This window comes from Nycticebus coucang, chromosome 1, assembly GCF_027406575.1.
Source record: "Nycticebus coucang isolate mNycCou1 chromosome 1, mNycCou1.pri, whole genome shotgun sequence".
Classification (NCBI taxonomy): Eukaryota; Metazoa; Chordata; class Mammalia; order Primates; family Lorisidae; genus Nycticebus; species Nycticebus coucang.
In genome coordinates, this window is record NC_069780.1 from 17,316,370 (window position 1) to 17,438,265 (window position 121,896).

Genomic DNA, 121,896 nt, shown 5'->3' on the forward strand with positions numbered 1-121,896 from the left:
CCACTTACTGTATTCCCACTTACTATGGGGTCCTTAGGGGCATAATTCATTGTAAGTGGACGAGCATTTGTATTTAAATGCAAAACTTTCAAAATACAACTCCAATTGACTTAAAAATGAGAATTTGTTGATTTACATAACTGAAAAATCAGGGGCAGGTCTAACTTCAGGTATGGCTGGATCTGGGAATCCATATGACGTCTCCAGGACCTGGTCTCTTTCCATGTCTCAAATCTGCACTTCCCAAGTATAATTCTTTGTTACTCACAGTTCTCAACCGCAAACAACAGAAACCAACTATACCTAGGTTAAGTGGGAAAATAACATTACTATTTTAGCTAGCTCATACCATCTTTGGAAAGGCTTGAGAACCAAATTTGAGAACTTATAGCCAGAAGCAGGACTGAAAATCATGTTTAAAAACCCACTCACTGGAGATACCATTGCCAGCACAACTGGTCCCAACAGTTCTAGGCCCAAGCACTGGATGCACCTGCTGGAAACATTGTTACTAGTTCTTCTGAAAATGGGATAAAGCTGCCACTGCCTTCCTAGAATAAAGTCTTTCTTCTCTGCCTTACTGGCTTCTAATTAAACATATGACAAGAGGAGGTCTGCAGGCAGATGCTAGAACACACATATCCCGGGACAAAAAAGACTAGGGGACAAGAATCCAGTTTTTCAGATGAAGATGGTCTCATATGTTGGGAAATTCTTCAACATAGAAAGTTGTTCAATGATGCTGAGTGGCCAAAAAGAAAAATAAATATACATTACAGCTTTTTTTTCTTAGCCCTTTTATGCTGCCAAATGTCTGCCAGCAGCTCCAAAATCACCTGAGGCTCAAACCCTACAAAGGAAACATCTGTGCTTCTCCCAGCAGACCTGGAAAAACATTCACCTCCTCTGGCTCTGAAAATGTTTCCTTCCCAACTATGCACCAGTCACCTGGTCAGGGGAATCTGCTGCTGATTCCCAGCATTGAATCCCATCACCCCAACCCCCACCCCTGGAACTGGAGATGATGTCAACTCTACTTTAAGCTTATGAAGTATTTATTCTGAATAGCAGAGGATGTGGCCCTCTGGAAAGAAATTGCTAGTTTCCAAGATGATGAATAGGTAAAAGGATTGTGGAGAAGGGCAACAAATATTTCCTGCAAATACCTTGATGTCAGACTTCTTAGTATCACCAAGAAATGTCATGAAATTGTCTAGTTAGACTAGGTATTCTGAGTTGGATGATCTTGTCTTGGTCATTCTAATAAAAATAACTACAGTAATGATAGTGAGTATAACACTTGTGTGGTGCTAGGTTGTTATATAGTATATGTAATCTTCACAATCTTTTTCTTTTCTTTTTTTTTTTTTTTTGAGGCAGGAACTCACTTTGTAACCCAGGCTAGAATGCAGTGGTATCATCATATCTCACTGGAACCTTAAACTCCTGGACTCAAGTGATCCTTCTGCTCCAACCTCCCAAGTAGCTAAGAATACAAGTACAAACCACTACACCCAGCTAATTTTTCTGTTTTGTTTTGTTTTTTTATAGATATGGGGTCTCACTCTTGCTCAGGCTGGTCTGGAACTCCTGTCCTCAAGTGATCCTCCCACCTCAGACTCCCAGACTGCTAGGATTACAGGCTTGAGCTATCACACCTGGCCTAATCTTCACAACCTCATGATTTATTATTACCTTTATTTTATAGATGAGGGGACTGAGGCACAGAATGTGAAATAATTTGGTCAGGGTCAGATGGTTGGTTGAGTAGAATAACTGAAATTTGAATCAGGCTCTGATGGCCATTCCAAAAAAGATCTCCAAAATTGCGTTGAAGGGTGGACTAGGCATGGTGTGGTGCACAGCTTACCAAGGGGAGTACTTCAAAAGTGACTGTAGTGATGTTCAGCAATGAGGTATGTAGCATGCTTTCCAGGATGAGTTCAAGAACTTCATTGCCCTCTCTCATATATCACTTACTACACCATGAGTAATAAATTCCTTTGTCTCTGACTCTTGTCGTCTGTTGTCTGCCAGGATTCATGAAACTGTGGCAGACTACCTTGTTAGCTTACAAACAGAATAAAATCTCAGATCCTAATAGTTTCTTGGCAAGGTCAACCAACTAAAATGTACAGATCTAATTTGGATTCTGTAAGAAAAACAGTTCATGAGACATTTGAGAAATTTTAACACTGTTAGGCTGTTTGACGACATAAGGAAATTTATTTTCCTTTTTAGGTGTAAAATGATGTTGTGGTTATGTTTAAAAGAATATATCCTTTACAGATAGTTTAATATTTGTCACATGGTATAGCCTCTTTGAAAGTAACTGTTACCAAATTCAGGAAGTTACCTTTCTTTCTTACTTTGCTGAGTGTTTTATTTTAAATGGATTTTTAATTTAATGAGATAATTTTTCTACCTCTGGTGAAACAATCATACTTCCTTTTTGATCTTATTTTAGGGAATTACATTAATCAAGCTTCACATGTTAAGCAATTTTCATTTTTGAATTAAACCCAAATGGGTTGTGGTATGTTATCATTGGTATATACCATTGGAATTAGTTTGCTAATATTGAATTTAGGACATTTGCATCTATGTTCATGAGTGTGATTGGCCTGTCATTTTCCTTTTGTGTAAGGTCCTTGTCAGGCTTTGGTATCAAGGTTCTGACATCCTCATTAAATGAGATGAGGAATGTTTCCTCTGCATACATTTCCTTAGAAGGGATTTTGATTAATACTAGCATTAACTCCTTAAATTTTTGGAAGAATCCATCCTGTGAAATCAACCGGACCTTTGCAAAGCATTTGCTTTGTAGGAAGGCTTCTGTCAAGTCAAGAAGCTGCTAGGCAACAGTGACTATTCGCCACACTTCTATGGATCCGTAGTTGTTTGCCAAGCAAACACAAGCCTAAACTGATTTAGACAGCTTGTTATTTACAACACAGGAGGCAGTGTGAGCCCCTTGCTCCAAGTCCCCAGGAGATGATACCGACTCTGGCCCAAGTAGCCACTGACACAATGATATGTGTCGAAGATGAAGAATATTATGTTTAGGAAACCCACAATGTTTTCAAGGGGCTTCTAGCAAACCTGAGCAATCTGCTCTTCAGGAAGATATTTTCTTGGTCAGGAAAATCTGCCTCTGAGCAAATAAGAGACGCTGTATCGAACTTACTGAACTGTTTGCTGTGCACAGATCCTTGAAAGGATGATCATGCTGCATGAACACCATGAAGAATCACTTCTCAGCCATTACCATTTATGGACTCAGAACTTTCATGGTTGCCTGATTATTCAGATTTTTAAAATCACTTCTTGTGTTTGCTTGTGTGTGTGTTTTCATAGTTTGTCCATTTTATTAATACTATTAGATCTGTTTGCACAAAACGGTTCATAGGATCTTTCTCATGAATCCCTGTAGGATCTATAGTAATGCTTCCTTTCTTATTCCTCGTGTTGATTATATATGTATATATATATCTATATATATATATAGATATATAAAACCTCTCTTTTTTCTCAACCAATCTTTCTGGGGTTTGTGAATTTCATTAGTCTTTTCCAAAATTTTGCCTTTGTTTCTCCTCTTTACTTTTCATGTATTTATAATTTCATTCATTTCTGTTCTTACCATTGTCTTCCCTCTTTTACTTTATTTGGGATTTTGCTTTGATTTTTCTGTCCTTTTCTAATTTCTTCAGATAGATGCTTAGATCATTAATTTTCATTCTTTTTTTAGATATAGGGGTTTAAGACTACAAATTTCTATTTAAATATAGCTTTGGGCTATACCACAAGTTTTTTTAATTGTGGTAAAAAGCACATAACATAAAATTTATCATGTTAACCATTTTTAAGTGCACCATACAGTGGAGTAAACTATATGCACATTGTCAGGGAACAGATCTTAATTTGCAAAGCTAAAACTCTATGCCCAGTAAAAACCAACTTCCCATTACCCTCTCTTCCCAGCTCCTGATAACCTCCACTTTCTTTCAATGCCACCCCTAAATGCAATGCAATGGCTATCTATTTCTGTTTTATGCCCACCTGCCACCTACTCAGAAGCCAGGCCCATTCTTTTTCCTCCTCCTTCAGCTGGCTATAGAGAAGGCCCATTAAGACTGTAGATGTGACTCAAGGGAAAAGCAGGAAGGTAGTTAAAAGCAGCCACCATGGAAAACTGAGCCACTTGCTCACAAAGTTTATTTGGGCCCTCTGAATTTTCTTGGCCCTGTATCACATATAACTTTTATTTTACATTGGAATAGTATGCACATGTCAAAATTATGGTACACATTTGCATATTTTCAAAACTCAGACACTGATTCTTTGTCTCACACAGTAGCAAGCGAAAAGGCATTTTCCAAGTAAAGAATCGCTGTCAAAAGAGGCCAAACCTTATTAAACTCCAACTAAGAGTCTTGCCAAAAGCTCTCTGTAACATCTCTGCCTGAAACAAATGTTTAATACCATTGAATCTAATAGGTAATAAGAGTGAAGCAGCCTAACCCTGCTGGAAAAACCTTTTGTTGCTTTCCTTCATCTAAGCTCCACCCAAAACTGGAACCTCATGAGTTTTCCACCAAATGGTAGGAGCGGCATCCCCACATGTGGTACATGAAGCCTCCCAAATCCAAAGAGGCTTATGAAATGTTTGCCATCCTTTTTTGAAGTGGGCCAGAAAAGGTGCAGAAACTATATCTCACTTGAGGGGGGTAGCCCAAAAGTGCCCAAGATGACTGGCTACCTAAAAACTTCATGTATGTGACAGAGCCCTGCAATGGGATTGACGTACCTTCTAGCACACAACTCCCCACTGCATGTATGCCTTAATTAAGGCATAGCAGACAGTCCTGCTCACTGGGCCCAATTAGCATGATTTCATAAATGTAATGCACTGCCATAAAGTTCTGAAGGATAATAATATGGTCAGGTTCCTTCCAAAACCACATAACAGAAAGGAGGTGAAGTGATGTATTTAGCCCTAGGGAGATTCAGCAAAGTATCCCGCTACCCTTGCCTCTTATTAATTTAGCTGACAGAAGCATTAAAAAGCATTTGGAAAATCAGTAACTAGCTAGCAAGCCAGGGGCAATGTTTTATTTGCAGGGAAGATACCATATCCAGAACTTCAACTTCAACTGGCATTTCTATAACTTACTGTTATTAACAAATTATCAAAAAATCTTAAAAGAGTTCTCCCCCACTACTATATGGACTCATTAGTAAAGTATTGAAAAGGTCATTTCCTCAAATAAAAATAATACCTGGCCTCTGAATCATGGGCTCAGAGAAGTGGTTACAGCTTGTGGATTTTAGGGCTAGAGTGGGAATAAAGCAGAGTGTCCTATTAGTGGTTGGGAGGGAATTTGAGGCTTTGAGGTCACCTGGTCTAACTCCAGAAGGGAGTTAGATTCCTTGTGTTTAAAAGGATCATTAGTAGCAGTTTCCATAAAAGGCAGAGTTCTGGGTCCTGTCCACAGAAGCACCTTGGAAACTGCCAATTGTCTACATGGGGTAGCAACAGGGATGTGAAATAAAACCACCAAGCCCCCTCACCTCATGCAGTAAAGGCCCTGATGGCCAAGCTCTGCTGGGAGCTCTGCCATTTTAGAATGACAATAATAACTAGGACAATTATCCTTTTAGTGATGAGCAGGGTGGACCAAAACAGAGGCTGGTTCTTGTGCAATCCCAAGGGTCCACAAAAAAATTATTGGATTTGATAATTTGTCTAGGCAGACTACATATAAGACAAATAATGATTAGTCAATAAGATCCTTAGAGGTGTATATATTTCTAAAGCACTTTGAAGCCTTGATAGGAAAGTATCCAGAAAGCAGAAGTCTAACCGTATTCTAAACAGTGAGCGCAAATCTGTAGAGGATAATGTGGCATGGCCTTCAGAGTGAGCTGAGGACCACTCTTTATTTCCCTCTGTGAGTCTGTTGATGTTGCTGTCGTAAGGTTTCTTTGACATCTTTTCATAACAGCCTTAATAGCTATGTCAACATATCATCTTTTATGTATGATAATAAAGGTATTACTTTGGGGCGACTGTATTGAGAGATGGGATTACTGCCCTGCTATTCTCATTCTTCTCATAGAAAGTCAATAAATCTTATTTTAACAAGAACTAAATCTAAAATTGTTCATGTAATATTTTCACAAGGAACATTTCTTAAATCACGCTTGCTCTAAAAATAGTGCTTTTCACTCCATCGCTTCTTAATGAAATACAGACTTCTCAACACACTTAGAGAAGTAATCTGCCCAAAATCTGTGGCTTTCCACATTATTCTAGCTCCAGCACAAAGAAAGCATTCTCTGCTTGCCTCTGCTTCCCAGTTGCATCATGGAGAAAAAACTATCAGGCAAATGTTCTTCAGCCTAAAGTTGAAAACTGTGTTTTATGGAATTTTTAAAAAACCTCCAAGCATTACAACTTTTTGACAAATTCAATGGTTCCTCTCTGGTTAGCAAAACAAATAGCACTTCATTTAACCCAATAGATGTTAAAATTGTAATATTGCCATCCACATGTTCTTCTTAGAGGTTGAAATGATACAGGGTATTTGTCTGGTTCTGGACCACTAAAAATGGCACAAACATATCTTTAAAACGTAGACTTGCCCAAAAAATAATTCTATGAAAAGTGGTTTCAATGTTTTCAATTGTCCTGCAAGATGCTTGTGAAAATACAAAAATATTTAAGTCATGGCTACAAAACTATTCAAGAACCATGGCCTTCCACAAGGAAAAAAAAACCACACACCAATGTCCTTGTGTGGTACATGCTGGGAGAAGGTGTGAAGAAAAAAGGAAAGATTGGAAATGCAAAAAGCCTCCGGAAATACAGTTCCTATAATTACTCCCATTTATTTTCATTTTTCCATTTGTGCCTAATAAGAAGGTGACAGGATCTGGATACGTCATTCACCAAGATGGCAGGTGAATGTTTTCCCAACAATATGAGTCCCCCACTTTCCAAAAAAAAAGAAAAGGAAACTCTTCTAGAACATTATACTTTGGTGACTTCTGTAGACACGAATGTTAGAGAAATCTAGATACAATGTTCCCTGGGATGGGGGGGAGGTAGGGGTCCAGAAAAACTAGCAGTCCCATCTCAGACACCTCAAAGAGAAGTTTGTTAATACATTCACAACATTTTCAAGGAGTCAGTAGCCCCCACTTGTCTCTAGAATACCAAAGCATGGGGACTGCATATAATCAGGCCTACAGAAGGTCGTTTCTCCCACAATTTTGAAAAACAATGTTTGAAAGTTTTCTTTCTTTCCTTTTTTTTTTTTTTTTGAGACAGAGCCTCAAGCTATCGCCCTGGGTAGAGCACTGTGGCATCACAGCTCACAGCATCCAACTCCTGGCTTAAGCGATTCTCTTGCTTCAGCCTCCCAAATAGCTAGGACTACAGGCACCCGCCACAATGCTCAGCTATTTTTTGGTTGTAGTTGTCATTGTTGTTTGGCAGGCCCAGGCTGGATTCAAACCTGCCAGCTCTGGTGTATGTGGCTGGCACCTTAGCTGCTTGAGCTACAGGCGCCATCAGGTTTTCTTTCTTTCCTTCAGACAAAATTTGAAGGATTTTATAAGCCCTTTATGTTAAAAGTGCTCTTAAACCTATGATATTACTATAATCAGGGAACTGAGTAAACTGTGGTGAAATAGGGACCTGTTAAAGGTTCTTCTATGATCACTTTTATTAAACATTGCCCTAAATGAACCGTGATCTGGTGAAACATACTAGGTTCAGCACCAGACAGGTGCATTGCTCCAGCTTATTGACAAAGCAAGGAGATCTTCAAAGTCCACTTTGGTGCTTCAGTGTAAAATGCACCTTCTGTAGGTGGACACAGGGCGCTTCCTCCTTTCAGTATCTATCCTCTCTGCTTACTCTGGTTCACAAGTGCACTAAGTTGCAGGGTGGGACAGTTCCTTGGTAAAGATAGGAGACTGGGGTGAGGGACAGGCCAATGAGTCTGTTTTATGTTGTTATAAAGCGTTATCTAAGACTAGTCATTTATAAAGAACAGAGGCTTATTTGACTGTTTTCCAGGCTGTACTAAAAACACAGTGACAGCATCGGCTTTCGGTGGGGGCTTCGGGGAGCTTCCAACCAAGGCAGAATGCAAAGTGGGAGCAGGTGTCACACAGTGAGAAGGAGTGAGAGAGGGAAGTGCAGGCATTTCCAAACAACCAGCTGTACCGTGAAATTAGAGAGAATTCATTTGTTATTTTGTAGGGGCATAGAAGCTGTTCATAAGGGATCCACCCCCATGACACAAACACCTCCCACTTGGCACTTCCTCTGTCACTGGAGATCAAATTACAACAAGGACATTCGAAGGGGACAAACATTCAGCTATGTGGCGTGAAGGGAGGTTGATTTGTTTTTTGGAGAAGAGTTAATCAGGAACATGATGTTTCTGTTTTCTCTAAAAGGGATGTTGTTTCAGGTTTAAGACCCACAATAACTGTGTTAATTTATGATTTAAACGAAAGAACACAGATTTTTTATTTCTTCTGAATTGATGATATAATTCTCTAAGATTTAAAAATATAGAAACAAACAAAAAATGTAGATTGCAAGATGTCAGTTTTAGCTTTGACACCACCACACCCTGCTCCTGGTGTCATTAACCACTGCCTACAGCCTCCTCCCCTGAAAAGCGGCTGCTCAGCCCTCAGTAACTGCTCTGCTAAGGGTCAACTGGCTCCCTCATTCTCACATCCATCTCTGTCCACATCCCTCTCACCGAGTTTCTGATTCCTGTTGTTAAATAAAGAAGAAATATGATAATAACAAGTGTATCTGCCCCGTGGGTGGAGGGAAGCGTGGTGGGTGTAAGCGAGGCAGACTTGTTTCTCTTACCAGTCTATAGCCAACCTGAAAAGTATCATTTCGTTGGCTGGTTGGTTGACTGATCAGTTGGAAAATAAAATATTTTTCCAAAGCCAGACTGATGTTCTGAATTGGGGGAGTTCAATCCAACCTGCCCCCTTCTTACCCAATCTACTTGCTTGGGAACAGAGTTCCTTTGTGAAAAATCTCTGTTACTTTATCAGAATCACACCTATGTGGTTTCCAAGAACAGCCATATGATCCACCCTAGTTCGGTAATGGCAAAGCAAGTCTGAACTAAATCAGAAGATGTTCCCTTGCTATGTGTATTCCACCAAGTATAACCAACTGAGTTGAGCTGGCAGTGTAAGTCAATCCAAGTGAATCCAAGACCTTGAGCAACTTCCCGGACCAGGCAGTGTGAGAAAATCCAGGACGATATGTCAGATTAAAGACCAACCTTCTTTCTTCATCCCAAGCTGACAGAGCATCACCAAAGCTTGTAAATTCAGAGAGAGAGAACATAAAAAGAAAGAAAAAGCCAACCAAGGATTAATTAATGTATGTTCATTGGCTTGATTTAGCCATTCCACAATGTACACTTTATTTCAAAACATCACATTGTACATCGTAAATACTATTTTTATTTGATTAAAGAAAGAAGAAGGGCTCAGGAGTAGAAATGTAACACCTCTGATGCCGAGGTTGAGGCGCGAGGCTGACCTTAGGGCACTGGGTATTGGCCTGTACTGAGAAGACCAGGTCACCTCCTCTACTTTGTAAATCAAAACGACAACTGTCATTGTCCCCACCACTTGCACCACTGCATGTTCCCTGGAAGCATTAGTCAGAAAGGCTCCAGGGTGGAAACGCTGGCATGAGTGTGGAGATACACAAGGCTGAGAAGGAGAGTCAGTGTAGGACTTCACTACTTCTCCCTTTCCCTGGGAGTCTGGAAACACCCACCGTGTAGGAGATGGAAGGACTCCTCTCTGGAGAAATTTACAGGCCATGGAGAGAAGAGCCTACGATGTGGGTACTGGGGAGCATCCTTATGAAAAAAGGCAGTTCAACCCCGTGTCACTCCATAGTAACATCCATCAGAAAACAAGTCCCACCCAGAGGGTATCCATCAGAGCTGCAGTGGAGGGACCGGGTAGGAGCCTGGGCTCTGGCAGCTGCTATTTGGATTTTAGATGGGATTGGTGACACACGCCTGTGGTCCCAGCTACACAGGAGGCAGAGGCAGGTGGATTCAAATCCAGGCTCAAGCCTCCCACCCCCTATTTAGCCTAGAACTAATAATCTCCTCATGCCTCTGTTTCTTCACATGTGAAAAGCTTATTGTTGTCAGGATTTGTATTATTCTGTTGAGGCTTATATAGTAGACGGCCATGGATTGGGTGGCTTAAAAAATAGAAATGTTTTTCTCTTAGTTCTGGAGGCTGGAAGTCCGAGATCAAAGTATGGTCAGGTGGGTTTCTTCCGAGGCCACTCTCCTTGGCTTGCAGACGGCCCCCCTCTCCTGTGAAGCTCTGAATCTCCCCTCTGTGCGTGCCTCCTGTAAAGATACCTGTAAGGTTAGCAGATTGAGGTCTACCCATATGACCTCATTTTGACTTAATTACTTTTCTAAAGACCCTATCTCAAAATACAGTCACCTTCTAAAGGACTCCCACAAGGGGTCAGAAGCAAAATGGAACTAGTTATGCTAAGCCTCCCTTCCATTGTTACACAATTAGCCATGGTTTTTCCTTAACTTGATTGGAGCAGACATTCCTATCACTCTTTATCCTGATGATCATGCAATATAGAAATAAATGAAAAATACAGGAAAACTAGACCTTTCTAACTAACTGATAAATGTTTGGGGAAGAAAATGGATTGTATTTCCTTGTTCTGTTGAACTTTTCTTACAGGAGTTTTATTAAAGAATCATGTAAATTAAAAGAAAATTTAATATATCTACCTTAGTCTCTTCTTATCCCTAGGATTACATATAGAGGGAGAACAGATCACAGGAAAGCATTTTGTCCAGAAAGTCCTCTCTTCTCTTATTCAAACCACCTGAGGTAGAAAAATCATCATGTAGATTTTAACATGTTATTCTTACTGCCATTAATAGTTCTTATAAAAATTTCAGGGCAAGCAAATGAATCCTTATAATACTTGATATCTAGAAATTCTAAAACAAACATAAACATGAACTTGAGTGGAACACCCCAGCCCTGCGGAGTGAGACTGTCTTTAAGATCTAGAGTTATTTGGTAAAACAAACACCAGGAAAAATTCTTGTTCATGGATTACTTGCAGTGTCTGGGTAATGAGAGCAGTATCAGAGTTAATGTTTATGTGAGGACATAATCAGAGGTAATATTTATATGGGCACCAGATTGTGTGATGATGCTATGTCATCTCATCAGCAGAGCCCTCCCTGAGCCTCAACCAAGCAGAAGTTGCCGGGTCCTTATTTGTTTAAATTGTATTATTTTATGTCCTGACAGATTGCATAGTAATCAATTCAAATTCTCACTCTGCTCCTTACTCATTTTGCAACTATAGGAAAGATATTTAACATTTCTGTGCCACCATTTTCTTGTCCGTACAATGCAAATAATAATAAAGTTTGTCTTTGTATGTGTTTTTGAGCCAGATATTCAATGGGCCGTATTATCTTCTAATAGGCAAACGACCATGTTCTCACAGCAAGCAGGTGAATCTCACAAAGTTGATAGGAAGACTTAAGTATTCAATAAAAATTAACTACTGATTACGTTTGTGTCTTTTTCCCACCACGATGACTTATGGGAAAAGGAATTTAAAAGAACCAAGAAATACTAACCAAGCAGTTAATGCAGACACCTATATCTCAAACATTCTTGTTAAATAAAGATAAATCCAAATGTCAGCCTTGTGACATTTTAACTAGCCCTTAATGACACATGCTAAGACGTGCATAAGAGACAATATAATCACAATCAGAGATTTTGTCCCTGAACTACTTTTCAACCTGTCTGTGTTTATTTCCTTTGGCCCTGGGCCATCTTGTTTCATTCCTTTTCCTTTCCTGCTGGGCTTTTCATCTTGATTCACTTTCTGAAACTATTTCTTGGTTTGTTAGTGTTGCATTTCTCTTCCATAACTTTCACCAGCTTGCTGCTTCCTGGAACAGTGTCTCAATAGCGTACTCTCCTCTGGCTCAGACCCAGGGCTCCGGCCTTCCATCCCTCCCACCAGCTGCTGTGCCCCTCTTCCTGCAGTGGCTGACCTGACTGGCGTAACTCACCTGTCTCCCTGCCTCACTCCCCAGCTAAGGGGCTGCCCAAGATGAAAACTGATGTCAACCAGCACAGGAAAGTAAAATGCAAAATTAATTAATCAGTCATTTTATAGGATTGTGAGATTAGGGATAATTTCTGCCCCCCAAACACACACATACTCTCTCTCTCTCTTTGCTTTTTTTTTTAAAAAAAGGATGGGGGAGAGAGGAACATAAACATGGAGAGATCTTACAGTATCCAAATATCTGAAGATTTCACCAAGATTTTTGAAAATTCCAAATTCTTACGAGAGTTTGAAAAGCAGAAGTATCTTATATCTACAATACCTGTAGAAGGAAAAGGGCAAGGTGTACAAACCTGGAAGACACAGGTCAATTTCAGGTTCTATCACCAAATAAGTGTGACCTTGACTGAGACCTTGACCCTTCAGGAATATTACAAAAATTAAAGACAATATAGACCAATTGTTCAATAAAGATGACTTTGATAAATGAGTATTGAAAGTGCCTGGAATTGAAAAAGAAGTTTGCAAAAGGATAGAATTGGAGGCAGGGCTGTCAGAAAGGAAGGGCTTAGGCAAGGAGAAGTCTAGAGGGTCAAGTACATTTCTTTGGCTTATTAATGTAACATAACTGTTGTGGACTGGATAAACTTTAGTTAAAAAAAATCTTCAAACTGCTATATGACCAGCTGACAAAATAGTACCTTTTCTCTCTGAATTCTCCACAAATTCTTACTGTAATGTAAGAGAGTAAACTCAAGAGAAAACACAGGAGTGTGTAGAAGGAAAAACCAACCTTCGCAGCCAACTCCCATCCATCCAGTGGCCCCGTGGGAACTTCAGGAAAAAGAGAATAAATGTTATTTGTCCCTCCAGTGCACTAGGACTGGAGGTGAAAGAATCCTACCACAGACCAATTTATTTTATAGCAAAAACCAATTTCAAAATTTTTGCCCAGCTCTGTTTTACAGAAGAGTGAAGCCCCAAATAGCTATCATTTTGCTTTTAACATACAGAGAGAGGTTTAATGGAAAACCAAGGTGTTCTGCTTTATAAATAGAATGAAATTTAGGAATTATAAGCTGGAAAAGAAAAGAAAGGATTTGGACACCATTATAGGCTGAATTGTGTTCTCCAAAAAGCCTTACCCTTGGAACCTCAAGATGTGACTGCATTTTGAGATGGGACCTTTAAGGACATGATTAAGGTCACATGAAGTCACTTAAGGGATAGTGGTCTCAATCCAATCTCACTGTGTTCTTATGAGAAGAAGAGATGAGGATAAACCGAGAGACACCAGGGTGCAACTGCTCAGAGAAAAGGCCACGTGAGGACACGTGAGTATGCGGCCATCTGTGAGCCAAGGAGCAAGGCCTAAAATCAACCTTGCCAACAGCTTAATCTTGGACTCCTAGCTCCAGAACTGTGAGAAAATAAATTTCTGTTGTTGAACCCACTCAGTCCGTGCCCTTTATTACAGCAGCCCTAACAGACTAATACAGGAGATGACTGGGAAAGGGCAGAGGAAAAAGTGGCAAGGCAGCAAGCAGAAGGAGACAGAGCAGGGAAGGAATGGTGGAGGCCTGGCCAATGGAGGCCATGGCAGGGCCGTGACAACTATCCTTAAGTTCAGTTTTTGACTGGTAGTTGGTACACTATAATTCTACCCTGCAACCCCAAAAGCTTGAGTAACAGTCTGCTATATACAAATGCCTTATGGGCTTGTTATCTTAGTCAGTGAAGGAATCAAGACCTGGTGCATAGTGGAGCAAAGTTAAGAAACAAGAGGGAGGTAAAAACTAAAACCTCAACAGATGCAGATATCAGGGAGGAGACTGTGAAGGCCTGAGGATATCCCAGCAGCTGCTCCTGGGATCACCGGTGTGACCAGGCGGGACCAAGTGACTGCACTATGACACGTCTTGGTGTCTGCCTTGAAGGGCCTAGAAGGATTTTAGAATGCCTGGAAAGCGAATCTTAAGTAGATGTGAAGAAAGGAAAACATTTAATACATACTTGTCATTTGGTGTGTTACTTTACCCTGAAAGTCACCTTAAAACAAGACAACTAGATGGACCCATTGTGACTGAGCTCAGATTCCTCCTGAAAAGTTCAGTGAAGTAGACAGCCAATGCCGTCCTGATTTAACATTAGCAGAAAATAGGAGCTTATATGCTGTGTGTGGAACCTGTGCTCCGAAATCTTATAGGAGGTAACTCGGATTAGACTTAGTGTATCCATATTCATCTTTGTCTTGATAGATGGCCACCTGATCAGCAAGAAATGCCTTCACAAATAATCAATAACAAATATCCTGGCACATCATTGAGGAAGATACTAGAAAGAATGAAAATGGACTGAAAATATTCTTTCTTCAACATTCTAAATATCTCAATACCTCTAAAGCACACACATGCAAAACAAACTACTATGAAACATAGCTACTTACTTAAACATTTTACATTAGATTTTACATTAGTTTTTCCAGCCAGCTAAAGAAGTAATTGTTAAATATATATGTATTTTTTATATTTTATATATATATATATAATTTTCCATCTAGTGACCAGATTTTGAAGAATGAATTTTTTTATTATTGAATTTTTAGTATTTACAATTCTAAACAACTGGCGTTTGAGAATGCAAATACTGATCTTTTTATAATTGTAGTTGTACCAGTTTCATTTCAGTTTTCCACTGCAATTCCCAACCTCTGAGACTGGAATTTGGATTATGCAATTTTTATCAGTTCAGCGAAATGTACACATATGCTGTGGTAAGGTTTTCTCTTCCTGAGGCTGTGCTTATGGGCAGGGGAAAAACAACAATCTCCAGTGAATAAGCTGTCATTATAGCTTGGTCATAGTGGACCTTCCTAAGCTTCTTTTTTACCACTTAAACAGGAAGCTAAAGAGACGAGCACTTTCTTCACCAGCCCATCTTCACATATTGAAAAAACTGCATAAACCAGAGCCAAAAATAACTGCCTGATACCTTCTTCTTTGGCTTCAACTTACTTTCCAAATTATACCTTAGAACAGGAAGCAAACTATGTTGATTGTATTTCATCAGGCATCTGCTTTCCATGATTTTCCAAAACAGGCAAAAATAAAATTTTATGACAGCCTAGTTTGATTATAAATATTTTAATACTTAACATTAAGAACACAACCTTCTGTCTTAATACATCAGTATATGATGTTATATTGTCTATTTATTCATTAAGTTTTTATAGTCAGTATTACAGCTAAAATTGAAACTCTTTGAAGGCAGGGACTTTGTTTGGGTTGCTGCTGTTTTCTTTTTTTTTTGGCATTAGTTTTTTTTTATTTTTTGTAGAGACAGAGTTTCACTTTATCGCCCTTGGTAGAGTGCCATGGCGTCACACAGCTCACAGCAACCTCCAACTCCTGGGCCTAGGCGATTCCCCTGCCTCAGCCTCCCGAGTAGCTGGGACTACAGGCACCCGCCACAACGCCCAGCTATTTTTTTGTTGTTGTTGTTGCAGTTTGGCCGGGGCTGGGTTTGAACCTGCCACCCTCGGCATATGGGGCCGGCGCCCTGCTCACTGAGCCACAGGCGCTGCCCTTTTTTTTATTTTTTTATTTATTATTAAATCATAGCTGTGTATATTAATGCAATCATGGGGCACCAAACACTGGTTTTATATACCATTTGACATATTTACATCACACTGGTTAACATAGCCTTCCTGGCATTTTCTTAGTTATTCTGTTAAGACAGTTATATTCTACATTTACTAAGTTTCACATGTACCCTTGTGAGATGCACCATAGGTGTGGTCCCACCAATCACCCTCCCTCTGACCACTCTCTACCATCCCCTCACCCCCTTCCCCATATTCTTAGGTTATAACTGGGTTATAGCTTTCATATGAAAGCCATAAATTACTTTCATAGTAGGGCTGAGTACATTGGATACTTTTTCTTCCATTCTTGAGATACTTTACTAAGAAGAATATGTTCCAGCTCCATCCATGTAAACATGAAAGAGGTAAAGTCTCCATCTTTCTTTAAGGCTGCATAATATTCCATGGTATACATATACCACAATTTATTAATCCATTCATGGATTGATGGGCGCTTGGGATTTTTCCAGGACTTAGCAATTATGAATTGGGCTGCAATAAATATTCTGCTACAAATATCTTTGTTATAATGTGATTTTTGGTCTTCCGGGTATATACCTAGTAGAGGAATTATAGGATTGAATGGCAGATTTATTTTTAGATCTCTAAGTGTTCTCCAAACATCTTTCCAAAAGGAATATATGAATTTGCATTCCCACCAGCAGCGTAGAAGTGTTCCCTTTTCTCCACATCCACGCCAACATCTCTGGTCTTGGGATTTTGTGATGTGGGCTAATCTTACTGGAGTTAGATGATATCTCAAAGCAGTTTTGATTTGGATTTCTCTGATGATTAAGGATGATGAGCATTTTTTTCATATGTCTATAGGCTATACACCTATCTTCTTCAGAGAAGTTTCTCTTCAAGTCCCTTGCCAGCCTGAGATGGGATCACTTGTTCTTTTCTAGCTAATACGTTTGAGTTCTCTGTGGATTCTGGTTATTAAACCTTTGTCGGAGACATAACCTACAAATATCTTCTCCCATTCTGAAGGCTATGTGCTTGCTTTACTTACTATGTTCTTGGCTGTGCAGAAGCTTTTTATTTTGATCAGTTCTCAGTAGTGTATTTTTGAAGCTGCTTCAATTGCCCAGGGGGTCCTCCTCATAAAATATTCGCCCAGACCAATTTCTTCAAGAGTTTCCCTGCACTTTCCTTTAGTATTTTTATAGTTTCATGTCTTAAGTTTAAATCTTTAACCCAGTGAGAGTCTATCTTAGTTAATGGTGAAAGGTGTGGGTCCAGTTTCAGTCTTCTACAGTCACCAGCAAGTTCACCCAGCACCGTTTGTTAAATAGGGAATCTTTTCCTCACTGAATGTTTTTAATTGCCTTGTCAAAGATCAAATAACAGTAAGTAGCTGGGTTCATCTCTTGGTTCTCTATTCTCTTCCAGACATCCACCTCTCTGTTTTTGTGCCAGTATCATGCTGTTTTGATCACTATGGATTTATAGTACAGTCTGAGGTCTGGTAGCGTGATTCCTCCTGCTTTGTTTTTATTTCTGAATAATGTCTTGGCTATTCAAGGTTTTTTCTGATTCCATATAAAACAAAGTATTACTTTTTCAAGATCTTTAAAGTATGACAGTGGAACGTTAATAGGGATTGCATTAAAATTATATATTGCTTCGGTTAGTATGGACATTTTAACAATGTTGATTCTTCCCAGCCATGAGCATGATATGTTTTTCCATTTGTTAACATTTTCAGCTATTTCTTTTCTTAGAGTTTCATAGTTCTCTTTATAGAGATCTTTCACATCCTTTGTTAGATAAACTCCCAAATATTTCATCTTCTTTGGCACTACTGTGAATGGAATAGAGTCCTTAACTGTTTTTTCAGCTTGACTTTTGTTGGTATATATAAAGGCTACCGATTTATGAATATTGATTTTGTAACCTGAGATGTTGCTGTATTCCTTGATCACGTCTAAGAATTTTGTATTAGAATCACCGGTGTTTTCTAGATATACAATCATATCATCTGCAAAGAGTGAAAATTTGATCTCTTCTGACCCTATATGGATACCCTCGATCACCTTTTCTTCCCTAACTGTGATGGCTAAAACTTCCATTACAAAGTTAAAGAGCAGTGGAGACAATGGGCAACCTTGCCTGGCTTCCTAAGTGGATGATTTCAATTTAACTCCATTCAATACGATATTGGCTGTGGGTTTGCTGTAGATGGCCTCTCGGTTTAAGGAATGTCCCTTCTATACCAATTTTCTTATGTGTTCTGATCATGAAGGGATGCAGGATATTATCAAAAGCTTTTTCTGCATCAATTGAGAAAATCATAGGGTCTTTGTTTTTTAATTTGTTTATGTGCTGAATTATATTTATAGATTTACATATATTGAACCAGCCTTGAGACCCTGGGATAAAAGCCACTTGCTCATGGTATATAATTTGTTAGATGTGTTGCTGGATTCTGCTTGTTAGGATCTTGTTGAATATTTTTGCATATATATTCATTAGTGATATTGGTCTATAATTTTCTTTTCTTGTTGGGTCTTTTCCTGGTTTGGGGATCAGTATGATGTTTGCTTCATAGAAAGCGTTGGGTAGTCTTCCTTCTTTTTCTACCTTTTGGAACAGGTTGAGTAATATAGATACTAGTTCCTCTTTAAAGGTTTGGTAGAATTCTGATGTGAAGCCATCTGGTCCCAGGCTTTTCTTTTTAGGGAGATTTTGTATGGTTGATGCTATTTCAGAACTTGACATAGGCCTGTTCAACATTTCCACTTGATGCTGGCTAAGTCTTAAAAGGTGATGTTCTTCCAAGTATTCGTCAATTTCCTTCAGATTTTCATATTTCTGAGAATAAATTTCTTGTAATATTCATTAAGGATTTTTTGAATTTCTGAGAAGTCTGTTAATATTTTGTCTTTGACATTTCTGATTGATGAAATTAGAGATTTTAGTCTTTTTTTTCCTGGTTAGGTTAGCCAAAGGTTTATCTATTTTATTGACCTTTTCAAAAAACCAACTTTTTGATTTATTGATCTGTTGTATAACCCTTTTGTTTTCAATTTCATTTAATTCTGCTCCAATTTTGGTTATTTCTTTTCTTCTACTGGGTTTGGGGTTGGAATCTTCTTCCTTTTCTTGTTACTTGAGATGTCCCATCAGGTTGTTATCTTCCTCTCTTTCTGTTCTCTTGAGGAAGGCTTGCTTGCAGTGCTATAAATTTCCCTCATAGGACTGCCTTTGCAGTATCCGAGAGGTTCTGATAATTCGTGTCTTCATCGTCATTTTGTTCCAAAAAGTTGGCAATTTCCTTCTTAATCTCATCTCTGACCCAGCTATCATTCAGCATAAGATTATTTAACTTCCATGTTTTTGTATGAGTATGCAGATTCTTCTTGCTACTGAGTTCAACTTTTATTCCATGGTGGTCCGAGAAGATGCAAGGAATAATTTCTATTCCTTTAAATTTACTGAGGTTGGACTTGTGATCTAAGATGTGATGGATTTTGGAGTATGTTCTGTGGGCTGATGAGAAATATGTGTATTCAGTTTTGTTAGGATGAAATGTTCTGTAGATGTCTGTTAAATCCAAATGTTGGATGATTAGGTTTAAATCTAAAATTTCTTTGCCCAGCTTTTTTTTTTTTTTTTTTTATTTATTTATTTATTTATTTTTTTATTGTTGGGGATTCATTGAGGGTACAATAAGCCAGTTACACTGATTGCAATTGTTAGGTAAAGTCCCTCTTGCAATCATGTCTTGCCCCCATAAAGTGTGACACACACTAAGGCCCCACCCTCCTCCCTCCATCCCTCTTTCTGCTTCCCCCCCCCATAAACTTAATTGTCATTAATTGTCCTCATATCAAGATTGAGTACATAGGATTCATGCTTCTCCATTCTTGTGATGCTTTACTAAGAATAATGTCTTCTACTTCCATCCAGGTTAATACGAAGGATGTAAAGTCTCCATTTTTTTTAATAGCTGAATAGTATTCCATGGTATACATATACCACAGCTTGTTAATCCATTCCTGGGTTGGTGGGCATTTAGGCTGTTTCCACATTTTGGCAATGGTAAATTGAGCTGCCATAAACAGTCTAGTACAAGTGTCCTTATGATAAAAGGATTTTTTTCCTTCTGGGTAGATGCCCAGTAATGGGATTGCAGGATCGAATGGGAGGTCTAGGTTGAGTGCTTTGAGGTTTCTCCATACTTCCTTCCAGAAAGGTTGTACTAGTTTGCAGTCCCACCAGCAGTGTAAAAGTGTTCCCTTCTCTCCACATCCACGCCAGCATCTGCAGTTTTGAGATTTTGAGATGTGGGCCATTCTCACTGGGGTTAGATGATATCTCAGGGTTGTTTTGATTTGCATTTCTCTAATATATAGAGATGATGAACATTTTTTCATATGTTTGTTAGCCATTCGTCTGTCATCTTTAGAGAAAGTTCTATGCATGTCTCTTGCCCATTGATATAAGGGATTGTTGACTTTTTTCATGTGGATTAATTTGAGTTCTCTATAGATCCTGGTTATCAAGCTTTTGTCTGATTGAAAATATGCAAATATCCTTTCCCATTGTGTAGGTTGTCTCTTTGCTTTGGTTATTGTGTCCTTAGCTGTACAGAAGCTTTTCAGTTTAATGAAGTCCCATTTGTTTATTTTTGATGTTGTTGCAATTGCCATGGCAGTCTTCTTCATGAAGTCTTCCCCCAGGCCAATATCTTCCAGTGTTTTTCCTATGCTTTCTTTGAGGATTTTTATTGTTTCATGCCTTAAATTTAAGTCCTTTATCCATCTTGAATCAATTTTTGTGAGTGGGGAAAGGTGTGGGTCCAGTTTCAGTCTTTTACATGTAGACATCCAGTTCTCCCAACACCATTTATTGAATAGGGAGTCTTTCCCCCAAGGTAAGTTCTTGTTTGGTTTATCAAAGATTAGGTGGTTGTAAGATGTTAGTTTCATTTCTTGGTGTTCAATTCGATTCCAAGTGTCTATGTCTCTGTTTTTGTGCCAGTACCATGCTGTCTTGAGCACTATGGCTTTGTAGTACAGACTAAAATCTGGTATGCTGACGCCCCCAGCTTTATTTTTGTTACTAAGAACTGCCTTAGCTATACGGGGTTTTTTCCGGTTCCATACAAAACGCAGAATCATTTTTTCCAAATCTTGAAAGTACGATGTAGATACTTTGATAGGAATGGCATTGAATAGGTAGATAGCTTTGGGAAGTATAGACATTTTAACAATGTTGATTCTTCCCATCCATGAGCATGGTATGTTCTTCCATTTGTTAATATCCTCTGCTATTTCCTTTCTGAGGATTTCATAGTTTTCTTTATAGAGGTCCTTCACCTCCTTCGTTAGGTATATTCCTAGGTATTTCATTTTCTTTGAAACTATGGTGAAGGGAGTTGTGTCCTTAATTAGCTTCTCATCTTGACTGTTATTGGTGTATACAAAAGCTACTGACTTGTGGACATTGATTTTATATCCTGAAACATTACTGTATTTTTTGATGACTTCTAGGAGTCTTGTGGTTGAGTCTTTGGGGTTCTCTAAGTATAAGATCATGTCGTCAGCAAAGAGGGAGAGTTTGACCTCCTCTGCTCCCATTTGGATTCCCTTTATTTCCTTGTCTTGCCTAATTGTATTGGCTAGAACTTCCAGCACTACGTTGAATAGTAAAGGTGACAGAGGACAACCTTGTCTGGTTCCAGTTCTAAGAGGAAAAGCTTTCAGTTTTACTCCATTCAGTAAAATATTGGCTGTGGGTTTGTCATAGATAGCTTCAATCAGTTTTAGAAATGTGCCACCTATGCCTATACTCTTCAGAGTTCTAATTAGAAAAGGATGCTGGATTTTATCAAATGCTTTTTCTGCATCTATTGAGAGGATCATGTGATCTTTATTTTTGCCTCTGTTAATATGGTGGATAACGTTTATAGACTTGCGTATGTTAAACCAGCCTTGCATCCCTGGGATGAAGCCTACTTGATCATGATGAATGACTTTTTTGATGATAAGCTGTAATCTATTGGCTAGGATTTTGTTGAGAATTTTTGCATCTATGTTCATGAGTGAGATTGGTCTGAAATTCTCCTTTTTGTTTGGGTCTTTTCCTGGTTTTGGTATCAGGGTGATGTTTGCTTCATAGAATGTGTTGGGGAAGATTCCTTCTTCCTCAGTTTTTTGGAATAATTTCTGCAGTACAGGAATAAGCTCTTCCTTGAAGGTTTGATAGAATTCTGGAGTGAAGCCATCTGGACCAGGGCATTTTTTAGTTGGAAGCTTTTTTATTGTTTCTTTGATCTCAGTGCTTGAAATTGGTCTGTTCAGGAGGTCTATTTCTTCCTGGCTAAGTCTAGGGAGAGGGTGTGATTCCAAATATTGATCCATTTCCTTCACATTGTCAAATTTCTGGGCATAGAGTTTCTGGTAGTATTCAGAGATGATCTCTTGTATCTCTGTGGGATCAGTTGTTATTTCCCCTTTATCGTTTCTGATTGAGGTTATTAGAGATTTTACTTTTCTATTTCTAGTTAGTCTGGCTAATGGTTTATCTATTTTATTTATTTTTTCAAAAAACCAACTCCTTGTTTCATTAATTTTCTGAATGATTCTTTTGTTTTCAATTTCATTGATCTCTGATTTGATTTTGGATATTTCTTTTCTTCTACTGAGTTTAGGCTTAGATTGTTCTTCTTTTTCCAATTCCATAAGATCTCTTGTGAGATTGTTGATGTGCTCTCTTTCTGTTTTTCGAATGTAGGCATCTAAAGCAATGAATTTTCCTCTCAAAACTGCTTTTGCAGTATCCCACAGGTTTTGGTAGCTTGTGTCTTCATTGTTGTTATGCTCAAGGAAGTTAATGATTTCCTGTTTTATTTCTTCCTTCACCCATCTGTTATTCAACAGAAGATTGTTTAATTTCCATGCCTTTGGGTGGGCTTGAGCATTTTTGTTAGAGTTGAGTTCCACCTTTAGTGCCTTATGGTCTGAAAAGATACAAGGTAAAATTTCAATTCTTCTGATTCTGTTGATATTTGTTTTGTGTCCCAGGATATGATCAATTTTGGAGAATGTTCCATGGGGTGGTGAGAAGAATGTATATTCTTTATCTTTGGGGTGGAGTGTTCTATATGCATCTATCAAGCATAGTTGTTCTAGGGTCTCATTTAAATCTCTTACATCTTTGTTTAATTTCTGTTTAGAGGATCTGTCAAGCTCTGTAAGAGGTGTGTTAAAGTCCCCTGTTATGATGGTATTATCAGATATCATATTGCTCAGACTGAGTAAGGTCTGCTTCAAGAATCTGGGAGCATTTAAATTGGGTGCATAAATATTTAGAATGGAAATGTCTTCTTGTTGTAGTTTTCCCTTGACCAATATAAAGTGACCATCTTTGTCTTTTTTGACTTTAGTTGCTTTAAATCCACATGTATCTGAAAATAAGATTGCAACTCCTCTTTTCTTCTGAATTCAGTTTGCCTGAAAATTTGTCTTCCAACCCTTGACTCGGAGCTTTAATTTGTCTTTTGAGGCCAGGTGTGTTTCTTGCAGACAGCAAATGGATGGCTTGTGTTTTTTAATCCAGTCAGCCAATCTATGTCTCTTCAGTGGGGAATTCAGGCCATTAACATTTATTGAGATAATTGATAAGTGTGGTAGTATTCTATTCGTCTTATTTGGTGAGAGTCCATTGCTTAATTTTATCTTTTGCATCAGTGTGGAGGTTAGGTTTTGTCCTTTGATTTCTGAGTTCTTACTTTGCTGCTGATCCATTGTGGTGGTCAGTGTGCAGAACAGGTTGAAGTATTTCCTGTAGAGCTGGTCTTGTTGTGGCGAATTTCCTCAATGTTTGTATATCCGTAAATGATTTGATTTCTCCGTCAATTCTGAAGCTTAGCTTAGCAGGGTACAGAATTCTGGGCTAAAAATTGTTCTGTTTAAGTAGATTAAAGGTAGATGACCATTGTCTTCTTGCTTGGAAAGTTTCATTAGAGAAGTCTGCGGTCACTCTGATGGATTTGCCCCTGTAGGTCAACTGGCGCTTACTCCTGGCAGCTTGCAGAATCTTTTCTTTTGTCTTGACTTTGGACAGGTTCATCACAATGTGTCTTGGAGAAGCTCGGTTAGAGTTGAGGCGACCCGGGGTCCGATAGCCCTCTGAAAGCAGTGTGTCAGACTCTTTGGTGATGTTTGGGAAATTTTCTTTTATAATATTCTCTAGTATGGCTTCCATTCCTCTGGGGCATTCTTCTTCCCCTTCTGGAATTCCTATAACTCGTATGTTGGAACGCTTCATAAAGTCCCATAATTCTGACAGTGAACGTTCTGCTTTCTCTCTCTTCTTTTCTGCCTCTTTTACTGTCTGAGTTATCTCAAGAACTTTGTCTTCTACCTCTGAAATTCTTTCTTCTGCATGGTCTAACCTGTTGCTGATACTTTCCATTGTATCTTTAAGTTCCCTAATTGACTGTTTCAGTTCCTTCAGGTCTGCTATATCCTTCTTATATTCTTCATATCGTTCATCTCTTATTTGATTCTGTTTTTGGATTTCCTTTTGGTTATTTTCCACTTTATTAGCAATTTCCTTCATTGTTTCCATCATTTCTTTCATTGTTTTCAACATGTGTATTCTAAATTCCCTTTCTGTCATTCCTAACATTTCTATACTGGTGGAATCATCTGCAGTAGCTACCTCATGGTCCCTTGGTGGGGTTGTTCTAGACTGGTTCTTCATGTTGCCTGGAGTTTTCTGCTGATTCTTCCTCATGAGTGATTTCTTTTATCTGTTTCCTTGCCCTAATTTTCCTTTCACTTCCTCTTGCTCTTTAAGTTCTTGTGTCTGTGGAAGTTGTGGGCGGGTTTAGACGGATTGAACACACGCGACCACTTGCCGGCTTTCCACTGTTTTAGTCCTCCTCTTGGGGTCCAGAAGTCTCTTGCTGATTCCCTGGTCCAGCCGTGTTCCGGGGCTCAAATGGGGCAAGCATGGTCCCCACCCGGAGGCGCTGAGGGCTTCTCTACCCACTCACAGCAGTGGCTTCTCTCTTTCCCGAGAGCAGGAGGGAGAACAGGAGGGGAGGAGGAAGGCGAGAAACCTAGAGGCTGCAGGAGCCGAACCGGAACCACTTGCCCAGCTTTTTATTGGAAGATCTATCCAACACTGCCAAAGGAGTGTTGAAATCTCCAACTATTATGGAGCTGGAGAAAATCAAGTTGCTCATGTCACTTAGAGTTTCTCTTATAAATTGAGGTGCACTTTGGTTGTGTGCATAAATATTAATAATTGAAATCTCATCATATTGAGTGTTACCTTTAACAAATATGAAGTGACAATTCTTGTCCTTCCTTACTTTTGTTGGTTTAAAGCCCATTGAATCTGAAAATAGAATTGCAACACCTGCTTTTTTCTGATTTCCATTTGACTGAAATATGAACAACCATCCTTTCACCCTGAGTCTATATTTATCTTTTAAGGTAACATGAGATTCTTGTATTCAGCAGATATCTGGCCTGAGTTTTTTTATCCAGTCTGCCAACCTGTGCCTCTTTAGAGGACGGTTTAAGCCATTCACATTAATGGAGAACATTGATAAGCTTGGTAAAATTTTGTGTATCAAGTTTTTCGAAAGTCCAGTGGACATTTTTAATCCTTTCACCACTGTGGAAGTTGGAGTTTGATCAAAAGTTTCTAAGTGAGTTTACTTTTGTGGTAGAGGATTGTGCTGGTCATTATGGAGGATAGGTCTGAGAATATCCTGAAGACCTGGTTTAGTTATGGCAAATTTCTTCAACATGTGGATGTCATTAAAGTATTTGATTTCTCCATCGTAAATGAAACTCAGTTTAGCTGATTTCTCCATCATAAATGAAACTCAGTTTAGCTGGCTACAGGATCCTGGGTTGAAAGTTATTTTGTTTTAGAAGATTAAAAGTCAATGACCACCCTCTTCTGGCTTGAAGGGTTTCAGCAGAGAGATCTGCAGTCATTATAATATTCTTTTCTTTGTAGGTTATGGTTTTCTTATGTCCGGCTGCTTTCAGAATTTTCTCCTTCATATTAACTTTAGTGACGTGAATTACGATGTGCCTGGGAGATGTCTTATTTTGGTTGAGTCATGCTGGGGTTCTGAAACTGCTTATCTGAATTTCAGAATCTCTTGGCATGTCTGGAAAATTCTCTTTCATAATTTCATGGGGAAGAGCCTCTGTGCCTTGAGAAGCCACTTCATTGCTTTCAGGGATTCCAATGAGGCAGATATTAGCCTTCTCCGAATTATCCCAGAGCTCTATGAGAGAATGATCTGTTTTTGCTCTCCATTTCTCTTCCTGTTTGAGAGTTTGGGAGCATTCAAAAGCTTTGTCTTCAGTGTCTGAAATCCTTTCTTCAGCTTGTTCCACACTGTTACTGAGGGATTCTACTGTACTTTTCAGATCTTTGAGGGCTGCAAATTCTTGCTTCAATGTGTCAAAATCTTTGAAGGTTTTGTCTTTAAATTTGTTGAATTCTTGAGACAACTTTTGAATTTCTCTTCGATTTTCTAATTCCAACTTTTCCTCCATTCTATTAATCTTGTTTGCAATCCAAATTCTGAATTTGATTTCTGACATCTCGGCCATCTGTTTATGAATGGGATCTTCAGTTACGTCTGCCATATCTTTCCTTGGGTGGGGGGGTTGATCAAGTCTGGTTATTCATGTTACCAGAGTTTTGTTGCTGATTCTGCCCCATGATTATTTTACACCATTTGACTAGATGAGTGGATAAAGAAAAGTTGGGTTCAGGGCTCCAGTAGTAGTGATTAACCAGCCCTTTGCCCAAAAGCTGGGACTGGTATCTGTACCTTTTCCCCTGTAGCTTTGTCGAGGACCCATACAGTACAGTGCTATGGCCTGAGAAACTGGGGGCCTGCTTGATGTGGTGGGGCTAAGTGGCTCTGTCTTGTTTTCAGCTGGTCTCTGTCCAACCCTAGTGAATCAGTTCCTCTGGGTTGAAGTCTCAGCTGTGGAGAAATACCAGTAATTAAGTCACACTGCCCCCACACAGGCAACAATTGGAAAAGGAAAATCAAACCTTCCTACAACCACGCACCCAGGGTACCACTTTGATAGTCCTCAGGTGATTTGTCCAGTTCAAGAGGTCCAAATCAATTGTCTCAGTTAGCACCTGAGAGTTTAAAACGTCTTTGGCAACTAGATCACAGGGGTCTTCTGACAACTCAAATATGCCTTGCTCTGGTGCTCCGTGAGGTCAGGAGGACCCACCCAGCAAATAGATTAGTCTGGGAAGGTTGATGCCTCCTTCCCCACCCATCACCTCTGTCACACCCAGTCACTTATAACCCCACAGGGCTGTGACCCAGTTCCCTCCAATGAGCAGATACTCCAGGGGTTTGCACCTGCCTGAATCACAGGGAGATCTATGTCTCCTCAGCCAGGCCGCTGCTCTCTGCCACTATCCAGCAGGTGGCTGTGAGGCCTGACAAGCTCGGGTGCTTAATGGAAGCTGGGGCTATTCACTCAGTTCCAGCCCTACCCCGATTGATGTTACTGACAGAACAGAACAACTTCGCAGAATTTGTTTCTGTCCTGGCTATCTTCCCCTGCAGAAGAGAGGCTGTTAGAGTTCACAGAACCTGCGCCTCAGGCCCTGTCTATGCTGCTGCCCTGTCTCACTGCCATTTGTATTCCAGGGGCACACGGTTAGCTGTCTGTTCCAGCTTCTTCCTGCCCTCCTTTGTCTGGGCTAATGATCCCCTGAGGGCCAGGTGCATCCCAAGTTCAGTAAAGCGGTTCTCTGGGAATCTGCCGCCCTGGGAATCTGCCGGCTCTGTGTGTGCATTTTCTAGTCCTCGCACTCCACCTAGGCCAGTACCACCTCAGGCAAACCCTTTACTCACGGGGCCTGCGTTTCCGTCCCAGATCTGTTCCACCAGTGGCTGCCACTGGAGAAGATACCCGGACTCCTCTGTTTGCCCAGAGAGACAGGGGGTGTGACTCTGGAATATCCAGGGCTGAGCCCTATTGTTGCCAAAAACGGCTGCTCCTGCGTGCCTCAGGGCACCACAGCTCCTGTGTGGTTCCCTCTCAGCCGATCGTCTTCTCCTCACTCCCATACCACAGAATCAGCACTGACCAGCAGCAGTCCATGCCCTGTCCACACCTCTCGAGAAAATACCCAAGAATCTGGACTCCTGGGGGAAAGGCTTCCAGACCTCAGAGTGAGAGTGGAGGGCAGTGCTGAGAGCTCAGAATTGCAGGTAGAGAATATATACAGTTTTACACAGTTTTATACCTGGCAGGAGAGCGCCATGGCACCCTAGTAGGGGAAGTAGGTCCAGTTTTTAGAGGGTCTCTCCCATGGGATATAATGGGAGGACTTTTGAACTCTGCTCATTTGTTTATGGAGTACTCTGATCCGTTCTCATGGGGGAGGGGACTCCTGTCTGCTTAGTGATGGATTTTGTACCTTTTGTTTGTATCCTTGGGGTTGCCTCAGCAGGGTTGATGTGCGTTCTTCAACGTTCTCTCTTGCAGCAGCTCTAATCCTCCAGGTTACTTGCTAAATCTCTGTCCTTTAACTCTCCTACTGGATGGGAGCCTCTGTGGAAAGCTGGCTTCAGTCAACATCTTGACTCCTCCTTCTGCTGCTGTTTTCTTAACTAAATGAATGAATTTCTGGATAGTTATCAGTACGTGCTTATTGTTTGTTCTATAAAAATAACTAAATCGATTGCATCACATGTTGAATGCAAAATAAAATGCTTCTTCCATTTCATAATTATAAACCTTAACAGAATTAATCAAAAATGTTTTGTGATGACATTGGGCTGCACATCGCTTACTTATGCATTTCTCTCTAGTTTGGGGGGGGGTCCTATGATTTTCAAATACAAAAAAAAAACAATGGGAGGAATAGCAATAAAATTTCTTGGTAAGTTCATGATTACCCCAGGGTAACAAGATAACAAAAGGACACATTTTTTAAAAAATAAGTAAAAATTGGTACCGGAGAGGTGAACTGAGAGTCTGCACAGCCTGCTGCCACTGCCTGCCGCTGCGGTGGAATTGGTGAAGTGCCTGGGACACCCAGAGGAGTTTTGCAACCTGCTCCAGATCAGAGGCAAGCAGAAGGTGATGCCCAAGATGGACCAGGACTTTTTCAGCAGCAGCTTGAAAACTTGCTACAAGTATCTGAATAAGAACAGTCGCAGTTTTGCAGATGTTACTGAGGCCCTGGATGGAGAAATGCGGAATGCAGTATGCATATTTTATCTGGTTCTCCAAGCTCTGGACACTCTGGAAGATGACATGACCATCGGCGTGGAAAAAAAGGTCTCACTTTTACACAACTTTCACTCTTTCCTTTACAAACCAGACTGGTGGTTCATGGACAGCAAGGAGAAGGATAGACAAGTGCTGGAGGATTTCCCAATGATCTCCCTCGAATTTAGAAACCTGGCTGAGAAATATCGAACACTGATGGCTGACATTTGCAGGAGAATAGGAATTGGGATGGCAGAGTTTCTGGATAAGCACGTGACCTCTGAGCAGGAGTGGGCCAACTGCTGTCACTATGTTGCCGAGCTGATGGGAATCATCCTTTCACGTCTCTTCTCGGCCTCAGAGTTTGAAGACCCTTTAGTTGGTGAAGATGTAGAACATGCCAACTCAATGGGCCTGTTTCTACAGAAAACAAATATCATTCAAGATCATTTGGAAGACCAGCAAGAAGGAAGAGAGTTTTGGCCTCAAGAGGTTTGGAGCAGGTATGTCAAGAAGCTGGGGGATTTTGCTAAGCCAGGGAATATTGAGTTGGCTGTGCAGTGCCTGAATGAACTTATCACCAATGCCCTACTCCACATCCCAGATGTCATCACTTACCTCTCCAGACTCAGAAACAGAGTGTGTTTAACTTCTGTGCTATCCCACAGGTAATGGCCATTGCTACTTTGGCTGCCTGTTACAATAATCAGCAGGTGTTCAAAGGGGTGGTGAAGATTCGAAAAGGACAAGCAGTGACCCTAATGATGGATGCCACCAATATGCCTGCTGTGAAAGCTATAATATACCAGTACATGGAGCAGATTTATCATAGGATCCCTGACTCTGACCCATCTTCTATTAAAACAAGGCAGATCATCTCCACCATCAGGATGCAGAATCTTTCCAAATGTCAGTTGATCTCCTGAAGCCACTACTCCCCCATCTACCTGTCATTTGTCATGCTCTTGGCTGCCCTGAGCTGGCAGTATTTGAGCACACTCTCGCAGGTCACAGAAGACTATGTTCAGACTGGGGAACACTGATTTGCATTTGTCTGGAAGCTGAGGTTCACCAGGAAATGGATTTACTTTTTCTTCAAGAATGGATGTCGGCTTCCTTTTATTTTTTTCCTTCCATTTTAATCCCCACCTAAGAGAAAGCTGCAACCTTTAGAACACTGAGATGCAGCTGAGAGAATATAAAATGCAAAGGGAAGGCTGCCGTGCCCTCAGCAGCCTGGTCCTTGGGGTGGTGTCCACTTTGCTACTTGTGCTGACGGCAGAGCATTCTGTGCTGCAGATTAAGTGAAATGCCTGCATGGGGAACTGTCATGAGGTCTTATTTAGCGTGAATCTGGCTAGAATTATAATTAAGTGTATTTAATTTGAAGCAAAAAAAATAAGTAAAAATTAAAAATCTGTTCTCATCAGAATTTATGTGTATTTTTAAATAAAAAATGTATTCATAAACTTTCATGTGCATCGTGAACAAAACTGAAGTTTTAAGTTGAAATATACTTAATTGACAATACCATTTATGATTTAAGCTTCCTCGTGGTCAGTAATAAGAAATAGCTTTTGTATTCTTTGCATTAGACAAAGTACACTAACTGATAAGGGTAAATCTTGGTCAAGATACAGCAGGCAGACTCTCTTCCGCTATGGAAGTTCTCCGAGTTCCCGCCAAGTCTTCTTGTTGGGGACTTTGCACAGGTTGTTCTGTCTCCTTCTGGAATGTCTTTTCCCTGCTTTTATAGCTAACTCATCCTTTGTCTCAGCATGCAGGTCACCTGGTCAGAGAGCCCTGCCGTGACCACACTGTTGAAATAATTTCCTTGTGATTACCAAGTCTGACTGCCTGCTTGGGTTTGTTTTTGTATTATTTTTTTCCTCTCCTCCCTCTCTCCATCCAAAGTGAGATGGAGCACCGATGTTAGTTACCATGAAAAGGAGCATATTCAAATCTGATCATTTAGAGGAGAGACGTCGTATTTCTTTGGGGATGGCCAGGAAAGCTGCTGTTTCCTCCCACCACAGAGAAAAAGCTTCACTCCTTCTCACCCGTGGTGACTCACACAACCAGGGTGACATAGCTTCATTCAGTCCAGCTTCCTTTCCTCTGTCAACTTTCTGCTATCTTTGCCGATTTGTCAAACTTGCAGCTTTCCCCATGTTCATTTTTCCTCCCCTCTGCTCATAAACTAACGAATTCACTAAATGTTGTGACACACTTACTTTTGCTACTCTGAGCCCTTCACCCCTCTTGAGTATTTGCAGGGGTGTTCAATCTATGGCTGGGGGTGGGGAGGCACTTGCTGATTTTGTGAGAACAATTATGCTTATCTTTGGTGCCAGATATCACAAATAGTATGCACAGACCTTTTGTTTGCTAATCAACTTTCATTAGCATTTGTGTATTTACTGTACCCATAAGACAACTCTTACTCTTCCAGTGTGTGGCAGAGAAAAAACAGGTTGGACACCCTTGGGTAGAGTCCCGTAGCAGGAGGGAATCTGTGGGTAGCGATGTGGTAGTGACTTGATGACTACAAAAATTAGACCAGGAAAAGGACAGTGAGCTGGACTCTGGAGGTCCCACCCCCAGCCACCTCCCTTCCAGCCCAAGCACGTAATGACTATTCACTTTCACTGCTTTTACTCTCAATCTGTGCTCTTATATTAAGTCCTACAAAAATTGCTCCACAGTCATCTTCGATAAATTTCTGGATACTCACTGCATACTTCAGCAGGCAGGGCCACTAAACTAGCCAAAGACCTGGGTTGTCTCCAAATTCTGGGGAGGAAGGATGAGTGTCAGAATGTGGCCTGTGTTTGGCATAAAGTGTCCCAGGTAGATCAGAATATGGAAAAGGAAAATGTGCTGCCATTCAACACTTCTCAGTTCAAAGTCAAAGTGATGTGATTCATGTCTTTTCCAAGAGGAATCAGGCAGCCAGCCTCCCAGTGGCATGTAAACTCATCATTCCAGTCCCCTGAGTCAGGGGAGATAGGAAGACCAACTTAATTGAGTCCACAACATTAACTTTGTTCTAGATGTAAAACTATGACCCTAAATTCACTGAAAGCATGGTTATTTGCCCTTTCTTAAAGCTGCACACATTTATAAATATGCCATGTGATATTTTCAATGAAGTCTTTTGTTTTCAGAGCTCTCATGTGGGAAATCCTGCACAGACCCTACCAGCAATCAAAGTCATTATAGGATGACGTAGAAGATCCCGCTACAAACTACAAAATTGAGGTCCCAACAAGGATAACCACAAAATGAGTGTCCCCTCAAAAGTGCAGCTGGCAGCCCTCATTGCTGTGTTGACATTTGTTAATAGAAAGAGTAGAACCAGGATCCATTGGAAGGAAGCCAGAACGAGAGCCGGAGAGAGAAACAAAGAAACAAAGTTTCCATCACTTGTTTTCTATCTAAACTATTTTTTAAAGTTTCATTTGCACTTCTCATGGAAAAGGTGGTGCCTTTCAATTAGGACATGTGCTTATTTCCCTAAACAGCTCATAATTTTCCATCTGCAAAAAAAGAAAAAGTCATTTGACTAGAGTAAGCTAAAAACACTCAGGAAATATGGAGAACATAAGCTGAATGTTAACCACAACATTAGACCTGGCATTTCCCAATACACCGTCAACTTACATGCAGTAACTTAATTTTGCTGCAGATGTCCCAAGCCCAGTTATTCTGCTTTCTTTGCTGTTGTAACACACAGTGACACTTCTTTCATCACACATTGATGAAAGGAATTTCCTGTTTCAGTGTTTTCCTATTGTTGCCTATGTGTCAAATCTCCCAGCTGTCCCTGTTTTTCTTTTCTTCTCCTTTGCTTGTAAGATAGAAAAGTCATAAACCAGTATGATTTTCTACATTTAATGTGGCATAAAATTTCATGCATTTATCTAACATGTGTTTCCCATGCTTTGAATTTAACACACACTCTAGAAGCACCGTTATCATTTCTGAGAGTTAAGGTTTGACCTTCAGTGAGGCCTTACTAAGTTCTACAAATTTGTAACTAAGTTTAGTATGTCTGAGCTCATTTAATCTTCACAACATTCTGAAAGAGGCACGGTTTCTGTTTTACAGAGAGGTTACAGAGGTCCAGAGAGACTAAACAGCTTGTTGAAGGGGCCTTGGTTAGGAAGTGACCAATGCGCATTGGACTGCAAAGCCCTTTCTCCTCCTAGTAATGCGAGACTGTATAGCAGCAAATAAATCTGCAATTTACGCAAATCTTCATTCAAAGTTTGACATAATGGGTTAAATAACAAGGCGCTAAACTCACAAAGTTTTAAGTCAAATGCCTGAAAAGCCACTGCCACCCTAAATCCGGGGAGACAAAGGGGCTTAGGGTCACCAGTGAAAGTTGAAGCCTGGAGGAAGACGCAGGCCTGGTCAGAAATGCTGATGGATGAAGAGAGAGCTTAAGGCATTTCACACCTACACGCATCAATGCTGTGCCACAGGCTCCTCGCCTCCATCAGACCTATGACACACCTGCCCATTTGTCAAGCTTGCTGCTTTCATTATGAAGTACTTTCCTCTCCTTTACTGGAAAACAAAGAATCCACTGACTGGTTGTGATTATTAATATTTTCAATGTATATTGCAAATGTCATTTGCTATATTTACTAATGCTTTACAATTTCATGCAAATCTCTGAGCTACATTAATGAACCTCAGGATTAGGAGCAACATTTCCGAGAAAATCAATCCTCTTTTTTTTTTTTTTTTTTTTGTAGAGACAGAGTCTTACTTTATGGCCCTCGGTAGAGTGCTGTGGCCTGACACAGCTCACAGCAACCTCCAACTCCTGGGCTTAAGCGATTCTCTTGCCTCAGCCTCCCGAGTAGCTGGGACTACAGGCGCCCGCCACAACGCCCGGCTAAAAATCAATCCTCTTTTAATCAATGCTATTGCCCTTCTGAAAAAGCAGAGTTACTATCTGATTCCTCTTCATCTTTCTCTTTTCCTTTCCTTATAATTTAACTCTTTTCCCCCCATTCCATTTGCCCTTTCTTTATTCTCCTTTTCCTTCCACATTCATTATACCTATACCTTTATACTGTACAAAGTAAAATTTTAAAAATAAATTATTGATCTAGAAATGACAGCATTAAAAATAATAATGATAATAAATCACGTTCACTGAGAAAATAAAAAGAACTTGGTCTGAGGCAAAGCAGAGGATCATGGTCTACCAGCCAAACATTCTTTGAAATCTGGGAGACCTTGCTCAGTCTCTGATGCTTGAAGTAGAAAAAGTGCTAGTACTAAAGGAACAGTTGTTGGTTTGTTTATTTAGAAATCCCTGAAGAAGGCTCAGAGCCTGTAGCGCAGAAGTTATGGCGGCGCCAGCCACATACACCAAGGCTGGCGGGTTCGAGCCCCTCCCGGGCCAGCTAAACAATGACAACTGCGACAGAAAATGCACCTTGTAGTCCCAGCTACTTGGGAGGCTGAGGCAAGAGAATAGCTTAAGCCTAAAAGTTTGAGGTTGCCGTGAGCTGTGACGCCACAGCACTCTACCCAGGGTGACATAGTGAGACTCTGTCTCAAAAAGAAAGAAAGAAAGAAAGAAAGAAATCCCTGAAGAAGATCTCAAGGAGAGAAATATGGATCCTTGAGTTCTTGATAGTCTCTTACGAATTCCTGTGCTCTTTGTATCAATCAACTCTAATCAGGAAACTAGAAATTATTCCAAGTACACATAACAAAAAGAATTTAACACAGGGAATTGATACTATGGAAGATGAAAGATCTGAGAAGCTAAATAAGCTATGTGAGAAACAACATGAGGCGGCCACTGCCACCCTAAATGAGGGGAGACAAAGGGGCTCAGGGTCACCAGTGAAAGTTGAAGCCTGGAGGAAGATGCAGGCCTGGTCAGAAATGCTGATGGATGAAGAGAGAGCTTCAGGCTTCTGCTTCCTTCCTGCTCACCTGTCTTCTGAAACTCACCAAAAGCAAGATGACAAGGAGCCTTGGGAAATGCAGCCTGCTAGGCTATTGCCTCTGATCCAGAGCCAAACAAGGAGGATGGCAGCACTTGATATGAGAGCAATCAAGCCCCTATGCATTGCTATGGTTTAAATCTTTGTCCCTTCCAAAACTCATGTTGAAACTTAGCCCCCAAAGTGACAGTTTTGAGAAGTGGGATCTTTAAGAAGTGATTAGGTCATGAAAATTCTGCTCTCATGAATGAATTCATCCATTCATAGATTAATGAATTCCTGGGTTAATGACTTATCATGGGAATGGGTGTGGTGGCTTTATAAGAAGAGAAAGAGAGACTTGAGTTAGCACCCTCAGCCCCCCGACCATGTGATGCCCTATGCCATTCTGCAGAGAGTCCCCACCAGTAAAAAAGCTCTCATCAGACACAGCCCCTCAACCTTAGACTTCTCACCTTCCACAAAAATAAATTCTTTTTCCTTACAGATTACCCAGTTTCAAGTATTCTGTGATAAGCAACAGAAATGAGACTCTACTTTTCTGTGGCTACATAGAGTCATCCTTTCCCCCATCAGAGAGCTATCACTCAATCAAAAAAATAGGAATTTTAGAACTTATGCAGTAACTGATAATTCATCCAATGATATTACATCATGGGGATAGATTTTGAGGAATAATATATTTAAAACCGCAAAAGAAATTAAATTGATGTGCAAAAAACTTTGGCATCAATGGTCCTTGCTCTGGGACGTTTATTGAAATTTAGCAGCAGACTATTTCCTTATTGAGTTTTGCATTTCTCCTTTCCTGGAACATAGTTATAAAGCCAAATTTGGCAAATTTATAATGGTAAATCGCATTCTGCCAAATTATATTATTTGTTCATATTCCCACAGAGATATTTCAAGGAACTATTTCATGAGAACAAAAAAAATGATGAGGACTTAAAGAAAAAAGTATTTTTAATAATTTCTCAATTGCAAAAAATATTCTTATCTGAAGCATTCAGTGTACCTGTCTTTTTAAAAAAGCCTAAGATGTGTTAAAACTACTCAAAAGACACTACAGTTTGTGGGCTAACAATCACAACTTAATTCTGTTTTTACCAAATTTGTCACTTTCTTACTTTTCTCATGCCTTCAAAAACTCCCGTAACAAGTGCAACAGAAATATACTATGCTTTTGTGATTTCGTGTCTCCAGCACCTGGGACACTTGCACATTTCCTCCCACCAAGTAAGCATTCGTGTTTGTTGAATGGATTAGTCCTTGGAGCAGAAAGATACAAGAAGAATGAAGCTCTTGGGGTGTCATAGAAAGTAAAGAAGTAGTGACTACAGAAGCACGCTACCAGGCCTGGCAATTTTTTTAGAGACAAGGTCTCACTATGTTGCCCAGGTTGGTCTCAATCTTCTGGGTTCCAGGGACCCTCCTGCTTCAGCCTCCCAAAGTGCTGAGATTACAGGCACGAGCCACTGCACCCAGCTAACCTAGATACTTAAGAGACCAAGCTTAATGAAACAACATGCATGTTTGAAGTCTTGCTAGAGGTTAAGACACCACAATTTTACTTGTGTCTGAACCAACTCTGCATAAATAAAAATAAAGCTGAAACCCAATCTGAGATGCTTTGGCACTTTCTAAAAGCAGAAAAGGCCTCTTTACTGACTCCCGCCTCTACTTCCTCCCCAGCGCAGACAAGTGGGCGCACCATCTCTGCTGATGTGCCATGGCTGCTTTTGCTGCTTCACTAAGAACTCTGGCTAACCCTTGACCAAGCTAAGATCCACAAACCAAAAGACCACCAAAGGTTTGGGAATATTGAAGAAATATACAGGAAAGGGTCAAATCTTCAGCTCCTAACCACAAACAGTTTCTACCGTAACCTACTGCTTCCCCTAATTATGGTCACCCCCTTATTAGGATGGCACAGTGCTTTAAAGTCCTTCAAGTTTCCTAGAATTTACCACCCTAGAATTTACACAGTATTTGATCTGGTTAGAGGCAACTTAAACTAAAATTAATCTGTAAACACATCCCTACTAGTGAGTAGAAATCATCCAAAACCTGCAGAAAACATACCTTTTAAGTTCTCAAACATAGCTAGATGGATGGATTGTAACGTCATCTCTACCCACCTCTGCCTGCTCCTTCGTGAACAGTTCGAAAAGGAAAAGGTATCCACAAACCAGGTCACCTCATTAAGTGAAATGATGCTGTGGGTCCATTCCAGAAGTTGCAAGATGAATTTATCATTTTGTGGGAGGTAGCTATAGCTTTTCTTTGCTCAGAGGCAAACCAACAACAATATTTAGTGGAGTGTATGTATAGGTAGGATAAAATTCAGGTGCCCTGGTTTCCAACACAGGACACTAACCACTAAACCTATATCAAAGCTGATTCTCTTCTGGTAAAAGTAGGGAAAATGGAAACAGAACCAAGAGAAACCTGCTACCCCAATCACTTACAGTATCTACTGATACTGCATACCATCCTTGTGAAATTGAGTCACATACTTATTGGATAAAACAATCAACTCTGATTTTAACATAGGAGTAACATCACCTCAACTTACTCTCAATTTTAGAAAGGAGGAGGCAGAAATGAATAGAAAATATATGCATACAAAATTATGGCACCATAACTTAAATTCAATTTCATGAGTCTAGTGATCTGGAACATAGATGCTGAAATTCGGAAATTAGGGATTGGAGAACGTATATGTATGGTACTGCATTATAAGGTAACATCTGCTATTGGAACAGATCACAGATAACTAAGGCAATGGGAGAATGTTTCTCATTCATGTAATACTCAACGCCAGGGTTCCTGGCCAGCAGACAGCTCAACCTAGGTCCTCCTTGGGCCTCTGATCTCCAAAAATATTTCAGTGCTCTCCATCTGGCCAAAGGGAAAGAAGACTCTGGAGGAGGCATACTCAGGTCTTAGGCACTTCGGCCTGGAAGGGAAACACATCACTTTGGTTTACATTCCCTTGGAAAGAACTAGTCCCTAGGTGGCCATACCTACATCCAAAGGAAGCTGGGAAATGTAGTTTCAAAGTTGGGCAGCTGCTTCCCAGCAGCTAACTACTCTGAAGAAGATGAATCTTTGGCATATAATCAGCAATCTCTGCCACCATCATTCTAGTAGGTACCATAAGGAATTAAAATGTAGCAAGACATAAGCCTAACTGTGAAATGTACCTTTCTCTAGGTATATGGTACTTGTTCAAAATGATAAGCAAATCACTCAAAGTTTAGAGAATCAGGACAACTGATATTTAAGGTCATTATAGTGTTAAGTATGAAGCTAATGATATTAGCCTACAATCAGTAGGTGTGTGCTGTGAATTGGTGAGTCACAGCAGTTTGAGATTAGCAGGGATGCATTAACATTCTTTCATATTGTGTGGCTCATGACCACAGCATTAGTTGGGTGGCATATGTGGACAAAAACAGCTTTTCTTTTTTAAAGATTTGAACTTAGTAGAGGTGAGATTACATTCTTCTTTATTTCAGCAGATTAAGGGGTGCAAGTGTTTGGTTGCATGGATAAATTCGATAGCGGTGATGTTTAGGCTTATTATTGTACCCATCATCTCAATAGTATACATTATACACAATAGATAATTTTTCTTCCCTGACCTCCCTCCCAACCACCCTACTTATGAGTCTCCAATGCCCAATGTACTACTTTGTATACCCATGCAAACCCAAGAGTTAGCTCCCAAGATGTTAATTTCACTTATAAATGAGAACATGTGGTATTTAATTTTCTAGTCCTGAGTTCCTTCACTGACATTAATGGCCTCAGTTCCATCTACGTTGCCACTAAAGACATTCTGTCCTCCTTGATGTCTGAGTAGTACTGCCTGGCATATGTATACCTTATTTTCTTCATTCACTCATCAGTTGATGGGCACTTAGGTTGATTAAATATCTTTGCAATCGTAAATTGTGCTGGAACAAACACACAAATGCAGGTATCTTTTTTATATAATGACTTCTTTTCCTTTGGGTTGACACCAGTAGCAGGATTGCTGGATCAAATGGTAATCTACTTTTAGTTCTTTGAGAAATCTCCATATTATTTTCCATAAATTTTGGATTAATATTAATTTATACACCAACAGGGTAGAAACATTCCCTTTCACCACATTTACACAAACATCTATTGTTTTGTGACTTTTTAGTAATGATCCTCCTGACTGGTGTAAGGTGGTATCTCGTTGTGGCTTTAATTTCCCTGATGATTGTGATATTGAGGATTTTACATATGTTTGTTGACATTTGAATATCTAAATTTGAAAAGTGTCTGTGTCATTTGCCATTTTTTAATGGAATTAATTGGTTTTTTCTTGCTGATTTGTTTGAGTTCCTTATAAATTCTGAATATTACTCCTTCACTGGATGTATAGTTTGCAAATAATTTTTCCCATTCTATAGTTGATTATTTCCTTTGCTGTACAAAGCTTTTCAGTTTAATTAATTCTCTCTCTCTTTTTTTTTTTCTTATTGCAATTGCTTTGGGGGTCTTTGTCATAAAATCTTTGCCTAGGCCAAAGTCCAGAAGTTTTTCCTAGGTTTTCTACTAGGATTATTATAGTTTTGTGTCTTACATTTAAGTACATCTTGAGTTAATTTTTGCATATGGTAAGCTTTAGGGATTCAGTTTCATTCTTTTGAATGTGGCTAAACAATTTTCTCAGCACTATTTATTGAATAGGGCAACTTTTCCCAAGCATATGTTTTCTCTGCTTTATCAAAGATCAGTTGGTTGTAGGTATTTGGCTTCATTTCTGGGTTCTCTATTCTGTTCCATTGATCTGTGTGTCTACTTTTATATGAATACCATGCTGTTTGGGTTACAACAGGCTTACAGTATAATTCACTCTCTTTGCAATATTTCTGTCACCAATATCATTGTAATGTATAACTTTTGTTGCATACTTATTTTTTTTATTTCAGTCAACTTTGGTGAAAGTTAAATGCTTAACATTTCAACTCACATCTTAGAAGTTTGCCTCTAAACATCAGTTCCTCAGCTAACTGTATCTCAGCATCTTCATGAAAGCTTTTCCTAACCCTGACAGGTAGAACTAACCACTTCCTCCTCTGGGCCACTACTGTCTGTTTACCTGATTTCATTTACTCCTTGCAAAAATATTTAAGTGTATATTTACAAATTTAATTTTTAAACATTTAAGAATCTTAAATATTTAAATATTCTTAAACTTAAATATTTTTGCAAGGAGTAAATGAAATCAGGTAAAGAGACATGAATAACACAGTAAACAGTTTCTATTATAATTATCTGAGAAAATTGGGATCATAAAACTGAGCTCATGTCATTGTTAGGAATATTGGACATAATGTATATTTTCAAATCCAGTACATTATAGGTATCCCATATAAATATGTACAATTACTATTATTGCTATTATTAATACTATCTCTCCTCTTAAGATATTAAGATATAATACCTTATCTCTCTTCTTAAGATATTAAGCAAAGGCAGAAGTTTGGAGCTTGCTCTTGGTTTCTGCAAAAAATGATAAGTGCCAACGGCATAATAATGACAAGAAAATATTTCTTAGGGAAAAAACAAGCAGTAGAAATTGTGTTAAATATGAAATGGGTTTAAAAAAAAAAGGAAAGAATTGGTCACAGACTTTGATTCTGGATAACTTAAATAATGCCATCAGATACAAAGTGAAATTAGTGGGTTGGCTGGACCAGTGACATACACAGATGCTTGGAAATGAAGAGGATATGAATGTGGGAAGGAAAAGTCTAAAAACGTCTCCAGATTATGCAGTAGTCTGATATCCCTGATCTGTTTGGCAATAAAACTGCCCCCTAAAACCACAAGAGGCATATTCCAGGAAAGAAACAAACCAATCTCTTCAGTCACTTTCTCCTCAATCTCCCACTCCTGGTGTAACTGAATCTGAAAAAAATTCATGTGACCCATAATGAGAAAATGCCTCTAGAAACCTCATATTATGGCAGGTAAAAACAAAATAATTCTGAGAAGGTGAAAGATTGACTACATAGGCCAGGCATGGTGGCTCACATCTGTAATTTTAGCACTGTGGAAAGCCGAGGTAGGTGGGTTGCCTGAACTTAGGAGTTCAAGACCAGCCTGACCAAGAGCAAGACCCTGTCTGTACAAATAGAAAAACTAGCCACGCATTGTGGGGGGCACCTGTAGTCCCAGCTACTTGGGAGGCTGAGGCAGGAGGATCACTTGAGCCCAAGAGTTTGAGGTTGCTGTGAGCTATAACACTATAGCACTCTACCGAGGGCAACAGAGTGAGAGTCTGCCAAAAAAAAAAAGATTGACTTAGTAGAATCATTATATTGGGAATAATTTCCTGCCTTTAAAAAGCAAGTTTTATTTTTACTAATATTGTATTGTAATAATGCTCATTAGTTTTTTATCTATCCTTAAAAATATAGCAAAACAGATGACGTGTTGCTTAAAAACATCTAAACTCTCCAACTTTCATCTGTCTACTGGTCTATTAGAGATCCTTCATATCAAAACCTTCCCTTTCTGGTTTTTAATTTGAACTTCTCTTACCCTCTTGATGCTACCTTTAATTCTACAAATTGTCTTCTCTTCCTATTGTAATGCCAGTATTTTATTTCTCAGGAACTTAAAAAATAAACATGAAATCACAGAATTTTAGAGCTGAAATTGATTTTTAAAATAATCCAGATTAACTTGAGATCCAGACAGGTGAAAGGATTTGCCAAAACTCTATTAAAAAAAAAAAAAAAAAAGGCTGAGAAGAGAGGGAAGAAAATCCAGGCTCTTTAAATTCATTTTTTAAATGTATACATAAATCATTTTAAGAACCCAGCAGTAGCTCCAACTCCCTGGATTTGATATCAATGCAAATGTTACCTGTGGATCCCTTAGGATAAAACATTATTATTAACGTAGTACTCTTTCATTCTATCTTGTTCCCACAAACATTCACTGAGTGCCTCGTAGGAAATTGGATATAGATCTGAATAAATCTCAGTCTTGCCTGCACAGAGTTTACTTTTTAGCGTGAGGAAATAAACGTGTAAGTCAATACGGAATCCTTGGTGTTATGCTAGATCAAGTGCAGGCTGCAGGAGGGGCACAAAGGTGGGAGTGGTTATTTCTATCTATTTAAATCAGAAGAGACTCTATAGGGGTTGATTTGATGCTTGACATGAACTAAAGCTGGAAAGCTGTGCACATATATCAGAGGCAGGTGTGGACGGTACTGAAGGGATAGTCTAGACATGAGGACCATGCAACGTGAGCAAAGGCTCAGAGACTTGAAAGAGAAGGGCACAATGGGGAAGCCCAGGCAGCTCTCCATGCTTGTTTTAGGGACTACAAGGAGAAAACTTGGTGAAAAATAAGACTAGAGAGACAGAAAGATGCCAGACCCTAAGACCATCATGATGTGGAAGAAACAGCATTCATCTGGGCTTCCTCTTTGGGCAAAGGAAGCTTGCCTGAAGTTCTTGGGTATAATTGGTTCAGCCAGACCACTACTTCTAATGGAATCTAGAAGAGATGTTTAATTTGGGGCTTTATGAAAGCCACAGAAAATAATCGCTGAGAAAAACTCAATTTCCACAAGAATTATATGCATTTATAATAGAGCTAAAGGTCTTCATTCACTGACTAAATATTTCTTGTACATGAACTGCTGAGGGGTGAGTATCATGGAACTTAAATTCTATTGAGGAACTGAAACATTAAAGAAGGAATCAAAATTTAATTATAGGCCCAGTGCAGTGGCTCACACCTGTAATCTTAGCACACTGGGAGACCAAGATGGGACGAGCTCTTGAACTCAGATGTTTGAGATCAGCCTGATTAAGAGCTCAGAAAAATTAGCTGTGCATCTGTAATCCCAGCTACTCAGGAGGCTGAGACAGGAGGAGCACTTGAACTCAAGAGTTTGAGGTTGCTGTAAGATAGTCTCACTCCACAGCACTCTTGCCTGGCGCAACAGAGTGAGACTCTATCTCAAAAATATGTATAGATCATATATATTAAAAGAGATAAATGTTAAACCATAGAATATGATATTACTGAGAGTTATTTCTTAGCAGAACTTGGCAAAACAAAAAAACCTTAGCCAGTGTGGCTAGAAAAATATCTAATTTAGCTGCTTTTTTTGTTGTTGTCTGGTTTTTATCCTTTTTCTTCTGATTTTTTTTTTTTCTGTTCTGCACTGACATGGCCACTTTTCATATCAACCTTATGATGGATTCTATACCAAAAAATACCCAAACATCAGATTCTAAATAAGAATTCTCATAAACTGGTTTTGGAGAATGTTTTTCCACCTCAAATACGTTCTGCAAAATGTCTGTCATTGGTTGCTTATTGCTACAAAATGTCTTTTCTGTACAAACAACATTGTTCAGCCATTGGATTTTCTGTTTGTGCTTTTCCACAGATTTCTACATCCCTCTGTGGGTTCTCTCTGATTACAGGCTCCTGTATTGCTCCCCAGGTTGCTATAGTATACAGTTTATCCTGCTGTGGTTGATGCTGGATGGAAAGGTGGACTTTCTGTTTGAACCCAATCCCAGAACACCTACCCCTTCAGCTCCATTGTAGGCATAGGGTCTCTACCATTTACCCTTTCATCCACAGCCCCCATGGAGTTTACCATTTAACCATACCCCCTTAACCTCATTGGCTATATGAATCTCAAATTTCTTAGTCGATTTTCATGAATAAATGGGCTCCATGAAGATAAGAATGATGTCATGAAAGAAAAAAGAAAATGTTAACAATTTAAGTGCACTTTAAAGAACTATTATTTAATGAATGTCCTCAGAGTTAGTAATGAACTTTAATAAAGAAATACTAGATTCTTGAGTGCTAGCAAATATTAATATATTAAATATGAATATATAAGATACACTATGAATTCAAGCATAATGCCCATGTATTCTACTCATAAGCCAAGTTTACATGGTCAGAATTCATTGTCATGAGAGATGAACCAGGAATCACCAACAATTTATTGAATACTTATTTACTCTGTAACAATTCTACAAGTCTAAAGTGAAATGTTTTTCATATGTTTTATGTTGAAACTATTATCTACTAACAATAAGACCTTTTTTTCTGGAGCTAAATTTTGTTGTCTAACTTATTGAGCAAAGGGATAAAATGTTTTCTGGTGGTTTTCGTATTTCTGAAATCTTCTAATTTCATATCTGAACTTGAAAACAGCACCTTTATCTTCCACTTTTGCTTTCTACCCTCTGATAAATGATGCCCCTTTCCCCTAGACTACAAATGATGCATAAGGTGCTGGACTTCTGATTAGCTTTAATTCTATCGCCTTCTTTACGACAGATTAGTGATCTTGTCAAGGCATTAGAGTCCTACATATCTGAACTTTGACACAGAGGGAAAAAATCTTTATTTGTGGAGCTGAAAAAGTTAAAATAGTAGGTTACACTTTACTAAGCAGAATATAATTAGAAATGTTCAAATAGACTAGAAGGCAGTATAATAAAGTCCACAAAAAAAAGTCATTTATGCAGATTTTTTTTTCTATGAGAATTTTTATGTGATTCAGATAAAAGCATGTTTTTATATGTTTCCGTATGTCCTCTCATAGTGTCTATATTTTAAGGTCATAAGCCATTCTTAGCATCCCAATTTAACAATTAAACCTTTTCCTTTCCATTTGTAAGATTTACAGGAAATTCAGACCATTTGATTCTAGCAACTATTGGCTTAATCCGTAGCTGTGGGTACTACGGATGGAGCCTCTGTGATTTAAGTCATTTAACATGTTAGAAAATCCCACTCAGAAAAAAATAAGTAGCAGCAACACGTTTGAGTACAAAAAGCAAGAAGCAAGAGCCTCCGGAAAGTCGGCCCGACGCCCTGTCTCTCCATTTCACAACTTACAGAATGGCCTCCCGTTACTAATCACTTTGTCTTCTCAACTCGGGAGCTTCTCGGACACGCTCCTGCCCCACGAGTTGGCCAGACTTTTCCTCTGAGCGAGGCCTTGGCGCTCGTAACCTTGGGAGCGAGTGTGGGAAGCGGGAAAGGAGACGACGATGTCAACCTGCGATTGGTCAAGACAACCCCGAACTTTGTTCTCTTGATCTCTGTCCCTGATTGCATAGTGGCTCATTATTGGGAAGTATTTCCTCACCTGGCATTCCAATAAATAGAGAGCTCCACAGCTGCATCACAGTTCTGTCCTCCAGTACCAGGGTGCTCTGTCCTGCTGGAATATGAAAATAGGGAGAACAAGGCTGCAGCCCGAGTCCTGGTCGGAAACACTGCCATCATGTGGCGCTTTGGCGCTATGGCAAGAAGAGGCCTACGCATGGGTCGCCTGGTTCGTCTCGAGATGGCTGGGCTCCAGCAAAATCTATTCCTATAACTCTCTAAATTCCTACTGAATCATTCTCGTGGGCACAGAGTAAACCATACTAAATCCTGTGGAAATCTTGTTGTTTTTAGAATGTTTGGACTTTCCTCCGCTAGACAACGTGACAGCTTCTGTGAGTAATGGCGTTTAAAGAGAAAAATACTCTTCTTAAAAGCAGAAAAAAGAAATCTATTTTGCAATTTTATAACCTGTGTGCTTTATATTTTATAGAGATAGACGGCCTCTTAATTATTAAAGCGTAGGCCTACAACCTACAAAACAACATATCAATTTATTTGGAACACAGTTTAAAAAAGATACATGTCCCCCTGCCAAATGTTCATAAAAACCTATGGATTAGTTTTACTACAAACACTGCGGGAAACTACTTACTATTTATGTTAAAAGCAATATTTGGCAAGTAGGAGCTAACACCTTATGCTAATAATAAATAGGACCATTTATCTCTGATCTCAACTCACACATGAGTCTTACAATTGGAGGTGTAAGGTAAATGAGTAACGTAATCCCCATTTCACAACTGGGAAAGGTAAATGAAGAGGGTAGGTAATTTCAAGACAATATTAAATAGAATGAATGTAGAACTCTGCTATTCCTGAATTCTCCAATATTCAGACTTCACCTGTAATTCTCTTTCATCTAAACACCTTTTAAATACATAATAAAGTGTTTCTTGACGTAGAAATTTTATAAATTTTTTCTTATTAGATAGCCAACTTTATATATGGGGAGGGACTTAGAAGAAGACAATTTAGAAATCTAATTATTCCTTTAGAAGTGTGCAAATTACTCTATTGATGTACACAGTGTAAAGATCTTACATACACTCTCCTCCTAACAATCTATTGCACTTAAAGAGAGTATAAATCATGACTATCTGTTCCCTGTAAAACTTTTGGTAATAGTTAATATACATACACAGACTTTAATATATACAGGGCATTTGTACCTAATACATGCGAAGCATTGTTAGTTTTACATACACTAACTCACTTACATCTCAAGAATTCCATGAGCGAGGTAATAGTTTCTGCACTTTACAGCTGAGGAAACAAGTATGGATAGACTAAGTTCATACAGGTCATTAGTGACAGAATGGGATGCAAAGCCACAGTCTGCTTCCTGAGCAGCCATCCTGCTCTCATTCAGAAACTGCCTTACTTACTAAATTACCATTCTTCTATTTTATATAGCAAATTATCAGGTTCATCATTTCCAAACCATTCAAACAGTGCAAAAGTCTGTGTCTTTGAAAAGTCACTGTAATCCCAACTTAATGGGCATGAACAATTATAATTGTATAGGCAGATGGGGTTGCACATATTATCTATTACATAAGCCGAAAGAAACAAAGATACATTCTATTTCATGTATTTAGTCTGATTTACATTAATATTTTTCCTCTAATTCAGAAACAATAAAAATCTTTGTAACAACCAGTTGACTTCCCCTTTTCAAATGAGATCTCTAACTGTTCTTCCTGGATGCTGCGTGTCCATCCCATAAATGAAAAGGCTAGTTAATGACATTGTACATGAGTAATGTTTTAACTGTAGATGTGTGTCTGCTTTTTTTTGGTTTGTTTTTTTTTTTTTTTTTCCTAACCACAAAACCAGAGGGGGAAGTGTGGGAGCAGGTGGGCTGGGCAGTGGCAGAAAACCTCATGACCCATCTCTCCGCCTCCCTGTGTTGGTGGAAAATGTCTGGAGCAGCATTTAAATACCGGGAGGTGCTGGGTGGCAGCAGCAGGAGAGGCAGCCGGGAGCCCAGCATCTTCCAGGACTGGACCCTTCTCAGGCCAGGGGCAGCCTTCCCAGCCAGACGCTGACCAGGGTAAGCCTGCAGTTTGCTACTGTGGTGGCATTCCTGCATTCGGCTAAATTGTATGGGGAAAACAATGTTCTAAGGAGCATAGTTTTAACTGTAACAGTCTTCTACAAACTGTTGTAGCCTTTTGAATAAGCAGATTAGAGACATCGCAGGTCTCCTGGAACAAAGGTTTCAGGTGCCTTGAAAGCCAGTCAAATGTAAAACTTTAAAATTCTTCCAGTGGGTCCTCAAAAGAACAGAAAGTACTGCTTCCAACTAGAGAAAAATAAAAATCTATGCCTCTTTGAAATGATGATACCTGTATCATTTCAAATGGTAGATGTCTGTGGAAGCATTTAAAAGGAAAAGGCTCTTTTGTGCTAATGTAAGCTAAGGAGGATGCTATTTTTTAAAATGCTTTATCTCCTTTTCAAGCTAAGAAATCTTTTCTGATTATGTTACTTCTAACTGTAGCTACTAAAATTTTCACCAACATACCTGTGTGACACTATGCAGACTTAATATCACAAACAGAAAAGCTGTCACATATCCTTAGGGTTTTCTTTTTCATTGCAAACTTTTACAATCCCTCACTTTCAGTAGCACCTAGTTAACAATTTAAGTGATTTATCGTGTTGGAAATATAAAGCAAATTTCTTTCATTTTTCTCTTTGTGTTTTTCTCTGAAAAGTTAAGTATTCCCATACAGCTTATTAGTTTAATTAAATTTCTGTGCATCTGTTTTTACAATAAAATAGCTGGAGATACTGATACCAGGTAGTAATGGTATAATCTCTGGAAGTCTAAAGTTAAGAAATGAATAAATAAAGACGTATAAAATTCCCCTCTCCCTGGCTTACTAGTAATAGAAGGAGAACAGACTTGGCAATACAAATATTAACTCAAAAGACCATACATTAAAAAGGAAAGTCTTTCCTACAAAGTAGGAAAAAGTCTACAGAAAATATATTTTATTTGTGATTATTTTATAATATGGTAGTATACCTGTTCTAGCCACTGAAGACATTAAATTTCCTTTACAAAATATTTTGCAGGAAAAATCACAACCATGAAACTTGCAGTGATTTGCTTCTGCCTCTTGGGCATTGCCTATACCCTACCAGTGAGTACAGCTGAATCTAAAAGAAAATTCCTGGAAGTTTCAGAACTGTGTGCTTTCATGTGCTAGGAACACATTGTAAGCTTTCCTCATCTTTTCTCTTTCAAAGGTTAAACAGGCTGACTCTGGCAGCTCTGAGGAAAAGCTGGTAAGCATCTTTTACTTATCTCCATAGTCAAGCCTACGGACTTACAAGTATTTACAGACTGCCTGCTAGGGAGCTAGTACCAAGCACAGTCTAGTTTTTAATAAATAGATGCTCATAAAAAGTTAGATTTTTCTGATATAATAAATCAATGGTCTAGGCCATTGTCACCCGTAAAGTGAGGTCTATGAAGTTGTGAGACATTTTCTTTTCTATGAGTCCACATCCTGTTCTGTGAGCAGAAAATTTATCATCTTTTGCTTTACATAGTGGAAGGCTAAGTTTAAAATTCACCTCTGATATTAGTCAGGACTGTTTGACCGTAATATTCACAATATTGACTGAGATAGTTGCCTAAAAGCCCATTGTGAAAAGAAGGTCTATTTGTGCTGTTTGTAACAATTGTGCTTGTCAGCTGACATTAGATCACATTTTTCTAACCAAACATAAGACCAAACCAGACTCTTCATTATAATTATTTGACTAGCACCATAGATGTACCTACCCCTTCACAAGAGATGAAATGGTGCCAGCCAGCCAACAAATGGGCATTGTCTCCAGGAGCTTGCACAAAAAGTCACACAGAGTTCAATTCCAGATGAGCAGAATAAAAGCCAATATAGAGTTGCAGTGGCCTGAGGTCGCTGTAATTAGATTGCTTAATGAAGACGTGAAAAGAAGTATTCTGTGTGTGTTTGTGTGCACATCTGTGTTGGCGTATGTGAGTGGGTGTGTGTGTAGGTGTGTTTGTTTTCTAATTGATTTGAGAACACAGGTGTTAATTCCAATAAGAAAAAAAATCAGCGTCTGCAGCGAAGATAGAGGTCACACTATTTGAAGCAAGAATTAATGTCTTTTTAGTAGTATCAAATGTGGCAAGAATGCAGTATTTAAAGGCACACAAAGCTGTAACGGTTTAAGCCATTAAGTGATATTTCAGAGAGAAGCAGCGTATGTGAGTGGGTGTGTGTGTAGGTGTGTTTGTTTTCTAATTGATTTGAGAACACAGGTGTTAATTCCAATAAGAAAAAAAATCAGCGTCTGCAGCGAAGATAGAGGTCACACTATTTGAAGCAAGAATTAATGTCTTTTTAGTAGTATCAAATGTGGCAAGAATGCAGTATTTAAAGGCACACAAAGCTGTAACGGTTTAAGCCATTAAGTGATATTTCAGAGAGAAGCAAAGCGCTCAACCTTCCAGAATCCCCAAAACTTAGAGCTAGAAAAAACTATGGGAGAGTATGTAAATATATCCCTGAAAATAAACCCTGGCAGTCTGTGAGTGTTAGGATCACTGGGTGGGTTTTAGTCTGTTCATTTTGCTTATTATATTTTCTTCATATCACATTTTTAAAGTATAAATATAACTTATAAATGCATTCTCCTTGAGGCAGGAGAAAAAATGTATACATATCTGTACATACTTAAATATAAATAAATATATATATGAAAAATAAATAAGAAAACTTTGAACTCATCTAGTCCGGCAGTTTTTGCATTATTGCTAAGGCGACGAACGCCTTCTTTCAGCAAAACCTTTCAGAGAAGCTTCCCTGATTGGAGCTGGCCATGAGAGAAGCCTTAAGTGCTGCAGACTGCTCCCCTTCCTGCTCATGTCTCCCTCTGGTGGCTGCAGAAGGGACTTCCTCGAGCCCTCAGGGTCCCCATTCTCAATGACAGGGACATGAAGTGATTAGCCCTGCATGATACAGCTGATCAGATGACACTTGTTCAGAGCAATTTCCACTCTACTGCATGAGCATATTATTATCATTTTCCAGATAAATAACTTTGCTAAAGAAAAGGCCATTTCCTGGACAATCTTGGCATCCTACAGCAATAGAACTTTTGTGCAACGATGTTAATATATTTCTGTACACTCTGGGAAGATAGATACAGGTGACTATTGAGCAGTTAGCGTTTAGCTAGTGCAACTAAGGCACTGAATTTCTTATTAAAATATTAAATATTAAAATATTAATTAACTAATATTTTTAAAGCTCCGTGTGGTCAGCAGATGTTATAGCCTTTGAGAATTGTCCTTGTTCCGTGGTGAGGAAACAATGAAAATCAACAGTAATTGAGGGCATCTCTGCTTTAGAAGTGCTTTATCCAAGGGAAAAAGCCAGCCAGCAGGCTTAGAACAAGAGAGCACAGTGTGGAGGACGACGATGGTGAAAACCAGTCTGCCTGGGTTTGGTCCCTGGCTCCTCCACCCCTGCCCACTTAATCACATTGCAGCTGAGTTTCCTGGTTCATCAGATGGGGGTAATAATAATACCTATCTCCTAGGGGTGAAGGATGAAATGAATTTATATTTATAAAGCACTTTGAAAGAGTGTCTGGTCCACAGTAAATGCTATATAAGAGTTTGTTAAATTAATCCGCGAGAAAAAAATGAATTTTAAAAAGGTATCTACGGCTCTGGTTGACATCTGCATGCAGATTACATTTATTCAGCAACGTAAATGAAGAATAGCTGGAGGGGGGGGTTTTTTTTTTTTTTTTTCAGTTTATCACTTGGAAATCCCTGTGTTTCTTTTTTTAAAATAATGATAAATATGCAACTTTTCTTGTAGCTTTACAACAAAAACCCTGATGCTGTGGCCACATGGCTAAAGCCTGACCCATCACAGAAGCAGAATCTCCTAGCACCACAGGTATTTTTTAAATCTCTCAAAATAAAACAATAACAAAAGATGGCAGCAAGCAGGCCATTCAGGCTGGTTAATGGATCCCACCCACCTGCTGGCAGAGGTCTACTCAGAACACACAGCTGATCTGTCCTTTTGGCTTCTTCCCACTGTAAGCCATCCATCAAGAGGCTGATAAATAAAACTTGCTTTGGATTGAAAAGGCCAACTTTTTTGGGGGGGGGTTGTTTTTTCTTTTTTTAATTAATTAAGTAATTTATTTTATTTTATTGTGGGTTTTGGTGGGGGCTGGGTTTGAACCTGCCACCTCTGGCATATGGGACCGGCGCCCTACCCCTTTGAGCCACAGATACCTCCCAGAAAAGGCCCACTTTTGAATCAAAATGTGTGATATACACTAACCCATGCCCTTCCTTCTTCAGAATGCCGTGTCTTCTGAAGAAACTGATAACCTTAAACAAGAGGTAAGTTCTTACTTCCCATTAGAGGCCCAGCATGCCTTGGAGAGACGCATGAAGCCATGGCCTGGGGGTTCTTTTCTGATGAGATTCTGTTAGCAAAATTTCCAGTAACTTGCCAACCTAAAACTTGCTCAGAATGAAAGCATGTACTGTATTAACTAAACGTCAGAAACATCAGGTTTCTTCAGGTACATTTGGTATTGCAGAAAATGTTTATTGATTCCTGCTACTGGAAACATTAAGCTACTTGCAATTTATTTCATGTATTTTGTAGATAGCTAACACCTGATAAACATCTAATTAATAATGCCTGCCAAAGCCAAGATTATTCCTTTAGGAACATGTCTGTTCCTAATTTAATAATTTATTTAATAACTATGCTTTTTATTGGGATTATTAATGTTTCCTGAGGGAAGAGACAAATTAATTTTCTTTAAAATTCAAGTTGAATGTACTTAATATAATTAAGAAAAGTTATATAAATGATCCAGTATATTTGCAGATTTTATGTTTAATTACCATTGACTGCTTAACTCAATGGATAGTTTTGAGCTGCAGTTTTTTGTGTTTTTTTTTGGCCAGGGCTGGGTTTGAACCCACCACCTCCGGCATATGGGACTGGCGCCCTACTCCTTGAGCCACAGGCGCCGCCCTGAGCTGCAGTTTTTATATACATGCATAACAGAGTCACCTTTCAGATGTCCATACTAAAAGAGAGGTGGTTATAGCTTTTGATACACACTTTAAATACAGATGCTCTGATCCCTTGATAATTCTCATTACAAATAGAAAAAAATCAGTCTCGCAATTATGTACATATATCTCCTGCATCATTGAATTTAGTAAATTAAATAATATCTAATACATACAAGCAAAAAAACAATGTCATCAATATGAAGGTTACACTCACATTTAGCTTAACAATATCTATGAAAAGAACTTTTTGTTGGAAAGCAAGAAAAGTGCCTCAAAATATTACTCCATTTATCCCTGTGTTAAAAGAGAATTGAAGACACTTGGTTTAGCTCCTAAAAGCCATAGAGGGCATTGTTAATGCAACGATCCTGAAACTAAATACAAGGATAGTGAAAGACTAATGTACCATAAATGCTAAGGGAAAATAAACGCCCATACACTAACTTTCCTGGTCATCTTGATTTCCAGACCCTTCCAAGTACATCCAATGAAAGCCATGATCACATGGATGACCTGAATGACGAAGATGATGATGACCACGTGGACAGCCAGGAATCAGATGACTCCGATGACACTGATCATCCCGACGATTCCCACCATTCTGACGAGTCTAACCATTCTGATGAATCCGATGAGGTGGTCACTGATCTTCCCAGTGACGTTCCCACTCCAGCTGTCCCCACCGAAAACACATACAATGGCCGAGGTGACAATGTAGCTTATGGACTGAACTTAAAATCAAAGAAGCTCCGCAGACTTGATGTCCAGGTAAATCCTTAGCAGACATTCCTGATGGTTCTAACTAGAGCTCAATTCTAGAAAACCAGAGTCTGCATATTCATTCATTGACTCAGCAAGCATTTATTAGTAATCTATTTTATGACCACTGAACCCAAAATCTTTTTCTACCTAGTGGTTTCTGTTTAAACCCAGATAATTTCTTCCTAATTTTGTCCCTCAAACCCAATTCAACTTTTCCAAATTCCTGACTCACTTTTCTTAAATCCAAAAAATACTAGACAATAGCAATTATTTTCAAAATATCATGATCATGTTTTAAAGTTAGATATCTAAGAGGAATTGTAGAGTTGCAAATTACACTGATTCCATAATCAAAGAATCTGGGTTTGACATAGCTGTGACATTTACCATTCATTTACTTAATTTTCAATTCACTTTCCATTTATACAGAACAGACATATTGAGTCCTACTTAGTAGGTTTAATTACATGCACAAGTGATGTACCTATTAGACTAAAGGAGATGGCATATATGAAAGAGCTTGGTAAAGTACAAAGTAATATGCTGGTATTATTTCAGTCAAAGTTAGACAATGTTCAGTATAAATTGGCCTAAAAGTAAGAGAGCAGAAAAGGCCTGTAGTCCCAGCTGCTCGGGAGGCTGAGGCAAGAGAATCGCTTAAGCCCAGGAGTTGGAGGTTGCTGTGAGCTGTGTGAGGCCATGGCACTCTACCGAGGGCCATAAAGTGAGACTCTGTCTCTACAAAAAAAAAAAAAAAAGAGAGAGCAGAAAAGAATCATGCTGTTCCCATCCCTGGCTGTTCCTGTAATTCCCCGTCCCTTTGTGCTCCAATTCAGCTTCCTGATGAGACCCGGGAGGACCTCACCTCACTCGTGGAAAGTGAAGACTTGGATGATGTGCACAAGGTCATTACTGTCAACCAGGGCCTGAAGATGCTTTCTGATCTGGACAGCCGTGGGAAGGACAGTCATGAAACAAGTCAGTTCGATGACCAAAGTGCAGAAACCCACAGCAACGTGCCATCTGATATGATTGATAGTCAGGAACATTCCAAAGTCAGCCACGAAGTCCCCAGCCATGAAGACCTTGAGAGCAAGGAAGAAGAGAAACACCTGAAATTGCGTGTTTCTCATGAATTAGATAGTGCATCTTCTGAGGTCAATTAAAAGGAAAAAAAAAACAATTTCTCACTTCGCTTTTAGTAAAAAGAATGCATTGTTGCAGGAAGTGAGAATCTGAGATGCTTCTTTCTCAGCTTAGTGGGTGAATGTATATGCATATGAATCTGGAACTAGATGTGTTTGATCATTAGTATAGATTGTGGCTTCATGGTAACACCCTTGTATAAACCAAAAGCTTCGGGGTTTTGTCTGTGTTCTTTCCGTAGAAGAAATGCAAATGGTCGCTGCATTTGAATGTTTGTTATTCTTTTATGAATAAAATTTATGTAGCAGCAAACAAAATACTTTTACGCAAGAGATTATAACATTTTATGTCACTAAAGTCTTTTATTTTTAAATTAGTATATATTTTGTTGTGATTATCTTTGTTGGTGTGAATAAATCTTATATTATGAATGTAATAAGAATTTGGTGGTGTCAGTTGCTTTTCTTTTTTTTTTCTCCCCACCCCCTGAGTGAAACCAGAATCAATTGCTTTTCGTATTTGGTTTTCCACAGGTGTCCAGTCATTAATGAAATGCAGCCTTTTCTTACTGCCCATGTATCATTTTTTAAAGTTTTATTTTTGTATAAGTGAGATCATCAGTAATTATCCTTCTGTACTTGGCTTATTTTACTTAACATAATGTCCTCTAAGTCCATCCACATTGTCGCACGTAACAGGAGATCTGATACATGCATAGGGGGTTAAAATCCACAGCATATAAGGAACTCAAATAACTCAAGGGCAGAAAAATTAAATAAGTAAAATGGGCCAAAATTTTGAATAGGCTTTTTTCAGAAGAAGACATACAAATGGCCCAGGGGCATACGAAAAAAATGCTCAACATCATCAATCAGGGAAACGTGAATGAAGTATCAACTCACCCCAGTTAAAATGGATGTTATCAAAAAGACAACAACAACAACAAATAACAGATGCTGGCCAAGATACGGAGAAAGGGAAATGTTTGTACCCTATTGATAAGAATGTAAATTAGTACAGCCACGAGGGAGAACAGTATGGAGGTTTCTCAGAAAACTAAAAATAGAATTACCATATGGTTCAGCCATTCTGCTGAGTCTGTATCCAAAAACAAAGACGGGGGGCAATCAGTGTATCAGAGAGATACCTGCGTCCCCATGTTTATTACAACACTATTCATAATAGCCAGATATGGAATCAACCTAAGTGTCCTAAAAGGGACAAATAAAGAAAATGTGGTATATGTACACAATGGAATATCATTCAAACATAAAAAGTAATGAAATCCTACAATTTGCAGCAATGTGGATAGAGTTGGAGGTCATTATGTTAAGTGAAATAGGACTGCCCCAGAAAGACAAATATTGCATGTTCTCACATGCAGGAGCTTAAAAAGTGGGTCTGGTGAAGATAGATTGGGGGTTACAAGAAGCTGGGACGGGTAGGGACAAGGGGAGATAAAGAGTGCTTGATAAATGGGCATGAAAATACAGTTAGAAAGAAGGAATCAGATCTAATAGAGAAGCGTGACTATAGTTGACAATAATTTGTTATGTATTTCAACATAGCTAAATGAGAAGAATTCACGTGTTATTAGCATAAAGAAAAATGGTTGAGGTGATAGAATCTCCAATACCCTAATTTGAACATTAAACACTATACATATACAAAAATTTTATATGTGCCCACAAAGTATCTACAACTATTATAAATTAATAAAAGATAATAAATTTTAAAGGAAACTATAAAAAATTAGACAAGTATAGGGGCGAGTTACTTTACAACCTGACGTGGGGAAAGCTTTTCTAAGAGAAAACAATCTCATGCCACAGTCTTTGGGGACATCATGGACAACTGCAGCTAGCCCTGGGCCCTTCCTCACAGTCAACCCCCTGTGATGGCTGGATTCATTGTGTTGCTCCCACGTGATTGGCGAGCAGCTGAGCTCTGGCTCAAATCCAAGGGCATGACCAGGTTCATTCTAAAATCACATCTTTGACGGATGGAACCATTCAATGGCCATTCCCTGTACCGTCTCCATTAGTCAGGGTTCATTCAGAAGCCAGGAAACACACCAGTAATTTGAACAGGGAAAATTAAATATGAAGAATTAGTAATTAAAAACAGGGAGTTCAGCAGAGAGGATGAAGAGAACTTTAATGACGCCGTAGGGATGAGAGTACTCCAAAAAGTATTGTGCAGAGGGAAAAAGTAAAAGCAAAAAGTAAAAGTAAAAGCAGTGTGCAAAGAGGGACCCTTTCCCCAAAGCTTTGGAAAGGGTGTGTCTGGCAGCCTGGGGATGGCGGAGGCGTTTGCTGTGTTTGCTCCTCAGAGCTGGTCCACAGCTAGTGGGCTGAAGTTGGCAAACGGGACACTTCCCGCAGAGGAGCCAGCAGACCCTGGCTGGCAAGCAGGAAACTCTGGGGCGGAACTGCTGAGCTGGAAACTAGCTGGCGCGTGAGTACCTCTGGGTGAGCTGTGCTGGAGGAGCCCGTTTCTTGCAGTGTCCCTCTACTGCCCTCTACTGGCAGGGCTTGCCATAGCGCCAACTGGCAAAGGAAGTGTATTTAGAGGCTCAGACTCCAGCCGTATCACAAATTGCAACAGGTGCACTGGAATAAAGGCTGACTCCTGTTCTTGGACAAGAAAAGAACAAAAATTAGCATGGGAAATCTTTTTCTGATAGAATGAAAGCAAGCACTCAAAGGCAAAATGGGGTTATATCCCAGGGACCAAAGAGAAGATTGGAGTGGGGTGTCCATTGGCCAAAACTGGGGTAACCTGAGCAATAAAAAGAATAAGGAAAGTAATCAGTTATAACAAATTTAATTTTTAAGATTCCGTTAGTATGTAGTTATACTAAGAGAGAGAAAGAGACAGAGCATAGGGAAAGGACTATTCTTTACAGATGAATGCCAGCGAATAATAAATGTAGAAGGAATTGGTAAAATTAGAAAATTATTTTTCAGCCTACAATGTAATTGTTGATTCAGGAAATTATCACTAAGGAATGTTAAAAATCATTGCACAAAAGAGAATTGGGAACAGGTATTCACCTGGTCTCAGAATATTACCCCAGAAAAGGAAGGAAGTGTTTTTAACTAAAGAGATTTGGTCGTCGCCATGGATATCCAGTAATCAAACTTAATTTCACTGATAAAACTACTAGATATGTTCCTCCTACTGTGATGGAAAAGAAACATGAGACATCACCTATGAAATAGATTTGTAAAAATGTTCACAGAATCAAATCATTAGAAAACAAGCAAATCCAGAATGGGAGCTACTCTGTAGTACAACTGGCCTGAACTTTACGAAAAGTAGAGTTATAGTTAAATACAGGATACCCAGTTAAATTTGAATTTCAGATTAACAACAAATCAGCTTTTAGTGTAAGCATGGAACATATTAAACCAAAGAGGTTTAATTCATCATATTGCTGTTATTTAAATATTTTATCTTAAAATGTGTCCTTATTGTTTCAATGACTTGTTTTTTGCTTTATGTACCACTTTTAATTTTTTAAATTAAATCATAGCTGTGTACATTAATGCAATCATGGGGTACAATGTGCTGGTTTTATATACAATTTGACATATTTTCATCAAACTAGTTAACATAGCCTTCACTGCATTTTCTTAGTTATTGTGTTAAGACATTTATATTCTACATCTAGTAAATTGCACATGTACCCTTGCAAGATGCACTGTAGGTGTGATCCTACCAATTACCCTTCCTCCACCCATCCCCCTTCCTCCCCTTCCCTCCTTACCCCTTTCTCCATATTCTTGAGCTTTAATATAAAAGCTATAAATTGGTTTCATACTAGGGCTGAGTACATTGGATACTTTTTCTTCCATTCTTGAGATGTACCACTTTTATTTTATCTTCAGTGTTTTGCAAGCTGACTAGCCCCTCCTAAATTCTATGAATGGATATTTTTAAACATTCTTTGACATGTACTTTTCTAATGTCCCAGAAAAGAATTTGTCGAACTCAGGTATATGTGCATAATTTCTGCACGTGTTGTTATTTCGATTTCTGCTCCCCCCCCCATGGTGTTTTACCTGCAGGGAAATTAATTTTCAGAATTCTAGTTAGACTCATCTTGTTCTCTATTTCCTGCCTAATTTTTCTGGGATTTAGCATCTCTGCTTTGATCTATAAAAAAGCCTCTGGGAAAAGGTACAGCCCAGAATACTGCTTGTCTTCCAGGTCATCAGCAGAAGATGGAGAATTACTGCACCGTTCCAGGTTGGCACAAGCTCTCTGTCTCTGAGTTAGTCCTTAGACAGGGGGCAGCTATAAAGTGATTTTTTTCTTCTCTGCTCCTTCCACCTCCTCCTTCTCTCCCTTCTCCTTCTATTTCTCCCCCTTTCCCCCCTCTTCTCCTCCTCTTTCTTGATTTCTGTTACCTGAGGCAAAGTTTGGGGAAATCTGGGGGAAACCTGTGCACGCTTTTTTGTCTTATGCTTAGGAGAGGCTATACTCAGATTACTCAGTAAACTTTCATTTTCATTCTTTGTCTTCATTGGCATTGTAGTGAAAATTAGAAAGGGCTGTATCATGGAAGATTAGCCATATATACTTATTTTTAATTAAATTTTTATTTTGCAATAATCACAGATGCACAGGAAGGTGCAAGAAAATATACAGGTAGGTCCTGTGCATCCTACACCAGGCCTTCCTCAATGTTCAATCTTGCAAAACCAAAGTATAATATCAGAACCAAAAAACTAGCATCAGTACAATCCACAGAGCTTATTCAGAGCTCAACAGTTGTTGTGTCTGTGTGTAGTTCTGTGGGGATTTTTTTGTTTTGTTTTTTGTTTTCTGGGGGTTTTCTTGAGGCAGAGTCTCAGTATGTCGCCCTCAGTAGAGTGCTGTGGCATCACAGCTCACAGCAACCTCAAATTCTTAGGCTTAAGCAATTCTCTTGCCTCAGCCTCCCAAATAGCTGGGACTACAGGCGCCCACCACAACGCCCGGCTATTTTTTGGTTGCAGTTGTCATTGTTGTTTAGCAGGCCCAGCCCGGATTTGTACCCACCAGCCCCTGTGTATGTGGCTGGCGCCCTAACCACTGAGCTACAGACACCAAGCCTAGTTCTGTGGCTTATCACATATGTAGCTTTGTCACCATAGCCAAGATACTTAAATGTACCTTCATCACAAAACCACTTCACGTTACAACTTTATAGCCATACTCCCCACCTCTCCTCCATCCCTAATCTCTGACCGCCAATGATCTGTTCTCCAACTCCATAATTATGCTACTTCACAAATGTCATAGAAGTGAAATCATGCCCTATGTGTCCTTTTATTATTGCCTTTTTCCGCTCAAGGTTCATCCAAGTTCTTGTGTGTGTTGATAAGTCAGTTTATTCTTTTGTGTTGCTGTGTAGTAGTCCACAATATGGGCATGGTATGACAGCTTGTATTCACCCATCAAAGTACATTTGGGTAGTTTCCAATTTGGGGCTATTACAAATAAAGCTTCTCTGAAAGTTTTATACAAATTTCAGTATGAAAATACATTTTTATTTCCCTAGGACATATATTCAATACTGCAATTTCTGGATCATCTAGTAAGTCTATTTGACTTGAAAGGGAACTACCAAATTATTTCCAGAATGAGCATACCCTGTGAGGGATCGATTTCTCCACATTCTTGCCAGCATTGGATGTTGTGGCTACTTTTCATTTTACTCATTCTGATGGGTGTGTTGTAGTACTATGAGATTGCGGTTTTAACGCCGCTCCAATGGCTTCTGTGTTGAACATCATTCTGTGTGTTTATTTGCCATCTGTGTATCCTCTCTGGTGAAATGTCAGGGTATGTCTTTCGTTCGTTTTCCAGTTGGATTGTTTAATTTTTAAATTTTGACTTCTGAGGGTTCTGTAGGGTGCTATAATACAAATAAATATTTAGGTTTTGCCCTAAAACACCTGGACTTTCTTGAGTGATGAGTGTCTTTTCTTTGGCAATGACATGACTGGTGCCTGGGGTCCCTGGATTTCAGGATGGGGACTGGAGATTGGGTTCAGTCACCAAAGCCCAGTGATTTAATCGCTCATGCCTGTGTGAGAAAACCTCCGCTAATTATCCTAATGCACAGTTTTCTGGGAGCTTCCAGGTGGTGAATGCAGAGAGGATGTGGAGCAATAGGAACTTCATTGCTGGTGAAAAGCAGAATGTTCCAACCACTTTGGAAGGCAGTCTGGCAATTTCTTACCAAACTCACACTACCCTTACCATATGATCCAACTAATGCACTCCTATGCACTTACCCAAACCAGTTGAAAATGTATGTCTGCACAAAAACCTGCACACAGGTTTATCGAAGTTTTATTCATAATTGCCAAAACTTGTAAGCAACCAACATGTCCTGCAGTGGGTGAATGGACGAATACACTGTGGTACATCCAGATGAGGAAATACTACTCAGTGCTAAAAATAAATGAACCATCAAGCTTGGAGGAACCTTAAACGCATATTACTAAGGGAAAGTAACTGACCTGAAAAGGCTGTGTGATTCCAACTATGTAACATTCCGGAAAAGGAAAAGCCAGAGACGCAGTAAAACAATCAGTGATTGTCAGGGGTTAGCAGGGAAGGAGAAATGAATAAGCAGAGCACAGAGAATTTCTGAGCAATGACACGGCTCTGTGTGATACTACAGGGGTCCCAGAAGTCACCCATAAAGTCACCATACATAGGGAAAACAGGAAAAGGTCCCTCAATGTACCTTTACTTCTTTTCACACCACAATTTCTTTTTGTTTTTTTAATTTCAGAATATTACAGGTGTTACACAGGTTTTGATCTCATAATTTACTTATTCACAGCAAAGATTTCAAAGTTTTAATTTTCTTTTATAAAGAAAGGTACAGTTTAGCATCCTCCCAAGCCCCTAAATCCCTAGCCCTTGCAGTGTGGTAACCAAACCCAACCACCCATATTCCTTATTCAGCCTACTTAGCTTAGTCAAGAGGCCCAGCCGTGTGCTCACAGAGCATCTTATGCACATGACTATAACCCTTACCAGTTTGTATGACTCACTTCTATTCAAATCTATTAGTTCAATTTAAGTTGCAAATGACAGAAATATTAACCTACACAAATTAAAGCCAAAAAGAAATTCTTTGGCTTACACAGTCCAGAGATACATGTAACTTTGTTGATTCAGTGGCTCAAATGATGTCATTGGAACCTACATAATGAGTTGAAATCAATAGAAGTTAGACTCCAGAATCTATATTTAAATTTAAAAAAATAAAAAGCCTTTCCAGAAAAATGTTACGAAGCTCTTATTGGTTAAATGTTTTGTCTATGTACAGCAAGATAATTACAAACTTCTTTCAGGTAAAGATAACTTTTTTTGCACTCTAATAATATCTAAAACTATGCAAGATGGATATTATGCAGGTATTCTGCAAAGTCTGATAATCCAGGGATACAGTAAATCTCCTTCATGTTGGTACCAACAGGCATTTAAAAAAAAATTCTGCTTTTGGAAAATTCTCGGCTAGTGAAAGTACAATTCGATTCAAAGTTTTTTTAACAACTATACCCAAAGATATTAGTTAAATAAATGAGAGTTAGTGAAGAGACAAACCTCATGCCATATTCCAGAGAGCTCTGTTCTTGGTCCTACATGGTTCAAAATTCTTTCTGAACTGGAATAAAGATAGAGATGATAAATATCATATATTTAGCTGACAGAACTAGGAGACAGTACATGATAAAAATGTATTTATTTCACAATGTTCTTGAACAGCACAGATGCCCAAACATTAGTTCAATTTTAGAGTTCTTCCCGTCTTCACGTTAGATGTACTTTTTTACATACACACGTATACTGCTGGCTCCATTTTTCCCCTGAACGTCGACATTTGGCTGCCAGCTTGTCTGGACTTACATCCTTACGACTAAATCTGGTGGGAAGAAAAGTTTTTCTTTGCCAGCAACTAGGGGAAAAGTTCTGACCTGATTTTTATTGAACAGACTGGATACCATACTGGTTAAATACTGTTCACGGGCAGGGACAGGCTGCTCTGATTGGCCAGGCCTGAATTCCACACTCACCACTTGGGAGCCTGGGGGGTGTGTCAGCCACACCTGAGACACACGAGGGAGGGGTTCCCCAAGAAAACTTGGCTACTGTTCCCATTAGAAAGGGGACTGGCTGCTCAGCTACTGGACAATGAGGGACCGAATAAGCCAAGATGCCCACTCTCCAGGAGCTTACGTTCCACTCATCTCTCTACAGATGTTTTCAGTCTAAGGTGGTGATTGTTAGGATAAAGGATTACAGGGTAGAAGGGCAAGTAAATTCAGGCTGGGGGCCAGGATCCTGCCTAAGGAAGGTTCCAGGAAGAGGTGAAGCCTGAGTCTACAAAGATTCATAAGTTGTTGTTGTTTTTTTTTTTTTTTTAAGATTCATATGTTTTTGTAAGTGCAGAAGAGAGACTGAAATATAAGGCTTCTTCTGGACAGTCTAATTATAAGATCGATTCCCTTGAAGACAGGAATCATGTCTTGTCTTTGTCTCCCTGGAATCCAGCACGGTGCCTGGCCTCTAGTGAACACTCAATATTTTATAAATTCAAAAACAGTTTATAAAAATAATACTAATATTCCCTCCGTCCTCAACAAAAAATCCCATGGAAAATTCATAAGACAGGTATATAAACTCATCATTCGGAGAAAGAAATTGAGATACAGAGGTTAGGTCATCAAGATCAGGGCGCCAGCCAAAGACGGTGCCAGGACAATCACCAAAGAAACAGGGGCGTGTGCCGGCCAGTCCAAACCAGGATCCAGACACAGAGAAGAACGCGGCCGGTGCTCGTCTTGTGTTCTGAGAACAGCAAGAGGAGAGAGAGAATAAAGTCCAAGTTCCACTACAGCTAGCAGGTCTTCTTCAAAAAGCCCAAAACACCAGATTTTCAGATGTCCAGTGGTAAACATTTATTCTACCATGTTCTTGAGTAAATAAGGAATGGGAGGAAAAAAATGCAGAAGGAAACATGTTTGTTTGGGTGAATTGCTAAGCAACACCACACAGGCCAGAAACTCCTTTTGGATTTCCTTTCGAGGTGGAGACTGCGAGACCAGCGGATACTTCAGCTCCTGTCTGCTTCATCAGCTCACACTGGAAAATAAATGCCAAACAAGAAGCCAACAGGCGAATCTAATAATACAAAAATCAGAGGTGTGCAGACCCCTGAGTATTAGATCAGACGGGACTGTGTTTAGGGCTGCCTTTTATAGAAATGGCTTCTTGGAGTGTCCACAGTGGCACTAAGACCAAGAGGTAAGGAAGGTTTGTACAGTGCGTTTCCAGAAGAAACTACCACGCAGTTAAAATTAAACGGCATCCAGACTACATTATCTGTCCCACTCCATATTCCAGATCCTGTAGATTATGGAAAGTTATAATATGACAATAGGATTGGGACATCGGAAAAATACATTTGTCCATCTCCTTTACTTAATTAAAGAAAACTTCGTAAGAAGCAGGGTATTAAAGGAAGGAATTTTGTGGGTAGGGAGAGAAATTTATAGCCCCAGGGCTTGGTTAAGCAAAAGCTAGACACTCTGGAAAGGAAAAACATGCTAACACAAAAGCACAAAAGGGAACATTAATAAGCCAGAAAGAATGGGGAGATATTTGAGCAGGAAACAAACTGATTGATTCGTGGTGGGCTGATGAAGATTAAGATTGAAATTAATAGTGAAATTCCTGAAATGTTAAGATTTAGGGTACAATGGACCAAATACTATTCAAGTTGTATTACATAAAAACTGCTGCTAATTTTTTAAAATTACATTTATTGCAATGATTTGTATGGAAAATTTGGGGTAAGCACACATGAACTCTGTATGTATAAACACATTTCCAATCAATCTGAGTTTTTTTAAAGGCAGGGATACAATGTCAGGAGAAAAGGTTTTGGATTTTGTTTTAAATAGTAACTAACACTGTAAAAAAAAAAAAACAGACCTATTAATAGCCTTGTTACTAACTACAGATCAAAGTCTGCACTCCACACGCCTCTTAGGCCTTCCATGATGTTGCTCTGCCCACCCACCCCCACCAGCTTGGGTAACCTCTCTTCTGAACACCTCTGAATTGACTTCATAATTGACTTGATACAAAATAATGCTCTCTTTTGAGAGATATTCAGATTCAGGGTATCTCTCCAATGACAACATAACTCCCTAAAGGATCTGTCCAAATAATGTTTTGGTTTGTTTTGCTCACTCTAACTAAAATAAAGTTTTTTTCTATACACAGTATTTGAACCTAATAAATAGATACTAATAGAATAAATTTATTTTTTATAATAATAAATAGATAGATAGATAATAAATTTATTATTTATTTATTCTATTCTTCCTTGATAATATTGTTTTTTGCTCGGTATTTTCCTCCTTATGTCTCTATAGACTATAGACTTGCTAGCAAAAAGTAGTGAGAGCAAACAAAAAATGAATGAACTTGATAGTAATCTACTGTCTTCTATACCTTGAACTATGATAAATGAAAACATCCTTGGGAGACAAATATCCCAAAGTTTAAAATAGCATTCTGAGCAGTAATTTTGCAATAGCTTCATACAGAATAAAATACTCCAGTGGTCCTTGAGGCCAGGAGGAGAAGTGGTATATGTAAAAAATTTTTAAAATGCTCTATGTGAAAAATCAGGAGATTTGGGGCGCTTGCTGAAAATATTATGGGTCAAAGGTTTTAGCCAAGAGTCTAGCTCTATTACTTAAAATGATGGCACCTGCCTAAGACGGGTCATTCACTGAACAAATCCCGGTAGAACGTAAGTTCAAATTCCAGTAGAATATAAGGCTCCAGGGGTTCTCAAACTTTTTAAACAGGGGGCCAGTTCACTGTCCCTCAGACCACTGGAGGGTCGGACTATAGTTAAAAAAAAAACAACTATGAACAAATTCCTATGCACACTGCACATATCTTATTTTGAAGTAAAAACACAAAATGGGAACAAAACAATCACACCCCTGCATGTGGCCCCCGGGCCGTAGTTTGAGGACCCCTGCTCTCCTCCGTGAGGGCCAGGCTTTTTGCATATTTCACTGATTGTTCTCTCTCCCAGTGTTATGCTTGGTACACAGTAGGTGATCAGTAAGTGTTTGTTTTGGAATCCTCTGTGCTGGGCAGAAAACCTGTTACTCAAGAAGCTCATGGTTGGGCGGCACCTGTGGCTCAAGGAGTAGGGCACCAGCCCCATATACCAGAGGTGATGGGTTCAAACCTGGCCCTGGCCAAAAACTGGAAAAAAAAAAAAAAAGGGCAGTGCCTGTGGCTCAAAGGAGTAGGGCCCTGGCACCATATGCCGGAGGTGGCAGGTTCAAATCCAGCCCCTGCCAAAACTCAAAAAAAAAAAAGAAGACACCCATGGTCTAATTGGTACAAAGACATTCAATAGGCAGATATAACAGATGATAATAATTGGCATAATTAAGATATAAAATCTAATAATAGCTCTAACACTACTAGCATTTACATATGCCAGACAGTAATCCACACGCCTTACTGCTACGGTCTGGATGTTTGTATTCTTCCAAAATTCATACCTTAAAGTTCTAACGCTCAAGGTGATGATGTAAAGAAGTAGAGCCTTTAAGAGATAGGTTCTATTTATGGTTAGAGCCCTCATAAAAAGGATTGGTGGCCTTAGAGAAGAGGCCCAAAGAATTATTTTACCACTTTCAATTTGTGAGGACAGAGCTGCAAGATGTAGTCTGTGAACCAGAAAGTGGGCCCTCACCAGATGCCTGCTCTCCTGGCACCATGATCTTGGACTTTCCAGCTTCTTCTTGAACTGTGAGAAATAAATATTTGGTGTCTATAAGCCACCCCGTATATAGTATTTTTGTTATAGCAGCAGCCCACATAGACTGTCACATGTATTAATTCACCTAATCCACACAACAACTCTATGATGTGGGCATTGTCATCATTCCCATTTTTACAGGGACAGGGAGATGAAGTGACTTGCCTAAAATAAGGGCTGGAAGTGGAGAGCAAGATCTGCCCCCAGGGTCCCTGCAATGAATTCATGTACTGCAGGCACAAGCCAAAGAATCAGTCTGACTGAAGTTTCTCCTAGGTCTGGGATTCCAGACAACTTCCCTAGTCAAAAGGAAGCATAGAAATAAGGGTGAAATGTGTATGAAACCTCTTCCATTTGTAACACATTGGTAATTCTCAAACTTAGGATGCCTCAGAATCCTCTGGGAAGATTCAGAATTTCAGGGCTGAAATCCAATAAGATTGGAGTGAGACCCATAATATATTTAGCAAGTGCCCCAAGTGATGCTGGCCACCTCTGATCGTATCTTTAAAATATTGCATTAGCTCTATTCTCCAGAGGACCCTTTGGCTCTTATTCTGTATTCTCTTTTCAGGCCTGGTTCTTCTCTATTGGAATATGTCTGCTAAGAATCATTTAACTGTGCAGTGCTGGTGTGCTGTTCAGGGCATCTGCAGCTCTAGAGGTTCCTGGGATGACAGGCATCACAACCCTTACCCAGGACAGTGATCTCTGGGATTTTTGTCTGTCTCCTCTTGAGGGCAGGGGCTGGATTGTGCTCTATTTGACATTCCCAGCTCTTACGTCTGTTAGGAAAGGTCTTCACACTGAACTAATGGATTGCATGAATCAGGTTTGTGCTCCAGACACACCAGCCCTGCCCTTAAGAAGCTCACTGTTAGGCAAAAGACACAAATATCTAAATGAAAAACTGCAGGATCAGAGGATAGATGCTATAATGACCTAAACATTAGTAGCATAAGTGCACAGGGAACCAACAAATCCTGCAGCACAGGTGGACGTACAACATGAAAGGCCACATTAGGAGATAGTTACCAGCCAAATCATGTCCTCCCCAAAATTTGTTGAAGTTCTACCCTCCCATACCTCAGCATGTGACCATACTTGAAAAAAGGGTTTTTAAAGAGGTTAATTAAGTTAAAAAGAGATCATTAGGCTAGGCCTTAATGACTGGTATCTTTCTAAGTAGAGAAAATTAGGCTGGACTCAGTGGCTCACGCCTATAATCCTAATACTTTAGAAGGCTGAAATGGGTGGATTTCTTGAGGCCAAATTTGAGACCAGTGCTCAGCAAGACCAAGACTCTATATTTACAAAAAAAAAAAAAAAGTAAGGAAGGAAAGAAAAATCAGCTGGGTGTGGTGGCACACGCCTATAGTCTCAGCTACATAGGAGGATGAAGCAGGGGAGTCGCTTAAACCCCGGAGTTTGATGCTGCTGTGAGCTCTGATGACTCCACTGTACCAAAGAATAAAATATAACATGGTGGCTCACGTCTGTAATCCTAGCACTCTGGGAGGCCAAGGCAGGAAGAGCATTTGAGCTTAGGAGTTCAAGACTAGGCTGAGCAAGAGCTAGACCCCATCTCTACTAAAAATAGAAAAACTTATCTGGGCATTGTGGCAGGCACCTGTAGTCCCCGCTACTTGGGAGGCTGAGGCAGGTGGATCCCTGGAGTCCATGAGATTGAGGTTGCTGTGAACTATGATGATGCCACGGCACTCTACCCGGGACAACACTGTGAGACTCAGTCTCAAAGTAAGTAAATAAGTAAATAAATAAAAATAAAATAGAAAATTACGACACAGACACATACAGAGTTCGAAAGACCAGGTGAGGACCCAGAGAGAAGTTGGGCCAACTGCAAGCTAAAGAGAGGCCCTAGAAGAAATCAATCCTACCCACACCTTGCGAGAAAATCCATCTCGATTGTTGTAAAAAAGGACCAGTTTCTGGCACTTAGTTATGGCTGCTCTAAGAAACTAATCCAGGAGCGGACTATGAAAATTCACTAAACCGAACTGCAGAAATTAAGTTGTACTTTTTAAACTGCTGGAAGCCCACAGCGGTGTCTAAGATCAACGTGACCAATTAGCAGCTCCAGCTCTGAGATATATTCGATAACATAACGCGGAAACAGTGGGAGCATCCAGCAGAGAATGGAGAGCTGAGATTCTATCACAGAGTATCACGGAGTAACGATGCGGAGAAGACGCGGGGTAGGAGAAGAGGGGCGTGGGCCGCGAGGGCGCTGAACCACGGGTGGGGCGTGTTTAAAGAGGAGGCTGATCCGCTCAGTCCAAGGTGAGTTAAGTCTGAGACACCGGAGACCTGGAGGATAAAGTTCCCGACCAGGCGCCCGACGGAGGAGTCGGCTTCCCTGGGTGCTGGTGAAGGGGAGAAATGAGATCACCGTGGAAGCGCCAGAGACCCCGGGCGAATCCGTGGGATCCCCACGATGTGCGGAGAGAGGCGCCAACCCAAGACTGAAAGAACATCCCCGAAGCAGGTCGCCTCAGGGTAGCGGTGGGTAGTGCTCAAACCAAGGTTTCTCTGCCGGTGCTGGAGACCTCAGCCCAGGCTGAACTTCATCAGTTCACACACACACCCACCCACGACACGGTTCTCGCTCCTCTCTCTCCACTGCGGTAAATCGAGGCAGAAGCGGCTGGCGATGAGGCGGGCAGCCAGTCCCTGCGGCCGGGTCGCCACTCCCTCCCTCCCGGGCCTTCCCCCGAATGGAACGCGGACTCCGGCTCCACTTGGGACGCGGGCCCGGGCGCAGCGAGGCGGGCGAGGCGAGGGGCGGGCAGGGGGAGGCGGGCCGAGGGGGCGGGCGCGGGCCGCGGCGCGGCGGGGCGGCCGGGGGCGGGGAGCGGGCGGCGGGCCCCGGGAAGGAGAGAACATGGCTCCTGGGGCCGACAGCGCCGAGCGCGGCGGGGCGCGCCCGCACGCCGGCCGCCAGTGACCGCGATGGTGCACTCGAGCCGCGTGCAGCCGCAGCCGCCCGGGGACGCCCCGCGGCCGGCCGCGCCCCGAGCGCCGGGCCCGGGCCGGCTGATGGCGGCCGGCGGGGCCCTGGGCGCCGGGCTGACCGCGGCGGGCGGCCTCCTGGAGCAGAGGGGCCTGGAGATCGAGATGGAGCGCATCCGGCAGGCGGCCGCGCGCGACCCCCCGGCCGGGGCCTCGGCCTCCCCTTCGCCTCCGCTCTCGTCGTGCTCCAGGCAGGCGTGGAGCCGCGACAACCCGGGCTTCGAGGCCGAGGAGGAGGAGGAGGAGGAGGAGGTGGAAGGGGAAGAAGGGGGAATGGTGGTGGAGATGGACGTGGAGTGGCGCCCGGGCAGCCGGAGGTCGGCCGCGTCCTCGGGCGTGAGCTCCGCGGGCGCGCGGGGCCTGGGAGGCTACCACGGCGCGGGCCACCCGGGCGGGAGGAGGCGCCGGCCGGAGGACCAGGACCCGCCGTGCGCCGGCCCGGCCGGCGGCGGGGACCCGCTGCGTCGCCACCTCCCCCTGGACGGGCAGCCGCCCCGAGTGGCGTGGGCCGAGAGGCTGGTTCGCGGGCTGCGAGGTAAGAGCGCGACCCGCAGCGGCTGGTGCCCAAACCGGACCTGGGGCGCCGGCCGGGCCCTTGCCCTCCGCGGCTGCTGCCCCCTCGCATCCCGCCTCCCTGGGACGCGCCGCCTCCACCAACCCCTCTTGTTTCCGGTACCCAGCGCGGAATTTCATTGCGCCCTTGGTGCTGATTTATTGGATGCTTCCCTCTTCAGGATATGTCAATGTATTACTTTTTACTTACGAAAATAAGTGAATAACAGTGAAAGGGTACGTCTTGATAGGTTTTTTTCCTTGTGGGAGAGAAATGAATGTTACTTTTCGTATAACTGTTGGTGGCTGCAACTACGTATTTGCTAATGTCACAAAATGACAACAAAAATGTCCTTCCTGCTATCATCCAGGGTCTTCCTCTGGTCTTGAAGCTCCGTTGGCCCCTTGTCCCGGTCTGAAGAGGGTCGCAGTACAGTTCGTGTTCCCCACATTACGGGAGCGCTGCCGCTGGACTGTTACTGATGGCTTGTTTGGTGATGTTTCTGTGGTTATTGGGAGTAGGGGACCTGCTGAGAACACCACGAATAGAATAAAATAATGTCTATTTAGTTACTTGGTGTTTTCTAATTCTAGACATTTTTCTAAAACAGTTGCAAAAAAAAAAAAGATTACATTGTTTTCAAAAACCTGGGAAGTATGTTTTTAAATAGCTAAATTAATGCTATTTGTTGAAATTCCAACAAAATGATGAAATCATGGAATACCAGCTGATAAATGTGTCCGAGTTTCACCCACTCTACTCTCAAAAGCCAGGGGAGGAATTTTCAGATTTGTCAGTACCCGCGAAGAGAAAACCTTGATCCTGTTTGTACAAAATTTTTTCAGCACTTAGAAAAGTGTTGTATTTGCTCTTAACCCTCTAAATTATTTTAATCTCCACCTTTAAGAGTTTTGTTCTCAATTTTTTTTAATTTTCCCTGCCCTTCCCTTTCTTTCAGTGTTTAAAATCTTACCCAGAAATTATCCAGGTTTTGTTATAGCACCATGATTAAGAAGACCAAGTCAGGCCTACCCTCAACTCCCAGTTCCAGCATTCATTGATTGGCCTGTACGACGTTGAAAATTTTAATGTCTCAGATCACCAACTTTTGCATCTATTAAAAAAGAAAAGAGATAATCAGAATACCTAGGTTTTTTATTTCAAAATGTTTTTGTCACATAGATACCTTGTGTAATGCTTAAGTCAGGGCTTTTGGCATATCCATCACCAGAATAGTGTCCGTGGTACCCACTAGGTAAGTGTGTACCCCGCACCTCCCTTCTCACCCGCCTCCTTTCTTGGTTTTCAGTATCCATTATACCTCTTTGTGCCTGTGTAAACCCATCATTTAGCTGCCACTGATTAGTGAGAATACATGGTATTTGGTTTTCCATTACTAAGATACTTAGGATAATGGTCTCCAGTGCCGTCCAGTTGATCCAGACGACATTACACTCCTCATGGCTGAGTAGCACTCTGGGGAATCTGTATGCCACATTTCCCTTATCCACCCATGAACTGAAGGGCATTTAGTTCGGTTCCACATCTTTGAGATGGTGAATTGTATGCCAGTAAACATTCAGGTGCAAGTATGTTTTTGACAAAATGGCTTATTTTTCTTTGGGCATCTCTTAACTTGTGGTCAAAGATGCTACTAGCTGGGGGTAGTGGCTCACACCTGTAATCCCAGGCTTCCTTTGGGAGGCCAAGGCAGGGGACTCACTGGAGGTCAGGGGTTTGAGGACAAATACAAAAAGATTTAAAAATTATTTTTCTTTGGGCACCTCTTAACTTGTGGTCAAAGATGCTGCTAGCTGGGTGTAGTAGCTTACACCTATAATCCCAGGCTTCCTTTGGGGAAGCCAAGGCAGGGGGCTCACTGGAGGTCAGGGGTTTGAGGACATCTACAAAAAGATTTAAAAATTAGCCAGGCATGGTGGAGCGCACCTATAGCCCAACTACCCTCGAGGCTAAAAACAGGAGGATCGCCTAGCCTATGTGTTCAAGGCTGCAGTGAGCTATGATGATGACACTGCACCCCATCCCGGGCAACAAAGTGAGACCCCCATTTCTAAATTAATTAATTAATTAATTAAGGATGCTACTAGATGTTCTGCAATGCACAGATGCCCCCTCTCCGCATACACCACAAAGCATTATCTGAACCAAATGTCAGGAGTGTGGAGGTTGAGAAACGCTGCCCTAGACTGTTACATAAAAAGTAATAATGTATTGCTCACTGTATACCAGGCACTGTGTTAACCTCCTTACGTCCATAGGTTCGCTTCATCCTCACAACAACCTGCCAGGTAGAACTCTGATCATCACGTTTTCTGATGAGGGAGCTAAAGCTTCCCGGTGTTAAACTCCTTGCCCAGGGCCATGACTATTAAATACTTTAATCCACACTTAATTTCAGGCTGTTTGTGCCCAGAGACCTTACCCACCCAGTATGCTATATACCTGTAGTGCCCAAACCTAACTTTAACCAGCAATTTTTCATATTTTCTTAGTTTGTAAACATTTATTCATCAGGACTTTCAGGATAAATCATATCAACACAGTCCCATGTATCCAGAGTTCTAGTTGGTCTCGGTAGTGGGAGAGCCTTCCTTTTTTAAATAATCTTGGTAAAATATACGTAACATAAAATTGACCATTTTGACCATTTTAAGCGTATAATTCAGGGGCTTCAAGTATCTTCACTCTTTTAGATCAGCGTTCTTAAATTTTTATGATTTGCTTCCAGAACTTTTTCATCACCCCAAAGGGAAACTCTGTGTTCGTTAAACAGTAACTTCTCATTTCCCCATTGCCCCCACCCCACCCCCGGCCCTGCTAGTCTACTTTCTGTCTCTATGAATTCCCCCGTTCTAGGTACCTGACATCAGTGAAATCAGATTTTGCTTGCCCATTTGTATCTGGCTTATTCACTTACCGTAACTTTTCAAATTTCTTCCATGTCATGGCAGGCATCCAAACTCCACTTCTTTTCATGACTGAATGGTGTTCCATCATGTCTATTCACATGTCACATTTTGTTTATCTGTCAGTTCAGGGATGTGTGGGTTCTTTCTCATCTTTTGTCTATTGCAACTTTCCCTTTATTTGAAATACAAACTTTTGTCCGTCACTTCCTCCTTTTTCCTTTTTTATTTTTGGACAAATGAGCTTCATCTTTACTCTGTGTGTGTTGTTGTTGTTGTTGTTGTTTTTGAGGGAGAATTGCTACCTTGTGGGATTTATAATACGGTTATGTTAGTAACAGAATTCATGCCATCAACAAACATTCATTGAGAATCTCCTTTGTGATAGGTACTAAGGATAGAGGGGTGAGTAACACAAGGCCCCACCTGTAAGGAGCTCAGAGTTTAGTGGGGGGAAATGGAGGTGTGTGTAAGTAATTACAATGCCAGTCCCAGGAATGCAAGGGACTCAAAGGAGAGTAGATCATCTCTCCCTGAGAAGGCCTCCCGAGGGAGTGAAACTTGGGCTGCATCTTTAAGAACGAAGTGGGAATTCAAGGAGGGAGAAATAAGCCACACCAGAGAATTGGTACATTGTCCTGAAGGCAGCTGGAGCCAGTGGGCACTTCAAGCGGGGGCCCAATATGATCATGTGTCAGTCTGAACAGGACTCTTGCAAGAATGTGAGGATGATAGGCTGAGTTGGAAAGCACTGGTGGCTGAGAGACCAGATCAGGAGAGGGCCAACGGAGAGTGGCAGGGGTGACGAGGGCTGCAGCCAAGCACAAGAGCTGGGAAGGGAGTAAAGCTGAAGAGAGGCAGAAACCACCTGAATTGTGCTGGGAGGAATCAGAGGAGAGCTATTCTGGAAGAAACCCACATTTCTGACTTGGCACCATTAACCCAAACCAGCAAATAGTGTTCTAAAGAAAGAAAAAGAAAAACTTAGAGGCATGCAAGTGTGAGCTGTGCACTTGCAGGTGGGACTGACAATTAGCTGTAGCATATATTGTCTACACCACAGGAGATGTGTGACCAAGAACTCAAGAGTCAATGTCATGGAAGGTAGTGACTGGTCATTCTATAGACCATAGTGGTAAAAATGCACCTCCCTTTCTTAGGGTTCCCTTGCAATTCAAAGGAACATTAGGAAGGATTGTATTCATAGTTCCAAACAAGGCCCACATGTGTTTTAGTGCGAAAAGAGTATTCTCTTATGATAGAAATGCTATAACACCTATTCGCAAGAAATGGATTTAAGTCTTTATTACATCATTGTGAAATCTGGAGCTCCTAGATGCCAGAAAGGTCGTTTTACAGATTTGGGCTTGTTTCTGAAGTTACAGGCCTCTTCCAAGCACTCTAAGTTCTTTATACAAAATATTTCTAATTCTTTGGACAATCTCACAAAGAGGTATTCTTACCCCATTTTCAGATGAGGAAATAAAAGCTCATGACATTAAGATATCACAGCCCATAAGTGGTTAAGGCTTCTGTTGAATATAATTTGACTCCAAAGTCCAAGGTTGTACCATATCGTAATCAATAGGAAGTGAGGTGCGTTTCAGATGGGGCACAGACAGTGTGAAGCAGAAGATCCACACCGAACCTTCTGACCATGGAACTGAAATATTTACAGATGAAATGCTGGGATTAGTTTCAAGATAATTGGGGAGGAAGGGGCGAGGGTTTAGATAATCAAGACTGGCTTTGAGTTGATAGTTGTTGGGACTAGGAGATTGATACCTGAGAGTTCATCATATCATTCCCTCTTTGTGGTATTTTTGATGGTTTCCAAAATAAAAAGTTCTTGATAGAATTTAGATAACATGTTCAGGGAAAATGGCATTTTTAATTATATTTGGGACGTCTTTTGTGTTTGGGGTTACCCATCACACAGTTCTCCTATATTGTGTGTGTATTAAGCTGTAATATTGTGTGTTTAGACGATGTGCTCTGGATTTGCATTCGGCCGTTAGCTAAGCACGCTCTGAAAGAAAGTTGGATAATTGTCCAATGTCCGCCATATTCCATGCTCTCCCTAATAGCTCAAGACACAGGTTGAACTGAACATGAGTTCCTGGAATGCTGGAAGGTCCTCCCACCACAACTGGGACAACTGTGGGAAAAGATAACCGTTGATTTTGAGGAAGGCCACTATTTTGGACATGAGCTTAATCATTCTTAGCCTATTACCTCTGCCAAACATGGGAAGTAGTTGGCTACAAGACAGCTGTTTTCCTTTTTATGGACAGAGCCATGTCTTACCCATCAGAATGTAAAGAGGTCCCTGTACTCTTAAGATCAAGCTTACATACTCGTACATACCCAGCGGGGAAATGGAAGGAAATTTTTAAACCAATAAATATTTGAGGAAGTAGGTAGAGTAATTTAGAAAAAGTAAATACATAAAAGTATATAAAAATGTAAATAAGGGGCCTTTTGTATTTGAAATATTTTATTTAAGAGCTAGCATTAAATTGCCATAGTTCATTCAAAGTTTAGTTTGACTAAAATTTAATTTTTTTTTTTTCTATTTATAGGCCAAGCAATGCCATTTATAAATATTAGCAATCCTGGCTGTTCCTTAGTGCATAGTTGTTTATAAATCATGGGGAAGAATGAAATCATTCACCAAGTAAGCCAGAGCAACAGTCTTCCCTGGTAGTAAATAGACGAGCACTTTCTACTGACTTGTTGGCCTGGCCTCTAAAAGACACCTACCCAGAGCAATAGCGTGGTCGTGTCCAGGGCTTTTGAGCCTAAACTTTGGCTGCCTCTGTGTTATTCTGAGTTGTAATTTTCCATGTCATCTAAATTTATAATAATTCTTTAATATGATAGAGTTTCAGGGAACAAACATTCTGCTTGCTGCATTTCTTTTGAGTGAGTAATTCCCTGACAACTACCAGATCTTGGCAGCAGCAAACCTGGTCGTTAGTTTTGCTCCGCTCTCTGCCTGGTGAAACCTGTGATGCTCAGCACAGGGTCTTTCAAGTCCAAGGCTGATTTTCCTAAAGGAAATTTGGGAGAAAAGTAAATGAAATACCCACATTTAGGAGCAGAACTAATATATTATTAGGAGACTTTTAAAAATACGTAGACACTAGGAATGAACTCATGTCTTCGAAATGAAACACCATATATACTATTTTGCCCTTTTCTCTGTATGGCTCAATTGTGGCTTATGTGGTCGTGTGAGTTTCCAGCATTGAGGGAGTTAAAGTCTGTGGAATAAAAGCGTGAGGCACTGTAACGTGGCCAGGTTGGTTTCCATTAGCAGCCAATCTAATCTAACTAAAAATATTGAGAAGTTTGTCTTTTTTGGAAAGCCTTCAGGTTCTTCCAAGTAACTGGTAATGTGACTTTACCACACTGTTCATTAACAGAGGTTTGGATGGCCACCATGTCTGTTCACTGGCTGAGTCCAAAACCGCGGTCCCTCTCCAGCAGGCTCATGGAGGGTTACGTCATCCTCACTTAGCCAGCCCAATGCTTTTCTCATCTGCTAAAATATAGAACACAGTCGATGATTCTACTCTTTCTGCAAAGAGTTGTTGCTTTTAATAATCGTATGTGAATTGGCATTTTAAAAACCTGTGGATCTAAGCAAGCTTAGGGTAATGGAATTTCTCAAAGGACAGTTTCTCCTCTTACAGGGCGGAGCCTTTATGCTAATATATTAGGAGCATGTTTGGTGTTTCCATATTGAAATGATGTTCTTTTCATCAGGGGCAATCTAAGAGGAATGATTTGCAATATCCCCTACTACTAAATTCAAGTGGGTTTAGTAGTAGGGTAACCACCAGGTTGTATCCAGCCCTCAGTAGGAAGAACTGATGAGTTATACACAATTTATGTAACTCCTCTGTTAGTCCGCCCTCATTTCCTGTTCTCTTTCTAAACCTTTACTAAGATATTTACTAATAGGTCTGGGAGTTTATAAAACAATGGGATGGTTGCCTTGTGGCCTGTACTTTGTGGGGGACAGTGGAGCCTAATGTATTCTTAACTAAAAGGTAGTCCTGCTAATTCAGTTTCTCAGTTGCATTCAGAATATGCTAAAAAAAATTTTTTTTAAAAAAGAATCTTGCTTACAGTTTATACTATTCTTATTTTTCCCCCTTTGTCAGTCATGTGATTTCTTAAATAAAATGATACCTATTTTTTTTTTCGTTATTATTTTAAAGGTCTCTGGGGAACAAGACTCATGGAAGAAAGCAGCACGACCCGGGAGAAATACCTAAAAAGTGTCTTACGGGAACTGGTCACTTACCTCCTTTTCCTCATAGTCTTGTGCATCTGTAAGTAGAACATTTTCTTTCACTAATGGAAAAGTTTGGAAAATGTTTTACCTATCAAAATCATAGTTAAAAGGAATTATGCACCAAGAAGGGTCAATTTGAAATTTATGTTTCTCACCTGTGGTTTCGATTCCAACTGGTTTGTTTTTTTTTAATTTGGGCATTTGTTCATTGACTCTTCCTGTAGTAGAAGGGAAGCTTTCTAAGGGAAGGGACTTTACTTTTTTTTTGTGGCACCCCCACTCCCACCCCCACCACCAAAACTGTCTCTGGCAACAGAAGGATTTCAGAGAGGTGCAAGGAGGGTAATCAAATGCCAAGTGACTGTGGACTTGGATTTAACCCAAAGAAAGGAAAGGTGAAGAATTCGATTCTGGTTTAGAGATTGGTCAGCTTCTCTTCTGTCCTCTAGTAAACATTAATTAAAGATCAGCATTATGTAACTGACCAGTTTGTTGTCAGTTGTGAACATTTTTACCGTGAGATTCATGTGGCAATCTGCTAGACACCAACAACCAAGTCAGGAGATTTCTGCATTAGATTTCTTTTTTTTATTACTATTTTTTTTTTATTATTAAATCATAGCTGTGTACATTAATGCAATCATGGGGCACCATGCACTGGTTTTATACGCAATTTGAAATATTTTCATCAAACTGGTTAACATAGCCTTCGGCATTTTCTTAGTTATTGTGTTAAGACATTTATGTTCTACATTTAGTAAGTTTCACATGTACCCTTGTAAGATGCACGTAGGCGTGGTCCCACCAATTACCCTCCCTTCACCCATCCTCCCTCCCTCCCCTCCCTTTCCCCTTTCCCCATATTCTTAGGTTATAATTGGATTATAGCTTTCATATGAAAGCTATAAATTAGTTTCATAGTAGGGCTGAGAACATTGGATACTTTTTCTTCCTTTCTTGAGATACTTTGCAAAGAAGAATATGTTCCAGCTCCATCCATGTAAACATGAAAGAGGTAAAGTCTCCATCTTTCTTTAAGGCTGCATAATATTCCATGTACATATACCACAATTTATTAATCCTTTCATGGGTCTATGGGCACTTGGGGCTTCTTCCATGATTTAGCAATTATGAATTGGGCTGCAATAAACGTTCTGGTACAAATATCTTTGTTATAATGTGATTTTTGGTTTTCTGGATATATACCTAGTAGAGGAATTGTAGGCTCGAATGGCAGGTCTATTTTTAGATCGCTAAGTGTTCTCCAAACATCTTTCCAAAAGGAATGTATTAGTTTGCATTCCCACCAGCAGTGTAGAAGTGTTCCCTTTTCTCCACATCCACGCCAACATCTCTGGTCTTGGGATTTTGTGATGTGGGCCAATCTTACTGGAGTTAGATGATATCTCAAAGTAGTTTTGATTTGCATTTCTCTGATGATTAAGGATGATGAGCATTTTTTCATATGTCGGTAGGCTGTGCGCCTGTCTTCTTCAGAGAAGTTTCTCTTCAAGTCCCTTGCCCAGCCTGCGATGGGATCACTTGTTCTTTTCTTGCTAATAGTTTGAGTTCTCTGTGGATTCTGGTTATTAAACCTTTGTCGGAGACATAACCTGCAAATATCTTCTCCCATTCTGAGGGCTGTCTGCTTGCTTTACTTACTATGTTTTTGGCTGTGCAGAAGCTTTTTAGTTTGATCAGGTCCTAGTAGTGTATTTTTGATGCTGCTTCAATTCCCTGGGGGATCCTCATAAAATATTTGCCCAGGCCAATTTCTTCAAGAGTTTTCCCTGCACTTTCTTCTAGTATTTTTATAGTTTCATGTCTTAAGTTTAATCTTTAATCCAGTGAGAGTCTATCTTAATTAATGGTGAAAGGTGTGGGTCCAGTTTCTGCATTAGATTTCTTAACAGTGAATGCAATGTTACTGTTATTACAATATTGTCATTATTATTAACTGTTTGTATGTCAGTTAACCTAAAGTCTACCTAAAAATTGTTTTCAGCAAAATGGCTTTCCAAGTTTAACTTTCAAGAAATACAAATGTTTCCATTTGATATTGCTTTTCTCAGTGTATGTATTTAAAAGTTCCCACCTGGCCTTGCTCAGTGGCTCACGCCTGTCATCTAAACTCTTTGGGGAGGGCCAAGGTGGGAGAAACACTTTGTGCCAGGAGTTTGAGACCAGCTTGAGCAACACAGCGAGATGCCATCTCTATAAAAAATACAAGTATTAGCTGGGCATGGTGGTGCTCACCTGTAGTCTGGCTACTTGGGAGGCTGAACCCAGAAGTTTGAGATTGGAGTGAGCTATGATGACGCCAGTGCACTGTAACCCAGGTGGAAGAGTGACACTCTGTCTCAAAAAAACAAGCTCCCTTCTTTTGTATTTATATGTTGTGTGCTGTCATTCTAATTCATTATTTCTTCCTGTAGAGGCATCTCTCCCTGTCCTCTCTTCTTTCAGCTTGTTACTGCATCCTCTCGTAGGGGTAGGGAAGGGAAGCCTTCACCAGAAAGCAGTCTTAGGAACTGTTCTGCATCAAATATCCAGAAAGTCACAGGCCAGGGACTTACCCTCTGAATCAAAGAGTGTTGCATGATGGATTTCTGTCATGTGCCCTAGAAAGCCTTTCTGAGAACAGATAAGGAAGGAGATTTATGAGCCCACAACCTCTTACCAACCTCCACCAATAAAGGAGTTTATTCTTATAGTGTACATTTAAAAATTAACACCCAAGAAAAAGATAATAAAAACTAAATAAAAATTAACACCCATTTTGGAAAGAGTCCCCTGTTTTGTATATGAAGAGAATGAAAATTTAATCAATACTTTAATAATGCTATTCTTGTTAAATTAAAACTAACTGCCTTGAATTTAATTGACTCCAGAAAGCTTTCTTAAAAACAATTTTTTTAATTTACTAGATTTGTGAAAATAAGATTTGTAAGTTTGACATCAAATATAGTTATTAAGATGATTAAAATTCATCCTTCCTTTGAAATTTGATATCAGTTTTGCTGTTCTAAATTTAAAATTAGTTGTTTGGGGCTCAGTGCCTGTGGCTCAAGTGGCTAAGGCGCCAGCCACATACACCTGAGCTGGTGGGTTCAAATCCAGCCCAGGCCCACAAACCAACAATGACGGCTGCAACCAAAAAATAGCCGGGTGTTGTGGCGGGTACCTGTAGTCCCAGCTACTTGGGAGGCAGAGGCAGGAGAATCGCTTGAGCCCAGGAGTTGGAGGTTGCTGTGAGCTGTGATGCCATGGCACTCTACCCAGGGCAGCAGCTTGAGACTCTGTCTCAAAAAAAAAATTTAGTTGTTTTGTCTGTACCCCCTTCCAACTCCTATACCCAGGTGGTCTCCTCTGTCTTGCCATTACTAGAATGTTCATGTTCTGTCCAGCATGCCATTTCTGTTACACTTAGTGCACAGAGTTTGGTCATGGTATTAAAGAGAAAAGACAGTGAGGTCACAGTTTGCCAGAACTAAAAAGAAAGAAAAGTTTCAGAGTGAAAGGATCAAAGAATATGGAGTTTCCTTCTATTCCGTATCTTCCTTAGAAGGTAAGATAAAAAGCAGAAGAGCTGAAGGAAGTAAGATTGGTAACAGAATGAGAGAAGCAAAACTTGCCAACTTAGTCAAGTGAAATACGGATTTTGTGTTTGTTTGGTAAGGCTAATGAAATTGCATTCCAGATAGGGTGAATGTCAAGTCCTCATGGCAGGCTGATCCCAGTGCTTTCAGTGTATCACTATATCCTGTCACTATGCCCAAAAGATAAAACATCTACAACAGAGAATGAGCTTGAAAATGGGAGGCCTGTTCTGAATTATTATGCCTGTGAGGGCACATGGGCATAACAAGCCTGTATAGTGTGCAGCCAAAACTGACCTGCATTCCTGCAGAGAAATGTTGCCCTGAAGAGCAAGAAACGTAAACCTAAGCTATCAGTCTTCCTTTGCTGCAGTGCTAAGAACAGCAAGAAATTAGAATCATTTACATGCAAATTTGGACATTCCCTTTATGTGCAACTTCGCTGTATATGTATAAAATTTTTTAAATTCCCTAATGTCTGGCAGGTTGTTTTAGGAATGGCTCCTGCAATTAGGGAGAAAAATAGCTTGCTAGAACGTGAGTATTCTATTACTGCTTGATGATGGTACAGCACACTCCCATTGGAGCTTTAAATTATAACGAGTGGCCTTTTTTACCTGCCAACAGCATGACTCTGGACAGCCTTGAGGCTGAGATATAGTTAAGTCACCAAAAACTGAATACAGAAAGTGTGGGGTACCTTATATGGCATATTGTTGATGTGATGAGAAATCTTATTGCTGTTTGCAATGCTGATATCCCAGAAATAGTCCACAACTGATTTGCACAAGCAAAAAGTGACTACCCAGAAGAACAAGCACGGTGCTTGCTGACGGTGGTGGGAATGAGCTACCGAGAGAAATGAACTCTCCCATGCTTGTGTGGATAGCTTTCTAGATATCCTAACATGTTAGCTCTCTCTGCTGCTGATGAATTTCAAATAAGAACAGATGTCCTTGATATAGGTCTGCTGCGAGCACAAAAGAACAGTAATAAAAGTTGCCAAGTTCAAGCATCCCAGCTTAACAAGCGTAAATAGCATTGGCAATCAGTGATTGGTGATAACACTGCTACAGAAATGGTAATGATTTTGGTTCTAAAGCAGTTGTGTCACTAAGTTTGTGAACTATAAAAGAACACATCGGGATTTAATCCTGTGTTAAGCAGTAAGTAAAACAGAGTCTTTCAGATACTGAACAAAAAAAACATAACAAGGGTAGCGGTCTTTTGGCCTTGTGGACGCACGGCTGACTGGGAGCCGTAGCTGTCCAGCATAGCAGGAACGCATTGAACCTCATATCGCTGGCCCAGGAAAAGAATGAAACTCAGAATCTTAAGTATGCCTTCTACTGAAGTGTACCACTTCTGCACCAGAAAGTCAAAAAATTAAAAGCTGAACCAGAGTAAGACAGGGACCATCTGTATGTAAATATTATACATTTCTCTCTCTTGTTTTTAAAACAAAATATACTAAGCCCAGTCAAGCATTCTCAAAAGCATTTGGGTTAACAGCTTCTGTCTGAAAGATTTCCATCACAACTTGTCACTTATAATTTTGTTTGAAATTTTAATCAAAACTGGATTAAAATATCGGGGAGTTTTAATAACTCTATTTCCTGGATTACTGATTCTGCAGTTTCACGTCGCTGGAACTCTCTTCACTGCCTAGTTGTATGGGCTCTTTTCAGCCTCTTCCTGGCGTTTGGTTCCACGGCATTTGGTTCCTAGAAATTCCCTCTGGTCTCTTGACTCCCTGTCTTCCGGAGCCCCTCCTTGTCCATTCACTGCCTCAGCCTTCTTCTTCTGAAGTGTGCTCAGACGGTGTCTTCTCTGTGGCGGGGCCTTTGGCTTTAGGTGATCTTTTGCACGGATACAGTGGGACACAGACACTACTTCTACTAGTACTTGTTGATGCCTCCCACATCCCGCTGCCCCGCCGTGGTCCTCTCCTGTGTTACAAACCTCATGCCAGCTTGCCCGGACATCCAGTGGGAATCTCACAGGTACGTCACACGCCCAAACCTTAACTCTCCAGTCCACCCATCCACACTTGATTCCGTCACACTCTCTGCCTCCCCTGAAACCTGAGTGTTCCTGACCTTTCCCTGACCCTCCTTATGGGGTCATTCTGCCTTTTTAGCCTCTCGTATCTGTCTTTTCCCATACAGCGTTCTTGTCCCTTCTGAAATCAGTTCATTTATGCATTCATCCAACTATTAAGTAATTTAATTAAAAACAGATTTAAGGGCTGGGTGCAATGGCTCAGGCCTGTAATCCTAGCACTCTGGGAGGCCACGGCAGGTGGATTGTTGGAGCTTAGGAGTTCGAGACCAGCCTTAGCAAGAGTGAGACCCCATCTCTATTAAAAATAGGAAAAGTATCCAAGCATGGTGATGCCACCTATAATCCCAGCTACTTGGAAGGCTGAGGCAAGAGGATTCCCAAGAGTTTGAGGTGGCTGTGAGTGATGATGCCACGACACTCAACCCACGATGACAGAGTGAGACTCTGTCTCAAAAAAATAAACAACAACAAGAAAAACAGATTTAATCCTTGCCCTTGAATGTGTGGCTTAAATATGTCAAGTGACATAAAAGAAGACAGTGGGGAGAGTGGATTCCCTACAGAGAAGGCCTCTGTAAAGCCTGAAATAAGAGTGGGCATCAGTCTGATGACGACAGAAGTGTATAAATGAAGTTTCTGAGGCAGGAAAATGCTCAGAACATTCCAGAAACTCTCAGAAGCTGAGTAAAGTTAGTTACTGCCAAGCATGTCTTCAGATACAGATGGAAAGGTGGTCAGGGGCCATGTCTTGTAGGTGTGGTGGGCGTTAGTAAGGGATTTGCAGTGAGAAGCCAGGGTTTTAAGAGAGTGACAAGATTCATTGAAATTTTAGGAAGATATCTCCCAGTGCTCCACGGGCCACGGGTTAGGTGGGAGACACTCTTCATAAGTCCTTAGGATCCCAGGGACTGCCATTTCTGCAACCAAAATCATTAGGTCACTCTTCCATTTAACATCCTACAGTCTTCAAGGTGACTTCAAAATGAACTTTCCAATCTTTAGATAATCGGCTGGCATTTCACTATACAGTCATTGCTCGCTTCTTCAGAACCGCCACGCCCTCCAAACGTCCAGTTGTCCAACTGCATCAAACCACGCAGGACTCTCAAAAAGGCCTCTGTGTTACTGCCCTTTCCTGATGTGAGATATTCAACACTGTGTTATAAAATAGGCTTCATGTTAGACGGTTTGCCCAACATAGCTTGTTCTGAGACATTCAGGGTAGGCTAGGCCAAGCTCTGATGTGCAGTAAGTTATAAGCATATTAACTGCATTTTGATTCACGGTATTTTCAACTTACGATGGGTTTATCATGACCTACCCCCATCATAGGTTAAGGTGCATCTGTGTAGCACTTTCAGTTTATAGAATCTATTCAAATAAATGTCCTTATCTTATCTTCACCGCAGCCCTGTGAAGATATGGTTCAAGAGAGTTAGCAAAGGAGTTGGGTTTCCTATGCAAGGTCATGGCCTCTCTTGGTGACCGATGACCTGGAATACCAGGACCAAGATATCTTGGTTCATGTTTACATCTAGTACAGTTACATTGTTATGGCAGTTTTGATTTCTTCGGCTCAAAGGCTATTAAGAGAAAAAAGAAAATTTAATTTCTAAATGACTTGATTTTATATGGGTATGTTTCTTTATCTTTGTGTTAATTTCAGAATTTGTGGTTTAAATAATATTGCCTGGTTGGGGCTTTTGTGGGGGTTTTCCTTTGTTGGGGGGGTTTGTTCACTTTTTTTGTTTATTTGTTCGTTTTTGTTTTTTTTTTTTCTTTTTTGGCTTAAAACAATAGATACTTACTGTCTCAGTTCTGGAGGTTGAAGGACTGAAATAAGGTGTGGGCAGGGCCATGCTTCCTCTAAAGCCTGGAAGGGAACCTTCCTTGCCTCTTCCTCACTGCTGCGGGCTCGCCAGGGCTGTTTGGCATTCTTAGTGCGTAGCGGTATCTCTCCAGTCCTCCGTCTTCACACGTCCCCGTGTCTGTCTTCACATGCCATGTTCTTAGAAGGTCACCGGCCTGCTGATTTTTAATTTCAGGACTTTACCGTTGTTCCCTTTGTGGCCTAGCACATTATTAATTTTTATAAGTGTTTCGTGGATATCTGAAAAAGAATGTGAGTGATCTCTTTTAGAGTATAAAGTTTATGTGCGTATGTACATATATATATATCTAAAGGCTTTTATTTGAGTCAAACCCTTAATGTTCTTAGGTAGTTTTTGTCTATTTTCTCTGTCAAAGATTGAGAGAGACAGGGTTAAGTTCCCAGTTATAACTGTTCTGGCAATTCTCCTTTCTAGCAGGTGTTGCTTTATATTTCTTCATGCTCTATTATGCAGTAAATAAAAATTAATTATAGTTAAATCATTGCATATAGAATCATCTATCAATATGAAATATGCTTTTTATCAAACTCATTGTTCACGTATTGCGATACCACGTAATGTCTTTTTCAAAATATTTTATCACTCGTGTCTTCTCATTCTTTTATTTTTGACTTTATTTTGAGTGAGTTTCTTATAAGAACGCTAGAGATTTATTTTTTTAACCAATATTTAAAACTTTGCATATAATAAGAATTTAAGCCATCCACATTTTATGCTTTGTCAAATTTCTCTCATTTTTTAATGCTTTCCTGTTATTTTTCATTTTTCTTTTTCTTGTTCAACTAGAATTTTTTCCTTTGCTTTTTTATCCTAGGGATTTGTAATTTATACAACAGATAGGATTCTACAATACCTTTTATTTGTTTTTAATATTTGAACCTATATTTTTCAACAATATTAAGAATAAAATGGTATTCATTAGCTATTTTGAAATGACAGACCACGTTTTTAAGGCAGCTTTTGTTAGTTTACATACTGGTTGTTTGCTAGTATTATGTTTTAATATATTTTGTTCCAGCTTATTTCCATTTATGGAAAAATATAAACTCAGTAGCTAAAACGATGACTAAATAGCAGAAGACATTTGTGAACAAAGGATGTATGTATGTCCTTTACCTTATATTTTTTAATATAAAAAGTATCCTCATTTAAAGTTACCTATTTCATGTGATAATTTTTTTCTTCACAACTCATTTCATCTAGAGAGAGGGAATTCTGTCTTCCAAGTGAGCTTTCTCCATCAGAAACTGAGAGGAAAAGTCAAGTGAGCAGTTTTACGTTTCCACTGGCTTTTACAGTGTGCAGATGGCTTCACACACATTTCTGCAGTGGAGATTTACAAAAGCCCTAGACATGATTCTCATTTTCTTGAAAACAAAATCAGGGTCAGAAGGGTTAAATTAGTTGCCCTGAATCCCAAGATTGCAAGACACCAAGGCCCACAATCATGAACAGGCAGACACTCAGGACAGAGCAAAGCTGAAACTCAAACCCAAATCGTTCTGACTACAAATCCAGGGGTCTTCTGGCTGCAGTCTCACAGACTTGTGGTGTCACTGACTCCTGCCTTGTGCGCAGCTGTCACCTGGATGTCCTGTGGACCAGCCCAGCACAGGAGAGGGACTGAGTTGATGTTTGCTGATTACATATCTGTGTTGGAGTAATCATCCCTTCAAAGCCATTGTTTCTCTGGCTTCCAGCAGGTGGTGCTACATAACCAAGGGAATCTGTTGCATCTCTTTAGTGGTGCCATTAAAACCAACACAGATCTTAAGGATTTCAAAGCAATAATTAATATTAAGTAATGAGCTCTATAGGAAAATAAAGGAGATACATTTTCAAATCAATTGCTGAAATACTTACATTTACATTCTTATATATAGTTACATACCATACTTATAAATCAAAAAATTTAAATAATTTATCAAAATTCCTAATGGCAACAACAAAACCCGTGGGTAGAAAAGCTCCAGAATGGTCTATAGTGATGAATCAATATAAAGTACATTCTAATTTCAAGTTAATTGAAAATAATCAACTTACTCCTTTCACTGAAGGTGGGGAACATTCACTACTTATTCTTTTATATCACTTTTCCCCCTCGACTGACTCTGTGTTTACAGAAGGCTTTTGCAGAGTGTATGGTACCCGTGTCTGTGCTTTGTGGGAGTTAGCTAAGCACCTCTCACTCCAGGCACGTTATGAGCTATGCTTCTTAAGGACAGAGATCACAACATACTCACCTGCATGACCAATACTTGGTTCTGTAAATGTAACTATATTACAAATCTAAGCCCTTAACTCTGATCCAGTAAAGTTTTGCAGGTCATGTAACACTTGAAGAGGACTCCTCTGGTCCTAATGGGGTCATAGAGTGACAGGTGAGGAAGCCTAACTATGGGGAGTGGAAAGTATTCCTACTTTTCTAGATAAAGTACACAAGTTGTGTGTATTATTGGACATTTGTTAAGTGCCAGCCAGCCACTCTGGATCCTTATTTTTATTTAAGGATCCAGAAAGCCTTTGGAATAGCTAATTATCCCCATCTTACAGAAGAGGAAACTGAAGCTCAGAAAGTTAAAGCAACTTGCAGGTAACATGGCAAGTAAGGCGCATGACCCAGAGTCAAACCCTAATCTTCTTTGACCTCATAAGCTTATAAATTACCTTCCTGCCTACTTCTAGGACCATTTAATATAAGCAGCAAATGTCCATGGCAGGGATGTAGCTTGAGGTAGCAGGTTCCATACAAGACTTGACTGGAGGTAAAAAGACAGTGTGTCTGTATCAGTCAGCATCCCAGAAGGAAAGAGATGGTAAACTCAAGTGGTAATTGCAGGGATATGTCACGGTTGAGGGAACTCACAAGGATTCGGGAAAGGCTTCCACCTCCAGGCTTGAAGAGGGAGTGAAACTGCATGAACCTGGTGTGGCTGTGGGAAAAGGAATTCCCCCAGCAGCTCTGGCCAAGGTTAGAGGATCCACGGCCGGGTGGCATCCAGGTAGTAAGGGGAAGAGACATAGAGGGAACAAACCCCAACTTTTCTCTCCTCCGGCCCCCAAAGAGCAAAGATCCCAGGTGGTCTAATCTATAAAAGTCAGCCTTGGTGCACAGAGCAGGGCAGAGAAGAACAGAGAGTTGACCTGGAGGAGACGTGGCCTGCGCAGGTCACTGCAGGGACAGTGAGCAGCTGTGCAGCCTTAGGTTGGGGAGCTCGCCTGGCCTTTGAGCACATCAGCCTAACTGGAATGGAGGTTCTGATCTGAGAGGACATGGGAAATTAGGCATGTGGGAAATCCCAATGTCCCCCAAATGAAGGCACCTGATCTAAATTTGATACTGAATAGTAAGATAATTTTGACCTGGGCATGGTGGCTGACACCTATAATCCAGCATTTTGGGGAGGCCAAGACAGGAGAATTACTTGAGGCCAGGAGCTCAATGTCAGCCTGGGCAGCATAGTGAGACCCTGCAAATAACTTTTTAAAAGTAGCCAGGCATGGTGGTGTGCACCTGTAGTCCCAGCTACTTGGGAGGCTAAGGGAGGATTGTTTAAGCCCAGAAGTGTGAGGCTACAATGAGCTGTGATGGAGAAGAGAACAAGATCCCCATCTATTAAAAAAAAAAAGTATAAGCCAATTTTGTTTCACATAAGCCAACATTAGTATTATGTGTTTCTTGTATATAAGCCAGAGAGATGGAGAGATACCCTAGGAGAATAATAGGGGAAAGGAAGCAAAAGTGAGGAGAGACTTTATGTGGCTATTTGTCGAAAATGTCCTCCCCCAGGAGCAGTCCCTTCGTGGAGGCATCCGTGAGTGTGCAGGTCCCCGGGGGGAGTTCATTTGGATCTCTCTGTGTTCCAGTGACCTACGGCATGATGAGCTCCAACGTGTACTACTACACCCGGCTGATGTCACAGCTCTTCCTAGACACCCCCGTGTCCAAAACCGAGAAAACTAACTTTAAAACTCTGGCTTCTATGGAAGATTTCTGGAAGGTATTTGCAAATGACTTTGAAACTACCTCCGTATCACTGACACGTGTCCGTTTGGCTTCCTAAGGTGAATGTGTGCGTATCTACAGGGACTGCTGTGTGTTAACGCTGTATGAGGCACTGTAAGTTATGCAGAGCTGTTAGAAGTCACTGTTCCTACTCACAGAGGGGTGAACTAACATTATTGAGGGCCTTGCACGTGCCCTGCACCGTGCTAGGTGTTTCATACCCTCCCTTATTTAATCCCCTCAGTAACCTCATAAGGTAAGTACTAATAGCATGCCTAAGCTTGTTAATGGGGAAGATGAGGTTCAGGATGCTTAAAGCACATGGTCACATAGCTAGAAAATAAGACAAATTGCAAGAGGGACTTTACCTAACAAATGCAATCCTTGTAACCTGGCTTGTTGTACCCTCAATGAATCCCCAACAATAAAAAAAAGAAAGAAAATAAGACAAATTGACTTTTTTTTCTAGCCTGATAGCCATATTCATCCTAGTTTATAATTTGTTCATTCATTCATTCATGCTTCAATAAATATTTATTGAGAAGCTCTAGAATGTGAGACCCACAGGGAATTTTCATTGTTCTGCCTTGCTTCACTGTGTGTGTTTTGTCTCTTTGCTGATGATGGCATGTGTCCCCAGCTCCTAGAACAGTGCCTGATACAATGTGGGCACATTCTGGCCAGGTGCGGTGCCTCAACACCTGTAATCCTAGCGCTCTGGGAGCCGAGGTGGGAGGATCGCTTGAGCTCAGGAGTTTGAGACCAGCCTGAGCAAATTAAAAAAAAAAAAAAAAGTAGGCACATTCTTTCAAAGGTCTGCTATTGTGAAATTTAACCCAGCATTCCCAGATTGTAACAAATTCTAACATAGCAACAGGGCATAAGCAGTGAGTGATACAGGAAAAGTACTAAACTGATCTGAAAGATACAGTGGTTGGAATCTAAGAAATTGGGAGGGAAACTGGAAAGGAAATGATTGTTTCTTCCTAGGGTAATACTTTCTAAAATTCTTACTAGACCCTAGAGTCAGAAGTGTTGATTTTAGGGATAGAGAAACCTAGGTCACAGGAACCTATTAATGTATAAAAGTACTTGGTATCCAAATCCACCTTGTATGTGAATCTTTCACCATCTTGCTGGGCCAAGTCAGCTCTCTGTACTGATCATTTAATAAAGACAGCACACTGACAAACAGCTGGGTCTGCCTTCCCTGTAGGCACAGCTGGTTGTATAAACCAGAGACTTCTCACATATACACATTCCATGATAATAAATGCCAAGCTGTAAGAGGCAGAGAGGGCTTGGAGAGTTCACCCTATAGCAAAATGATCCAGACAAATAAAAGATCCCCTAGATGCCAAGCTGGCAATCCAAATTACAACCTTGTGTCTAAACAAGTTTAGAACCATGATCACATGGGATGCTATTTTAATAAGGGAAAGTGGAGTTGATCATGATCTTGGATTTATATAACTACCACCCCACCTTTAGTCATAGAACAAAAGTGAGTTGCCATTTATTAAGTACCCCCTATGGGCCCTTGCAAAGATGAGTCTTCCAAATGCAGGGAACTTGTCTTAGAGGATCCTACCCAAGGCCTCATAACTAGCCAGTGATGGAGCAAGATCCAAACCCAAATCTATCTGAAGACAAAATCCGCTCTGACCACGCCACCATCTCGGTAGGATTGCCAAACTCTTGTTCATGCAGACTTTCCAGGCAGGAGTAAGACAGCTGTGGAGCCTGGAACTTTTTTAAAAAATGTTTCCTTTGCTTTCAGTTCACACAAGGCTCCTTATTGGATGGATTGTACTGGAAGATGGAGCCCGGCAACCAAACCGAAGCTGACAACAGAAGTTTCATTTTCTACGAGAACCTGCTGTTAGGGGTACCACGTATACGGCAACTCAAAGTCAGAAACGGATCCTGTTCTATCCCCCAGGACTGGAGAGATGAGATTAAAGAGTGCTATGATGTCTACTCTGTCAGTAGTGAAGACAGGGCTCCGTTTGGGCCGCGTAATGGAACAGCGTAAGTGTCAGTGATTCATGGCTACTTGGTCACATTCTTTCATTTCTTCATTCCCTGACACCTTCACCAAAGAGGAGATGCCTTCAGTGACTCTCTGGTGTTTATGAACCAAACTGACCTTTGGTTTCTGAAATTTTCCCTACTGTTTAACCCCTTTTCAGTTTCGGCATGCACACTTTCCAAAAAATCATTGACCACATGGCCCACAAAAGAGAAATTATCTGAGCCTTTGGAGGTTACATGAACATGCCTGGGCACTATTTTTAAAGGCATGATAATACCGTACACTAGGTTACTAGAAAGTTTTCTGGTACAGAAATTATTTGTATTAACTCTTACTAATAGATTTTTGTTCAGAATACAATTATCTAAAAGTGTAAGGTTTGTGAGGCAGTTTCTGTCTGGTTTAACGTCCCTTTTTCTCAAATGTTTATGATTTTAAGCATGCATCTGCACACGCGCATACATTCTACTGATGCAAAGAGAACCTCATTATACCTGCACATCCCACCAGCTCCTGTGATTCCATGTCCCCCAAACGAACTCATCACCTTCCTAGGGGATCTGCGCTTCCTTCTCTTAATGGCGCCACCATCTTCCCTTTACCTTCAAAGGGACTCCAGAGCCATTCTAGAGCAGTCCTTCTCCCTTGCCAGCTCCCGTATCAGCTGCCAGGTTCTGTGGCGGGTCGCTGCAGGGCGCCGCCTCGGTCCGTCCTTCCCCCTCCCACCATCACTGCTCTGGTCCAGGCCTCTTCAGCCCTTGGTTATTACAGGCCTTACTAACTGAGCCATGCTGGGGGCTCCCAAGACCACCCCCGGTTCACTGATTCAGTAGAAGGACTCACAGCGCTCGTAGGGGTGTACTCACGGCGAAGTTCATTACGGTGGAGGGATACAGAGCCAACAGCGGAAAGAAAAGACACGTGGCCAGGTGCAGGGGAGGCATTGGGGGCGCCGGCGGTGCACTGAATTCCTCCAGGAGCCAGTCCTCACGACGTGTAAATTGTGGGAGAAACTCGTTAGAGACCCCGTTCCGGAGGTTCTTCCCAGATACGGGTACTGGTTTGGGGCCCCCTGTCCCTTACATGGGCCAAAATTCCAGATTCCCAGAAGGAAGGCGGGGGTCGCGCATGCGCCACGTGCTGGTACGCAGTGCGCACAGCGCAGGCCCCGGGAGCCGCCATCACCGCTCAGGGAAAGCTTGTGCCAGTGTATGGAGCGATTTACCAGTAGGGTTCCCAGGAGCTGGCCGGAGGGAAAGGCCGTCTAAGGCCTGCTAGGGTAGCGCTCTTCTGCACAGGCGTCTCCGCTCCTCCTCCCCCCAGGTTCCCCTGCTGCCCCCAGAGCAACCCTGTTCTGTGCCTCTAGAAGCTCTCTGCAAGGCCGGGTGCAGTGGCTCACACAGTAATCCAGCTCCAGGGAGGGTGAAGCACCAGGAGTTAAAGACCAGCCTGGGCAACATAGTGCATGAGACCTATCTCCACAAAAGTATTCAAAAAATTAGCCTAGGGTAATGGTGCATGCCTGTAGTCCCAGCTCCTCAGAAGGCCGAGGTGGGAGATCACTTGAGCCCAGGAATTTGAGGTTGCTGGAAGCTCCGATAGCACCACTGCACTTTACCCTGAATGACAGAGCAAGACCCCGAGGGAGGAAGGAAGGAAACTTTCTCTTCAGTGACACCTGCATGCTTGCCCTTCACAATCTCACTTCCTCTTGGTCACATGGAGCCAACACACTACTCGCGGGGCTCTCTGTACATTTTCTCAAGCCCTGCGTGGCTCAAGCTTGAAAATGCCCTTCCATCCACCTGTGCAGCTCCAAACCCTAGTTTCCTTTCACAGCTCAGGCCCCATACAGCTTCTTCCCAAAGGCTTTTCTGACCCCACCCCTCTGTTGCCAGCCCTCATCCCCCCAAATAGCTTTCCCCAGCATAATTTCTTTAAACTTATTTTTTGCTCCCTATTTTTATCTACACTGTATTTGAATTGCTTAATTACAACTTTTCTCTCCCTATTCATTATAAACTTGGGAGGAAGGGACCTTAGTTCATCTTTTTATCCCCATTAGTGCTAAAGAGGTATTTGGTTCCTAAAAGATACTCTGTAAATGTTTGTGGATTAAATTTTTAAATGCAAACCAGGCACGGTGGCGCCCGCCTGTAAGCCTAGCACTCTGGGAGGATGAGGCAGGTGGAATGCTTGAACTAAAGAGTTTGAGACCAGCCTGAGCAAGAGAGAGACCCCATCTCTACCAAAATTGGGGGGAAAAACTAGCCAGGCATATGGGGCATAGTGGTACACGCCTGTAATCCTGGCTGAGGCTGAGGTGAGAAAATTGCTGGCACCCAGGACTTTGAGGTTGTAGTAAGCTATGATGACACCCCTGCACTCTACCCAGGGACAAAGTGAAATTCAGTCTCCAAAAAAGAAAAGAAATCTTAGATGCTGTGTGGAGTTTAGTTGCCAAAAATGGTGCTTCATGAATTCTTCCCTCTTTGTGCTATCATTTTCTGTGGGGGCTTTGAGTCATCTAGTTCCTGGTTCTGGAGACAGACAGCCCTGATGGAGGTTCATGACTCTACCCTCTAAAGCTTTGACACTAAGCTAGGCACAGTGGTGAGCAGCTATAGTTCCAGCCACTCAGGAGACTGAGGTGGGTGAATCTCAACTTCAAGCCCAGCCTGGGCAACATAGCAAGACACTGTCTCAACAAAAAAAAAAAGAGAAGAAGTTTTAGGACTAAGTTGACCTCATGAAGCCTCAGTGTCCTTGTTCCTAAAATGGGGCTAATAAGTGTATGAGAATTATGACATTATCCAATTTGATAAGATTTATTACTTATTTCATCTTACCAGGGTAACTGCCACAAGTGTACTCTTGAATGTACCTTGCTTTTGTTTTTTTTTTAATTAGTTGGATCTACACAAGCGAAAAAGACTTGAATGGGAGCAGCCACTGGGGAATCATCGCAACTTATAGTGGAGCTGGCTATTACCTGGATTTGTCAAGAACGAGGGAGGAAACAGCTGCCCAGATCGCTAGCCTCAAGAAAAATGTCTGGTTGGACCGAGGAACCAGGGCAACTTTTATTGACTTTTCGGTATACAACACCAACATTAACCTGTTCTGTGTGGTCAGGTGTGTACTGGGACCATGCATCCCTCCTGTTTCTGTGGAGTTTTATCTACATTCTATTCTGGAAATAGGGCAGAATGCCTTTGCCTGCAGTTGGCTAAATGAGGGCTCTAAGGATCCAGACTGATAGCAGGGAAATAAATATAAAGCCTTATTAGGATAAGGATGTCTTGGGAAGGAAGTTAGGATCTGAGATAGAATATCACAAGTTGGAAAGAACCTTAAATCCAGTCCCAGTTTGTCCTAATGCTGGAGCCTTTCCAGAAAAAGCAGTTTTTCTAATGTCCATCCTCACCCCCCACTGTAAGGATGTTCGGTGCTACCTGCTTTGTCACAAAGTACCCTGGCCTGAACTCTTGCCTCATTTCTCTGAGTCTCCTGCTCTCAGGTGACGTCCATACTATTAAAACTCAGGAGTCTGCCTCATGTGCAGAAGGGAACTCAGGTACCTGCTCAGGGCTAGCAGAGACAGAGAAGGCCCACAGATACTGGGATGTCCCTGTCCTGACCACACTGGGAGATGGTAAGGAAACTGATGGAAAGATCACTGGCTTGTCTGGGCATCTTATTCATTCATTCATGCAGCAAACATTTACTTGGATACTTAATATGCGTCAGACTGTTCTAAGATCTTGGCACACATCAGTGAACAAAACAAAGATCCCTGCCCTTGCAGGGCTGCGTCCAACCAGAAGGAGATACATAAGAGACAATAAATAATAAAAGAAATAAATTACATAGCATGTTGGAAGGCAACAAGTACTATTAAACAAATTTTTATAAAGAAAGAAAAAGAGGAGGGCAAGGAGGATCCAGAGTTTACCCATTTTAATCAGCAACACCCAAACATCACAAGCATGGATTACCTACACATATATTTGCACACAAAATAAGAAGAGTATGTTCTCATAATAGGCTTACTTTGTAACGATTCTTAAGATTAAACTCACTTCTGTTTTACATAGCCAGTTGCATTTTCCCAGTCCTTGTATTTAACAACTTACAGAAAGTAATATCACATTATCAATTACAGGTTGAGTATCCCTTATTCGAAGTGCTTAGGAGCAGGAGTGTTTGAGATTTCAGATTTTTCAGATTTTGGAATGCTTGCATATATATATAGAGAGAGAGAGAGAGAGGAGATATCCTGGGGGTGGGACCCAAGTCTAAGCATGAAATTCATTTATGTTGCATGTGCCCCTTATACTCATAGCTCAAAGGTAATTTTATTTTTCCTTGTGTGCACCTGCATTTTGACTGTGACCCATCATGTGAGGTCAGATGTAAAATTTTTCACTTGTGGTGTCCTGTCCTGTCCTCAAAAAGTTTGGGGGCTGGGTGTAGTAGTTTCACACCTGTAATCCTAGCACTCTGGGAGACTGAGGCAGGAGGATTGCTTGAGCTCAGGAGTTCAAGACCAGCCTGCAGAAAAGCAAGACCCCTTATGTACTAAAAAAAAAAAAAAACAGGGAAGGAAGGAGAAAGAAGGAAGAGAGGGAAGGAGGGAGGGGAAATTACCCAGCTGTCATGGTAGGCACCTGTAATCCTAGCTACTTGGGAGGCTGTGGCAGGAGGATCATATGAACCCAGGAATTTGAGTTTGCTCTGAGCTATGATGACATCACTGTACTCTAGCCTGAGGCAACAGAGTAAAACTGTATTTAAGAAAAAAAGGTTTTGGATTTTGGAGCTTTTCAGATTGGGGATACTCAACCTGTAATAGTTTCATTCTAGAAATGGATGAAAATCTATTGCAATTATTATTGAGTTTTTTCTAATGATTCTAGTGAGGATAAAAAGAGTACGATAAAAACAGGCCACACTGGCTGACAAGTCACATCTATTTACAGAAAGTCTTGTGTAACACTTAACTCTTTCTTTCACTTCCTTCCCATACTTCAAGAATAAATGTGGCCAGTGTATTTACTTTATTTCTCTACACTGTGTTCTGAGTTTCTGGCAGTGAATGACAAACAAAGGGCCAGAACAGGCTGGAGAGAGGTGACTGCACACAGGGACCACTTCCTTCTCTCTTGAGCTCCCCTGAAGCTGTCAGGCAGGCGGCTCTTGGGTTCAGTGTTGCTCTCCTGAGCTTTGGGTTCTGACCCTACTTCCCGGCACATCAAATAGGAAAGAAAGAACAGGAGAACTGACAAGGAGGAGGAAGGAAAAATGTTCCCACGTCTTTGACCAGATCCAGTTTGCCATAGTCCCTGGCCCAGGCTGGGGTCCTAGTGAGGCTCCCCACCTCTCAGTGGGAGGGAAGGTCACAGCTAGGAGCTGAATCCACCAGCACTTAGGAAAGGCTTCCAATTAAGGAGCTAGAGATTCAATTTCAGTTAGATAGGAAGACTGTACCATTAAGTGAAATCACTCAACTTTCTCAGTGTAACACCTACAAAATGGGGATTTGGCAACAAAAAAGGCCTCGTTTTAATGATGGTAGAGCATGAACAGTCAGTGCCATCAGTGTGAATGTAAAACAGTACACGTTACAGGCTCAGATGACCATATGTACACACGTATCAAGGACCCACCTATCAACTTTAAGGCCCTGGGAGGGGAACAGGAGGAATAAGGAGGGGAAACTATTCATTGCCAATGAGATGTTACCTAATGAATGAACGAGAGCCTCGGTTCCTACCTTTATAATGTACAGAGTATATATCCTGCTTCTCAATCAGATGACACGTGTTTGAACGCATTGCTTTCATTATATTATTCCCGATGCCCGGTAGACGGACTTGCATTTAACAGAAGTCCTAGAAACGTTTGTTGGTTGATTAATTTTTACATTTTAAAAAAGTATACAGCATTTTGAGCAGTATAAATACCAGAAAAATAAAGGGAAAGCAGAAGGAAGTAACCCTTTGAGGCTGAAAGGAAGGCCTTGGAAAGTCTTATTCCTTTTTTAGCACAAAATTTGACTAGTATAGAGTCATTAGCTTTGATGAAAATGTTTTGCTTCTAGTTTAGGGTAACCCCTGGTAGCAGTTTTATTACATTCTAGTACAGGGACAGGGTGGATGGACCTCTTTCCTGGCTATACCATGTGTTGTTGTTATTGTTTTAATTATTCTTATTGCAACACAGGTTATTGGTTGAATTCCCAGCAACAGGCGGCGTGATTCCATCTTGGCAATTCCAGCCCGTAAAGCTGATCCGCTATGTCACTACTTTTGATTTCTTCCTGGCAGCCTGTGAGATTATCTTTTGTTTCTTTATCCTTTACTACGTGGTGGAAGAGATATTGGAAATTCGCATTCACAAACTGCACTATTTCAGGAGTTTCTGGAATTGTCTGGATGTTGTGATCATTCTGGTAGGTTTGAGAATAATGCCCAGTTCCCTCCTCTGTTCTAAAGCATGTGAGGTAGAGTCTTTGATCTCTGTAGCGTTGTGCATTCTGATATTTCCAAAAAAAGAATCTCAAAAGTTCCCCCTCAGTTATATCAACGTTCGTGTTACTAATCAGTTCCTCATTCTGCGTGAGTGACCTTTCTGAATGTGCAGTGGAGAAGCCTCTGCAGACGCTCTCCGTTAGCCACACTGGTTAACAGGAGAGTATCTGGCCAGTTCATATTTGGCTTGGCCATGCCATATGAGATGTGGAAGAGAAAGCAGCGTTTAGTTTTACATTTTCACTGGTTCTGGTTTTCTTCAACTGCTAGCAACATTTAATTTGTATCTTTTCTGTACATGTGAAAAGTTATAGCAAGAAAAAAAAACAGCCTGAAATATTTTGGGTGCCAGAGAAGCCTCTTGTGATTTAAAATTTCCTGTAAATAGCCCACCAAGTACAAAAACTAAGTTTTATTCATCGAAGTCATCTGCATGAGGTACAAGTAGTCACAAGGCAGGGTTAGATAGTCAAGACCATGGCACCCTGCAGATGCTGTGCCTGCCCTTGACTCTGTTATAACTTCTTTTTTCTTTTTCTGAGACAGAGTCTCTCTGTGTAGAGAGACTAGGGAGAGTGCCCTGGTGTCATAGCTCACAGCATCCTCAAACTCTTGGGCTCTAGAGATCCTCTTGCCTCAGCCTCCTGAGTAGCTGAGACTACAGGTGCCTACCACGATGCCCAGATAATTTTTCCATTCTTAGTAGACAAGGTCTCATTCTTGCTCAGGTTAGTCTTCAACTCCTGAGTTCTGGGGATCCTTCTGCATCGGCCTCGAGTAGTGAGATTATAGGTATGAGCCACCATACCCGGCTCTGTAATAACTTCTAAGATATTTCCCCCTTCTTCTTAATCAATTAAGCATGATCTTAGTCACTTCCTTCCAGAGGCCTCAGTGTAAACATGAATTTTTATAAGCTTTTCTCCTTTTGACAATAACAGATGACTTTTTTCTAAGTCCTGTTACACATTTAAGCATACAACATGCTTACTTGTTAGATGCTTAAAAGTTTTGACTGGCATAGCTGTACTTTATGTAATATCATTCTGTGCCCATCCTTCCCACTGTCCAACAACGAAAATGACCCTCTGAAATCTCAGTGAACGATGCATTCCCCTATTAGCATTCTCTCTTCTATTAGCCTGCCTCACAAGAATTATTCTTTTCCTCATTCCACTCCTGAAAATTGTTTGACTTTTTTGAAGCATTTACATTGTCATTAGCAAACTATTTAACACTAGAATTAGCTAATAAAATATAGAAAACACATGATTCCTATATGAGTGAAATAACACTGAAGACATTCAGAACACCTGCATGAACACAGCTTTCCCAGCAGTCACACTGCCGGTGGCGGGGACCATTACAAGGATAACAATAATCATCACGTCTAGCACTTCAGATGCTCCTGTGTGTTAGGCACAGTTCCAAGGCCTTTTATATACAGAAGTTCATTTGTTCCTCACACCAACCCTCTTAACCACCCTGCCACTGCCTCTCAAGCCACGTACATGTAGATTCAGAAAGACCAGGCGTGTGGCTCACACCTATAATCCTAGCATGCTGGGAGGCCGAAGCAGGAGGATCTCTTGAGTTCAGGAGTTTGAGACCAGGCTGAGCAAGAGTGAGACCCTGTCTCTACTAACAATAAAAAGAATGAGCCGGGCGTTGTGGCAGGTGCCTGTAGTCTCAGGTACTTGGGAGGCTGAGGCAGGAGGATTGCCTAAACCCAGGAGTTGGAGGTTGCTTTGAGCTGGGCAGACACCACAGCACTCTAGCCTGGGACAATAGAGTGAGACTTTGTCTCAAAAAAAAAAAAAAATTCCTATAGAATAGATACAGCATGGAACCTATTGGACCCTGGTGCAGTTAGAACTGCATCCTGTCTCTTATGATGGTTATACAGTATCACGCAATTCACAAAATAAAGACAAATTCTCAATGTATCAGTAATGAGCAGAGTTGCAAAAGGATTACAGTATCTACAGAAGCAGGAGAGTCAATAATACTGGAAATAATTTTTTTAAATATTTCTAAGTGCTGACAGAGTACAGTTCATATACGTTGACAATTATTGTAGAGCACATTATCATTTTGAACTCCAGTGATGCAAACGCTGCCTTTTGATTTATATGGATTTATTTATGTATATTATGGTCATTGAGAATAATGGTAGAAAGGTGAGTGTGATACTGTGCTAATTAATGGGACTTCTTTTTTTAAACCAAATGGCTTCAATATCAGCAAAAGACTAGTTACATTTATCTTATTTGATCACACACCTGTCAGTGAAGGCTTTGACCACACACCCCAATGAATTGTATTTATTTGTAACTTATATGTGTGTACGTTGGCATAACAGGTACAGCTTTGAAACTATACACTTAACAGAGAATTTAAAAAAGCATGATAAAAATTAATACAAGTATAATGCTCACACTTTCCTGCCACCCACCTAGAGTTTTAAGATCTTCCCACAGCCCAGTGAACTGCCTTATACCCCATTTGAAGACCACTAGAAAAATAGCCAGTGACACCATGGAATTAAGGACAGGTTCTGTGGGTGAACAGCCACAGTATTTTGCAAGTATTTCTTTGAAAACTTGCTTCCTTGTGCGTTTTAGTTTTCTTAGCTCTTAGAACTGCCAAGACACCATTCAGACAGCGTACTTTTATAAAGAACAAGGAAGGGCTCCTGGAATCCCACTTCTCCTTCGCAGTGTTTCCTGACAGTGGAAGTAGGAGCGTGCTTTCTGCTCCACAACCCTCTAAAATGTACCCTGGGCTGCACTGGACCTTCAAACCCATGACAGGACCCAAAGCTTTCTGTCGTATCTAGCCCAGATTTGTTTATGTCAACCTGAAACCTGAGAAGAAATTATATTCTAAATGTAAATATAATAACATCTCGAAGTCACTTAGAAATTGTTTCCTTTATTTTCCTTTTTTGTTTCTCCAACAAATACTCTGAAGTCTACGGGCAAAGTCAGCTATTTGTCCTAAGCAACCGTCTTTCTAAACTAGCAGAATCACTGGGGAAAAAAAAAAAGATAATAAAGAACTCTAATCATTTTGTTGATTGCTAGATTTAACAGGGTGAAACTGATTAATTCATTTATTCAGCAGCTATTTCCTGAGCACTCAGTATGTACTGGGGATGTAGGAATGAACAAAGCAGCCAAAACTTCTGCTCTCCTGAAGCTTATGTTCTGGTACAGAGAGAAGCTCTTTTGTAGTAAGGACAAGAATCCCAGAGAAATAGCAGGAGTAGCATAACACCCCAGATGCTCACAAAATCTCTTTCCTCTTCCCTTTCCTCTTATTCCCTATTTTGGAGGGAAACTTTCAAAGAAACTTTTGAAGTTTACATTAACTTCAAAGTAAATGTTACCATGTTACCGATGCTGTGTAAATAACCACATAGTCCATATTTTTATAAATATCTGTTCTGTTTGAAGTGAACATAACTGAACTGTATAACCAACTTCACCTTCTCAGAGGCGGATAAAGGGTTATTGTTAGATTGAGCCAACTAGTCCAGCATCTTCATCCCTCCCAGCAAAGTCCACGTAGAGAAATATTTTCAGTGTATCCCAGAGAGCTCAGAAAATATTCCTTCCATCAGCACAAAAATACAAGATTGGTTCTGAAAATCCTTTACAGATAAGAAAAGGAAGATGGTGAGGTTGGCTCTTTAGCTAAAATCAGCAGCCAGACTGCTTTGTTGTAGCACTCTCCTGGGTCTGTAGTCAGGACGGCCACCTGAGGACGGGCTAGTGAACTGGGCTTCCTATGAAGGAGTGGAGAGCAAAGGTCACAGCTCCTGCCACAGCCTACTGGTTGTGAAACCCAGAAGCAGATGTGAAAAGCTATAGGGTCATGAGTTAGGGGCAGAAGTGAGCAAGAAGGCAAGCCTTGGTTCACACCCCCCCAAGAGCCTTCTGCAAACCTCCCTGTTCATCAGCCCTAGCATCTTTAAAGACCAAGCTCATCTTTCCTCTTCTAAGCACTCCTTGTTAAAATGTCTCGTGTCACCCTTCATTTTCTGTTACGTGATGCCAACATTAGTAGGGTTTTTTGGTATGTTATTTAACTTTGTGTTGTTAACTTGAACCAGAGTCTAAGTTTCTTGAGGGCAGAGTTGCGCAGTCGACTTCTGTTCGTTCCTCTGAGTCCCCCTCACAGCACACTGTATGGAGACATCTCCGCATTTTTGTTGAACAGAGAAAAGGATAGATGGGAATTGGAGAATGAAGTGAAACCAGAAAATCTTTTTCAGTTAAAGAAAACCAAAACCAGAAAGCACGATTGAAACCAAGAAAGCAAAAGGGTAGAAAAGGGATGTAAATGAAGGTGGAAGAAAAGACAGAGGCTTCCCTGCCGGAGTTTGTTGTAGCATGATCACTTGTGTGTGTGCACATGTATCTGTTTGCACGCACAAGTATGTGCGTGAACTCACGGGATTTCTCTTCCTCACAAAGGAAGTGCACACATGCGTTATTTTACCTGTTTTATGGTGGTGCTGAGCCCTTTCCATTTGAGTGAGTGAATTTATGAATGCCACTGGGGGGGCGGTGCCTGTGGCTCAAAGGAGTAGGACACCGGCCCCATATACAGGAGGTGGTGGGTTCAAACCTGGCCCCGGCCAAAGACTGCAAAAAAGGAAAAAAAAAATGAATGTCACTGGCTAAGAAACAGTGAACCCTAGAGTTAATACATTGGTGAAGGAAAACCTTAGTTATTTTGAGGTGGGTTATATATTTCTAAGATACTATAATAAAATAGAAACCTTTTGTTTTCCAGCTCTCGGTAGTAGCTATAGGAATTAACATACACAGAACATCAAATGTGGGGGTGCTACTGCAGTTTCTGGAAGATCAAAATACTTTCCCCAACTTTGCGCATCTGGCGTACTGGCAAATACAGTTCAACAATGTTGCTGCTGTCACGGTGTTTTTTGTCTGGATTAAGGTAATTTATCAATTTTGTGTTCTGGATTTTTGGTAATGTTTTGTCTGTCTTTTTACTAACACAAAATGGCGTAGGGCTTGAATTTGAAATGTCTGGCCACAGAGGCTCCCCGTTGTACACGTGAAGAAAACTCGTGAGACTCCAGCTACTCTGGAGGCTGAGGCGAGAGAATCGCCTAAGCCCAAGAGCTGGAGGTTGCTGTGAGCTGTGATGCCACAACACTACCAAAGGCCACCCAGTGAGACTCCGTCTCAATAAAAAAAAATGAAAAAGAAAGAAAACTCGTGAGACTCATGTGACTGTTCCTGTCCCTGTGAATAATGCTACTTCTCCTGCCATTTCAATTCTTCCAAGATCTGTCCCTGTAAGTTTAGTTTAACCAGTGCAGTGAGAGGCCTTTCGGTGTGTGCACCAGGCCTGGGGGTCCAGGCTGCTCTGTGTCTGAGTTCATGCAACTCGGGGGGATCAGGTGAAGGAACAGAACTGAAGAGAGGAGAAAGGATGGAGCAGGGCAGGAGGCACTGCCCTCGGAAATGCTCCCGAGGAAGGACTGCGTCTTTTCCAGCTGGACACCATAGGGGAAGCTTTACCTAGAATTGAGTTTGGAACAGACACCTCTTCCGAGTAGTACCTTGCTCACTCATTTCCTTTTGTCCCAAGGTGTAATGAGCATTTCCACGTACATGAAAGGTTAGGACATCTCCTACACAATAAGCCTCAATTCTGGAGATGCAGGAAATTCCAGGAATTCGGAGGCAGCTGCCAACCCATAACCAGGTCAGGCTCCATGTGCTATCCAGACAGTAGCTACCAGCCACATATGACAATTTAAGTTTGAATTAATTAAGACTAAATACAATTAAAAGTTCGTTTTCTCATTCTAACTAGCCACATTTTATGTCTTCATTGTCTATACGTGCTGGTGGCTAGTGTCTTAGACAGTGGAAATACAAACAGTCCCTCATCACAGAAAGTTCTGTTGAGCAGCACTGTCCTAGGAGGTACTCGCCAGCAGTTACGTATTTTCCTGAATTGTGTTCACACCTGGAAGGCCTAAGGTTTGTCAGAGGACAGACACCTCATCCTGTATCTCTCATGCTGTTTATTCAGTGACACACTTGTTCAAGAGAAACTATCACTAAAACACTAAATCTGTATTATAAAATAGTCATAGTAATCAAGATCTCAAATGCATCGGGATTGTACTAAGTAATGTGATTATAACTCAAAAAAATGTATTGTGGCCAAAAACAATCCATAAGAGACCTTTAGGTAAAATTCTAGAGATTTTATTCCAGTGCGTGCATCAGGCTGTTTTATTTTAGTTAGTGCTTCTCTTGGAAATAGGCGTGTCTTGCCAAACCATTAAGTTCTCTGAGGGATTATGACTGAACTTACAATATCCCCTCATGTGCTCCTCACCAATCTTCTGCATAGAGCTGAGTAGGTTGTCGTGTCCTCTGGGCCTGTGGTTCCCAATGCCTGGGCCAAGGCAGCGGCCAGGACTAAGGCTACCTGGCAGGCATCATTGCCCGAGATCCACTTTCAGCCCCATCCCTCATCCCATCCCCTCCTTTAACCCCCACCCCCACCCCCACCCCATCCCCTGCAGAAAAATTGTCTTCCACGAAACTGGTCCCTGGTGCCAAAAAGTTTAGGGACCATTGCGCTGGGCTGTGAGGTGCGCACTCCTCAGGGCCTTCTCTGCAGAAAGGCTCTGTGTACAGTCAGGCAGAGCTGGGCTCTGAGCCCCAGCTGTCTCCTGGGGGTAGAAAGCCAGCATTTTGGTCATTGCAGAGGTCTGAGGCAGTCTACAGGAAGCCTCCCGCGCAGCTGATGCCAAATAAATGACAGTTAAAAATATGCAGTAAGAGTTTCCTGAGCTTTTTAAAATGAGTTTTTATCTGTACAGTTCTTAATCTCTCTTATTTTAGTCCTTTCTTGGGGGAAAAATATCACTAGTCATTTTAATTAAACATGTTTTCACTATGTTTTGATCATCATGTAACATGTAACCAGGGTGGGAGCAGAAATCTTACTCTGCTCACTGCTGTGTCCAGTGCTAAGAACAGTGCCCAGCCCTTGGTAAGCACTCACTCACCACATGCTTGCTGAATGAGAGAACAGAAGTTGCTGGGTTTGAAAAAATAATAATTAAACCTTTTTTTTTTTTTGTCACCGTCAGTAGAGTACTGTGGCATCACAGCTCACAGCAATCTCAGACTCTTGGGCTCAAGTGATTCTCTTGCCTCAGCCTCCCAAGTACCTGGTCTTATAGACACCCACCACAATGCCCAGATATTTTTAGAGATAGGGGTCTCACTTTTGCTCAGGCTGGTCTCGCTTTTTTTTTTTTTTTTTTGTAGAGACAGTTTCACTTTATGGCCCTAGGTAGAGTGCCATGGCATTACATAGCTCACAGCAACCTCCAACTCTTGGGCTTGAGCGATTCTCTTGCCTCATCCTCCCAAGTAGCTGGAACTACAGGTGTCCGCCACAACACCCGGCTATTTTTTGTTGTTGTTGTTGTTGCAGTTCGGCCAGGGCTGGGTTTGAACCCGCCACCCTCGGTATATGGGGCCGGCACCCTACCGACTGAGCCACAGGTGCCGGCCTGATCTAGCTTTTTGTTCAGGCTGGTCTCCAACCCAAGAGCTCAGGCAGTCCACCATGTCAGCCTCCCAAGTGCTAGGATTACAGGAATGAGCCACATTTTAATCATTTTTTTTTTTAGAGACAGAGTCTCACTTTATCGCCCTCAGTAAAGTGCTGTGGCGTCGCAGCTCACAGCAACCTCCAGCTTCTGGGCTTAAGTGATTCTCTTGCCTCAGCCTCCATTTTTAAGAACACAGCTTAGCAGCATTAAGTCCACTCACAATGTTGGGCAACTATCTGTAACATGCGTTTCCAGAACTTCCTCTCATCCTACAGTGAAACTCTGTATCCATTAAACACTGACTCCCGCGCCCAGCCCCTGTTAATTTGACCGCTCAGAATACCTTATATGAGAGGAAGCAGGCCGCGTGTGTCTCTAGGGCAAGCCTGTCTCACTGAGCATCATGTTTTCAGGGTTCATCCATGCTGTGGCCCATGTCAGAATTTCGTCCCTCTTCAGGACTGAATGACATTTCACATGATACGCATACACCACATCTTGTTCATCCATTTGTCTGTTGGTTTCTTCCTTCTCTTTACAGCTCTTCAAATTTATCAGTTTTAACAGGACCATGAGCCAGCTCTCCACCACCATGTCCCGGTGTGCCAAAGACCTCTTCGGCTTTGCTATCATGTTCTTCATTATCTTCTTAGCATATGCGCAGCTGGCGTACCTCGTCTTTGGCACTCAGATCGATGACTTCAGTACTTTCCAAGTGTGTATGTAAGTATATATGAAATTAAGAAGAAAAACGTAATCAGAGATGTTCTCCTCAGGGATAAAGAAATCCTCACAGGTGCTATTTGACCACCAAGTGTTTAAGATAGTTATTTAAAATAATAATTAATTACCTTTTCAGAAACATTGAGCCACCAGTACAAAGAAAACAATACATTCCAAAATGCTAATGCTTAAGCCTGAAGGCCTAGAGTAGTTAAGATACAGCAGAACAGCCACAGTAAACCGAGGCTATCCAAAGGCCAAGGTCTTCTTAGCACCAAATGCACATGGTAGCTTTTTTTTTTTTTTTTTTTTTTTTGTAGAGACAGAGTCTCACTGTACCGCCCTCGGGTAGAATGCCGTGGCGTCACACGGCTCACAGCAACCTCTTAACTCTTGGGCTTACGCGATTCTCTTGCCTCAGCCTCCCGAGCAGCTGGGACTACAGGCGCCCGCCACAACGCCCGGCTATTTTTTGGTTGCAGTTTGGCCAGGGCTGAGTTTGAACCCGCCACCCTGGGCATATGGGGCTGGCGCCCTACTCACTGAGCCACAGGCGCCGCCCCACATGGTAGCTTTTAATAGGCCGTTTGCCTCTATTTTTATTCCTGATAACTATTGTTGCCACATATTTTGAAGTTCAAGTTATTTTCTAAGAAAAAAAGGCATTTCTTATATTCGAGGATAAATTCAGATCAGTACAGGAATTCTCAGTCTTTTTCCAAAGTTCCCAAATATGTTACTAAAACCAAAGTGTAGCCACTGTCAGATTTGTATCCCATTTAGAAAGTAGTAGGAAAGGAGAAGTCATGATCGTGGAAGTGAGCCGGGCTTTGCACACAGGGATCCCTAATTAATGTTGCTGTTTTATTAAAGTCAGGAATGGAAATGACTTTGCTAAGACCCAGCACTGGCAAGCCCTGGCCACTTGAACCCCATCTTGAGTACAGATGACAATATTGAATCTTTGCACAAAAACCATTTTGGCTGTCTTTCAAAAAAAAAATTTTTTTTTTTTTGTTTGAGACAGAATCTCACTGTCACCCTCATGTTTGAGTGCTATGGCATCATAGCTCACAGCAACCTCAAACTCTTGGGCTCAAATGATTCTCTTGCCTCAGGCTACCAAGTAGCTGGGACTACAGGCACAAGCCACAAAGCCCAGTTATTTTTTTAGAGACAGACTCAGGCCAATCTCGGAACTCCTGTGCTCAAGCTGTCCACCCACCTCAGCCTCCCAGAGTGCTGGGATTACAATTGTAAGCCACCATGCCCGGCAAAAAAACTTCAGACCCGGGGTAATCATTGTGAAGATTCAGAGTTACCGTGTTTTACCCAAACCGTGTATTAAATTTTTTAGCCAATTTCTTTGTAAGTCCCTAGTAACGATTATAGTTCCACATGTAACATAAGTGGCATGAACGTGTATACCAGAAGGCTTCCATTGCCAACCTAAGTAGCAAGAGTTTTCTGAAGGGTTTGACAGTTTTCTATTATTTGGCAGCTAACTACATTGTTAAAAAAAATCCAAAAAAAACGTGAAATCATCTTTAAGAAATGTTACCTGAACTGCCAGACGTTCTTTGTTTTCGTATTGTGGTGTTCTGTTGTGTTTTGTTTTGTTTTTATAGCTTCACTCAATTCCGTATCATTTTGGGCGATATCAACTTTGCAGAGATTGAGGAAGCTAATCGAGTTTTGGGACCAATTTATTTCACTACCTTTGTGTTCTTTATGTTCTTCATTCTCTTGGTATGTATATTTTTGTTTATAGTGAGGTGATTTAAACCCGATGTTCATAAATCACCAGATTCTCTTTTCTCCATGTCCCGTCATTTTAAATAAAGATCCAGGAAATAGAAAAAAAAATGTAGATATGATATATTAGAAAATATTTTATTTATTGATTCACAGTCTTCAGACTTATTCAAATATGTTTTCCATGGTCTTTCATTTATCTATCTATATGTCTATTCAATGCAAAAAAATTAGTGCAAATTTATAGTTACCTGAAATAGTGCATTGCCTAAAGAGTAGAATATGCTTACATGTTTTTTTAAAACATGTCAGCACTTTTAAAGGCCCTGCTAGCATGACCTTTCATTTCTCTTTCTTCCTCTTTTTAAAAAAATAGGAACTGACAAAGCAAATTAGGTCCAGAATGTCAAATCATTGTTGAGTGAAGTTTTCCAAATCAAGATTAAGATACCTTGTTTAACTTAATTATATGTCATGCATCTAGAGACTGCCTACAAAGACAATTCAACTATTAAGTTGAAAACTACATCTAACAATAAATTGAAATTGCCTTTAAAATTATTTGCAAAAAAACTAATTTTAATTTAAAAATAAAAATTATTTGCAAAAATACGTTTTTAAACTCTTGTACAAATTAACATTGTTAATATTTTTTACCTTAAGTTAATTAAGGGTTTTTTTTTTAAGTATTTTGTTCTTTGTCGTGATTTTTGTACATTCATTTGTCCACAGAGACGGTATTAAGTTAGCTTAAGCAGTTGGGAATTCTTTATCTAAATACTTAACAATCATCCTAAGATAATAATGTTTTTTTCCATTTTTATAAATTTTATAAAGATCCTCTATGAAAGGTTGAATGATCACGTTTTCAGTAATCCAGTATAATAGCGCCAAACCCAGACCAGGTGTTCCTGGTTAAGTGTGTGGTATTCTCTGAGTATCAGCTGAACGTTAGTTAAAAGGACTAGAAGGGTCAGAAGTGTCACCTGTAAGAGCCTGTCTCAGCTACGTGTTATCTTTCTTATTCTCCTCAAAGAGCCCCACACTTTGTTCCATTTCAAAGAAGGCAATTGCAGGCATTAATTAATAGACATTTGGAAGCAAAAATAGAACATTAAATACTTGGGTTGCAGGGAAGAAGGTGGAAGATCTTATTCCGACTAAAGTTATCTGCCTTTAAGTTGAGCAGTTAGCAAAAACCTACATGAATTCCAGACTCTATTCTCATTTCTGCTACAGATTCTTAAACAGTATCTTTCCTTAGTTGATATACAGTTGCCCATTAAAATAAAAGACTCATTTATTCATCAGTCATTTGATATCTTGCTGTATGCACGCATGCTAGTTTTAAAACATAATCCTCTTAAGCTTCTTCCTTTATGTATTAAAAAAAAAATAGAGGGAAGAATAGCTTTGTTCCTCTCTGACACTGGTAGTACTTTGGATTCTGAAGCGCCTGAATCTCTACTGAGAAGGCAAAATCCAGGAATCAAGTTCCATAACTAACCCTTCAGTTGACCTCAGGCCACCATGCTTCCTCAGCGCATCCATTTGCCTTGAGGGGCAGAATTGTGGCCACTGGAAACACTCAAAATAGACCTGTCTGCATGTGGTCTTTTAGTAGGCACCACCTTCCAGATTATTCTGTCATTTTATCAGATCAGTCGCCAGAACATGAACAGAAAGCCCTAGTCCTTGTCTTTATACTATAATAATTTTTTATACGACTGCACAGAAAAGAGTTGCTCTCCCTGTGCCCTCCAGATATAGACAGGGAGAAGGCTGCTTTCGTTAGGGACCTGTCTTTTAAGGAAACAGTAAGCTGAGTGAAGAGTGGGCCACCTTCCGAAGCTGACTGCCTTGGTGTTAATCCAATGCCCCTGTTTAACAAGAAGCCACAGTGGTGTGAAGCGACGCCACTGAGCCAGGAAATCCTCACTCTCCCCCCACCCAGCAACAATGGGTGGGACCTGACCTCCGGGGCAGGACCTCCTGGGGCAGGCATCCATCTGAGAATGAAGTACACCCTGTGAGACAGGATGGAGCTGAGGAGGGTGAACTTACTCTCCCTCACCTGTAAGAACCTGTCTCAACCACTTCTCACCTCTCTTAATTTCCTCAAAGAGCCCCACACTTTGTTTCATTTCAACTAAGGCAATTGCAGACATTAGTTAACAGCCATTTGAAAGCAAAAATAGAACATTAGATGCCTGGGTTGGGGAGAAGAAGGTGGAAGATCTTACTCCGACTAAAGTTATCTGCCTTTAAATTGAGCAGTTAGCAAAAACTTAAATGAATTCCATATTCTATTCGCATTTCTGCTACAGATCCTTAAACAATATCTTTCTTTAATTTAGAGTCAATAGTCCATTAAAATAAGAGACCTCATTTGTTCATTCATCAATCATTTAATGACTATTTACTGAACCACTGTATTCCTATATGTAATGTTATAAACAGTATATAACACATACTATAGTATTTAATGGATATTGTGCACTGTAAAGCAATGTGTTACATACTGAGGATACCATGTTAAGGAAAACAGACCAACTCTGCCCTCACAAAGATTCCACAGACTGGTGGGGGAAATAGATGTCATCAAATACACAACTCTGTAGGTGCCAACCACAGTTACACGCTAAAAAGGAAAATGAAAGAAAAGAATGTCAAAAGGGGACTGATCTTCTGGTGCTTGGAGAAAGTGTGTTGGATACAGGTGTTGGAAATACAAGTCATTCCTGCTGGGGAGGGGAAGGTGGAGAACTTGAACTAACCATTACAGAGTAGTAAGTTGGTGAATGTCAATTAGGCAGCGCTTACCTGCATAGGACCTGCCAGAAGCACTTTGCAGACATTGTCTCATTAACCCTCACATAAATCAGCAAAGGAGGTGCTATTATTTTTCCATTTTATAAGTGTGAAACGAACAAATCTTAAACGTTAGAAAAATTAAACAACATAATAGCAAGTTTGCTTGACTCCAGTCTGTGTCCTTCTAGAAAGTTTTTCTTTGCTATCATCCTAGGAGGCCTACTGTATTCCCATCTGCAGAGGTCTTTTAAACTCTTTAAAATATGATCTGTGAATCTCAAATATGATGATATAGCAAAACTTGGAATGAACATAGAATTCTACTTGTATGTGATGACTACTGAAATTTGAAGAGTTTTTTAGGGTTCTCCACCCATAGTAATTTATATGGAATTTTTAAAATATAGAGAATGTAGATAAGCAAAAATAATAAAATAATCCCATCATTCATAAGTAAATATATTCATATTTTATAGTATTTCTTTTTGAAAAATATGTCACAGTATATGGCTTTGTTAAGTAAGAATGTACATTACATTTTCCTTTGGCATGATTTAATGGAGAAAATAATTTCCCCAAAGAATGTGGTAGCAAAATGATTAATCTGTGACTTCAGAAAGCACTCAAATTGGCGGGAGCGATGTGTACTAAAAGGCTTGTTAGGACTTTTGCGTTGATGTTTACAGAATATATTTAGATTCCTTGCTTTAATTTTTGCCCTCTTTTGACTTACAAACAGAACATGTTTTTGGCCATTATCAATGATACCTACTCTGAAGTGAAATCTGATTTGGCTCAGCAGAAAGCCGAAATGGAACTCTCAGATCTTATCAGAAAGGTAGGAAGAGCCCTAATTTTCATAATGGTCTTATTTCCTACATAAAATGAGCATTGTTTCAGCCAGGTTTCCAAATCAGCATTGATCCTCCATTGAAACTGTTTAAAATAAAGAGTAGATTGCTATAATTCAGGAATGATTTTAATGTTCCCCATCTTGGAGGCTTGATGGATATACTGCTAACTCTCACTTAAATTTTGGGATCATTTTTATGCACTGGAACTAAATTCTCAATAATCTTTTGACTCTTTCAGAACTGAGCTGATGGTTTCATCACTTTGTTTTGGCATCTCTGTTAGAAATCCTGAGTTCAGAATAAACTAGAAAGGAAGATTATATAAAGGCATTTCCAGCTTTCTATCTCAACTGCCATTTAAAAACGAAAAAAAAAATTTACAGGAAAATACTTAGTAGTTCAGTCTTTACCCTTGACCTTCCAGGGCAGTTTTTAATAGTTGAAGGAAAAGGTCCCTCCTCAGATTCAGGCTCTAGCATGGGGCCCTGAGAACTTTTATTTATGCACCTTCTCAGGAAGTGTTTGTTAAATAGAAGGGCAGGACAGGAAAGTTGAGTGGCTTTGTTCTTCTCCGTGTGACTTCTTTACTTGGTCTGAAGGGTAAAAGTTAAACAGCAAGTAACTGCATTTAGTGCCCACAGCCTGTTTCCTAACATCGTTTTGCTAAAATATAGTAGCTCCTTAACTGTAATGTGTTTTTTTTTTTTTCTTTTTTGATTGGTTCAAGCCTTAGGACTATGTTGTCTGTCAGTCATGTTGTAATAGAAAATTTTAGCCTCTTAAAACAAACTTCCTTGGGCAGTGCCTGTGGCTCAAAGGAATAGGGCGTCAGCCCCATATACCGGAGATGGTGGGTTCAAACCAGCCCTGGCCAAAAAAAAAAAAAACTTCCCTGGATAGGACCTAAGATTCACGTTATCCTCAAGTCTGCAGAGCAGTTGGTTACATTTCCCAGAGCACATTATAAACATGTCACACATTTATGATAAGGTACAAATTTCAGTTACCACAATTTTGTTAAATAATACACCAAGTCCCCAAGAACAAAGTTCACATTTCAGTTATCACAGTATGTATTAACTGACATTTGTACAATAGCACAAAATACAAACAGCTCTTCGGTCTATAAATCAGTTACCCAAGTATCAGATATGCGTCGAGCTCGGTGGCTGGTCATGGAGCAAGTGCAGAGTGGTGCCGTGTGGTCACCGCACATCTGCCACTTAGCTCACACAGGCTTGTAGGGCTGCTTCCTTGTCCCCCAGGAAGAAACCCAGGTGACCTTTAATGAAAATGCATAATTGAAAAAGAGAGTGGGGGGTGGCACCTGTGGCTCAAGGAGTAGGGCGCCGGTCCCATATGCCAGAGGTGGTGGGTTCAAACCCAGCCCTGGCCAAAAACCACAAAAAAAAGAAAAGAAAAAGAGAGTGGGCCAGCAAAGATGAAAGTACAGGCAAGAAGCAGGAGGATCACTTGAGGTCAGGAGTTTAAAACCCGAGCAATCACAAGGCCCCATGTCTACTAAAAATTTAAAAATTAGCCAAGCATGGTGCCTGTAGACCCAGTTAGGAGGCTGAAGCAGGAGGATTGCTCGACCCCTGGAGTTTGGGGTTGCTGTGATCTCTGATGACACTACTGTATTCGAGCCCAAGGAGACAAGAGTAAGACTCTGTCTTTTAAAAAATAAATAAATAGGGAGGCGCCTATGGCTCCAAGGAGTAGGGCGCTGGCCCAATATACCTGAGGTAGTGAGTTCAAACCTGGCCCCAGCCAAAAACTGCAAAAAATAAAATAAAATACAATAAATACAGCAAAGAAACAGAAAAATGAGAGCACTGAAAGTGAAATTCAAAGCAAACACAATGGATTTATAAAACCTGTAGCTGACCATAAAGTGTAGACACTACGGCCAGAAAAACTTAGTGAAGGAAGGTGTATCAGTGTAAATGAGGAAAGTGGTGTGAAGAGAAGGGTGAAGATGTCTCAGAAGAAATGATGGTGACAGGCTGGGCGCAGTGGCTCAGACCTGTAATCCTAGCACTCTGGGAAGATGAGGAGGGTAGATTGCCTGAGCTCAGGAGCAATAGCCTGAGCCAGAGTGAGAGCCTGTCTCTACTAAAAGAAATAGGAAAACTAGCCAGGTGTTGTGGCGAGCGCCTGTAGTCCCAGCTACATGGAAGGCTGAGGCAGGAGGATCGCTTGTGCCCAGGAGTTTGAGGTTGCTGCGAGCTATAATGGTGCCATGGCATTCTACTGAGGGGGCAAAGTGAAACTCCATCTCAAAAAAAAATGATGCTGGCAAAAAAACTTCACATTAAGGGAACTTTTGGTAGAGATATTTCACAATAATGAAAGTGCAAAAGACAAAAATGTTGGAAGTAATCCATATTAAGAAAGGAGTCTGACAATGCATAAAAAAGACATTCCTTCCATATTGTAAGATGGATGACGCAATGACACTCGGAAGACAAGCCCTGTTCAGACCGCTCTCGAAATGCAGTTTACAAAGAAATAAAACACTGTTTTTCAGGGTTTCTAATGTTTTAAATTTCAATGTGTCCAACACTTATTTGCTTTATTTTTTTTCCTATAAACTTATGCAAAAAACTGCGGGAGTTTTTAATGTTTTGACAAAAAGTTAAAGGTCATAAACTCACAGCATTGTGCTCCCACACAACCCAAGAGCTGAAGTTTGATAATGAAAAATCCTCATGGACATTTCACTGGGATTATTTTGTATACACTTAACATATATAAGGAAATTACTGAGTACGAGATAATCATACGACTCAGGCTTCTTGGTATTCTTAAGTACTGTTGCATATTCCTATATATTTTGAGGCAGACCGTTACGGACTATTTAGTGATTTTTTTGTGTCTGTCACCTAAACCTGAATACACATATGAATAAAAGGCCCTTGGTTCTTCTTAATTTATTAAAGATGCTGACATTTTCCATATAACTTTCCCATAAGAGTTACATGGAAAACTGGGTACGCTCATTTTTCATTCATTCAACACATACTTGTTTTGGTCCATTTTATACTAGGCAATGGGTTGATACTACTGTAAATGAAGGTAAAGCAAATAAAAAAGGTAAACTAAGCCAATTCTTTTTTTTTCTTTTTTCCTAATAGGGCTACCATAAAGCTTTGGCCAAACTAAAACTGAAAAAAAATACCGTGGATGACATTTCAGAGAGTCTGCGGCAAGGGGGAGGCAAGTTAAACTTTGATGAACTTCGACAAGATCTCAAAGGGTAAGAATCACACTTCCTGAGGCCCTGGGAAGTTCTTGCTTTCAAAAATAAGTTCTTGGTGATAAGGATTTCTCTGGCCTGAGTACTCCCAGAAAGGTATGTTTGTTTTCAGAGTCAGGTACTCTGGATTATGTTGTTAGAGGAGGATGGCTCCCGCTCATGCAGCCATTTCTCCTTCCCTCCTGCAGTTTGATGGTTCTGGGTACAAGGATGATTTCACTTTTATCCTCTCAATAATTTCAGGAAGGGCCATACTGACGCAGAGATTGAGGCAATATTCACCAAGTATGACCAAGATGGAGACCAAGAACTGACTGAACATGAGCACCAGCAGATGAGAGACGACTTGGAAAGAGAGAGGGTGGGTCCAGTTTAGCAGAACCTGGTTTGATTCAGCTCCCACAACGTACCGGCCACTCTGCAGAGTTGAAGGCTGCTAAGAATCTCCTGTACTCACCGCCCACCCCGCCATTTCAATCGGTTTATGCATTAGTTCTCTGGAATTACATAAAAAATGGATTAAGTTGTCATGATATAAAAAAGTCAAACTGAAGAGTGATGCAAAACAACAAAAGTCAAACTAATAGATTATGGGTGAAGCTAGAAGAATGCATTCTGTAAAAACTACATGTTCTTATTAAGATTTGGCTACATATTCGGCCCTAAGATTTCCTATAATCAATTTGAAAGAGAAGCCTGATTAATTGCATAGCTCACAAGGTGCATAAGAGTGAGAAAAAAAAATTATGAAGAGATACAAAAGTATTCTGGTTAGCTATTTAGGTTGTTAACATTTAATAGTAAAATAAAATTAACAGGAAGAGATATCTAGAATGGTGGTTTCTAAATGCTGCTTCACAAAACAGTGCCAATAGGGGATAAATGTCACCAGTCATAGTGAAACTGAAGCACAGAGGAGTAAAATTTTCACAACGCTGTATTTAGTCATTCTGAGATTGTATCTTCCAACTTTGGAGCTATTGAAGTTTTATCTTTTATGAAAAGAAGGTGATACAGGTTAAGCATTCTTTTTTTTTTTTTTGAGACAGAATCTCAAGCTGTCACCCTGGGTAGAGTGCCATGGCATCACAGCTCACAGCAATCTCCAACTCTTGGGCTTAAGTGATTCTCTTGCCTCAGCCTTCCAAGTAGCGGGGACTACAGGCGCCCGCCACAAAACCTGGCTATTTTTTTTTGGGGGGGGGGGTTTGCAGTTGTCATTGTTGCCAGGTTGAGCAGTCTTAACTCAAAAATCTAAAATCCAAAATGCTCTAAAATCTAAAATGATTTGAAGACCAACATGACACTTGTAGGCCATGCTCAAAAGAAATGCTTATTAGAGCAGTTTGGATTTTGGGTTAATTAGAGATATTGAACTGGTAACTATAATTCAAATATTCCCCCTCAAAAAAACAACCTGAAACACCTCTGACCGGAAGCATTTCAAATAACGGATACTCAGCCGTTATTTGAAACAATGGCATAATATACTTCTTTGTTGTACTTTTTCTTTATTGTGTGTGTGTGTGTGTGTGTGTGTGTGTGTGTTTGAGATTGCCCCAGGCTAGAGGACCATGATATCGTAGCTCACAGCAACCTCAAACTCCTGGGCTAAAGCTATCTTTTTGCCTCAGCCTCCTGAATAGCTGGGACTACCAGTGTAATTCAGCTAGTTTGTCTATTTTTAGCACAGATGGGGTCTCGCTCTTGCTCAGGTCGGTTTTGAACTCCTGAGCTTAAGAAATCCCCTCTCCTCATCTTCCCAGAGTGCTAGGATTACAGGTGTGAGCCACCTCACCTGGCCTCTTTATTGTGCTTGTAGTTTTGTTTCTTGTTCAAAGAAAAGGTGACTTCTTGCTGGTTGTTAAAATCTGTTTTGAAAATTTGCCAATTCACGAAATTGAAAATTGTGGGAATCATAGTTGGGTGTTGTAGCGGGCGCCTGTAGTCCCAGCTACGTGTGAGGCTGAGGCAAGAGAATCACTTAAGCCCAAGAGTTGGAGGTTGCTGTGAACTGTGATGTGACAGCACTCTACTGAGGGCAACATAGTGAGACTATCTCAAAAAAAAAAAAAAAAGAAAGAAAAGAAAAAGAAAATTGTGGGCATCCCAATCTGGTGCAAACCAGAAGAAAGTGCTAGGTAAATGGCACACATCCTTTTCCTCCTTACTGCGTCCTTGCTAAGCTTCCTTGGGGTCTCGGTGTTCCTGCTGCTTCCTCAACGCCCCCTGTTCTTTAGGAGGACCTGGACTTGGATCATAGCTCTTTGCCACGTCCCATGAGCAGCCGGAGTTTCCCCAGAAGCCTGGATGACTCTGAAGAGGATGATGATGAAGACAGTGGGCATATCTCCAGAAGGAGAGGAAGCATCTCCAGTGGGGTATCTTACGAAGAGTTTCAAGTGTAAGTATAATGAGTTGGCGGGATTCAGGCTAAGGTGCAAATGAGGCCATGCATTTTCCTCATTTCTCTCAATTCACTCCTTTCCTTACTAGACATCGATTCTTTTTTATAACTTTTCTTAGTGCTTTTTCTTTCTTTTTTTTTTTTATTTTTATTTATTTATTTATTTTTAAGCTTTTTTTTTGCAGTTTTGGCTGAGGCTGGATTTGAACCCGCCACCTCTGGCATATGGGGCTGGCGCCCTACTCTTTTGAGCCACAGGCGCCACCCTCTTTCTTTTATATAATGTGTTCACTATAGGAAAATTAGCAAATAAAGGTAAAAGAAAATATTAAAGTCTCCTCAAATCCTAGCAACCAAACATCCATTAATACCAATTAATATCTCCCTATGTCTCAAACTCCTGGCCTCAAATGATCCCCCCACCTCAGCCTCCCAAAGTGCTAGAAATACAAGCATGAGCCACCACGCCCAGCCATGAACATTTTATTTATTATGCTTTTAAATTCTAGAATTTCTCTTTGATTCTTTTTAATACTCTCTGTTCCTTTTTTGGTAGTTGGTGATATTCTGTGTTTGAGGACACCTTGTCATCATACCTTTATTAATTTAAACATGGTTTCCTTTAGTTCTTTGAATATGTTTATAATAGCTACTTTGAAGTCTCTGCTAATTCTGGTGTCTGGGACCTCTCAAACACAGTTGCGTTCTGTCATCTGCTTTTTTTTCTCCTGTGTAGGGGTCACATTTTCCTGTTTCTTTACACCTCTCATATTTTGTTGAAAACTGGACATGTTAAATAATAGTATTGTAGCAACTCTGGATACTGATTCTCCTTCCTGCCCAATTTGTTCTTATTGCTCTTTGTTTGTTTACTTTTTAGTAAAGTTCATTTCCCCACAGTGTGAAGCCTGTGATGTTGTTCCCTAGGGGGCATAGCTCTGGCAGAGCACAGTCATCCTGGGGGGATGTGGTTCTAGCAGGGCTCCTGTCATCTTTCCCTGGTCACTCCCAAACCTTCTAACCCTGTTGGTATTACACCCAGCTATTAGGTTCCTTTGTTGGCTGACCCTCAAATGCCTTGGTCTGTAAATTGCTCCACAATCTGATCCAATTCAGTTTGGGCCCCTTTGCAGGTGCAGTCTTTAACTGTTTTCTTAGCTATGTCTTTCCCTGCTTCCCTCTGGTAAACTGGCTGGGAAGCAGCAATGGATCTCATGACAGTACCAGCCGCCTCCTAACTGCTTACCCCCACAATCTTCATTGCTTTCAAGAGCATCCTTAGGATTGAATTTCCCCACACTTTATTCCAGATAAAGTCATTTCACTTGAGAAGAACTCTATATTCCTGTTACCTACTTCTTTCCCTGGGCCACACCTCTGTGCCACTGCTCCAGACGTGGAGCCAGGGACAATGGCCACCACTCTCAGAGCGATAGCCCTGGTTTATGAACAAGGCACTGGGCTGGGATGCAGCCTCTGGTCTTCTCACCTTGCCCATCTTGCTATGGCAACTGCACCTTACACGTCGGGGCTGAGCGGAGGAGAGAGCCCCAGGCCTCTCACCTGCTCTTGCCTGGATTAAGCCTCTGCAACATGGAGCTGAGAGTGGGAGCACTGAGATGAGAAATGCTGGCAGCCTGACCCTCCCAAGACGATATGATAGCCCTGGGTTGGGAGCAGGGAATGAAGGAGCCCTCTGTTCCTAGCTGCACCTACCTGGAAGGGTCACACCTATGTAGAGGGGTGCTGTCACAGTGAGCTGGGGACAGGAGAGAGGGCTCAAAATAGGGTTCAAATGCCACAGACTCTCACTCTTCTGATGGAAATTTAGTAGATTTTCTTGAATAAGTGCCTTTTCATTTGCAGTATGCCCTTAAATTTTTTAGGGATTATAAATATTTAGTTTTTAAAAATAATTTTCTAACAGTTATAGTTTCACTCAAGAGAGTCTACCCTCATGCTGTCTTTCCAGAGCCTACCTCCCGTTCTCAAGTGTTGATAGAACATTTTTCTTATTCAGAATAATGGGGTCATAAGTGAACAACATTAATATATTGTGAACATATTCTATTTCACAATATAGTCTATAATATTCTGTCCCAATATAATATCTAGGGTCTTCTTAGACTTTCATTGTATAGAACAGTGTTTTTCAACCTTTTTTATCTCACAGCACACTTAAACCTGTAGTTACACTTATGTGGCACACTTAAATTATGTCAATCCACAAAAAAAAAAAAAGAAAAAGGGTAAAAAGAGAATATGCTTGCTGTGCTTTGAACTTCTTTTGAAAATAATTTAATTAATAATCTTTAAAAATTTTCTTGGCTCACCTAAGATCCTCTCATGACATACCAGTGGAAAATCACCTGTATAGATGCACAAGGATTTATTTAAATAACCTGTTGATTCTTTGATATAGCCACTTGTCAGTGATCCACTATTAATAAGCAGCACTGTAGTAAGTATTCTTGTAGCCAAAAATTATACATTCTCAAAGAAAATTTCCTTTCATATTTTAGGAGACATTATCACCTGCACCCAGGCTGTGGTTCAGTGGTGTTATCATAGTTCACTGTATCCTTGAATTCCTGGGCTTAAGCGATCCTCCTGCCTCAGCTTCCTGGGTAGCTAGGACTATAGAGTTGCAGTACCAGGATTAGACATTGCTGTGTTGCCCAGGCTGGTCTTGAGCTCCTGGCCTCAAGTGATCCACCTGTCTCAGCCTTCCAAAGTGCTAAGATTATAGGCATGAGCCGCAGCCTCAGCCTCCTTTAGTGCCTGTGGCTCAGTCGGTAAGGCGCCGGCCCCATATACCGAGGGTGGCGGGTTCAAACCCGGCCCCGGCCAAACTGCAACCAAAAAATAGCCGGGCATTGTGCGGGCGCCTGTAGTCCCAGCTACTAGGGAGGCTGAGGCAAGAGAATCGCTTAAGCCCAGGAGTTGGAGGTTGCTGTGAGCTGTGTGAGGCCACGGCACTCTACCGAGGGCCATAAAGTGAGACTCTGTCTCTACAAAAAAAAAAAAAAAAGGAAATCTTCTAAAAATAAAAAGTCTCCATAACAGGAAAAGCATACATTTTTAAGAGTTCTGTATAGGTGACTTGTAGGAACATTGGTCCAGTTAACGCTGCCACCAGCAGTGCTGAAAATTTATCTCTAAAGCTTGAAACCACTTACAAAGTGTTTCAGATGATCATACTGCTTAAGAAAAAAAAAAGTATCCTAGCATTTCCTCTGGGCTGAGAAGACACTGACAAGGGCTCTGCCCCGCCGCATTCTGCTTTCTGGCAGCCTGGTGAGGCGAGTGGACCGGATGGAGCACTCCATCGGCAGCATCGTATCCAAGATCGACGCCGTGATCGTGAAGCTGGAGATCATGGAACGGGCCAAACTGAAGAGAAGGGAGGTGCTGGGAAGGCTGCTGGAGGGAGTGGCCGAGGTAAAGGGTCCTGGGCACGGCTAGGGAACAAGGTGTTGCTCACTGATTGAAATATATGTCATGACACTGTTTTCTGTTGGAATTAGTGAAATAGAGTTTAAAAAAAAAAAAAGGTATGTGGACAGAAATTCACAATGTTGTTTCCATTTACTCTCATTTTTAGAATTTTTTTTCCTGAGCTAGAAACACTCTTTGTCTCTATAAAATATCAAGGTAGTCTTATTTTGTACCCCTTACCTTGAGATGTCTGCCTTTCTCCACAATTGCAGACCACAAGAGATAATCTGGAGATAATATATTCTTTTCTTTTTTCTTCTCTGTGTTTTTGTTTTTCTTTCAGAGACAGAGTCTCATTCTGTTGCCCTGGCTAGAATGTCCTGGCATCAGCCTAGCTCACAGGACCTCAAATTCCTGGGTTCAAGTGATCCTCCTGCCGCAGCCTCCCAATAGCTAGGACAATAGGCCTACACCACCATGCCCAGCTAATTTTTCTATTTTTAGTAGAGATAGGGTCTCACTCATACTCTGCTTCTGAGCTCAAGCAGTCCACCCACCTCAGCATCTTAAGAGTGCTAGGATTGGGGTGGCTCCTGTGGCTCAGCGGGTAGGGCGCCGGTCCCATATGCCGGAGGTGGCGGGTTCAAACCCAGCCCCGGCCAAAAAAAAAAAAAAAAAGTGCTAGGATTATAGGCGTGAGCCACCATGCCCCAATGTGAGGTCTTAACTTTTTGTGTTTTTTTGAGACAGAGTCTCAAACTGTCACCCTGGGTAGAGTGCCATGGAGTCACAGCTCACAGCAACCTCAAACTCCTGGTCCCAAGCAATTTTCTTGCCTCAGCCTCCCAAGTAGTTGGGACTACAGGCACCCGCCACAACGCCCAGCTATTTTTTGGCCCGGGCTGAATTCGAACCTGCCAGCTCTGGTGTATGTGGCTGGCGCCCTAGCTGCCTGAGCTACAGAGGCCGAGCCAGGTTTTACTTTCTTAATACTTCACACACTCGTGGCCCTGCCTTCCATAGAGAGTAGAATTAAGTGAAAAATTACTCCAGTGACTTTGAGAATTGCCCAAACAGGCTATAAATCTCCATTCTTCCCTAACTGCAGATTATTTGGCCCCCAGATTTCCTAACACAGTTTCTAAGTAGAAACGTGTGCATCGCCCACCTCCAACATCCTTGTTCCCTTTTCTCTTTTTAGGATGAAAGACTGGGTCGTGACAGTGAAATCCACAGGGAACAGATGGAACGGTTAGTGCGGGAGGAGTTGGAACGCTGGGAATCTGATGACGCCGCTTCCCAGATAAGCCATGGGTTAGGCACACCAGTGGGACTAAACGGTCAGCCTCGCCCCCGAAGCTCCCGGCCATCTTCTTCACAGTCTATAGAAGGCATGGAAGGTGGAGGTGGAAATGGGAATTCTAATAATATCCATGTGTGATCCCTGTATGTTTGTATGTGTGTTTCTAACAGGTGAGAGGGCAGCTGTCCTGAATTGCTGTTCACAAGAACACTATTTATACGCCCTGACCACCATGGCATACTGATGTGTGTGACCGATTGTTAATGTTCTGCACTTTAATTTATTTTGTGTAAAATTTACCCATGGATCAAAGAAGACCTTTTTTTTCTTTTTCTCATCTAAAAAAACTAGGTGTAAATATTGAGTACAGAAAAAGAAATCTTTGTAAAGTATATGGGGTGGTATGCCGGATGCTATCAGGACTGAGTTTCCTCGGTTGACAATGAAGTAGCTTTTCAAAGCTAGAAGAGAACTGTCACAGGCCTTCCGAGTCTCCTTTCCAGTCACAAAAATAAGCATTGTCACATTCGCCCAGTGTGTGAAGGCATTCCTTTCCACGCTGGCACAGCTCATGAGCTTCATGCATAGCTTTCTTTAAGAAAGGAGACTTCTGTTTCAACTACCTTCCTGGGGTAAA

The 121,896-nt window shown here is 40.8% G+C and overlaps 2 protein-coding genes and 1 pseudogene across 3 annotated transcripts; all 3 read left to right on the forward strand.

The window, feature by feature from the left end:
• The first annotated feature begins 28,915 nt into the window (after window positions 1-28,915).
• On the forward strand, window positions 28,916-30,175 carry LOC128588245 (squalene synthase-like; annotated as a pseudogene).
• Window positions 30,176-47,162: 16,987 nt separating this feature from the next.
• On the forward strand, window positions 47,163-54,701 carry SPP1 (secreted phosphoprotein 1). Its single transcript, XM_053603519.1, has 7 exons — window positions 47,163-47,299; window positions 48,331-48,398; window positions 48,505-48,543; window positions 51,120-51,200; window positions 51,617-51,658; window positions 52,820-53,119; window positions 53,950-54,701. Exons 2-7 carry the CDS (start codon window positions 48,345-48,347, stop codon window positions 54,277-54,279), a joined length of 846 nt encoding a protein of 281 aa, XP_053459494.1. The 5' UTR covers window positions 47,163-47,299; window positions 48,331-48,344; the 3' UTR covers window positions 54,280-54,701.
• A 14,306-nt stretch (window positions 54,702-69,007) lies between these two features.
• On the forward strand, window positions 69,008-121,571 carry PKD2 (polycystin 2, transient receptor potential cation channel). 2 transcript variants are annotated; one of them, XM_053603635.1, is made up of 16 exons: window positions 69,008-69,699; window positions 76,874-76,987; window positions 88,373-88,506; window positions 90,292-90,542; window positions 93,457-93,681; window positions 96,772-97,000; window positions 101,883-102,050; window positions 105,248-105,429; window positions 107,058-107,178; window positions 110,738-110,836; window positions 113,990-114,111; window positions 114,355-114,472; window positions 116,352-116,515; window positions 119,812-119,959; window positions 121,158-121,207; window positions 121,430-121,571. In XM_053603635.1, the coding sequence occupies exons 1-16, from the start codon at window positions 69,105-69,107 to the stop codon at window positions 121,431-121,433; spliced, it is 2,724 nt and encodes a 907-aa protein (XP_053459610.1). In that variant the 5' UTR covers window positions 69,008-69,104; the 3' UTR covers window positions 121,434-121,571. The 2 variants fall into 2 exon arrangements, with proteins under 2 accessions (XP_053459610.1, XP_053459573.1); XM_053603598.1 differs by having other exon boundaries at window positions 121,158-121,571.
• The last annotated feature ends 325 nt before the right edge of the window (window positions 121,572-121,896 follow it).

Coding starts and splice junctions, on each gene's coding strand:
- SPP1 (XM_053603519.1), top strand. CDS start 48,345: ATGAAACTTGCAGTGATTTGCTTCTGCCTCTTGGGCATTGCCTATACC. Junction 48,399..48,504: donor GCATTGCCTATACCCTACCA/GTGAGTACAGCT, acceptor TCTCTTTCAAAG/GTTAAACAGGCTGACTCTGG. Junction 53,120..53,949: donor TCCGCAGACTTGATGTCCAG/GTAAATCCTTAG, acceptor GCTCCAATTCAG/CTTCCTGATGAGACCCGGGA.
- PKD2 (XM_053603598.1), top strand. CDS start 69,105: ATGGTGCACTCGAGCCGCGTGCAGCCGCAGCCGCCCGGGGACGCCCCG. Junction 69,700..76,873: donor GCTGGTTCGCGGGCTGCGAG/GTAAGAGCGCGA, acceptor ATTATTTTAAAG/GTCTCTGGGGAACAAGACTC. Junction 90,543..93,456: donor GGGCCGCGTAATGGAACAGC/GTAAGTGTCAGT, acceptor TTTTTTAATTAG/TTGGATCTACACAAGCGAAA.